General features: G+C 51.2%; 1 protein-coding gene and 1 long non-coding RNA gene across 2 annotated transcripts; one reads left to right on the forward strand and one right to left on the reverse strand.

The window, feature by feature from the left end:
- Positions 1–30130: 30130 nt before the first annotated feature.
- LOC122240351 lies at positions 30131–52570 on the forward strand. The gene is made up of 3 exons (XR_006219943.1): positions 30131–30351; positions 50839–50944; positions 52389–52570. It is a non-coding gene; the product is annotated as an uncharacterized LOC122240351 (long non-coding RNA).
- NEURL1B (neuralized E3 ubiquitin protein ligase 1B) lies at positions 51060–85931 on the reverse strand. The gene is made up of 5 exons (XM_042992272.1): positions 85795–85931; positions 67456–68001; positions 54810–55529; positions 52538–52663; positions 51060–52152 (listed from the first exon to the last, which is right to left on the reverse strand). The coding sequence occupies exons 1-5, from the start codon at positions 85823–85825 to the stop codon at positions 51908–51910; spliced, it is 1668 nt and encodes a 555-aa protein (XP_042848206.1). The 5' UTR covers positions 85826–85931; the 3' UTR covers positions 51060–51907.
- Between the last annotated feature and the right edge of the window lie 56622 nt (positions 85932–142553).

A 142553-nucleotide genomic window follows, 5' to 3' on the forward strand; every position in this document is an offset into this window, starting at 1 on the left:
CGTTTCACCTTGGCCTCCTTGTGTCCCTCCGGCCTCTGCTTTCCTCAGCTGGGGAATGGGCGAGTAAGCTCACCCTCACAGGGGTGGGGTGGGGTTCGGGGAGATCGGGGGGGGGGGTACCTACCGTTTCCCCCCTCACCCAGGCCCCCCTCCAGATCACCCCTCCCCAGGCCCGCCCAGAGCCCGAGCACCCCGAGAGGGCAGCGGCCGGGACACAGGGAGGGGGCGCGGGAGTTGCGGACGTGCGTGAGGCCGGCTGCCTGGCACGAATGGAATGCGCTGGCCCTGCCGAGAAGCTGTTCCTTCCGCAGGCCTCACGTCAGCGCCCAGCAGGAAGGGTCGGGCTGCCTCTCATTCCCAGCCATCCTCCTGGCTGGGGAAGTGGCTGAACAATAGGGCCGCCAGAGGGACCGTGCCTGTGCGTGTGTGTGTGTGTGTGTGTGTGTGTGTGTGTGTGGCCTGTGTATGTGGTGGAGTGTCTGTGTGTGGGGGGATGTCTGAGTGTGTAGGGGGGTGGGACATGTATGTGTGGTGTGTGTGTGTGTGTCAGGGAGAACAGGGAGAGGCCCCCTCGCTGGTTTTACTAGGGTGCCAGGCCTATGACCACATTTTCTCATTTAGCACCTAGAGCCACCCTGAAGAGAGCGCTAGAATCCTCACTGCACAGGAAACTGGTGCGGAGGGGGCCGCCGGAAGCCAAGCGGCTGTGTGCGCTGCTTAGGGAAGGCCCTGCTGGCTTCTGCCATCTTCCAGCAGTGCTTTTGGACTGAGGCTGGGGCAGGGGAGAGTCTGAAGAACCTTGCTGCGTGCCCTGGTTCTACAGTTCGTAGACAGTATGTGTGGACACAGCCTTTGGTAAGAGAACTAAGAATAAGGCTGTGAGTCCACCAGCACCCCCATTTTACAGGCGGCCACCAGAGGCTCATAGTAATGTGCCTACTCAAACTGCGAGTACATATTTATTGTACCAAAAAGGATTTAAGCTCCTAAAGAGAAAGGAAGAATTGTAATTAGCCTTACCCTTTCTGTATGAAAGGTACCTGAGGGTAATGAAATGGTTGACGCAGGGAAGTTTCTATTTATAGATGTATACCTGCTTAAAAGTGTAGAAGGAATGATAGAATTAGAGACACAACATTTGTGAACCCCTAGTGGATGATTTGGGCAGCCGCAGCGGGTCACATCGCAAAAAGGCGCCTCCTGATGGAAGGATGTGCGTCGCCCATGAAGTAGCCTTGCCCCAAACTCAAATCAGAATCTGATCAAGCCCCTAGATTGGAGCAAATTACAGAAACTACAGGGGACAGAGGAACATGTTAAATGGTACCGCACGGATGTGGTCAGCCAACTTAGATGCTAAAAAATATAGATGGACAGCTGGTTTCTTCTACAAATAAATTTCAAGAAGAAACAATAAAAAGGTATGTAAATACATAAACGGGGGAATCGAAAGGGGGAGATTTGGAGACACATCAAACAATTACCAGGTGTAGACCTTATTTAGGATTCTGATGGAAACAAACAGAAAAAACTCCAATAGATGAAAACCATTCATGAAATAAGAAATTTGAATGTATCCCTAAGAATAACCTGGTTAGGGGCTCGTGCTCTACTTTGAACAATGCTCCTAAGATGGGATTCTTGGGATCAGGCAGCTTTAAGACTCCCGACTTCTTCTTCGAGTGAAATGAGAACTGTCCCAGGACACTGATACTTGCCCGCCTCCTCCCCCTGAAGGATGTATTCTCTATCTCTCCTCTGCCCTCAGGATCATCTTTTCGTTTTTTGTTTTTGTTTTTTTAAGTTTATTTATTTTGAGAGAGAGAGAGCAAGTAGGGTAGGGGCAGAGAGAGAGGGGAGAGAGAATTCTAAGCAGGCTCCACAGTCAGTGCAGAGCCCGATATAGGGCTCAAGCTCCCAAACTGTGAGATCACGACCTGAGCTGAAATTAAGAGTCGGACACTTAACGGATTGAGCTACCCAAGCGCCCCAGGGTCATCTTTTTTTAGTGCATGCATCTTGTAGGTAGCCAGGATCTGCTTTTTTTGTCTGTCCAGAACCCAGGGTTTAAAATTAGACCCCTTGAGCCAGGGGCTACTATGATCCTGCTCCCTGGGAAACAGTGTCAACAACAAGGTCCAGTTGCTGGGATGTAGAGCATGTGTCCAAATCTGGCGTGGCCCTGGATAGGGCCTGGATGGGGACTGATGTCCCACCCCTCTGAGGACAGCCCAGCTGAAATCCAGCAGGGGCCCTCAGGCCAGGATCATAGTGGTGGGTGCTGGAATGTGAGCTCTATGCTCTCTTCTCTGGATGGTCTTTCCATTTTAAAGATGGGGGTAATGGAGTTGCCAGGAGCCTTGCCCAAGGTCAAACAGCAAGTTTATTATTGTTATTAATTCATACATATTGGTTTAAAAACGTTCTTATTTAAAATGGTTTGCTTTCATTATAACAGGTTAGGTCATGTCCGTGGCAAAAGATTAAGAAGTACCCAAGAATCTGATCTGTGATAAGTGACTTCTTGCCACACCTAACCTTAGTCTCTTGTTGGAGGAGCTGGTGTTATCAGTTTCTCATGGGTCCTTCCAGAGATGGTCTGGCCAGCCCTTCCCAGCTGGGTTCCATGAGAGAGCTAGGTCTTAATGCCCCTTGGGATCATTGTGTATAAAGAAATAGCCTTTCTCCTCTGTATCTTGTGTGGTACCAGTTATGAAACATCCATGAGTGAACTGAGAATTTGTCTCATGTCATTTTCCATGTTCTGGGTCAGATCCTGATCCCCAGCTGGTCAATTCAACCAAGTGTCCCATACCTTTCTTTCCCCTGTACTTTATCTTGGAGATGGATATTGTTCCCATATGGAGAGCCACACCTCTTGGTTCCAGCTGTGGGGTACCCCACCACGGAGATATATGTAATTCATTAATCTGCCTCCTCTGGTGGGCATGTGGCTTGTTGCTTTGGTTTCTCTCCATGATGCTTTGCATATACTCTCATGCACATAAGTGAGGGCATCTGTGAGATAAATTCCTGGAGGAACAGGACCTTGCTGATTTATATCAGACCTGGTCCTAGTGCCCAGGCTTCTGGGACAAGGATCAAAAGGTTTTGCAGCCCAGTCTGGGAACCTGGCCTGGTTTTGCAGTCTGGAAGTTAAAGGAGGGCAACAAGAATTCCAGATATTCAGGGAAGGGAAGGAACAGTTGTTGTGGGCCCACTACATGTTAGGCGTTTCCATGTTGGCTTTGCTAATTTTCACAGCAGTCCTGTGAGGAGGTACGTATTCCCATTTTACTGCAGAAACTTAAAGAGGTTAAGTCACTTGCCCAGGGAGCACATCGTGGGTAAGTGGCAAAGCTGGGATTCGAATCCGAGTCTGAATCCAAAGCCTGTGCCCTTCCTGCTCTACCGTCTGATGGGCTGCAAGGGTTTTTAGAATGGCCAAGGGTCAGGCTGCCCATCTCCAGAGGGTATCATCGACATTGTAGTCTGTGTGCAGATGCCCACGCTCTGCTCTCAACCACAACAGAATCACTTCAACTCAATTGCTGCGTTTAACAGCATGCAATGGCGAATCAGCTAATTCATTTAAAATTTTTTTCTCATGTGTTCATTAAGAAATCATTAGTAGGTACTGATATCAAAGTTGAGAAAGAGGTGGTGTTCTGCCTTCCAGGGCTCTTAGTCATTGTGATTTAGAGGTCCTTTTTGATGGAGGAGGAGGATTGGACTAACCCTGCTGGGCTGAGGATCAGGGAAAGCTTCTTAGAGGAGGCAGTTGGCTGGGCCTTGAAGGATGAGTAGGAGTTTGCCAGGTGAAGAGGGGTGAAGAGGGAGTGAGTGTGGAGGAAGGGCATTTCAAGCAGAGGGACTAGCCAGCAGAAGAAAGAAGGTGTGAAGGAAGCAGGCCTGCCCTGAACTGCATGTGATTCCTTAGGACTTGGGTGCAGGGACTGTGGGAGAAAGGAGCAGGGGGAGGAGGTAGGGGGGGCCTTTGGAGGGGATTAAAACACACATATGTGTGTACAGTGGGCAAGGAAGGAACCCTGGAGTCCCCGGCGTGGGTTTAAACCTTGATCTTCACTGAATGACCTTGGACAAGCCCTCCCCAACTCTGGGCCTCTTGTCTGAATGTTGAGGGACAGGAAGTATCGTGGTAACATTCAATGAGGGGGTCCTTGGCTGAGATTGTGCATGCTGAGCCCTGAGCACACAGGTCACTCGGCTGTCCTTAGCAATGCGCATGTGCCTCGTTTGCCATGACCCTCCCTCCTGGGGTCAGGTCCAGCCAGTCAACCTGGGAACTCCCAGGGCGTGGATTGGGGCATGGTGGGGCAGGGGAAGGACAGGCTGGTTCAGCCAGTCTGGGAACTGGATGGGCTGGGCATGCAGACAGCTGGGAGACTCCTTCCCATCATCAGCCACCACACAGGGCTGTGGGCATGGGGCAGGGGGCAGTGGGAGCCAGAAGGAAGCCAGGTATTGAGTACCTACTGGGAGCCAGGCCTGTGCCCAGCCCTCCATTCACACGGCCTCATTTAACTCTCCCTGAGGCAGGGACCTTATTCAAGTTTCACAGATGAGGGAAACCGTGGCCCCAGTTTGCACAGATGAAAAGCAGTCTTAATCCCGCAGCCACTACTCCAGAGTCTGGGCTCTTTCTGTTCTTTATATATTCCTCACTGATTCCTTTACCTCCACTTCGGGCAGGGGTCAGAATTCACCGTCCTCCGTGGGTTTAGATGACTTCTAAGCTTGAGGCCAAGGTCGAACCTGGGGTATCTTCTGCAAAGCAGCCTCTTGCACTGGACCCTCCAGCAGTTTCCCATTTTGGGCCTTCATACCTTTATATATGCTGTTCCCACCGCCTGGAATGTTGAGATTCCTCTGTATCTAGCTGCCAAATTCTGTTTTAACCATCAAAACCCACATGAGCCAGCACCTTCTCCTGGAAGCTGGCTATGGCTGCCTTGGACAGAACCAATCCCTCCTCCCTCTGGACTGGTGCCCCTTGTAACCTCCTTCTCATGCGCCCCCATTACAGATGCTTGTGCTTTTACATGTGGGCTTGTCTGTTCCCCGGCTAAATGATTGATAATCTAAGGGCAGAGACCGTTCTTCTTTACCTCTGGACTCTCAGCCCTTAGTCCAGGCCCCAGTACACAGTAGGTGCTTAGGGAAGCCTGCATTTAATCGAGGTCTGTTTGATTTGTGAAACTAGATAGTGTTTGGTTGAGTCTGTACTGTGCGTGGCACTGTTCTAAATACTTCTCACAACAGCTTCCTGACGATGGGTTATTATCCCCACTTCACTGAAGAGGAAACTGAGGCCTAGAGAGGTTAAGTAACCAGCTGAAGGCCACACAGCTGGTAAGTGGCATAGCCAGGTCCTAACCTAAAGTACCTAGTCCTAACTTACATGTTGGCACTTCTCAAACCAGCTTGTGATGATTTGAACTGATACTTAGGTTAGTGGTTTTTTTTTTTTTAATTTATTTTCATTTGTATTTATTTTTTATTTTTAAATGTTTATTTTTATTTTTGAGAGTGAGAGGCAGAGAGAGAGGGAGGGGCACAGAAAGAGGGGGAAAGATGATCTGCAGAGGGCTCTGCACTGACAGCAGTGAGCCCGATGTGGGGCTTGAACTCATGAACTGTGAGATCACGACCCCAGCCAAAGTCAGAAGCTCAACTGACTGAGCCACCCAGGTGCCCTCCTTCCCCTCCTTTTTTAAACGACTGAGTATGTATTTGAATGGGTATTAGAAAAAAATAACTAGTGTATCAAATTCATGTGTTACTGGTAACTTTTTTTCTTATAATTTCACTATTCACCTTTAGTCTTCAGATAATATTCACTTATTCATTTAAAAACCTTTAATAGTTGTATGTTTATGTTAATGTGTATTAGGGAGAAAGTCATATATCAGATTCATGGCCTTTGGCTGTGATATAATTTCTTTATAAAAATATGTTTTTTAAACAAAGTAGCAATTGATTAAAAACATTTTTTATGTTTATTCATTTTTGAAACAGAGAGAGAGAGCACAACCAGGGGTGGGGCGGAGAGAGAGGGGGACACAGAACCCGAAGCAGGCTCCAGGCTCTGAGCTGTCAGTACAGATCCCGACGTGGGGCTCGAACTCACGAAACGCGAGATGGTGACCTGAGCCGAAGTCGGACGCTCAACCGACTGAGCCACCCAGGTTCCCCAAAAGTAGCACTTGATTTAAATGACAATTTCAAATAAAAACAGTAAAGGTATGGACAAGTCCATTCCAGTGATCTAGAATGGGAGGGGATCTCTTGCCCATGACCTTGTGGCCTCCTGGACACAGTGGAAAAGATGGAGGACAGAGGCAGGCAGACCCTTTAGGCAGCTGTCCTGGCCTCAGCTTTCTCCATACCTACCACCTGTCCATTCCCCTTATCTTCCCCAACAGCCAGAGTGACCTTTGAAAAATGTAAGCCCCATCCTCTTCCTCTCTTGTGAACCCTCCGGTGGCTTCCAGTTGCCTTTACGGAAAGAAAACTCTTCTCCGAGGCTGAGAAGGCCCTATGTAACCCAGCCTGCTCCAACGTATTTTCTCTCCTTACTCACTGGCTGTTAGGTGGAGACCACGTTGGCTTCATTACCAGTCCCGCCTCGGGGTCTTTGCACATGCTATTTACTCGGCTCAAACCATTCTTTTTCCAGATCTTCACCCAGATGGCTCTCTCTCAGCTCCCTCCCTAGAGAAGCCACTCTCCCCACCCTCTACAACTAAGAGTAGCTCTTGGAACTGCTCACAATCAGTTCACACTGGTTCGTTAATCTCAACCGCACCCTCTGCTACCACGTAGATTTTTTTTTTCTTTCCTTTTTCAAAAGCCCGTATAATTTTCGTTCCATTAGAGCAAGAACTCTGTCTGGTCGCTGCTGTGTCCCCGGAATAGTGTCTGGCGCATAGTAGGTGCTCAGTAAATATTTGTCGGGCATACGCATGTGGACTGGTGGCTGAAAGGGCCGGGGAACGGTTTTAATTAAGTTCATGCGTCCACAAGCGGGAGGCGAGCTTCTCCAAAAACAGCTGAGAGGTTTGAGGTTCTCCAGCTGAACAGTTCAGGCAGCTGAAACCGAAAATGCAGATGGAATTAGTCACCCTCGGAGCCTGGTAACGCGGGCACCAAATGCACTCCCCATCCAAACACATCACAACACTGCGGGCCCTTGCGTCGCCAGGGCCCCCGGTGGCAGCTCTGGCATCTGGGAGCTGGCAGCAGCTGAACACAGCTGAGTATGGGCACGGGGTGGGGGGTCGGGGTGGGAGCTGAGTGTATGGAACGAGGTAGGCTGAGGGCCACAAACAGCCTTGCCCGGCCTGGGGACAGGCAGTGGCGGTGGCGGGGGTTGGGGGTGGGGAGGTGGAGGGGGGGAGTGGAGGGGGGTGGGGAGGTGGAGCGGGGGAGGGGTGGGTGGGTGCGGGGGGAGTGGAGGGGGGTGGAGGGGGGAGCGGGGGCGGGGGCGGGGGGGGTGGAGGGGGGAGTGGGGGCGGGGAGGGGATGGGGGGGTTTCTGAGCCCAAACCTTGAGAAAAGTTGCCTTGAAGAATGAGTTCAAGGCTGTTAAAAATGAAAAATTCTGCTCATAAACTGAAGCAGACCACTTGGTTGTGAAATCTGTTTCCATGACACTTTGCGTGCTCGAAAGGGGAAATTTTCTTTGTTTTTTGTTTTATAACGGCTTTATTGAAACATGATCTTCATGCCACATACCTCACCCATTTAAAATGTACGGTTCAGGTGGTCTTGGGCATGTCCACAGCTTTGTAGCGACCACCACAGTCAGCTTGGGAACATTTCCATCACCCCCAAAGTAAACCCCCTCCCCATTAGCAGTCCTTCCCCATTCCTCCCTCCCCACCCACACTAGGTCACCACAAATATGCTTTCTGCTTCTATAGATTTCTCTCTTCAGGAAATAACATAAATGGAATCGTCTTTGGTGACTGGCTTTTTTCACGTGGCATATTTTCCAGGTTCATCCGTGTCGTAATGATATAACAGTACTTCACCGATGGCCAAAGAATCTTCCAGCGTATGGATAGATCACATTATGCGCACTCTGTGTGTTCATTCATTGTTTACGGACACTTGGGCTGCTTCCGTTTTGGAGTATCCTGAATAATGCTGCTGTGAACATTCAACAGGTTTCATGTGGACGTATGTCTTCATTTCCCTTGGGTATATATCCAGGAGTGGAATCTACTTTCTTCTAAAAGGAAGGAAAAAAAAATCCCTCATGTCAAAATATGTATAGCATGGAGTAGGTTTAAAATGTCACTTGTAACTCTGACAGAACGAGTGAATCTCATGAGTGTGGGGACTGCAGCTGTACCTGGCACATACAGAAGAGCAGTGAATATTTTTGAAAGAATGCTCAACATATTACTCATGCCGATGCTCCCAGTGAAAAGGCCAGGGTGTGGAAATGTGATAAAAATCGGTCTTCATCCATTCCTTTATTCAGTAAATATCATAGCACATAGTAGTTCATTAAATGCTGCTTGAGTTTCATCAGCCATTTAGTTTCTTGGACAAAGATGGAGAAGCCCCAGTCTCTGGGTGAGGCACTCAGTCTAGAAGGGAAAACAGACAAGTAATCCCAGCACCATGGCATCGGAAGGGAAACAGGTCTCTTGTCTGTCCAAGACACTTTCCCTCCATTCCTGGCGTGAGATGCGCCTTGTCCCCAGGGCAGAAACAGCCGTGGGAAGAGAAGGCTCTGTCTTCAGGAACTTAGTTTGCCTTGAAGGCCTCGTCCCTGGGGTGCCCCTAGTCCTGTCTTTTTGTTTGATATTGAGGACCTATCTTACTCTTCTATGGAGTAAAGAACATCTTGTTCTTATTGTTGACCTGCTTCTGCTGTACTCCTGAGAACAGCCAGCTGTGCTGGGCACCTTGGGTTCGGAAATGAACAAGGACAGTTTCTGTCCACCTCGACCTCCTGTGTCCTGCCTGTCTCCTGGCAAGACACAGGGTCCACAAGCAACCCAGAGGGATAAGGACTCAGAGGGGGACCCTGGTGGTGAAAGTGCCCTTGGGGTTCCTGTCAGAGAAGACACACCCTGTGCGATTCATGAACTTCTCGGACACATTCTGACATCAGTTTCTGGTGTACTTTTTGTTCCCGGGTGTATTTTTTTTATTTTTAGAGAAGATATTCACTTGTTCATTCATAAACATTTATTGAATACCTATTATGTGCCAGGTCTTCAGAGGGACACAGATACAACTTTCCCTTGGTGCTTGAGTGTCTCTTGATCCAGAAAGAGAGAAGGACAAGTACATTACAGAGAACCCTGAGTATGTGCTGTGGTGGGAGACTGCTCAGGAGAGAGAATATTGTTATTCTACCTCACCTATAATTTTCTCATCTAGAATATATAAACACACACATATTTATCTTACATATTAGTCACATATATTGTTTTTATTGTGTTTTTTTTTAATGTTTTTATTTATTTTTGAGACAGAGAGAGACAGAGCATGAGCAGGGGAGGGGCAGAGAGAGAGGGAGACACAGAATCCCAAGCAGGCTCCAGGCCCTGAGCTGTCAGCACAGAGCCCGACGCGGGGCTCGAACTCATTGACTGTGAGATCATGACCTGAGCTGAAGTCGGACGCCTAACCGACTGAGCCATCCAGGTGCCCGTGTTTTTATTGTTTTTTTTCTTTTCAAGTTTTTATTTATTTTTGAGAGAAAGAGAACAGGGGAGGGACAGAGAGAGAATTCCTGCACTGACGGTGCAGAGCCCAATGCAAGGCTCAAACTCACAAACCCTGAGATCATGACCTGAGTCCAAACCAAGAGTCAGACGCTTTACCAACTGAGCCACTCAGGCACCCCTGGGTGGTTTTTTTTTTAAGTTTACTTATTTGGAGGGACAGAGAGAGGGCACAAGCGAGTAGGGGAGGGGCAGAGAGAGGGAGAGAGAGAGAATCCCAAGCAGGCTCTGCTCTGTCAGTACAGAGCACAACATGGGGCTTGAACCCACGAACCGTGAGATCATGACCTGCGACGAAATCAAGCGTCGGATGCGTAACCGACTGAGCCACTCAGGTGCCTCATCACTGGTTTTTTTTTCCCCTCATGATTTTAATGATAGTGCATTTTCAATGGGAAAATTTTAGAAAATATAGAAACAAGAAATGCATAAATAAAAGTTGCACACACTCCCACACCACCCAGAGACAGGAATTGTCTACCGGTTGCAGTCTTTTCTTCTAGTCTCCTCCTAGGCTGTAGATAATGTGATGCATATTCTCCTTAAGACACAGAGAGTTTCACGTGATATTTAATTCTAATGATACTGGTAAGGGCACAGGTGTCTATACTTCCCTTCCCAGAAGAAGCATCTACACCTCCCTTCCCAGAGAAAGTCCTTGATTTTCTTCCTCTCTGGGTCACCAGCTCACCCCATCGTGGTTACTGACTCCAGGAGCCCGGGGCGTAACCGGCCCATGGCTGTGAGGGTTTCTAGGTAAGCCCAGGACTAGGGTTCTGAGGCTGTGCCCAAGGTCGGGGAATCAGCCTGGCTCCAGAGCCAGAGCCCTTGTTCACCCCAAGGTGGGGGTGGTGGAGGGCAGGTGAATTACTGGGTGGGAGGGGGGAGGGGAGTCGTTCGTGCCCCCTCCCCCAGCAAAGGTTCTAAATAAGGCCCTGGAATCTGCTGTGTCAAGAGACAGCTGAGGATCCATGTGGCCCAGGATCCTCTGCACCTGGCCCCAGACTGATTTGTGGGGGGTGGGGGTGCTGGAAAGCTAAGACCCGCTCTGCCACATTTTGCCACCCTCTAGCCTTTCTGAGAAAGAGACTTCTCAGAGAAAAGAACAGCGCATGAAATACACGAAATGTTAAACCTGGCCCCGGGAAATGAAAAGTCGTGGTTCTCTGTACTGAGAGGCGGTGGCCACTTTTCCGCCAAGCTAGAAAAGAAAGAACAGTTGTCATGAGAGGTGTGGTGCCGTGGGTGGTCTCACAGAACCCTCCTGGTAGCCCTAGGAGGTGGCTGTCACTGACCCCTTCACAGCCAGCCAGAAACTGAGGCTGGCAGAGGTCGGGTGACTTTGTGGTCACACAGGGTTGGGGTGACTCTAAGACAGGCACTGTTCGCCCCTAAGCTCTCCTGCGCCAACCCCGGGGCCATCCAGGCCCTGTTTGTGGCTTCCTTCCCTCCAGGCACTGAGCATTCTGCAGGATTAAATTCCTTCTCCGACCCCCACCTCCCCTGCCCCTCCTTCTTCCATCCCTGCACAGGCAGGAAACACGGGCCCCCAGCCCTGGCCTTCGCATATAAATATTTGTCTAGCAAATTAATAAACACAGAGGGGAGGCCTGCAGTAAAACCAGGCAGGAGCCGCGTCCTCTACCACAGGTATCTCTATCGTGCACAGCTGAGCAGCACGGTGTGTGCGTGGGAGGAGGGGGTTGATGAGGGGGGTGATAAGCGTCAGATGGCGGGGTGCAGGGGTTTGACACACAGACTCTGGAGCCAGGCTGTCTGGATCTGAATCCCAGCTTCTCTGCTGTGTTGACCTCAGGCAAGTTACTGCTCCTCTCTGCGCCTGTCCCCTTCTCGGTGAAACGGTAGAGTGGAACATAGTCCGTGCAACAAGACATTAGGGAAGCTGAGTCGAGATTCCAAGATGAAGTCACTTTGTGACTTCTCTGTGCAAGGAAGAGACCGCTTACTTGCACCAGGAGGATCCTCAGAGGGGGCTAATGCCTGAACTGTTCTGGAATTCTCCTGCCTGAAGCCCACCAATGACTTCTCTGAAGTCCTCAGAACTAACCCAGAGCAGGTTTGTTTATTGTTTCCGTGGCTCGCAAGGCTCCACGCGGTCTGGAACCCAGACTGACCTCTCAGTTTCACCCCCACAGACGTGCTCTGCTCACAGCTTCCCCACCACGGCCTCACTCTCCCCTCCTGCCTCCCAGCAGCCGCTCAGCCCCAAGCCCCAGAGCGTTTTTTGACTCATTCTCTTTCTCTCATACCCCACAGCCTGTATCCTTAAACCAACCTCCTCTTCCGGGAGCCACCACCGCTCGCCCCTCAGGCCTGGCCAGTCCTCTCTGCAGCAGGTGCCTCCTACCTTGAATCCTTGCTTCTGCCTGCACTCTTGGCTCACAGGCAGCCAGGAAGATCCTTTGAAAACACAACTGCGATAATGTCACCTTGGTGCACTCAACAAGCCAGTGGCTTCCCATTGTAGTTGCAGGAAAACCCTAAATCGTTATAGCTCACCAAGCTCCAGACCTCAGGGGCCAGTTCCCCTCAACCTCCTCTCCTGCCTGGTCACTCACCTGCTTTAACCACACAGGCCTCTTTGCCTTTCCCCTCGGAGCCCGTGTACCTGCCGTTTCCTCCCCCCAAATGTCTTTTTCCAGATGTTTCTGTGGTGGATGCCTTCCCTTCCAGGTCTCTGCCCAAATACCACCTCCTTAGAGCTTCCCCGGACCCCCAGCTGCTGTGCCCTCAACTCTCTCTCACATGTACACCCTAATTCTCCTCTTCACCCCTTACCCACCTTAGTTTTTCTTCTAAGTGCTTATTTCCACCCGAAATTATTTTACTTATAAAGTGTATAAATAATTTAAAAATGTTACAATACTGTCCATCTCTCTAAAGCCTAATCTCTAGAAGAGCATGAATAGTGAAGGAAAAGAAGAAAGGGTAAAGGAATTAGGGGCAGATCTGGCTGAGTGGAGGCAGGAAGGAGGGAGAGGTGAAACCTGGGCCCTAGGATCTCTGGGGGAATGGCGGGTCGAGCTCAGGGAGCCGGCACAAGGCCCTGTGGAATGAGGCTGAGGGTGACTTTCGGAACAAAATATATGGAGCTGTGAATACCAGCAGGGGAGCCATGGAACCCAGAAGCAGAATTCAGTATTGGCCCTAAAGCCTCTTCCATCTCTCTGGAAGGCAAGTTATAACTTCTGGAAAGGACAGTGAGGGTCGGATCCTATAGATCGTATTCCAGGCTTGGCCTGAGCTGCTCTCCTGACCATCCTCTGAGCCCGGAGGGTGTGGACTCAAGATTTGGGGCCAAGGAGGAACTCGCAGCGTCACGCCCTCTGGAATGCTGTGGCTGCGATTAACGCGCTCCAGATTTGCACAGTTCCCGTCAGAACATGAAACCAGAGGAAAAAAAACCCATGAGGCCCAGATTGATCAGCGCAGAACTTAGCAACAGCACAACAAGCTGTAGCCAGCCCACTTCTGCAGCGAGGGGCTTTCCGCCAGGCCTGGGGCTTGGGAACTCCGAGCGGGCTCTGCTGTCTCTGGCTGGTTTGCAGGGCCCAGAGGCCCACCCCATTGGCCATTGCGGTGGTGGGTCTGCGACTTGTGCTGGAACCACAGGGCATCCCAGAGATGGCCTACAATCCCTATGGGGAGCCTGAGAAAGGAAGGCTGGTGGGTGTCCCCACACTTGGCCACCTTGGGAACACTGGTTCATTCTGCTGGTTGATGGGCTCACCAGGCCCACACCTTTGCCAGGAGCTGACAAGAGCGTGGGGGGACTTCTGAGTTTCAGAAACATCCAGATTACCCCAGCATTTCATGGTGAGTCACAGCCTCCGGTCTTCACCATGACATCTGGACGGCAAGGAACTTGGCCGGCTCCCGACCCAGTTCCTCAGTGCCTCCTCCCTCCCTCCACCAGGCCAGCTGCACACTCCCTGGGCCAGCATGATCGTGTTATAAAATATCTCAAGCATATGGAGGTTCATAAAATCGTCCTGGGGACAAGCACCCCTCACTCCTGTTTAACTCAATGGTTTGCCTGATCTGCCTCGTCCTTTCTCTTTCTCATAAGAAGTCAAATGTACAAAACCTGTGTGAGCATGGCCGTGGTAGGTAGCGCTGGTGGGGTATCCCCGGGCGTGTCTAGGGAGAGAGCAGACCCGTGGAGCTGCATTGCATCTATCGTGCTAATGATGGGGTGCCTGGCAGATATCTGACAATGGATCTGGCACATAGTAGGTGCTCAGGAAGTAGTGGCTTTCCTGATATCGTTGCAACCCATCCACACGCAGCCTGTGAGTCAGGCAGTCTGCAAATGGGGAAAGAGATGTCAAGAGCAGGGCTCAGGGTCACTCGGCCAGGAAGGGGACCGGGACTATAAGTCTTGGGAGTAGAGAGAGGACAGCCACTGGTCTCCCAGTGCCCTCCCTTCTTGGGGGTGCAGGGAAGAGGGCCATGTCCAGGCTTGGGTCCCTCAAAGAGGTGCTGAAGGTAAGAGCCCACCGGAAAGTGACTGGAGGAAAGTTGCCTTGATTTCCCTGATGCAGCCGTTTGGGGAATTCAAGGCAGGGCCAGGGGCTCCTCCAGGGATGGGGGTCTCCAGGCTCACCCTGACGGCCCCTTTCTCTCCCTCTGCAGCAGCCGCAACCTGCCCTGGTTGGACGGCTCCTGGCCTCGCTGCAGTGGCAGGGGGTGAGGGCAGACTCGTTGCAGCTGGGGGTCCCCAGGTGATGTGAGAGGATCCAGCATCTGGGAATGCAGCAACCCTCACACCCATTTACCTGACTCACAGACTCTAGCTTAGTGACTGTGTAGTTTATGAAGGACAGGACCCAGTCCTGTCCTCCAAGGACCCCTTCTTAGGCCCCATCTCAGAGCGGGCCAGTGGTGGGGGATCCCTCTGGAGCCCCAAGTCCCCAGGATGGACTCCCTGCTCCAGCAGTGACCAGCTGTGTGTCCCCGTGTGGGTAGTTCTCCTCCCCAGGTCTCAGTGTTTCATCATCTGTGAGCTATGAGGATGGGCTGATCGATGTGGCCTGTTCCCAGTACCACATATATGACAGCCTTTATTCCAGTAAATACTCGGGTGCTCCTGCCACCCTCCACACCACTGTGTTGTTCTAAACAGCGTTTTTTTTTTCAGAGTGGAGGTCCCCACATCACCAGCAGCAGTGTCACCTGGAAACCTGTTAGAAATGAAAATTCCCCGGCCCCACCCCAGACCTACTGAATCAGGAACTCTGGGGTGGGGCCCAGCAGTCTGTGTTTAACAAGCCCTCCGGGGGATTCTGATGCCTGCCCGTGTCTGGGAACCACTTTTTTAGGGCATCAGCCTGACTATATCGTGTTCTTGCTCTAGACCCTTCCATGGCTCCCCGTGGCCTTCTGGATAAAGTCCAAGGATCTGACCGGTGGTTGAAGCCCTCCCCTGATGGCCCTGACTGATGTGCTGTGGTCTATTTCCCCGATCAGATAGCAGGCTGCTGGAGGGCAGTGACTGTGACTCACGCCTCCGTCCTGTGTGCCTGGCCCCCAGCTGGGCTGGCAGGCTTCGCAGAGGGCGGGAGAAAATCGTGGCCTGCGCTGACTACATGTGTGGTGCCCAGTGGCAGTCTGAGGTTCAGATTCTGGCCTTCACTCTATGGCTGTGTGAACCGGGCACGTTGCTTCACCGTTTGGAGCCTCAGTGTTCCCATCTAGGGAATGGGCATAGTGATAGTGTCTGCTTCGGCGACTGTGAGGCGATTAACTACAATCACCCGTACAAAGTGCTGAGCCTGGTGCCTGGAAGGTGCCTTAGAGAATCGAGGATCCACAACCTTTTATCCCAAACCTGGGGCCAGAGGTTTCAGAATTCTTAGTGGTACACAAAGCCAGCTGAGCTCCACACACAGTCATTCGGACTTCATGGTAGTCATTGAGGAAGGTGTGGTCACTCTCCCATTTTACAGAACATTTTACAGAACACTGAGGCTCGGGGAGACGAAGTTACTTGGTTGGGGCCTCACAGCTCAGTGGAGGGCAGGGATTGGGCTTGCCACATGAACTTTGGGGCCACGTTTACAAAAATCTTTTGGTTTTCGGGAACGAACTGCCCTCATACTGACTTCAGGGAGAAGCCCGTGACGGAGTGAAAGAACACAGGCTTGAGGACTCGAACCGGTTCTGCCATTTCCTCACGGTTGCATCTCAGCCAGGTGACCTTGCCTCACTGAGCCTCAGTTTCCCCATCGGCAAATCGAGATCAGCAGTTGTTCTTTGGCAGGGCTGAGGGAGAAGGGGCTGGGATGAGGCGGGGCACTCTGCGGGCACTCAGGAGGGGCAGCGCTGGTGCTGACTCTGCTCTCCTCTGGGGTGTCAGGCTGAGCCCCAGAATTCCCCAGGCCCCACCCCCAGCCCACACTCCAACGTGCCTGGGCCTGGGCCCTGGAGCGAGGAGGAGCCCTCCTATCCTGTGTTGCCCAGATATTGTGGAGGCCTGTTGGTGTCTCTCCATGGTGACAGTGCCTTGAGCCGGATGGAGGTGACGTAGCTACCTGTGTCGGGCCCCCGCGGGTGCGGTTGTGCCCCTGGGACACTGAGGGAAGCCGGCTGGCACGGCCAATGCCCTCTGAGTGACACTGCAGGGGCAAGCTGGGCCCTCGCTTCCTGGAATCCAGCAGACGGGTGCCCAAGTCCGTGTTCCGATGCTTCGCTTTCCCGCCAGCCTGGATCGGAAGCAGTCGCATTTCCAATCCGGGCACTGTCTCTACCTCCCTCTCTCGAAAACTCTTCTTTTAAGGTTTGGCATTCGCCAGGCACCACAGCGGGTTAGGGAGCTCCAAGTTCCAAAGCCAGAGGCCTGGGTTCAAGTCTCAGCTCGGCCAATGGCCGGTGGTGTGATCTGGGGCAGGTTAGTTGACTCTGTGCCTTCATTTCCTAATCTGTGAAGGAGCAGACACCTCCATCCTCCCAGGGGCTCAGATGAAAGCCCCGGAGACATCTTGGACTCTCCTCTGTCTCGCATGCCCGCATCTGATCTGACTCTCAGGAAGTCCGGTTGGCTCTGCTCTCAGATGTATCCAGATTCCAGGGACATCTTTCCCTCTCCAGCTCTACCCCGCTGCTCAGAGCCACCGTGTCTCTCAACTCCCTGTCCTTTCTGCTCCCACGCTGGCTCACCGATAGCTGACTCTCAGGGCCCTGCAACCAACGGGAGGACCAAAGTCTTCCCAGTGGCCCACGGGTCCACACCACGTGGCCTCACCTCCCCCACCTGTTGCGCCTCCCACCTCTCCCCTGGCTCACCCTGCAGGACTCCCCTGGGCTCCCTCGAGTCCTGCCCTGATATGTTGCCCTGGCCATTCTGTCTGTCTGGAATGCTCTTCTCCAGGTACAGGCCTGGCTTGCTTTCTCACCTTCTTTGGGTCTTTGCTTGAATGTCACCTTATCTGACTCCAGTATTTAAAGGGCAGACCCCCCCCCCCCCACCGCCCCAGTCCCCCAGATCCTTTGCATACCCCTCCTTGCTTTATTTTTCCTCATAGCCCTAATCACTATTTAGTACGTCCTCTATTTTCCTTTAGTTGTCCGTAACTCATTCTACTAGAACATAAGCTGCAGAGGGCTGGGAGTTTTGCATATTTTGTTCTCAGCTCTAGCGCCTGAACCTAGAATGGCATGTGGCCCACAGTAAGTATGTAATATTGTTGAATGAATGAATGCAGGTAGGAGTAGTGTAAACCATGGTTTTTGTTGTGAGGATTGAATGCGTTTAATGCAAAGCACTTAAAACATGCAGCACTCGCCAGAAGCACTCAATACGGTTGCTGTTGTTGGGGCTGCAGGTCTCTGCTCCAGAGAGCTCAGAGTGCAGCAGAGGGAGGGGCCGATCCTGCCCCTGCCAGGAAGATGTCCCGGAAGAAGGCTCAACAACACCTGCAGAGCCCCCCCCCACCCCCGCCGGGGCTGTGAAAGGGCCCAGGGCGCCCTGGAAATGGTGAGCAACCCGGTGAGCAGGCGTGGGGTGGTGGAAGGGCCCCAAACAAGGCCAGACTGTCTACGCAGCTCCCCCTCTTGAAGCATCTGGAATGCCAGGCCAAGGAGTTGGGGCTCTCTCTGGGGGCAATGGGGAGCCTCAGGGAGGCCTGGGTGGGGATGGGGTGGGGCTGGGTGGGGAAAGTGGGTGAAGACTCTGAAAACCAAGCCTTAAAGGGGAAGGTCATGGCCTTCAACTGAAAGCTTTGTTGTAGCAGTGAGGGGGTGGGAAGGACCAAGGACCTGAGCTCTCCCTACAAGGGCAGTCTCCATTCTGGCCCCTATGGGCAGGGGGGCCTTTCTGGTGAGCAAGAGGGTCCCCCAGTGACTCCACACTGTGCTGGCCCAGCATTAGGGAGGAAGCAAGTAGCCCATCTCTGGCAGTTTTCCAGCAGAATTCCTGGTGTGCTAGGGAGAAAGGGAGAGTGGCCGGACTGCGTGTCTCCCTTACCGGCAGGAGGGGCACAGACAGGTTCTCAGTGAGGGGCAGTGAAGTGGGTTCTGCAGGCTGGAGGCCTCTGGGGAGAGCCTCTTCGCCAGTGCCTCCAACCTGACTTCGGTGAGCACCTACTATGGCCCAGGACAGTGCCAGGGACCAGATGTGCAGAGGACACAGTGTAAGCAAGGCCCCTGCCCTCGTGGGGCCAACAGGCTAGGGCAGGAGGCAGCAAACCAACTGCGGAGCAGATGAATGACATTGAATTGCAAATGTGAGGATTTGCCTTTCATGGGAGAGAGTGACGTGGGCTAGAGGCTCGGGGCTAGAGGCTCAGGGGAAGGCCTCTCAGGGAAGATGGCATTTGAGCCAATATGTGCAGGGTTAGCAGGAAGTCTTCTGCAAAGAGTGAGGGGAAGAACACTCCAGGCAGAGAGAACAGCTGGCCACTTCTCTAATGATATTCAAGGTGGGGTTGGGTTTTCCAGGGCTGGTCAGAATCTGCATTTGGGGAATCCATTTTTAGCAGCCAAACCATGATAAGTGAGGCCCAATGTCATGCTCACTGTGGCCTCCTCTGCCCTTCCAAAAAACAATGTTTATCACATGTTCCGCCCTAGCATAGGAAAAAAGGGTTTGGCCAAGCAAGGATTCAAGGGGCAGAAAGGGAGAGTCAGCGCTTTCTTCTTTGGAGGTGATAATAATCTTACCAAAACACAGAAAGAAAATTAGTTCAAGTATTTCATTCATTCAAGTACATATTGAGCACCTACTATGTGCCAAGCATTGTTCTCATGCAGGGCACATGGCTGTGATTGGGGCAAAGTCTCTACCTTCACAAAGTTTACAGTCTAGCAAGAGACACAGACAATGAACAATCAAGTGAATAAAAATAACCATTTCAGGAGTGAGATGACAATGGCTACGAAGGAAATAAGGCCAGGGCAGAATGGTCTAGGATGCGGCTGGTGATCAGGTAGGGCCTCTTCGAGAGAGTGATATTTGAGCTGAATAAAGTGAGGGAGGAAGCATGAGAGGATGTGAGGTGGAGTATTCCATACAGAGGGAGTAGGAAGTGTGAAGGCCCTGAGGCTAGGACCCAGTTTAATTGGCGCCAGGAGCCCCAAGGAGACCAGCGTGGCAGCAGTAATATGAAGAAGCAGAGTGGTGGTAGGACAAGGGGTTAGACAGAGCTGTCGGGCTCCTCAGGGTGTGGGTAGCTCTGTCTTTGGGGCCCTAGGACTGCCATAGATGTCCTAGGATTCAAGCCAAGTGTCTGCTCTCAGGCACAGACCAGATAAGATCCACTCTCTGGGGAGTCGGTGGTCCCACAGCCCACCACACCTCCTCCTCCTTTTGTCCAAGTCTCTCCTTCTAGAACATTCCATTAGTGCAGTTTGGGTGGCAACGATGGCTGCAGAGGTGGAGGGCTGTAGCCAGGGATCTTGCTGCCTTTGGAGAGAGGGCTGCAGCTGGAGGCTTAAGGCCCTTCGTCTCAGGTATGGCCCTTCTATCCCCAGTCGATATACTGGCTGCTAATCTCTCCACTGTTGGCTCAGGATACCCCTCTCTGCTTGGGTTGATCAGAAGTCCCCACATCCCACACTGGGCCCGCTGGGAGCTCCAGGCCACATGCTGGTCTCTGGCCAGCCTTGTTTGAAGCCATCTTCTTGCACCTCTGTGAGCATCCAGCCCTCCTTCCTATCCTTTGCCCTCTGAGTCTGGGCTTCCACTTTCCACCTCATTTCAGCTGGCTCTTAGCTCTGGCCCCATCAGCTGGTGACATGCCCAACTGATGGCCAACTAGTTGATCCCCTGTTGTGGAGGACAATGTTGTGAGTTTGCCCAGTGTTGACACACATCGCTGTGGCCAGGCCATCAGTGGGGTGATGGGGAAGAAAAGACGTCTGCCCTCAGGGAGCTCGCAGCTGGCAGGGGCCATAGGTATAAAGACTGGGCTGGAGGAGTAAATGGCCCTCTACCACCCACAGCCATCTTCTTCTGACGTGTGGTCTAGTGTTTGTTTTTTAATGCGGAAAAAATTGAAATCCATAGAAAAGTTGTAAGGATGGCTTAACAAACACCTCTCTGTCCTTTATCTGGAGCAGTGGTTCTCAGGCAGGGATGCTTTTGCTCCCCAGAGGACAGGTCTGGAGGCCATGTCTAGAAATATTTTTGTTGTTACAATCGGGAGGTGCTCCCCGCATCTAGTGGGTAGAGGCCAGGGATGCTGCTAAGCAGGCTAGAATATGTACCATGCTGTGACTGTCCCTCGCACCAAAGAATTTTCTAGTTCTCGTTGCAAGCAGAAAAAAAAAAAAGTGTGGTGATGGATGTTAACTAAACTGACTGTGGTGATCACTTCTCAATATACGCATATATCACATCATCACGTTGTACACCGAAAACTAATGTAATGCTATATGTCCATAATATTTCAATAAAGAAAAAGAGGTACAATGAAATGAAATCACACTGAAAATCTGTGAATGAAAGCCTGGAAAAATGGGTAATGTGCAAATAGTAGCCAAAGAAAACTAGTGTGGCCATATTAATATCGGACAAATAGATTTTAAGCAACTATATTAATAGGGATTAGGAGGGAAAATACATAGAATTAAAGAGAAAATTCTTTAAGAAGGCAAAACAATCATAAATGTACATGCACCTAAAAGCAGAGCCTCTAAATATATAAAAGGAGAAATGTAAAAATCCGTAACTAATTTGGGATACTTTTAATACACCTCTGTCAAGCAAAAGAGAAAGGTTATAGACTATCTCAGCAACAAAATGTATAATCTTCTATATATATGTGTATATAAATAAGTAAATATGCATGTCCCAGCAGAGGATGGGGGGGCTTCCTCTTACACAGTGTGGTACTAAATCTCATGATATTTGGACAGTTGTCCCCTAACAACCCTGGAGATGACATCATTAACGTCCAGCTCAACTCTTACAATGAAGTGACGAATTTGGAATTGCCATGTGCAACTCTGAAGAAAAAAAGAAAAAGAATTTTATGGTCCGAAATGTCAATAATGACAAGATTGAGAAATCCTGCTCTGAATCAACCAATAGTCAATGTTTGACTCATGGACTTTAATCTCTCTCTCTCTGTATATAGATTTATTTCTTCTTTTTCTGCTTCTCTTTCTTGTTCTTTTTCCTCTTCTTGCCTTCCTCCTTCTCCTCCTTTTTCTTCTTCTGCTTAACTCTTTCAGAATGAGTGGTAGACATCATGACTCTTTGCCCATAAGTACTCCAGTGTCCCTCTGCATAAGTATAATACACATTTGATACGGAATGATTATCTTATACACAGTTTATATTCAGATGTTGCCAACTGTCCCAGTCATATCCTTGATTGCATTTCTTTTTCTCACCTGGAATCCAGCCCAGAGTTAGGCCTGTATTCAGTTGTCCTGTCCCCTTTCCCTCTTTTAATCTGGAACAGTTAGTTCTTCAGCCCTCTGTATCTTTCATGACCTTGACATTTCTGCAGAATACAGGCCCATTGTGTCGTAGCGCGGCCTTGTCCTTCAGTGTGGGTTTGTCAGGTTGTTTCCTCCTAATCAGATCCAGGTCCTGCATTTTTGGCAGGGATCCTCAACAGCGTTGCTGAGTCCTCAGTGAATCACATCAGGAGGCATGTGATGTCTGATGGTCCTCACTGATCTCTTGGCTGAACTGGTGTCTACCGGATTTCTCCCCTGCAAAGGCTTGCTTTCTCCTTTTGGAATTAACAAGCAATATGGAGGCTGATCTTTGGAGGCTGTGTCTATATCCTGCCCACCCCCAACAAACCACCGCCTGGGCTGATTCTTACCTAAATCCATTTTCACTCTTTTGGAGCCAAATGGTTTTCTCACTCCATTCTTCCTTGATGATTCTGACCTGATGATTCGCCAGCATCCGTTGATGATAAATGAGTTCATTTCTACTATGATGGCTGTCGGTTGGTGATCTTATAAACCCATCATTCCCTCTTCACTTATTAGTTGGCATTCTTCTATAAGGAAGAGTTTTCCCTCCCTGTCCCCCGCTCCTTCCTGTCTTTTTTTTCTTTGTTTTATATTCATCCGAGTGAATTCACAGACTCTTTTTTTATTCAATACGTTATCATCCATTGCCGTCCTTGTTCAACGCTCAGTCAGTGCTCAGGTTGTCCCAGAGTTGGCTGCACTGGTGTCTTCAAGCTGGCTCCTGCCCGCTTTTGGTGTCTCTCCATCATTCTTTGGTCATCTCAGTACCTTCTGCCAAAACCTGATGTTCCAGGCTCATCTTGTATCTTTCCTGTTTCAGCCTTGGAACCATCCGTTTCCCCAAGTTGCCCTGCTTCCTTTTACTGGGGAATGATAGATATAAGCCAAGATCTGTGTGTTTTCTGGGCTCACTGTTATCGGGGGTGTTTCCGATCCTGGGCCCTCTCAGCAGAAAGAACTAGAAACCCACATTCATTTGTGTTTTGATAAATTTACATCATGAGCTCATCCTTTTACCTCACACCCAGGCCCACACCACAGCCTTCTCCCTCATCATCTCCCTTCCTTATCTGGATCTCCCCTGCTGAACACCGCGACAGCCTCAACATTAATTAATGCGTTGCTCGTCTGCTCTGTGCTCCAATAACCACAAAATAGCTTCAGACCTGGTGAGCGACAGGTAACCCTATTAAGTAAAGTTCAGGCTGTCCGTCCATTTCAATTGCCTATAGGTTGAGGGTAACACAGTCTTTCAGCGGTGTTGAGAGGTCTCTTGGATTCGTTCTTTGTCCCCTCTCCGTAGCATTGTACTATCGCGGGGATGTGATATCAATTTGTTATACAGTTAGATTCATTTGCTTTGAGCTTAATTTTAGGTTTTACCTATCCTTATTGATGTCACTTCACACCTGGCTTAATTCCGCTTCGCCTCTGCTTCCTGAGATGTTGGACGACATCGTGAGCTAACAATGCTGGGGTGCTGGTGGTGCTGGTGGGAGCCCTCTGTGCTTCGTTTCCCAAAGCGTGGGCTGCACACCGCTGGCTCTGGCAGAGAGGACTTTTATACAGACATGGCATTAAGTAACAGTAAATCCCGCGGTGAGAAAAGCATTCTTTTTCCGGTTCCCCTTCATTCTCTGATGACTTCTGGAGGAACACTTCACGCTGCTGCTCCCACCAGATGGAACCCTCAGACACAGCCCGCAGAGGGCAACAATATTTAGGCAGAAGACAACCTTGTTTTCTTTACCTCTTTGTTTCTGAGAGCCCGGCTGTCTGGTTTCCGTGGTAAACCCACTGCTTTCCAGCGGTGGCCTCGGGCAAGTTACTTAAAGCCTGCGTGCCTCAGTTTCCCCATCTCTATGCTCGAGATATAATGGCACCCCGCCATGGGACTCTTACGAGGATGGATGGGTTAATGGGCCTAGTGGAGTGCCTGGCACGTGGTAAGCACCAGCTATATTCATTTAATTTTTAAATTTTTTTATTTTTGACAGAGAGAGAGAGAGAGAGAGAGAGAGCGAGCATGAGTGGGGGAGGGGCAGAGAGAGGGAGACACAGAATCCGAAGCAGGCTCCAGGCTCTGAGCTGTCAGCACAGAGCCTGACGAGGGGCTCGAACTCACAGACCTCGAGATCGTGACCTGAGGCAAAGTCGGACGCTCAACCGGCTGAGCCACCCGGGCGCCCCCAGCTATGTTCATTTTCATGCCAACCTTCCATTGATGGGAAGTGATTCGAGCTTTCCATTCGGGATAATGATGCAACATTTCCTTTTAAGATACATTTCGTTCAGTCAGTCGAGGAAAAACAAAGATTTCGTTTGAAAACAAGTGGGCTGCAGATTTTGCAAAAAGTAGCAAAGCCCTGTGGACCTGTGTGACCTGTGGACCTGTGGTGTCCTTGCCACTGCAGCTTTTCAATAAAGTAATGTGCGTGAAAGAACACTGGAAACCGTCAAGTGCTCTCCTCCCTCTTCCCTCCCTTCCCTTCTCTCCCTCCTCCCTCCCTCCTTCCTTTCCTTCCTCCTCCCTTCCTCTTCCTTCCTCCCCCACCTCTACTCCTTCCTCCCTCTCTTTTCTTTCCCTCCTCCCTCCTTCCTTCCTCCCCTACCCCTCCTCCCCCCTCCTTCCCTCTCTCCCTCTTACCCCCCTCCCTTCTGTCTTCCTTCCTTCCCTCCTCCCTCCCATCCTCCTTCCTCCTCCCTCCCCGTCCTTTCTCCCTCCCTCCTCCCACAAATAATAACAAAGACTCCAGCTAGGTGCTGTGCCCGGTCCTGCCGCTCCAGAGGTGAATAAGTCATGAAGCGTCCTCCTGGAATTCGCAGTCTAGTTGGGGAGGCAGACTGGTAACCAGATAATTGTTGCCCTGTGGTAATTGCCCCGACGGTAGATCTCAGCGGAGCATGTCATTGGAGCAGAGGGGAGTGGGATTGCCTCACCCAGCAGAGGTGTGTGCTGGGTCAGAAACAGTTGCTGAAGTCCGAATCTGTCTTGAAGACCGCAGGGGAACTATTGGGGTAAAGATTGGGAAGGTGTTTCCCGTAGAAAGCTCCACCTGTGTAAAGTCGTGTGGCCTTAGCAAGCACCTCGGGCTGGTGGGGTGCGGGGTGCAGGGCTTGGGGGTTGAGGCGCAGGGCTGGAGAGGTCCGCAGGGGTCAGTGATAAAGCCAAGACCTGTACTATCGTGGAACAACTGAAAGAGCAAAGCACAGCGGGACTCGGTCACACTGCATTTGGGGAAGGTCATTTGGGCGCTGGGCCGCCAGCTTGGAGGGGCAGGCCTGGAGTTTGCACTTGAGGACTCTCTCAAGCCTGACCCCATGGTCCCTGTACCCCCATGCCTCTGCTCCCTCCAGGCGCATTTGGCCCCACTCCCTCCTGAGCCTTTTGTAAGCCCGGCTCCTACAAGAGAGAGGCCCCATCCGGCATGGTAAGCAAAGACTGGGTCACCCTGATCCAGTACCCTAACCCAGTTCTGCCATTCTCTGTCTGGACAGTCTTGAACGAGTTACTTCCCCTCCAGAAGTCCGCTTCTCCATCGGCACCATGGGCAGAATCCCACCTGCCTCAAGCTCAAGTGAAGCTCCGCCTTGGACCCACAGGCGAGAGTCCTTCATGGCGAGTGAGGGGCCGTGTGCGAGTGTGGTGTGGGTATTTGCACCCAGTGTCTCCCACTCCCGTCGTGCCTGGCTGACTCAGGGCCTTGACTCAGGTCTTTGTTGCTCTGCTCTCAGCTCAAAGCACTCCACCCGCTCCTGTCCTTTCCAGCAGATGCTCTGGGTCACGTCTCTGGGTTCACTCACCAATGCTCTGTGCACACAGGAGGTTGTCAGCCCGCGCTGATAGCCTATCCCCGGCACTGACCCCTGCCCCTACCCTGGAAGGCCCCTAGCGGAGGAGCCTTTGACCCAAGTCACTGCTGCCATCTATGCTCTGACCACCTTCCTGTGAGTCGGGGGGACAGCAGAGGCTCAGGTCAAACAGCCTTTCTCCCATCCACCACGGTCGCAGAGCCCCTTCTCTGTGCCAGGCGCAGAGCTAAGCTCTGGGTCGAGAGGGATGGAAGAAATGGGTCACGCCTGCTCTCGTGCCTGGTGAGTTTGTTCACTCACGGTGTGTGTTCACATGAACATGTGAGTGTGAGGCGGTGTAGGGTTCAGAACTTGGGAGGTGGAAGCATGAAGCTGGAGAGGCCTGTAAAGCTCAGGGTACAGCTCGGTGGGGAGATGACCATACCCAGGCAAACAAGATCATGTCTGTCAGAGTATCAGGGAGGCAGGAAACAGGGCCCTCCAGGGAAAGATGGGAGGCTTTGTTGGAGCCCTAGCGGTGGAGGAGAGTGAGGCTCCGGGGGGCGTGTGGACCGGACTTGCTGATGGCTGGGACCCAGCAATCCTGATGAGCTGTCGCTGGAGAACTTGGCTGGCCCTCCAGGCGGCTCTGAGACTTCCGAGCCCGGGGAGCCATCTGCGCCAGTGTGGAGACCTGGGTTCCAGTCTTGGGTCTGCCCCTCCCTGACGGCGTGGCCTCGGACGAATCACCTTGGCTCCTGGACTCTCATTTCATTATCTCCAGAAGGGGAATCGTAACCGTACTGTCCTCTTGAGTGATGATGACAAATGAACATAAAATCACACCAAAGAACTCAGCAGGGTGCTGGGACCAGGAGGTGCTAAATAAATGTTAATTTTCACTGGCCATACTCTCTTCCTTCTCACCAGTGACCCTCAAGATTTCCAGGAACCCTGAAGACCCTGCTTGGGCTGTGGCTCCTTCTACAGTTTCCCCATCAGTAAAATCGGGTAATAACAGAACTTGGTACATAGTGAGTGTGCTCGCTCAGTGTTAGTGGCAGCTGGGATTGTCAGATGTCCCTTTCGCCTGTACCTGGCAGACCCCCTTCAGAATCTGGCCACTGAATCTGCCCCTGACCCCACTGGCACCTCTTGCCTCCTCCCCATGACACCGTGGACTTTTATGCCTCAGGGCCTTTGCTCCAGCTGCTCCCTCTGCCTGGTTCACCCTTCCCTCTAGTTGACTCCCTGCTGCCCTCCTTACTCCCTGTCCTTAGGCACTCTGTCACATCACTCTTGTATTTTCTCCAGATACTTGTCAGGATCTGGAAGGATCTTTCTTCTTCTATTTATCTGTTTATTATCTGCCCTTCTTAGTTTGGAAGTTCTAGAAGGCACAGCCTATATCCTGTCTCCTGCTCTGATCCCAGCTCATAGTACAAGCCCAGCACCCACTAGGCACCCAGTGCGTATTTGCTGGGAGAAGGAAGGAAGAAAGGAAGAGAAGGAGGAAGGAAGTAAAGAGATGAAGGAGAGGAAGAGGGCAGTGGAGCCTGTGGAAGGAGGCAAGGAGGAGTGGCTGGGGGTGGGGAGCCCCACACCCTCTCCACGCAGTCCTTTTTCAGGTTTCTGTGGTGACTTTCACCTGAGCTTGCTTGCTTTCAAACTTTTATTTTGTTGTGGTAAGAACATTTAAGGTGAGATCTATCTTCTTGACAGATGCTTAAGTGTATGATACAGTGTTGTTAACTACAGGCAGATCTCTAGAACTTACTCATCTTGTGTGACTGAAACTGTATACCTGTTGAAGGATAATTGCCCTTCCCCCTCCCCCCTGCCCCTGGCACCCACCATTCTTCTCTGCTTCTACGAGTTCGAGGCTTCATGTGGTAACCGGAATCATGCAGTATCTGTCCTTCTGTGACTGACTTGTTTCCCTCAGCACAATGTCCTCAGGGTTCATACATGTTGTTGCATATGGTAGGGTTTCCTTTTTTTTAAAAAAAAAATTTTTTTAATGTTTTTATTTATTTTTGAGACAGAGAGAGACAGAGCATGAACGGGGGAGGGGCAGAGAGAGAGGGAGACACAGAATCGGAAGCAGGCTCCAGGCTCTGAGCCATCAGCCCAGAGCCCGACGCGGGGCTCGAACTCACGGACTGCGAGATCGTGACCTGAGCCGAAGTCGGACGCCCAACTGACTGAGCCACCCAGGCGCCCCAAGGGTTTCCTTTTTTTAGTTAGTGTTGTTATTGTTATTATTTATTATTGTATTTATTCATTTATTATTATATTATTTTTTTTTTTTTAGAGAAAGAGTGTGTGCACATGCGCACATATGCAAGCAGGGGAGAGGGGCAGAGGGAGAGAGAGAATCTTAAGCAGGCTCCATGCCCAGGGCAGAACCCGATGCCAGGCTCAATCCCATGACCCTGGGATCATGATCTGAGCCGACATCAAGACTCGGAAGCTCAACCTACTGAGCCACCCCGGCGCCCCAGGATTTCCTTTTTTAAAGGCTGATAATATTCGATTGTATGTCTATACCACATTTTCTTTACCCATTCATCTGTCCGTGAACACTTAGGTTGTCTCCACATCTTGGCTATTGTGACTAATGTTGCACTGAACATCAAACCAAAGCTTCTGCACAGCAAAGGAAACAGTAAACAGTGAAAAGGCGACCCATGGAATGGGAGGAACTATTCACAAGCCATATGTCAAGTAAGGGATATATATCCGGAATATTAAAAGAACTTCTGCAACTCAATAGCAAAAAACCAAATAACCCGATTAAAAAATGGACTAAGGACTTGAACAGATATCTCTGTTCAACACGTATATGAGAAGATGCTCAACGTCACTAGTCATCAGGAAGATGCAAATCAAAACCTCACTACTGTTAGGATGGCTACTGTTAAAAAAAACAAAGACAACAAGCGGTCGGTGAGGATGCTGAGAATTCAGACCCTTGCACACTGTTGGTGGGAATGCAAAATGGTGCAGCCACTACGGAAAACACAATATGGACGTTCTTTAAAACATTAAAAATCAATTCACTATATAATCCAGTGATCCCACTTCTGCATGTATGTACCCAAATGAATTGAAACCAAGCTCTCTTTTGAAGTGGTCAGTACTCTCCTTCCCCAGGTGTCTATTGGCCAGAGGTCACTGTCCTTCCCCCCAACAATTGCCTGGGTACCTTGTTGGGGTGCTCAGGAAACATCTGCTGACAGGATTAACAAGCCCAGAAATTTCTAAGTGTGGTTTATCCTTGAACAAGGGGCCTCTGCCGCCACCTACTGGGCATCTGTGAGAAAGGGCTCCTATATTCACCCAAGGAGCCCCTCTGGATATCTGGTCATTTATAAATAAATGCCAAGAACAAGAGCCAATAGCAACAGCCATGATTACTCTAGGTCAGACATTGCACTAGGTGCTTTAAAGACATGATGTCTTAATCTCCAACAACCTTGATATGTGGCTGGGGTTATCTTCATGTGACACAGAGAGATGAGGAAACACTCAGAGAGAAAGAATGGTCAAGGTCACACAGCTAGTGAATGGCCAAGTCTGGAGTCTCTCTGGCCCCAAAAGGGAGCTGAGAAGTGTCCTGGGGAAAGGCAGAGAGGGAATGAGAGGGCGGGCAGGAAAGATGGGAGAATGGAGAGGAGAGCCATAGAAGGCTCTAGAAACTACTCCCGGTGCCCTTCCCAAGAAGGTTCGCTCACAGTCACTCTATGTCACGGCACCCATGCTGTGACCCCCTCGGGACATCCTCCCAACTACCTTGAGCGCTAATGCTGGGAAGCCTCCTTTCAGCCACCTCCAGAAATGCTTAGATCCTCTGTCTGCTTCTGGGCCTCCTCTATACCTGGCTACCTCCCCAGCCAGGGAAGGTTAACTAAAGGAGCCCACTGATCCGGGGCAGGCTCATCTCGAAATGTATATCTGATGAATGAGAGATGCTGCGAAATGCACATTTTTTAAAAAATTTTTTAACATTTTATTTATTTTTGAGACAGGGAGAGACAGAGCATGAACAGGGGAGGGTCAGAGAGAGGGAGACACAGAATCCGAAACAGGCTCCAGGCTCTGAGCTGTCAGCACAGAGCCCGACGCGGGGCTCGAACTCACGGACCGCGAGATCATGACCTGAGCTGAAGTTGGCTGCTTAACCGACTGAGCCACCCAGGCGCCCCGAAATGCGCATTTTTATCCCCACCTTACAGATGAGGGAACTGAGGCTTGGAAGGGGGGAGGCGATTTGCCCAGGGCCACACGGTTATGTTGGGGTAGGACCCTGACAGTAGTTCCCTGAGTCGCCTCCCAGAGGCATCCATCAGAGAAAGCGCTGGGTGGCTGGACCCCCTCAGGGCTCGCTTATGCCCCCAGCTCCCACCTGGGATCAAAGGCAGCACTGCAGGAAGCCCTTCCCATCCCTGACTTCCCCAGAACTGGGACAGGCTTTGACGTCAACATGTCCACATTCCTGCCCTCCAGTCCCAGGGCGGGGGCACTGATTTCCTCCCTCCAGCCTTGGCATCACAAACAGGAAGCCGGGTCATGTGGGTGGGTTGGGGTGGGACAGCAGCAGGAGGGGGGAGGGTGCCCTATCCAGGCATCAGCTCCCAGCCAGCACCTACCTGGCTGGGCTCCTGGGGAGGGCCAGGAGCTGGTGTTATAATGTGTCCCCAGGGTCACACTGTTCCCAAGGCACTTACAAAGGGCCCTCCGTGACTCCATCCCTGCTGGCCTCCACTTAGCTACTGCTCTGGCATTGACTGACTGAGCTCATTGTAATGGTCATCGCAGGTTGAGTACTTCACGTGAGTTCTCTATTTAATTCTGGCAAACAATCCTCTATCTTCCTCTGACAGATGAAGAAACTGAGGACTGGCCGGTGACAGCCGATGCCCAAAGTGCCACAGCAGTGGGGAGTGGGGAGTGGGCAGGGTGGGGACCGGACCCTGGAGTGTCTGGCCCAGAGCGAGCACAAACAGCCCCACGAACCCAGCCCCTGCCACTGCAGTATTGGGAAAATGCAAATCTGCCTGTGTTCCCCTGGGCTAACCCCTCTGCCATCTGACTGTGTTCTGAGGATGGCATTCTATGCCCCTTATCTCGGCATTCTATGCCCCCTATCTCCTGTTGCCCTCACCTCCCCAGTCAGATTTCCTGCTTTAAATGTATTGAGCCACTGCTGATTCCGGAAAACGTCTCATTTTTTTTTTTTTTTTCATAATGACCATCTTTTATAGAGGAGGGATCTGATGGTCAAAGAGGGGATGGAATTTGTATCAGGTCCATAAAACCAATGGAGGGGGCCCGAGTCAGACTCACTTAGGTGTGGCTCGTCCAACGCCTTCCATGCCCACGTTTCTCAAACGTTAGGAGGCTTGTTCAGATGACAGCTTCCTGGGCCCAACCTGGGAGATGCAGGGAGGGGCCCAGGAACCTGCATTGCCAGTGATTTCCACCCCCACCCCCCACCCTGTGATTTTTTATACCTCTGCTTCCCAACACTCTGTGGCCACCAGGGCTGCCTGATGGACTCCCAGTTGTCACAGAAGCTGTAAGACTTCACCTTGGGAGGCTCTTCCAGCCCGTGGGCCCTACCCACCCAGGGATCTTATCAGTCAGAGACCACCTTTCCCAAGGGACAGCCTGACTTCTCAATCCCCTTTTCCCGCAGGGCCCCGCAGGAACCACTCCATGCTTCCCTCCTCTTTGTCTCACCTTCCCAAGGGGCAGGTGCATTTCACATACTTGAGGAAGGGCTCGATACCCTATAGGATGCCCTGGAGGGGTGGTAGACACGGAAGGCTGGCCCTGCCCTGAATCTCCGGTTTGGGGGGGCCGGTGTCTCAGGTTCTTCTGCTGCTGCTTCAGGACCACACCTGGAGAACCACTGGTGTAGAGAATGTGAGATGCAGGGGTGGCTAGCCAGCAGGCAGGGGGTGGGTGGTGGGGGGGAGGTCACCATTTTCTACCAGGTACAGTTGTGCCTCAGTTTCCTCATCGACCAACGTGGAGAACAAGAATACCTACTTCTCCGAGTGGTGCTGAGGTTTGAATGGCACATGAGAGTAAGGGGCTAACTGGTATTTGTGTTTTCTTCCCACTCAGAAGTCCTTTTCCAGGCAGGTTCCTTCCACCAATGGTTCTGGGCATCTGTTTCTCCCCATGAGGCTCTCGGGCTCTGGTTCCCACAGGAGCAGGGAGGATTTTTGCCATCACTCTGATTTCTGCGGGACTTAAAGCTTTAGCTCCGTGGGGCAGGTGCTGCTGGTTCAACAACCCTATTTGACAGAGGGGGACACAAGCGGTGGCTGAGCCTCCTCTGTGCATACAGCTGGGAAATGGCAGGGGAGGGAATCAAACTGGGTCTCAAACTCGAGTTGCCTGCGGTGCTTCTCGGGGAGATCACCACGCCCACCCTAAAGGAGGAGACCCCAGGCACCCAGCTCCATTCCCACCCCCGCCCCCTGGACCCCATGGGTCTTAGGGCAGACTTGTCTGCAGGGCCATTTCTCAGGTTATGGCGCCCTCTAGTGGTCCGCGTGCAAAGACGAGGAAGGCCTAGAAAGGAGAGGCTTGAACAGGCATTAACTAAGAGAAGGGGGTAGGGCTGGAGGTGGGCATCTGGTGGAGTTTTAGGCGGAAGGCAGGGTGTATGCAAAGGTCTTGAGTTGGGAAGCAAGCCTGGTGCGTGAGCCGGCTGGATCTGGGCTGAGTGGGGCAGATGGGAGGGGGACAGTGATGGGAGACTCTGGAAGGGGCAGGCCCAACCTCACAGGACCTCCTGGGTCTCAGTGGGAAATTTGCTCATTTCCTCCAGTGCATCAGGTGTCAGGGTTAAGGTGTGGGCTCTGGCCACAGGCCTATGTGGATTTGAATCCTGTCTCTGTGTTATGCCAGCTGTGTGGCCTCTGGCAAGTTGCTGAAGCCCTTTGTGTCTCAGTTTCCTTCCTTGGGTGATTGGGATCTTAATGAGCTGCCCCTGTAGGGCCCCCGTGAGGAGTGAGTCTGCACAGGTAACAGAACGGGAACAGTGCAGGGCCCTTGGGCGTGCCTGTGACTGCTGGCCGATACTATACTGCTGTTCTAGTTCTTGGAGAGTTCTGGGTGGAATCCCAGTGGCAGAAGGACTGTGGCCTCTGAGGAGGATGGCTTGAAGGAGAGCAAGGAGAGCAGGGAGGGGCTGTTGTAGCCCATCTGCGGAGAGATGACGGGCACAAGGACCAGGGTGCTGGTGGGGAGGAGAGGACACGTTCCGCGTAAAGTGAGGAGGTGAAATCAGCGGGGCTTGGTTGATGGATTGGATATGGTGGGGTGGGGGGTGTGAGGGAGAGAACGGGTCCCCCATGACTCCCGAGACCCAGCCCTGCACCGCTGGGTGGAACTCGAGACCCGGGGGTTGTTATTTGATCAACTGGGATTGAGTAAGTGACTGGTGGGGGGAGAGCTGGAGTATGCAGGAGGTCCGGGGTTCGTTTGCAATCCGGGGTTGGGTGATGGCCCTGAGGAGCTTTCTGGAAAAGGATGGCTGTAAGCACAGCACTCCAGGTGAGAAAGGGATTCTGGATCACCTGCCCCAAGGCCGTCATTGAAGCCAAAGTCGGGGAGGCCATGATGAGGGAGAGGACGCAGATGTGAAGGAGGCCAGGCCTGGTTCTGAGCACCAAGGAGAGCCCACCGGCAATGGCTGGTTAGGGAAGGGTGAGCTGGAGAAGACTCCTGGACCTACCGGCAACTGGCCCAGGAAGGCACATCTCTGTCTGCCAGGCCTGAGCTCCATCCGCCATGTGCATCCTCCCTGATTCTTTCAAATGCCCCTCCCCTGCTCCCTGTCCTGCACCACGAGGTCATTCCAGGAATGCTTTCTACTCCCTTGCCTCCCCCTCTCTTTCCATACCCGTCCTCTGTGCGGCCCCAACAGCCCACATAGTGAGGGTCTCACCAAATGCCCTCACGCTCAGCTCCTCTCATTGCTTCCCATTATCATTTCAGTCATTTTTCTTTTTCTTGAAAAAACATTTTTTTAATGTCTATTTATTTTTGAGAGAGAGAGAGAGAGAGAGAGAGTGTGTGTGTGTGTGTGTCAAGCGAGGGAGGGGCGGAGAGAGGGAGACACAGAAACTAAGGCAGGCTCCAGACTCTGAGCTGTCAGCACGGAGTCTGATGCGGGGCTCGAACTCACAAACCGTAAGATTATGACCCCAGCCGAAGTTGGACGCCTAACCGACTGAGCCACCCAGGCGCCCCTTCGGGTTATTTTTCTACAGTGTGCTCGGTGAGTTTTTATTTGGATTTGGTTAGCTTGGAGGTTGTTAGCATTTCTTAAAACTGTGTCTGGAGGTCTTTCATAACCTTTGTAACACTTTTAGCCACCATCCCTTTGAACATTGCTTCCACTTTTCTCAGTATTCTCTCCTTTTCGAGAACAGATCTCATGTATGTGCTGAACTGTGCCCCTCTCTCACAGATTCATAGGGGGAGTCCTAACCCCGAGTACCTCAGAATGGGACTGTGTTTGGAGAGAGAGCCTTTAGAGAAGAAACTAAGGTAACTTGAGGTCCATAAATGGAGATTCTGCCTTCCTGGGGCCCCCCAGGCAGGTTCCCAGATAACTCCCAAGCAGAGGCAAGAATGGGGATGGTATACAGTAAGTGCTCAGTAAATGGTTACTGGGCAAGTGGTGACAGGCAGCAGAGGGAGCATTGGGGAGGGGGGCGTGTAACAATCACCTTGAAAGGTAAAGTGAGATGTGTACTTCAAGAGTTTTTTTTTTTTTTTGTAACGTTTATTTATTATTGAGAGATAGAGAGACACAGAGCGTGAGCAGGGGAGGAGCAGAGAGAGGGGGAGACACAGAATCTGAAGCAGGCTCCAGGCTCCGAGCTGTCAGCACAGAGCCAGGTGCCGGGCTCAAACTCACAAACCGCGAGATCATGACCTGAGCCCAAGTCAGACGCTTAACCGACTGAGCCACCCAGGCACCCCGAGACGTGTACTTCAAGAGTTTAAGCGAAATAAATTCTAGATGACTCTATTACCCAAATGTTTGTTACAACCACATAAATGTCCTAGAAAATAACAGGTGGACACTTATATAATCTTTGGATTGAAAAGTTATTTTAAAGATTCACACCAAAGGCAAAAAAACAAAGGAAAGGATTGATAGCTTTGGCTAACAAATTATAATTTTTCTCTTTACCTATGAAACATCCAAATAAAATTGAAAGTCAAATCATAAAGTAGGAGAAATACTTTCAACATATCTGGCCAACAAAAGATTGTCGTTTTTACTAGCATTCTTACGATGTGGCAATAACTCCTGTCAAAAAATCAGCAAAGGACAAGGAAAAGCAATTCACAATAAGATAGGCAATACTCAAACAATAAAATGTAGTGGTTGCCAATAATAAGAAACGGTAATTGCGACATCAGTGAGATGCCTTATATTTTAAGTATCCCACGGATTGAAGATGAAAAGTAAATCATACCCAGGGTTAGGTTATAGGGAAGTAGATATTCCCACGTTGCTGGGGAAGTTGTAAATTGTTTCAGTGTTTTTGGAGAGCCGTTTGGCAGCAGAAGTCTAAAGCCTTAGATCTTTGCATATTTTTTGACTTAACTTTCCTCTTTAAGGAATTTCTTCTATAGAAATTGTGAGATGAGCAAAAAGAGCTTCAAGGATTGCATGATAGTGCTGTTAATAACTGGGAAATTTTGCATACAATTAACATGTTTATTAATAAGGGAACGATGGAGGCGCCTGGGTGGCTCAGTCAGTTAAGCTTCCAACTCCTTGATATCCGCTCAGGTCATGATCCTGGGGTCATGGGATCGAACCCCGCGGTGGGCTCTGTGCTGAGTGTGGAGCCTGCTTGGGATTCTCTCTCTCCCTTCCTCTGCCACTCTTCTTCATTTGTGCTCTCTCTAAAATAAAAAAAAAAGGGGGGGGGAGGTGAATAAATTGTGGATCATCCAATCAACGGAATACTGTTCCATTCTTAGAATTGCTGATAAAAATACATGGTAGCAATTCAGAAAATGGCAAAACGTGGTATGAACCCTGGGTAGCAATTGGCCTAGAGGCCACCACTCAGCTGAGGGAGCCTCAGGGCCACAGGAGCTGAGCAGGGTGACCGCCCATCTCCCTGGCAGACCTTCGGTGATCCCGCCATGCCTCCCAGCCCTCCATCCCAGCCTTCCGGGCCTTCCTTCTGCTTCCAGACTTTCACTGGGGCCTGTAGCACCAGTAAAACCCCTCAGCTGGCCCGATCCTGCCCACCCCCCTCTTCTCTCTCCTTCCCTCCCTGCCCCTTCTCTGTCGCTCGCACAACACACACTCCCACCTCCACTCACCCACCCACACACCAACCCTCTCTTGCACACCTCACACTCACCCACCCACATTCACATACTCAACACTCCCAGAACCTCACGCCCACAAACACATTCACGCTCACACGCAGGGACACTCAGCTACCCATATATTCAAACGCACTCGCACACTAACATGCACACACACTTTCGTGCCCGCACTCAGCACATCCTTACACCACCCATACACACGCACATCACTCCCACCCACATAGTTGCACACTCACACTCACCCCCCCACATATTCGCACATGCTCACACTAATGCCCCTTCACATACGCTCCTGCACTCACGCTGGACACAGGCACTCACGTGCACACTCACGCACCTCCCAGCCCCGTTCTGTTCTATCTGAGATCAGGGGCTGCTGCTCTGAGCAGTTGCTTCCTCTTCTCCCTGCACTGGAGCCGGGATGCCCCTGAGGACACGCTCCTGCTTTTCCACACTTCCACCGGGTTCCCGGGGGGCCAGGGATGGGATGGATCTGTAGATTCCCAGCAGGTCCCCCCTTCTCCTTGAGATTCTGTCATCTGGCTACACTGCCGTCTCTCCCACCTCACGGCTGCCATCTGCCACCCCCCTGGATGCCCCCTGATTCACAGAAGACGGGACCTCACGTGGGGGGAATTGGAGGCTCACGGGAGTAGCTCACCCAGGCCCTGAGTGTCACTACCCCCCACCTCCCTTCTCTTCCTCTGCCCCTCAGCCGCCTGACCCCACTGCACTGTAGGGACCCTGTTGTCCTCAGACACTGCTGCCTTGCAATCCTCCCGTGGTTCTCTAGGTTTTCTGTCCAGTTCTGAGAACACAGTTTCCTCCTAGCTGTCTTTTCTCAAGCCCGACTTCTTTCCTCGCAGCTGATGATCTCAGCTCATTCTTCATGGAGTAAAAGAGGTCTCTAGGGGCAAAGCACACATTCCCACCACCAAACCTACCACCTTCCCTCATCGTAGACACCTTCTTGCTCCTGCCACACAGTAGATGTCCTTCTCCCCACCACGGCCACCTTGCCTTTTGGGCTCTGGATCCCCTCTGGCTTTCTCAGGAGCCTTGCTTATTTGATTTTTCCTCCATTCAACATCATTGACGTCTTCCTTTTTGGCCGATCCACCCACAGTATGGTGGGGCAGGGGTCCACCAACTGTGACCCATGGGCCAAATCTGGCCTGGCAACCTCCGGAGTGCAGATCACCGCCATTTTTGTCCTGGACCCCTGAGGTGGCCGGGCACATCTGCCTGGCCTCTCCCCAGCCCCAGGTCATTGCCCACAGCTTCTCCAAAGATCGATTGAGCTCTTACTGTGTGCCAGGTGCTGGGGATAAAAAGTGAGGAAGATAGACCCGTCTCTGCTTCCGCCCAGCATCCAATGGGGTGAGAGAGAAAGCAAAACGACAAAAGGTGATAAATGCTCTGAACAACATGTGCTGAAACAGACATCTGCAGAGTGTGGTCTTGAAGGGTATTTCTAAGTAAGTGACATTTACGCTGAAACTTCGATGTGGCAAGGCCTTGCGGGCCCTGGTGAGGAACTTTGGGCTGGATGGCAGACTCTTTGGAGGGTTTTAAGCAGAGGGATTCTATAATTTGGTTAATGTTTCGAGAAAGTCCCTGCAGCTGCTGTGTGGATGATGGAGGAGGTGGGGGGAGGTCAGGAGGAGGTGGGAAGCGCTGATTGGCCAGGCCGGGTGCACAGCTCGCAGCCAAGGGAATGAGACCAGCTGGCAGGATCCACAGGGGTGGAACTGGGTAGGATTTTTTCCCCCCGAGGAAAATTGAGGTGCTGTTTCCAAAAGAAGGGGAATGAAGCCTAGACCAGAAAAAATAATAACTGTCCGAAGTCAGCAACCAGAGTGGGATGGATCAAAGGGAATATCATGGACGTGAAAAGCATAAGGAAGTAAAGGGCCGTTTACACCTGAGACATGTGGAGGCTCAGTAAAAGTTTATTGAATGAAGAGTTAACATAGGTAGAAAACAGGGAGGGCTGTGCACTCTGGAAGGAGAGATCTCTTTTCCCTGCTGCTGATTCAGGTGGAGATGGCAGAAGGCTTAGCAACATTCTATGCGGTTTCTTGAGGGTGATCAACCTTATAAAGGTCCACCAGGTCCAGTCTGAGGGAAGCCAATCTCGGCAGCTATCAGAAATAACTCCCTCTTGGACCCCTTCGCCCTGTCTGTCTTCCTCACCCACCGGGTAGTCATGTCTTTAAGTGGAGAGACATCTGGGGGTGCCTACGAAGAGGTGGGCACCGCTCTGGGCACCAGGGATACGAGAGTGGATTCGATCCCATCCCTGCCCTTGAGGAGCTAATGGTTCACCAAAGGAGGCAGAGACATCAGCAAATTAGTACAGATTAACCCAGCCTGGCAGTGCAGGGGGGAGGGGTGGGGTCTGCCAGGGAAGGCTTTCTGGGGCAGGTCACGTGGAAACTGTGAGGTTTGAATGGAGAGCAGGCGAATAGGCATGACCCAGGTGCAATGTGTGTGAGTAGATGCGCGTGGAGTGGGGGCGGGGGGACCATTCCAGTGGGGGAGGGAAACATGTATACAGTGGGCATGAATCCCAATCCGTAAACCCAGGCGAGCATGAAATGAGCTTATTTTCCTCACAACTTCATTTCTGTTTTGAGACCCCATTCCACTGGGGTGCTATCCCTTTCCCCCAAAGTCATGGCCAAGTGGCAGGGGCTGGTATCATGCCAAGATGTGGATGCGGGGTGGGCGTAGGACTCAGGAGCCGTCCACACAGTGACCCAGACTGGCCCTAGAGCATCTGTTACATGCTGACTGCTTGCACCCTATCTGCTTTTCGCCCTGTGACATCTTTCCAGTGAGTACGGAGGGGAGGGGAGGAGAGGTCCCAGGTAAGGGAGGGAAGTGCCAGGGGTCAGGGAGACTCAGTTAATATTTAAAACCTAAGTAAGAGCCTTCCACTTTTGTAAAGGTGGCTTACTCTGGCTGGGGCACAGAGTGCCCCAAAGTGCAGAGTGGGAGTGATGAGGGTGGGAACTGTAGGGGGACAACAGAGGGGCAGAATTGGGGTGGACCCACATATCCTCTCTCTTTTCTCTATGAAGGAGGGGGTGGCCTGAGCCTGATAGGGTTACTGTTCTCTCTAGCAGACGTGGGTGGGTTCTCAAAGGCCACCGGTGGTGGGGGGGGGGGTGGGGTTCATAGTTTCACTCTTCCCAGATCCTGCAGTGAGAGGTCTAGGTGGTTTGGGGCTATTGCATGACTATTATGTTACTATAGAAACCAAGGGTAACAAGTGCCAATCACTTTGTTGGGGTCATGGAGTTAACAGAGGCCACATCTCAGCCCCCACCCAGAACACAACTCCCTTTTCCCTTGCAAACCAGTAGAGAATGATAAACAGCCCTTGCAGACTCACTGTCCTGATTTAATCTGATTTAACTGCTTAGCAGTAGTTGGGCAGTTTTGCAATTTATCAGTTTTGCAACTGCCACTCTGGGGAGGTGCTTAACAGGTGAATCAGGGCTTCGGTGTTTTCTATTTTATGTAAAGGAAGAAGGGAAAATAGCAAGGATTATTTAAAAAGAAATATTCAAAAGCTATCCTCAAGGTGGAGAATATATCCTTTCCAAACCAGCTCCTTGATATATTTTTTTGTTGTTGTTATTATTAGCCTAATGAGTCACCGAGGCCAGAATTAAGCTGCCTCAGGGCCTTTGCACCCACTTTTCCAGCTACCTAGAAAACCTTTCTTTTTCTGCTCCACCCAGAGACCATCTACTCCCCCTTCAAGATGCTCCTCAGGAGTTGCCTCCTCCCAGAAACTTCCCTTGATTCTCTCAGTCTAGATCAGGGTGCCCACATTGTCCTGGGTTTACCCTGGCCCCTCTCTTGTAACATCAACATCCATTTCTGCCCCATTCCCTGGTGGCAAGTTTGGTGAAGCAGAGAGCGTGCGGTGTTAGATAAACTTGCTCCCTGGACTGGGCTCTCCTTGGCCAACTCTCTAGACGGCCACCTTGCCTTGTCAGATCTCTTTTCCCACTCTCCAGCCCCTTCCTGCATTAAACAATAATAACGATATTTCCAGGATTCGTATGTTGAAATCCTGATCCCTTAGTGTGACTGCATTTGGAAATGGGGCCTTCGGGGAGATAATTAAGGTTAAATGAGGTCACAAGGGGGAGCTCATCCAGTAGGACTGCCGTCCTCACAAGAAGAAGAGACACCTGAGATCACTCGCTCTGCGTGTGCACGGTGGTAAGGCCACGCCAGGACACGTTGCCAAGGCAGGAAGAGAGTCACCACCCACCCGCCCTGCCAGCACCCTAACTTTGGACTTGCAGCCTCCAGAACTGTGAGAGGATACGTTTCTGTTGTTTAAGCCCCCCAGTCTGTCATATTGTATGGTGGCCCCAGCAGACTGGGACACAAGTGTATGGGAGTCACCCCCCGATGGCCACAGAGGAAGTTTTAGCAGTACTCCCATTCCTCTTCTATATTTGGGGATTTTTTTCCAATTAAAAAAAAATTATGGTAAAACACGCATTAACCATTTTTGAGTTGTACAGGTTTGTGGCATGAAGTACATCTTCATTGTGCAGCCATCACGACCATCCATCTCCTGAACATTTTTCATCTTCCCAGACAGAAACTCTGTGCCCGTTAAACTCTAACTGCCCCCTCCCTCGGCCCCCCGTAGCTTCCATTTGGCTTTCTCTCTCTATGAATTTGTTTTTTTTTTTTTTTAATTTTTTTTAACGTTTATTTATTTTTGAGACAGAGAGACAGAGCATGAACGGGGGAGGGTCAGAGAGAGGGAGACACAGAATCCGAAACAGGCTCCAGGCTCCGAGATGTCAGCACAGAGCCCGACGCAGGGCTCGAACTCACGGACCGCAAGATCATGACCTGAGCCGAAGTCGGCCGCTTAACCGACTGAGCCACCCAGGCGCTCCTTTCTCTCTATGAATTTGACTGCTCTAGAGACTGCATGTAAGTGGAATCGTATGGTAGTTGTCTTTTGTGACTGGCTTATTTCACTTAGCATAATGTCTTGAGGGTTCCTTTTTATTGCATTTCCCCCTACTTGTTTAATTTCAGTGTGCCTGACACACGGTTTTGTGTAGGGCTTAGACTGGGCCAGTCAGCTCAGTGGCCTGAGATGTGGACCAGAGTTAGGGGCCAGCTAGCACCCTCCTAGGACTGCAGGGTCTGGGGGAGAAACTTGTCAGGGTCCCAGCCCCAGTCCATCCCCACCAAAGCTTCAGCCCAACCACAGGCTCTGATGTAACCTCAGCCGGGCCGCAGTGTCACCCTAGCTTGTCCTCCTCAAGCTTACCTGGATCCACAAGGCCATTCACAGGAGTCTGGATTCTCAGGTCATCTGGTGACATCTCAAGGATCTGCTAAAGGTGGGGTGAGGGCAGCAGGCTTAACCAGCGCTTGAACCTTGACGGCCTGTCCGGCAGTTTCTTTCTCTTCAAGTCTTTGCACCCTCTCCCAAGACCACTAGAGGACGACAGTGCTCCATCTTCTGCAAAGAAACTGCCAGACCCTCCCAAGGAGGAGCCCAGAGAGCCCTCTTCTCTGGACCTGGGGACTTGGGCCTTAAGGTGAGAATAGGGAAAAGTTAGTTCCAACGGAATGGGGCCCTCACAAGATCATCCTGCTTCCTGACCCTCTGCCCAGGCAACTCCACTGCCCTGTGCCCTATCTGGGGCTCCGGAGTAAGCCTGCCTAGGGGTCACTACCCAGCAGAGTCCTGGGAACCTCTTGGGGGAAAAGAGGTTGGTTGTAGCAGAAGGAAAATGTCTCCTGGGGACCTCTGCCCGGGGCCCTGGTCTGCTTTTCCAGCACAACTGCCCTGAATCCTCTGTGTTGGGGCAGCTCCCTTCTGCAGAGTGTGCTTGGGCCGGTCTCTGCTGGCCGACTGCTATCCACCCCCCAAGGCCCAGTTCTCGTGTGACCTCCTCAGGGAAGCCTTGTTCAGTAGCCTGGCCTCTGTTAAGAACAACTCCAACTGAACCCCTCCCAGGGTGGAAAGAAAGACTTGGCCAGGAGGGATGGCCCTGGAGTCAAATCTAGATGGCCCTGGGACTACCTGGGACCATCTCTCAGAGAGGGCAGAAACTGAAGGAAGATTAGAATTGCTCAGAATAATGGAGAGGGTTCTTTTTTTTTTTTTTTTTGAAGGTTGGGGGTGGGGGGAGGTGGCACCAGAAAAGGGAGAAGAGCGTTAGCTAGTAAGGGAGACCGGGGTGGATGGGGAAGGCCAGAGACATCGCACCGGGAAATTTCTTACATTTCTGTCCTGGGGTGGCAGGGGCATCTTCTATGCCCCACCCCCTTCCTCCAATCCTCCCTCGTGGGGCAGATCCCCCTGGGGGGTATGGACGTGGGCATGGTCAGTGCTGAGACTATGAGCGTGGCCAGGCTGCAGGCAGCTCCCCACTCAGCTTAGCTAGGGCAAGGCCTGGCCCTTCCCACGCCCCTCCTGGAATGTAGGGCTGCTCCTGGGAGTTGAGCAAAAGTGTGACTTTCCCTCTGGAGTCCGAGGTCAGTCAGCCTCCCAGGCCTGGGCCAGCATTCTTGATGGGGAGCCAAAACAAGCAAGGGGCGAGGGGCCGGGGCAAGCTCAGGGTCCTGGCAAGCCCCCGCCATCTGATTGCCCCTTGCTTTCATTCCTTGTGGGAAGGAGGTGTGCTAACGCCAGAAATTGCACCCTGGGGGCGGGGGATATAAATACCGCGGTTCTACTATTTGGTAGACCCCGTGCTGGTCACCTGTAGATGCTGCTGACAGTGTCGCGGGGCCACCTCCTGAGGCAGTACAGGACCTGAAGGAACACCCAGCCGGGGTGGGGGCGGGTAATGGGATGAGGAAGTGAAATGGCCTCTAACACTGGTAACAACAATAACCACCATTACTGAGCACCCCCTAAGTGCCAGTCACTTTCTGACTCAGTTGGTTCATCTTGACAAGCCACGAGGGGGCTGAGATCCTCTCAACTCAGAGATCCAGAAACTGAGGCATAGACAGGGTCAGTGACTTGCTCATGATCCCACGGAAGAGGCAGGCCTGGACCCCAGGCTCGTCTGTCTTCTGTGCTGTACCTCATCCCCTCACCTCCACCCCACCTCCCTGTTAGGCACCAACACACTGGAAACAGCTGCTCCAAGCTGGGATGCCAGGATGCTGCCTCCCTGGGCGAAGGTCCCCAGGGGACATTTTCTTTCTGCCACAATCAGCCGCTCTTCCTCCCTCTGCGGGCTTGAGGGGATAGTCCTGCAGGCCCCACCTAGAGGCAGGGAAGTGAGACCTACAGGAGGTAGCTCCTCATTGCACAACTCCAGGGGCCACATCCACACAAGCTTTGGGATGAACAGCACCTCTGGAGGCCCCTTGGGGAGGCCAAGTGGCCTTGCTTGTTGGGACAGAGTGTGGACATGAACTCAGGCCTGTCCTGCGGGCTCCGAAGCAGGCCCTTTGGATTCCTCAGAGGATGGCTAAAGCCTTTCCCCTGGCAGCTGGGAAGAGGCAGGAGAGGGCAGTCTGAGGCTCTCTACCCAGGAAGAAAGGTTTACACCTGGGCAGGCCCCAGCCAGGAGGGGAGAGGGCTGAGGACAGAAGACTAGGCTGCCCCAGGCACTTTGTATTGATGTAGCAGCCCCTGGGCTTCTGGAAGCTTCCCCTGGGTGCATTTAACAGCCAAGGTCGGAGCTCTGTTCCTATTGTGGATGCCTGGAATAGTCATGTTTTCCACGTCCTTGTGTGGGAGCCAAAACCAGCTTCCAAGAGCCAGGAGAATTGAGCCTGAAGGGAGAGGGGAAGATTCCCTGGCCCTAGAATTAGACTAATGGTCATTATGTAAGTCAAGGACCCTGATGGGCGGCTTTCTCTCTTTGTCCTTCTAGACGCACAGCCTGATTCCCTCCCCCCTCTCCCAACCTTTCATCTCTTTTCTCCTCCCCCTCCTCTTACTCCTTCCCCCCACAGCCTCCTTCTGACAATTTACCCACAAACAGTGATGCTGTGGAAAGCGTCAGACCTGGTCAAATTCTGACTCCACAGCTCACACCTGTGTGATTTGGGGCAGGTCACTGCCCTCTCTGAGCCTCTTTCCCCTTGTCTGTAAAATGGGACTATAATATCTACCTCACGGGCGGTCTGTGGGATCAACGAAATCACAGTGCCTATGTTCCGGGACCCTTTGTCCCTGGAAACCACTGGGTCTCGATCCTGGGAACTAAGAACAAAAAGAGACGAAATCCTTTTGTGTTTGAGAGGCCATATGGAATGGCATGAAGTTGCCTAATCTGAAGTCTTGGTTTCCCCTCCTACAAGATGGAAGTAATGATACTTCGAAGAGCTGTCGTGAGGATTCAGAGATGTAATGGAAGTCCTCACCACATAGTATGTGCTCATCAGATGATATTATCTCTGTGGAGGATTGCTTGTCCGCAGGAACCCAGGGAAAGGGGGAAAGAAAAGTCTCCGTACAGAACTCCTCTGAGGCTGGCTGTGCTTCAGGCAGCAGGATGGCAACGGTCAGGTGGTGGTGAGGGTCAGGGCACAGGCTTCGTACATTGAAACCTTAGAGAAATATGATGTGCCAGGAAGCATGACCCAGGCATCAGTGAAAGCCTGAACAGCCAGGAGAAAGAAGGATGCTTAAATTATGTCCCTGAATGATCTACAGCCTTTATGTCTTGAATTTGATCTGTTCTGGCAGCCTCAGAACCACACGGGTCTGAGCACTCTGTTTATGAGTGTTCCCCTCTGGATTGGTTGGTCTTTGAGGGCAAGGGTCATGTCATACTTGGTTTTGTGTCAAGCGTGCGTATGTGACAGAAAGTGATTTAGGGGTTGGGCTTTTGATTCAAGGGGTCAAAAGAAAGACACCCTGGGACTTTTCCTGAAAGGTTTTTAAAGGGTCACTAAGCTGGTATGATATGAGTGAGGAGCCACTGGAGACCATCTTGGTTCACAAAGGAAGAGCCTGCCTGAGAGTGATGTCAACTCAGAGGAAAGCAGAACTGAGACAGAGGCAGATGCCTGATGATATCATGTGGACACCTAGATCCAGCCATTCCTGAAGCCAGAAGTTGACCTGTTTAGTTGTGTGAATTGTTTCTTAAGATGCCTTTTTTAAAAAATTTTAAAAAAATGTTTATTTATTTTTGAGAGAGACAGAGACAGGATACAAGTGGGTTAGGGGCAGAGAGAGAGAGGGAGACACAGAATCTGAAGCAGGCTCCAGGTTCTGAGCTGTCAGCACAGAGCCTGACGTGGGGCTTGAACTCACGAGCTGTGAGATCGTGACCTGAGCCGAAGCCGGACGCTCAACCGACTCAGCCACCCAGGCGCCCCAAGATGTCCTTCTTGAGTTGAGTTTCAGTCTCTTACAACCCAAAGTCTAGATTAGTATGGCCTTTCCCCCGCTTTATTAAAAAGAAATCTTGATGGCACCTATGAAAATGTCCCCTGGCCTAGTAGAAATGGGTGAGATCTTTCAGAGGCACATTTTGCCTTAGCTCTGGAATGGGCCCACCTAGGGTCCAATCCTTCTTTCACCTTGGAGGGACCCTGGTTCCCTCACCTATAAAATGAGAGGAGACTGTTGTGAAGATTCATTGAGAGAAGTACGAACATCCTGGTTTCTTCTGCTTCATAAATGCAACTTAATTTCTCTTACCCCATTGCTCCCAAAACTCAGTGTCACCAACCCAGGCTGTTTTGGCAAGCCGGGAAAAGCAGGTCTGGGCAGCTCCACCTTCTCCCTCCTCCTCCCCCCCCCCCCCCCCACATGCCCCAATCCTGATATCACTGCAAGGCTCCACCTCCAGAAATCTGGGCCCTGCAGCCCCGCCTGGAGGAAGCCCAACCAAACTGGTCAGCCTGGCCTGGCCTCCACTGGAAGCTTGCAGGCCTTTATCTCCACTGTGACTAAATTTGGATCTCAAACTCCAGACAATCAGCCTGGGAATTCCTGAAGAATTCCAGCAAGGGCTAGCTGTTTTCATCGGTTTTTGCAGAGAAGGGAGATAATTTTTCCGGGTAACAAGTTTAAATTAAAAGTCATAATTCGTCGTCAGAGAGAATTTAGAAAACCCGGTGGGGGAAAGTCAAATAATACCATTATCCAGACACAGCCCCCCTGGAGATTTTGCTTCTTTCCTGTTGGTCATTCCAATGCACAGTCAGGTTTGGGGGCTGTTGGTTGTTGTTTTTAATTCCATGAGATCAGAGTGTATGCACAACTTTATATCTTGATTTTCCCACCATATTTTGACATAACACGTTCCCGTGTTATAAACTCCTTGCCGAGTGCCAGATGCTGTGCCTAGCATATCACCAGCGTGATCTCAACAGCTCACACCCATCCTCAAATCAGGAGCTCTTCTTATTCTTGCTTTGCAGATAAGGAAACTGAGGCACAGAGACCTTAAGTGTCTTGCCCAATGTCATGGTGAGGACGAGGCTGTCTAGCTGCACATGTATACTAGTAACTGGATCCACGTGTGTATCATGGTTCATTCAACGTTTCTCAGAGAAAAGCTGGGTTGTTCCTGCCTGCCCCACACTCAGTCCTCACTGTGCAAATTTCCCACGGAGACTGCGATTCCCAATTCATTTCTAGGGTAGCAGCTAGGGAGTTGAGCGCATGTCCTAGGTGGCCAATCAGACCGCTGTATTTCCCTGGCCTCTGTGATTGGCTCAGGAAGGGACACGTGATCCAGGTGGGCCCACGCAGGGGAGGATAGGGACTGCGTCTGCGCTGTGGCTAGCTGCGTAGAGAGCCTGCCTGAGAGTGGCTCTGGAGGGCAGAGCGAGAAGGGGGAGAGACCTGCTCCGGCGTTTTAGATTCTGGATCCAGTTGTACCTGAAGTGGGTTCTTGGGTTCATGATACTGGACTTTTGAGTTAGCTGAGCTTTTTAATCCCTTTAAACCAGTTCGAGTTTGGGTTCTGTCACTTGCAACCAAGAGTTCTGGCGAGTTCACTCTGGCCGTTGGAAGTTAGGGTGGCTTATGTAATTTTTTATCATTATAAATACTGCTGCAATGAGTATCTTTACATACAGAGCTTATCCTTGATTAGAATTCTTTCCTTGTGATATTTTCACAAAATTAGGTGGCAAAAGGATCAAACATTTTCAGGACTCTATGGGCATTGTGCAAGATGTTTCCTCAAGGTTGGCAATGCTTTGTATCCCTCACCTTCACTCCCCAACGGTATGTGCAGTTGTGATTTTTAAAATTGAGTACTGAAGAAACTTTCTTTTTTAACAAGCCAAAGTTGTATTTGTTTTTTAAACAGAAAAATTATGTTAATATAAAACAGATAAAAATAGACAAAAACCAAAACACACAACAGGCAAAGCACAACACACAGGACCAGTGCAAACCCTTTCCCAACCACACCCCCAAGTTTTAAAACCTTTATTACAGATTCCCAAAGATTAGATTGTATTGGAGAAGTCACAGTATTGAATCAGAAAAATAAGAGACATTTTTAAAAAGGCCTGTACACAGGTAGTGGGGGGATGGGATGAGAGACGTATACTTTATCACTCCTACATCAAAAACATAATGCAGAAGGGTTTAAGTGATTAGCACATATTTCTAGAACACTACCATGTATGCTAGTCCCTTGCCCACTTTTTAACGTTGCTTTTAAAAAGGATAAAAAGTGCACAGACACTTTCATAAGGCACAGACAGATTGTTGTACAAGTCATTTCATTAGGGCTTGGAAAAGACACACAGTTAAATACTGAGAAATGCCAGGAGGCCACGTGTTCCTGAGCGGGCGTCCCTCTGCCAAAACTGGGGCAGAGATGGGATCGAGCAGGGGGAGGTTATTGCCTCTCATTCTCCACGATTTTGTGCAAGCCCATTCTCAACTGGAACTGACGGGGTTGTCTGGGGACTCGGGGATTGATTCCAGCATCCCGTCCCGCCTGAAAGGAGCAGGTAGGCCTCTCCCCACATGTCTCCCTGGTGGGACTTGAAGGTAATCATCAAGCAGTGGAACCTTTGAGGGTTCTGCCCAAGGCCATTTTGGCGGCAGCTCACTGACTGCAAGGTGCCTGGCATTTCTAATGCGGAGGAGGCTTCTGGAAGCATGCAGGAGGCTCTGGGTCAGGAGAGCAGTCGTGGGCACTCACCAGGATAAATCCCCAAAGGCAACAGAATGGCCAAGAAACCCCAAAGGATTGTGTCCCGTGTCTTATTATCCTGTTAATGCCTCTCCTTCTGAAGGTAGAGCTAGGGCTATCCTCTCAGCTCTTCATTCCCAGCACCCCACACCTCGTAGGCGCTCAGCAGATGTTTGTTGAATGACTGTGTGTGTGTGTGTGTGTGTGTGTGTGTGTGAGTGTGATGTTTTACCAACCCCCTGAGCACTCATAACTTGATTTCTGATTCCTTCAGTAACCTTTAATGAGTACCTACTACGTGCTAGTATAGGCCCCAACACCAGAGGGATCAAATAAAAGTTTACACATCTGTCCATCTCCTGCTCTAGACAACCTGCTTCCTGCAGGCTTTGTCTTTAGTCCCAATTCCCAACACTGTGTCCAGAAGAGGCCATGCTGATGAGTGGGTGTTGAGCAAAGTGTTGCTGCACTTAGGGGAGCAGCTGCCCTGTGAGGCTAAATCCCAGAAGACTCCCAGTTCTGGGAATGGACTAGAAAAAGGAGGTTGTTTTTACTTGGAAATGGCCCAGCTTCTCTGATGGCTCAAAATAGGCACAAGACCACAACAAAGGAGTGTCTTCTGGTCTCCCCCTTCTTACCCCTGGAATCCCTGCTTGAGGGGGTGGTGGTGCTGAGGCCCAGGAAGGTGGCGGAACAAGGCGCTCGTTTGCTCCCCCAAGCTGCCTCATGTGTGCGCTCCTGTGTAACAAAAGGAGGCCTTCAGGTTGGACTCGGGACCTCACGGAGCTCAGCTCTGCCAGCAAAAGGTGGGCAGTGGGAAGATGAGCCTGAAAGGAAGGACATGTGTCCTTCCAGAGTATGGGTGGCAGAGGGACCACAGCCTAGAGCTGGAACTCTCCATACAGGTGCGGGTGCCCGGGCTCTCCCCAGGAACTGCCCAGAGAAGTTTCAAAAAAGAAAACTCAAGGCAGTCTCAAGCTTTCGGGGGCTGGGGCCAGGCAGTGGAGAGTGTGGGAGTCAGCACCAGATACTCCTATGTTTGAGTCCCAGCCCCGCCACCTAGTGAGTTTGATCCTAAGTCACTTCATTCATAGGGCCTTGGCTCCCTTACCCATCAGGTGGGCATAACCCCGCGTTTCATCAGTCCTAAGTTGCACGGTTTTTCCACATTTCAAGTCTCTGATTAGAATGAATTGTATAGCTGTGATATCTTGCAGTTAGAATTGGCAGCCTTTTTTTTTTCCCTTAGCAGTACATAAAATGGTGTATTTTATAAACAGTGGTGTTTTTGATATGCCTCAATGGGGTAACAAGACCTGCCTCACAGAATTAGCGCATGAAGATGCCTCGCTAGCCCAATGCCAAGGCACATAATGATGTGAAAGAAAAAAGTGGGGTTCCCTTTCCTCTCTCTTCTGCCATGTGAGGGCCATGTGAGCAGCTAGTTCCTTTATAGCACTGAATAAAACAGTTTAGAGCATCAGGAAATGTCTGGTTTTTAGAAGATAAACACCCCCTTAATTCCTCTTGGAAACAGGGAGTCTATTTATAGCAGCTGCAGAGCAAGTTAAACAGGCCACTAGCTCTCCTTTTGTTCCAGGTAACAGGTCACCAGGAGCATGGCCTGCTCCACCTCAGGTCCAGGCCCTCGGTCACTGGTTTCCTGACGGTGGCTGTACATGACCCTGGCTGGAACCCAGGGGAGATAGTCAGGAAAGGCAAGTGGCAGGAAAGACAAGCTGCCTCCTGCTAGCTTCTGAGACCACCAGAGCTTGTGAATGGCTCAATCCAGTCAGGGGCACTGCTGCCTGGAGAACCAGTCCCGTAGGGGAGGTCATGAGTCCTCTCCCACATGGCCTGTGCCCACATCACCCATGGGGGAAATGGAAGGCTCCTGCAGGCCAAATTCAGCTGGGCATTGAGTGCTGCCTAGTCTTCCCAGCTCTTACACTGGCAAACTCTGGGGTTCCAGTAGCTCCCCCAAAACTTTCATCACAAAAGTAAAATGTGGGCATGTTTCCCAGACTCACTAGGGGAAGATAACCAATTAGGGGTTCTTGCAGGAGTAAGAGTGGGCGTTCTGAAGTTGAGATCAGGTCAGAACACTATGACCACTTCTGGGCAGAGAAGCAGGGGGCCCAAGACCTAGAGCATCACGGAGACCACCTGGGCTTATAGGATTTGATTTGACAAGGGCCCAACTGGGGTGGGCTCTGGGTCCCCAGAGGCCCAGCAAACATGTGTCACATGAATGCAAAAACTCTCTGGATGTTCTTTCCCAGCCATCATCTGTTCAGCAGATGAACAGATTAGGAATTGTCATAAAAATGATACCCATTCTTTGCAGGGTGTCTTGGACTTTTTACATGTTATACTGGGCCTCCCAGGGGTTCTGCAGTGGGCAGGTACTGGGCTTCATCTTGGACGGATCGGTAACTGAGAATCGGAGACGCCCAGGGGCTTCCTAAAAGATACAGCACGAGACCGGGCAGAGGTTGGGCCCAGAACTGGGGACAAAAAGGGAAGAGAGGGCTCGGGCCGGCCCATCAGCCCAGAGATGGTCTGGGAGTCTGCAGAGATGGGCCTAGGCAGGGTGAGGAGGGTGGGGGACAGGGGAAATGCCTGCAAAGAGTCCTGGGAAGGGGGAAGAGTCTCGATGTCAGCATTTCAATATCTAAGCTATTAGTTAACATCTTAATGGTCAACTAACATCTTAGTAATCAGCAGCAAAAGAGAAGCTGAGAGTCAGAACCGGTTGCAAGTCTTTTCCTCCTCCCACTTCACCAGCAGGTTGCCCTGGTGATGCCAACAGCTGCTGGTGAATGCCAGGCCCGGGGAATCACAGCAGGAAATGTGGAGAGCTGTCTGGGAGATGGAGTGGCCTCTCCAATTCCAGGTGAGTCCTCTGCCTCCAGGATTCTTTCCCTCCCCCAGGCAAAGAGAACCTGCTGCTTGTCTTCTCCTTGGTGACAGCAAGGGGTGGACCAGGTGAAAAGCATCTAGGGACCAAGTCAAGGTGCACTGTGCTTATTATTAGGCTGTCCGGGGTGAAGGGGGTGAAGAGGGTGAAAAGGCTTCTGGGGATGACACCACCCGGAGCTCTCAGTGGGCCGTAGCACCCATCAAAACTCCCCTCCAGGACTGAGGAAGAAACTAAAAAAGCAAATTGTTCTTTTATGTTCTTCACCCACCTTCCCCCCTAGGTGTTGCTGCTTTGGAGCTGTAAACAATGAGCTATTTTTGCCTTCCTTTAGAAAATCTGAGTGTCCCTTTTCTATACCATCCAAGGGAGTTCTGTTTAGGTGCAGGCTTCATACATTCAAAACCAGCTGACGTGACAGCCCCAGAAAGTGAACAATTTCTAGTCACGCTACTGTCTGGGCTCTGGATTGCACATTCCTTAGTGTTAAATAACCTCCTAAAGCCAGGATCCCTGGATAAATACCTACGCGTTCTCTCTCACTCATTCTCTCACACATCCCTCTCTTCTCTGTCCACTCCCTCCCCTCACCCTCTCTCACACACACTCAGCCCAACCCCAGCAAAAAGCATTGCACAGAGAATGCTGCTTCCCAGCTGAGAGGTCACCGAGGGACAGGGTGGTCTGCTAGGCAGTTCCTGAGCTTGCTCTTGGGACGGCCTTTTTGGGGGCAAAGCACTTTTGAGCCAGAAGCAGCCCTTGCCTGGGCTCAGACCCCCAGGGCCTCATCTCCATGACTGTCACGCCTTGCCCACTATTGGAGAGTGGCAGACGGGATGGCCACTGCCCTTGGATTCCTTGGCGGCCATGGTGGTTGCCTGGCCCAGGGGCCTTCAGAAAGGTGACCTTGCTCTGGCCAAGGCCCACTGGCAGGCCAGGCTACGGCCTGTAGATCTTAATGACATCCTTGATGGGCCTCCGGCAGATGGGACAGCAGGCCCGGGCCTGCCTCTTGAGCCGCAGGCCGCAGCTGTGGCATAGGCACATATGTCCACACGTGTAGATGACCGTGTCCACTTCACCGTCAAAGCACACTGTGCATTCGCCATTCTTGCTGCCTGCCGGCTCTGGTGGGGAGAACACGGGAGACACTGGGGGGCTCAGCGGGGAGCTGGGTGCCGTCACTGTAGAAAGGGAGAACAAGACAGACCTCAATAATGTGGTTTTCAGGTGGGCTCTGCTGGGGTAACCCCAGGAAGGCAGCGCTTATATGGCCGAACTTGTGGGGAAACAATTTTGTGAGACACCAATTTGGGGTTTTTCTTCTGGGCTTTGTTCCCATTCCTTCCTTCCTTCCACCAGGAAGCAAGCCCCATCATTAGCCTTTGGGATACCAGAGCTCGATTTCTCCTCCCTCCAGGTGAATGTACAGCTGAGACAGGAGAGGATGCAGGGAAGAGGAGGGGGAAAGGTGGCCATCCTTGCTTAGCCTCAAGAAGGCTCTGGCCCAGCTGAAGGAGCCGGGCCGGCTGCCAGCCCCTACCCCCTCTAGGGCTTATACCTCCTTACCCAGGGATGACTCAGATGCTGAGGAGGACTGGTTGACACTGAAGGCCATATCAGAATCACTATCATCCTGGGAGCCGCTGAGGGACCCTGATGGAGACGTGGTCGCAGGGCTGGACTGCAGGGTGCCTGAGACCAAAGAGACTCCATCAGGGGCAGTGTGTGTGTGGGGAGGGGTGAGCCCTGTTCTGCTAGTCCCCGGCTCCTCACTCTTGCACCTTACCTTCCCCATCTGTCTAATGGGGGGATAAGAGTTACCTCCCAGGGTTCTGCTAAGGACTAATGGAATCATACATGTGTGGTGGACATCTGTTCTTTGCCTGCCCAGCCTCCATTCCTGTCTATTTCAGAAACAGTACCAGGATTTTATTTTGAAGCACTTACTTCACCCTCACTCACATGATTCAGGCCAGGCCAATAAGATCTTCCACCCCTGCGTCTCAATGATGGTTCAGTTAAGGCTATCTAATCCAACTAAGGTCAAAGAGGCCTTCACTAAAACACTACAGGTGTTGGGAAGGAAGGCACCCACCCATTGGGAGGTAAGCCTGGCACTGTAGAGAGCCTGCCTGAGAGTGAAGCCAAGAGAGGAAAGTGAGCTTTGGGATGGGATCCCGATTACATGCTTTCAACACCTACATCCGGCTGTTCCTGAATCCATCCAATACATTCCCAGACTTTTGAGGTATGTGTAACCATACATTTCCCTTCTGGTACAGGGCACATTGGGGTTTTGTCACTTGCAACTACAAGATTTCTGCCTAGTAGTGTTCGACACAAATGAGTTTTCTTCCTTGCATTCACAGCTATTGAATGCAATAGCTATTATTCAGATAATAATGGGTTATTTTTTAGGTGAGACAGATGTTCCTTCCCTTACCCTGAGGATGAATGGACAGATAATGCAGTGCTGGGGCTGCTGTCAGGTAGAAATCAGGAGGGCAAATCCCTGGCCTCCAAAAGCAGTTGCCTCCATTCTACCTTCTCTTCCTGACCACTCAGGGGCTCATCCTGGTTCCTCTGGAGGTGCTGGGGAGGAGGGCAAGAAAGACTGACTCTAGGCTTAGTTCTTGCCAAAGCCCCAGTGGGAACTTAGGCAAACTCATCTCAGGGTAAATGATGACTATGGTCATCCCTTAAACCAACAAATGATGACCACTGTTTCCTCATTCTTCCTCTTCCTGCAAACAGCAGTCATTGTTAATACAACTTATTAAACATGCTGTAGGTGGCAGGCACCTGCTGAAAGCATTATATACAACTCATCATTTCATCGTCATGACAATGCCAGGATGCAGGTAACTACTCCCTCCCTACACAGAAGGAAATCGAGGCTCAGAGAGGGTCTGTGATTTGCCCAACATCTTCATGGCTGACCAACTATGTGCCTGGGAGAGTCAGTTAATCTCTTTGTGCTTCAATTTTCTTATCTGGAGATGGGATAATGATATTGGTTTCATAGAAGCATCAGGAGTGTAAAACTGTACGAGATGACACGAAATGTTCACCGTTTCTGTACCCTTTGGACCTACTTCTTGAATCATGAAAACGGAGCTGTGCTCTCTGGGAACCTTCCCTTGGCCACCACCCGTTTCACCAAGTGGGAGAAAAGCCACTCAGCGGTGGCACACATCACACAGTGCAGCTCTCCATTCAGCTGTGTCTCTAAGCTCCTCCTATGCATGGCCTGCGTCCTGTCCTCTGCCATGCCCCATCTTGGAGCCCAGGGCCTGGCCCACAGCTGGTGGGTGCTCGGTGTCCATTTGTGGCATGAATGAAGGCAAGAATCATTTTAAAATAAGATGGCTCAAGCCTCCATTCCATTTTCTGTGGGCAGTGTTATTCTTATATCCCCTTTTAAGTATAGTTGTATTCACTTTTTCTCCTACACTTAATATGCATTACATATTAATTTTATGTAATTGTAAAAGACAAATAAGTGATATAATAGAACAACAGAAATAAAAATTGTACCGGTCATTTACCGACTGCACAAAGCCTTCCAGGCCCTGACCCCAGCGGGAACTTAGGTCGGTGGGGGCAGAGTGGGGACTGGGGCCGGGGCGGGGGGGGGGGAGGGCAGCCACATGGACATCCCTGGCGCACTGTCAGAACCGCATTTCGGGGCCGCCCTACTGAATCAAGAGACTAGGTGGAGGCAAGAGGGCGCTAATGCGCGCTCCAGTCTGGGCTCCTGCGGTGGCTAGAGCTGCCCAGCGATACCCTCGGGCTCCCGGGGAAACCCCGCGCACGCGCGGTCGGTCGGGAAACTCACCGAGGAGGCGCAGCTGGCCCGCGGCGCCGCCGCGCACGGCGAAGAAGGCCCAGAGCGCCTGCGTGGTGTCGACGCACAGCAGGCGGCCGCGCGGGCGCCCGTTGACGCCCAGGAGCACGTCGCCGCCGGGCCGCAGCGTGAAGCTGAGTGCGTCGCCGCCGTTCGGTACGGGCCCGGCGCGCGCCACGACCCAGTACTCCTTTCGGTCGAGCAGCGCGTCGGGGTCGGCCGGCAGCTCGGCGGGCCGGAGCCCGCCCGGGTCGCACGACGTGATGCCGAAGGCTACCGCGCCGGGCGCCGCCAGCCCCGGGCGGCCCACCTCCACGAAGAGGCTCTCGCCGGGTCGCAGCGGGCGCTCGGAGAAGACGAGCGTGCGGCCGCCGTCGGGCCGCGGGGCGCAGGCCACTTTGCGGTCTGCAGACAGGCTCACGTCGGGTCCGCGCGTCGCGTGGAAGCGCAGGTCAGCCTCGAGCAGCGCCGGCGACGACGCGGGCCGCGGGCGCTCGCGGGGCCCGCACGGGATGGCGGCGGCCGAGGCGTCGGCGGGCGGCGGGCCCGGGGCGCGGCCCAGCGCCAGGTGGCCCAGCTTGGCCACCACTTGGTTGTTCTCGAGCTCGTTGTTGTCGAAGTTGGCGGCGTCGTGGCTGCTGGGCGGCAGGCAGGCGCTGAAGCGGGCCTGGCTGAGGCGCGCGGGCGTCAGCGTGTCGGCGAACGCGCTCTCTGCGCCGGGGCGGAAGGGGGGCGGTGAGGGTGCGGGCAGTCAGCGGGGGAGTCTCCCCCCCCACGCCGCCCACAGGCCTCGGTCCCCTTCCCCCCCCCTCCCGCACAGCCCCTCACTTTTCTAGTTCACGTGTGTACTGACTTAACAACCGCAGGTGCACGGAATCTGATTAAGCATAACCCTTTTGACTTTGGGATGGGCAGATACAGCCCTTCCTCCGTTTTTCCCTTCTTTCCGCCTCCCTTTTTTCTCCCTCCCTTCTTCGCTCTTTTTTATTCCTCCCTCCTTCCTTGCCGCATTCCAGAGGTTTTCACGTTTTGGAAAATCTGAAAACCCTGTATTGTCGGCCTCCCCAACTAGAACATAAGCTCCAAGAAAAAGTGAATGCTTTTGCTCTTTATTTGTGGCCTTTTGTGACAGGTGCTACTTTAAGCTCCTTTCATGTGTTATCTCAGTCCTCATACAGCCTGTGAGGTATGTTCCGTTATTACCAGCCATCTAGCAAAGAAGGGAGGTGAGGCACAGAGGGGTTAAGGAATGTGACCAAGGGTCACACAGCAACTGTGGCAAAGCCACAACAAAGAACCCTGGCTCTTCAGCACATGCTGACTCTGAAAGAAGGCAGCGCGGAGCCCAATGCCTAGGTGGTGCACAAACATGGAATGTGTAAGAGATGGCCTCATTTTATAGGACAGAAAACTTAAGAGTTTTAAGTCCAAGTCCTGAAAATATTTTTGAATAATTTTTAGTGATAGGGAAAAATGTTCACGATACTACATATTATATAGTTAAGTAAAAGGAACAAAAGTAGTGTTTCATTTAGGTAATACAGGTCTTTATACTTTGGTAAATTACTTGTTGATTGTCTCCCCAACTAGAATGGGAGCCCTTGCCTGTCCACCAACACGTTGTCAGGACTTAGCAGATTGCTGGGCAAAGAACCTTCACTGTTTATTGGATGAATGAATGAATGAGGTCTCTGAAAGACACTGATGACCACTCTGAATAACAAATCAGGAGAAGAAAGAGTCATTAAAGTATTGTGAAGTTCTTGTTTTAGAACTTCATATTTAGAAAAATATTCTCGTTAACCATAATAGGTAAAGCAAGAAAAAGTGTTTTTCAAACTTCTCTAGCCCCCTAGAGAAGCCCCCTCTGGCTAAGATTTGTTAAATGTTACCATTTTGTAGTTTATATCATGGAAAAAAGGATTTCTTTCTCTTTAGTTTTCCAAATATAAAATTAAGTCATAATAATGAAGATGATTTTTCAAAAAGCATGCCATAGCCCCTAGTGAGAATCTGTTATGTTACTCCCTACCCCACCTGTAAAAATCTACAGGTTTTATAAACTAGCCATCCAAGTTCAGACCATGGTTCATAGACCTGTCTGTGTAGCCTACTGGTGTGTTAACTGATACTTCTACGATAAATATGTATACCACAAAGTCTTAGCACCAGAAAACCTATATTTTAAAAAATCGTTTTCAATTATTAATGTGGCAAAACACCCATTATATAACATTAAGTGAACAAAAGAAGATCTAAAAGTGAATATATTATTTGATTCTAACTGTGTGGGAAATGTATGTATAGGGTGCATAGAAAAAGTACAGAAAGCATATACATAACAATCTGATGCTGGTTATCTCTGGATGGAAATTTGCTTTTTATAAAGTTTTTAGATTTTTCATTTTTCTCTAATGAACATGTATTGGTTTTGTAATCAGTAAAACAAAGGCATGTGTGAAAATCTAAAGTATTTTTTTGAAAAGGTATTTTAGATAGTGGATGTTTCTGGTGTAGACGTCAACTTCTGGCAAGAGCCTCTGGGTGTGGGATGTGATACGCTTTCCCAGGACTCTGCCCCACCCATCCTGCTAGGCTAAGCCTAAAGGCATTGGCTGTGGCAGGCCCTGGGCCTGTGTCCTTGCCAGTGTTTGCTTCGTCCTCCACTCCAGTGCTCCTCCTCCTTGCCCCTGACAGCTCCACATAGGAGCCCATCCTTCAGTGCAGTATGATTAAGAGCATGGCCTGTGGAGATGGTTCAAGTCCTGGCTTCAGCCTTTCCTGGCTATGTGACTTGAGGTAAGTCACAACCTCTCAGAGCCTCAGCTTCTTCATTTTAAAATGGATTAATCCTGGTCTCTGTTGTTACAGAGATTAAAGCAGATGCTTTTATAAGGAGTGTAGCACAGGGGCGCCTGGGTGGCTCAGTCGGTTAAGCAGCCGACTTTGGCTCAGGTCATGATCTCACAGTTTGTGGGTTCGAGCCCTGGGTTGGGCTCTGTGCTGCCAGCTCAGAGCCTGGAGCCTGCTTCGGACTCTGTGTTTCATTCTCTCTCTGCCTCTCTCCTGCTTGTACCCTCAGTCTGTGTCTCAAAAAAATGAATAAACATTAAAAAAATTTTTTTTAAATAAAGGGTGTAGCACAGAATATGGCACAAAGTAAGTGCTCAAAACATGTTAATTATTATCATTATTTCTTCAACATTTTTTGATCAAAACGTATAGAGTACTTGCCATGTGCCAGATGCTGTGCTGGGCACTGAGTGAAGAGCAGTGAAGAAGCAGACATGGCTCCTGTGCCGGTGGAGCTGCTAGTCCAGTGGGAAGGACAGACTTTAGGCACGAAACCGTGTAAGTACAAACTGTGATGAATGCTACTAAGAGCCACTGTCCTCCATGGCTCTGTAAAATGGGCATGTTTCAGTGGGGGAAAGTCACACTCTGAGATGCAGAGTGAGCTACCCCACGTCATGCAACCAGGGAGTATCAGAACTGGGGTTCTTTGAGACTGTGTAAAAGGTGGACTTGATCAGAAGTGAGGCCTGAGAAAGGGTCAGAACAGGCCTCCCTGACGGTGACGATGGAGTGAAGGTCTGAAGGCCAAGGAAGTGGTGCCTAGGAAGTGGGGTGTAGCCATTGCAGACAGAAGGAATAGATTGTGTGAAGGAACAGCATCTCTGAGGTGAAAGCTTAGTCTGTGAGGCTGGGGTGACAACATACGTGACAGCATTCAGCCTGGTACCTGGCACACAGCAGCCCTTCAGAAAAGGTTGGGTCTCCTCACTGTATGCAAGGAGCTTTGTCCCCACGAGGCGTCTCTGAGTGAGACAGTCCCAAGATAGCACAGTGCTGGCCTAGGCCTGACACTTGACAATCCATCTCTCAAGAGATTCTCTGTGGAGAACCAGCTGGTGACAGGCAGAAATGCCACGATATCTAAAGGCCACCAAGGGAGCTTATCAAGATTTCTAACCTGTGACCCGCTCTCTGGGCCTGATGAAAATATACACAGCCATTTTTTTGAGACACAATCTACCAGATGCAACTCCATGCATTATCCTCATCAATCCTCCCCATTATCCCACACAGCTCTATAAGATGGGCACTTTTCACAGTGGGAGGCTCTGAGAGGTGGAGTGAATTAGTCAAGGTCACACAGCCAGGGGTGATCCCAATAATGAGATTCCCTCTCAGGCTACGTGACTCCAAAACCGACCCCACGACCACTAGCAGTACTGCTTCCAAAGTTCAGCTGTCCTTGTTTAGCTCTTTGAGCTGCCAGCATGTGGACTCAGCCTCAGGACAAGTGGCTCTTGGAGTTGCAGTCCCCAGGGGGCCTAATGTGACCCCCGAGGGGAAGAGTCCAACCGTTCTGCCCCTTCCCCAAACATCTACGGAGCAGCAGTCCCAGGCCAGGCACAGGGAGACTGGGGTGACTCGGATTGGCTCCCCAACCTCCCACTCTCCCTGGACCTGGGAGAAAGCTGGGTTCTTGCCTTTCTTTTCTTTCCCTAGCTCTCTCAGGTCAAATATGTCTGGGGCTGGACGTAAAGCAGAATTTATGTCCCAAGAGAAACCCCATCTTTGTGTGAAGATGAAAATGAAGGAAGGCTAGAAGAGTTAAGAGACAGAAGGAACCATCCATCAGTCACTTCATTGTCTCCAAAGGACTGATTCAGGACATGCACTAGAGGCAGAAGAGCCAGGACATGCTGACAGAATGGATGCAGGGCAAGGAAAAGAGGAATCAAGGATGACTCATGAGGTTTTGGACCAATCAACCGAGTGGGTGGTGCCCTTCACTGACAGTGGGGATGGCTGCCTGAATGTGTTCAGTGTGGGATGCCTTTTGGATGCCAGGAGGAGATGTGAGTAGGTAGAAGGAAGTCCGGACTTCAGGGGAGGCGTCAGGACTGGGAATATGGACCTGGGCACCAGCAGCCTAAAGACGGGATTCAAGGCCCCAGTGATGGGCTCGGATCATTGGAGAAAGAGGGTAGGTGGAGAAATGGTCTTGCTTTAGGATGGTTTGTTAAACTCCACAGACGTTTTGTACACTTTTCTACATGCGTGTTGTATTACATGATGGAGAAGAAAGCTGATGATAGAACCCTGGGGCTCTCAGCATATGGAGACAAGCAAGGAAGGAGCCAGAAAGGAAGCCAAGGAGGAGCAGCCAGGGAGGCAGGAGTAAAACTGGGGGCTTGTGAAGCCAGGAGGCACAAGCAGGTTAGAGAGGCTGGGAGAGATCACCTGTGCTGAAAGTGAAAGGCCGGGAAAGAGGACGGGGCTGAGCTGTGGATCTGGCAGCGTGGAGCCGTCAGAGAGCTTGCAGGCTGAAGTGTGGTGAAATGGTGAGGACAGCTTGGTAGCAGCCAGATTTCAGTGCATGAGGGAGGAATTGGATAAAATCGTTGTGAGGTGGTACCTGAGCACCAGCCACCCCACTTGCCACTGTTACAGTTGGGAACAACCTTCTTCAAAGTGTCTGGTGGTGAACTTAACCCAGAAGATGACATTGAAGGACTAAAATGCTGACAGAGATACTGGTCATCAAGATGGAGTCCTGCCAGATTGGGTGATTGCTGACTGCATTGGTAACTGGTAGAGACCAAATTTTGAACCTCCTCAGCATCGACTTTTTTCCTGTACCTATTAGAGCCTGCAGAACCTAAGTTGGTTTTGGTTCAACTTCAAGAGAAAGCCTTGTTTGCAGTGCCTAAAAATTACAAGCTGGTAGCTGTACCATCGTCTGAATTGTATGACAGTGCATCAGGCTATCGACCCATCATTTCTTGTCTCCTTCAGCTTCTGATTGGTTCAGTTTTATACACAACTGAATTCTGTGCAGTGGAGAAGTGAGCACACAGCCATACACAGCGTAGAATAAACATGGTATAAAAGTCTTTCTGAGGTTTATCCCTTTCATACTTCCTAAATTGCTACCCACTTTCTATTGTTTGAATAGTAAAGTTAATGTGGAAAACTCTATTATATCTGACCATATGTATATATGTAAATGGTGTAAACAAATGTATAATTTACTACTGGTTCTCCTCATACTTTGTACATTAAAGAAAGTGGACCTCTATTTGCATTTTAAATTTCACCCTAAACCTTTAAAATTAAATACAGATCACTGGGATGAGCTGAAGAGGGAAGTGGAGAGGGTGGCATATAGATATTTTTAAGAAAATTTTGCTCTGAAGAGCAATGAGAAAGTAGCTGGTGGAAGAGAGTGTCAAGGGCGTTTTTTTGTTTTGTTTTTAATGGAAACTACTGGACCTCTTTTGTGTGCTCATGGGAATAATCCTGTGGCGAGAGAGAAAGTGAGGCTGGAGAAAGGGAGAAATGATAGGAGCAATGTCCCCAAACAGGCAGGAGGATACAGGAGCAGAGCTCTTTCAGTCTTGGCCACAGGAGGGCAGGCAGCAAGGCAGGGGTGTTGGGGTTTAACAAAAAAGGGTGTGAATGCCAGGTGTGTGGGCCATTGAACTCATGCTTTTCCAAGCAAAGAAGACTGAACCAGGAGAGACAGACCTGTTGGACCCTGGCCAGTCCTGGATGTGACCTCAGTTTCCATCTGCAATGTAAGGACCCTCACCCCTGTCTCATAGACCTGTGGGGAAAGTTAATGGTAGATCTGTGGTATAACAGTGTGCTTGGCACTGTGCCTGGCACAGAGTAGACTTTCAGGAGTCCCTAATAGGATATGCCAGTGGCCACAGACTGAAGATCTCACCCCAGACTCGGAAAGGAGACAATCCTTCAGGCCACCTTGCCAGGCAAATGCCTTACTATTGGGGCAGGGAGGTGGGTGCTGGCCTGGACTGTTTGGAAAGAAAATATTAACTGTAAAAGCCAATTACTTTGTGCTGTTCCCCAGTGAGGCTCTGGATGTAGCCACCTGTAGCCATTCCCCCTCTGCATGATGTGGGGTGCTCACAGGTCCCGTGCTGAGGCAACTCCCAGGGTCTTGAGCCCAACCCCCTTCCCTATCATGACCACTTATCAGCCGGGTGACCTCAGGCAAGTCCCTGCCTCTCTCTAGGCCTCAGTTTCCTCACTTGAAGCATGGGGTGGTACAGTTGATCTCTAGGCCCTGCATCTGGATCCATAAATGCAAGTCCTTGTCAAACACTTTGTTCATAACACTAATACACAATAAACACCAACTCTAGTACCACCAACTGTTAGGTGACATTAGCCAAATTATCCATCCATGCTGATCTGCAAATGGGGGGTGATGCTATTTCCTGCCTCATACTGTTCTTATGAGGACTGGAAGATAACACCCAGGTAAAGCTGGCAGACGGGGCTCAAGGCTTTCAAGGGTAAATTACGCCCCTGCAAGGCCTATACAGAGCTGTTGTTTCTGGTTGCATGGCATCTGACCCCTTTTCTGGTTCCAGCACCCAGCTTTTCTTCTGAGGGAACTGCCTCACACCCACCTCCCACTTCCACAGATTACCTTGAGAAGGAGGCCTTGGCCACTCTATCCCATCCTTCTGGCAATGGAGAGCAAGGAGTCTAAACCTTGAACTTTAGCTAGACCTTGTGGGAGAGCAGCTCTCCTGCTGGATTTATTATGGTGGGACATGGTACTGAAGCTGCTGGTGTCCTGCCCATCCCCCCCCCCCTCCGGTCCCCAAAGGAGAGCTCAGCTGAGAATGATGCTAACAAAGATGATAGGAGGGTAAGAAATAAAGGCAGGTCAGTATTTCAGGTGCTGTTCATTGGGTTCCTGCATCAAGCCAGACTTACAGGCAGGTGTTCCCCTGCATTTTCAGTCATGAGACATCTTGTTTTCCTTAAGCAAGATTGAACCGGTTTTTGCCACTTACAACTAAGGTTTCTGACAACACAGCCTTCAATGCCATGGCTTTAGACTGGTGTTGCTTATTTGGTCTGCCACAGCCTTCCACCACTGGGCAGAGGAAGGACAAAGGGGCTGTGACAGTGACCACTACTGAGGTGTCTAAAAGAGGGACAGAGCTGCCTCAGGACAGCATGGGGCCTAATTCCAGAGCTCCAGGAAAGAGCTTCTCAGAGGAGCCAGGGAAGGGAGGGGGAAACCTGGCCAAACCTTCCTCTCATGGGTCTAAGAACTACTAAATTCAACAGAAAGTCACTTGCCTGGGCTCAGCCCCTTCTCTTTGGCTCGGAGGAGTAGAGAAATCACAGGTTCTCAGGATGGGACTGCTCCAGGTCCAGCAAGGCCATCCTGGTCTGTCCCCCGGGGAATTTTGGTAAACGCTAGGGCCACAATGCAGCCCTGTGGGAGAAGGCACTGCAGTGTAGTTTGCTTGGGGGTGGGGAGGGATGCGGGTACCTGGTGGCACCTAGTCCGTTAGTGTGGAAGCTGCTAGGGAACAAGGGACCAGACAGATACACAGCAGCACAGATAAATCTGAAAATGGGGCAAGTGGAAAAAAAAAGTAAGATTCTTAGTACAGTCCCATCCATATATACATATGAAACTATACATATTTTTTAAAGATACATCCAAGGACTTATACTGAACACCAGAGTGGTGCCTATCTGGGCAGGGGATGGGGTGAACGGGAGTATAGAATGGCAGCTGGGCATGAAGCAGAAAAGAAACGAGAAGGGGCTTTCGTGGTCCAGTGATGACACCATGCCTTGAACTGGCATGTCTGAAGAACTCAGCTTGGCACCCAGCCGGGAAGAGGAATAGGCACCAGTGCAAAGGGGACTCTCGTGATCACAACCAGAGCCTTAAGAAATCTAGATGCCTGGGGGCCACTCCCACAGGTTCTGATTGAACTGGTCTGGTGCACGCTGATAGGTGGGGTTTTCAGAGTGCCCCTGGTGACCACCATGTGCAGCCACAGCTGAGAACCCCTGAACCACAGAGATGGATGCACCTGGGTTCTAATCCTGGCTCTGCTACTCACAAGCTTGGTTGTTTTAGGCAAGTCACTTCCCTTCTCTGAGTCCTGAATTCTTTATCTAAAAGGACTAAATCACCCTGCTTTGAGGAAAGAGAATGTCAAGAGAGTAGGCACACCAGGGTCTGGTCACATAGATGTAGCTTTTCTCTGCTGCAGTTGGACCCTCCCCGCTCCCCACCCCCCATCCTTGCAGGAAGAAGCTGGGCTAGGAACATAATTCCATCAAGTAAGAGAACTATGTGAAGCCTATGAAGGTTTTTATTTCTCAGACTTCACTTTAGGTCAAGTTCCAGGGCAAATAAAGGGTCCTCCTACCTCACAAGACCGGGAGGATGCTTCTCAGATGAGGGCTGCCAGATAAAATACAGGATGCCCAGGGACATTCAAATTTCAGAAAAACATTCTTTTTAAAGTATATCCCAAATATTGCACGGGACATACTTGCACTAAAAAATTATTGTTCTGAAATTCAAATGTAATGAGGTGTCCTGTATTTTTGTTTGCTCAATTTGACAACCTTACTCAGTGACACTTTCATTTGTTGGTTTTCAATCTTGTGAGGGAGGGGTGAGGGGATCTCTATTCTGGAGTTTTACAGCTGACAGTCTCTAAAGGAACTATGTCACCTCCTTATTCCTTGTGAGGAAAAGGAAATCAGAGAGTTCTGGATTACACAAACACTGGCTCCCTTGTGTTTATCTACTTGTTACCTTAGACACCACCATTAGAAAGCTCAGTTCACCCAAGAATTGGGAGAGGGAGATCCCATTTATGGTGGAATTTCTGTGGTTCTCATGCTGCCTTTCCTCATGCTGGCAACAGTAGGGTACCTGTTGCCTGAGCTCAAGCCATAAAAAATCATGAAAGCTTAGCTTATTTTCATTATAACTTTTTTTTTCTGATCATGAATCATTGGTAACTTTGGTGGTGGTGGGGGGAGGGAATCACCCATAATCCCTTTACCAAGATGTACCCAATGTCAATTTGCTCTTCCCCTGGGAAGGAAACATTCAGCCTTGATCACATGCTAGAAACTTCCCCATTATCTCCTATAACCTTCCGAAAGAAAAAGAACTTTATTTCCCTTTCTGATTGTAAAAGCACCATAAGCTCTTCACACACGTATATATATATATTTTTAAAGGTAACTCATAGAGGTATAAAGACATGAAATCCACCTGGACTCCTATCACTCAGAGATGGAATTCCTTTGAATCTCACTTGTGAACCTGGTCCTGGGGCACCTGTACTACAGGTGCTTCCTATCAACCAGCACATCTCAGGCCCTACCTGAAGATAAGGAAACTGACTCAACGTCTGCCACATTATACCAGTGTTCCAGGGGGGGCTCTCTCCTTTTCCTCCATGGGGCTTGAGGCATTGGAGGGGCTCAATAAAAGTTTGCTAGGCGAATGGGGGAAGAGTCCATGACTCCTCACAGGTTTATTCAGATTCACTAAGTCACCAAAGGCTGCTTCCAGTTTGTATTTTCAAAAAACCCCAAGCCATTTGCATTGGTTATTGGGTGACTGTGATTTCTTGGCTGTTACCTCAACACATGGGCTATGTGAGGGAGCAGGTGAATGAGGAGTGATTGTTTCTCTGCTCTGTAGGAATAAAGAACTCCAAAAAAGAGTGACAGGAGATCTAGGAGGCTTTAGAAATCTACGTCTCCTGGAGGTGAAATGCAGAACCTTCCATGGAAAAGAGTGTGGGGGAATATGGTTAAAATGCCCAAGTAAGGTCCCAGCTTACAGGGTGGTTAGCTATTCATAGTCTGGTCTGCCTAAGCATGGAATTCAGACATGTGCTTCCTCCTACATGCAAATGGGCAGAGATTCTGATTTCTTAGATGTTATTTCTTAAGTATCTTCTATGTGCCAGGCACTGAGCTGTATCCCTTTCATATATCGTGTCACCCTGCCAACAATGCCATGAGGTGGTGCTACCATGAACCCATTTTATGGATGAAACTGAGGTACATAGAGGTTCAGTCACTTGGCCAAGCCCACACAGCTGGCAAGTTGAGAGCCAGGTATAAAACAGAGGTCTGTGTGACTCCCAACCCTCTCTTTTTTTTTTTTTCCTTTAAGGTTATTTATTTATTTTGAGAGAGAGAAAGAGCGCTCATGCACACACAAGCAGGTGAAGAGCAGAGAGAGAGAGAATCCCAAGCAGACTCCTTGCTATCAGCAGAGCCCGATGTGGGGCTTCATCTCACGAACCATGAGATCATGACCTGAGCTGAAATCAATGGTCGGACACAACCAACTGAGCCACCCAGGTACCCCTCAACCCTATCCTCAGAAGTTCTGCTGCCTTCCTTCTTCTTTGGGAGGAGGGCACAGCCGGGATGCATGCATTTTCCCTCCTTGCCCAGTGGTGGTATGGGTGGCAGTGGTGGCCAAGGAGCCCGGGCTGGAGTGTTCGTTCCTTCAAGGTGCAAGGCAGAAAACCCAGAAACAGCCCAGACATTCAGATATACCAACCAGGGTACATCTATACCCCAGAATACTACTCAGCACTTAAAAAGGAACAAACTACTGATTTACATGGCAACAACATAGATGATTCTCAAAAATACTGTGCTTTGATGACGAAGCCAGGCAGAAATGCATATATACTGTATGATTCCATTTATATGAAGTTCCAGAATAAGTGCAACTAATCTGTGGTAAAAAATCAGAACACAGGCTGCTTCCAAAAGAGGGGAACTTTCTTGGGTTATGGGCAGGTGTATAAGTCTCTCAAAACTCAAACTTGAGATCTGTGTATTCCCTGCAAGTAAATGACACATAGGGCTACGTCCAGATTCTCTGAGCAAACTGATCTCCCTTTACTGCCCCAGAAATCCAGGCTGGGCTGGCTCACATGTAACCTGTGAGTTCAAGAGCTGAGGTCACAAATAGCAGGTCAGTGGTCTCCAGGGGCTGGAGGTAGGGGAGAATGAGGATATGGGTCTCCTTTGGGGTGATGAAAATGTTTTGGAACTAGAGGTGATGGTTACCAACTGAATGCCACTGAATTGTACACTTTAAAATGGTTACTTTGACATTATGTGACTTTTAAATCATTTTAAAAGAAAAAAAAAAAGTTTCAAGGTAAGGGTTTCTACGCCCGGGAATTCTCACCACCAGATTTCAGCATTAGTGGCTGTCTCCTCTGTTAGAGTCAGGCCTAGCCTGTCTTGTCTGCCTGCCTCCCGGGTGGACCTTGAGCCCCTGGCAGTGGACACTGTAGATGTGCGAGGACTGGGCCATAAATTTGATTGCTGAGTAAGTGGATGTGTTAATGACTGAATGCATGAGTGAGCGAGCAAACACATGCATAAGTGAGTGAATGACTGAGTGAGCAAATGAACAGGGAGAGAAGGAATCAGCAAAGGAATGGGTAAAAAAAAAAAAAAATGAGTAAATGCGCAAGTACCTAATGAAGGGGTCTGAATGAACCTGGGCCAGGACATGGACTCTGGACCCAACCCGTGTGGGTTCCAGTCCTGGCTTTGCAACTCAAGTTATTTAACCTTTCCGTGCCTCAGTTTTCCCATATGTAAAATGAGGATGGCGGGTTGTGGTAAAAAAAATAAAAGTAAAAAAAATGAGTGAAAATGCGTCAACCGGTTAGAACAAGGCTTGGCAAAGTAAGCCCTTCCTGTTTGTGAGTATGAAAGAAATACACATCCATGCACACAGAATTATTGCTTGGTCCAGACCGTGACCTACCGAGGAGCTGCACCTCATCCGTGATGCCATAGACGTCGATGAGCGCCCAGAGTGGGCCGCCCACGGCCACGCCACAGTGAAAGAGCACCGGCTCACCGTCGTTGACGCTGTAGAACACGCGGCCGTGACGGTCTGCCCAGTAGGCCAGCACGGTGTCACGCAGCGCCAGGTTCTCGGGCAGTGCCTTGGCCCAGTAGCCAGGTCGCGTGACAAGGTCGGGGCAGGCGTACTTGGGGATGTCCTGGGCGCTCATGAGCGACGGGTCGTGCGCCGTGAAGCCAAAGCGCAGTGCACCGCTCCAACCCGGGCGCACTGCCACCAGGCGCAGCCGCACCTGCTCATACAGTCGGATGGGCCGCTGCGTGAACGTGACGCCGTTGCAGAAGCTGTTGCGCCGGGTGGCCCGCCGCGAGTGGCCATCTAGTCGCACGTTCTTGCCCTTGGCCTGCGCGTGGAAGCGCGGCGCTTCGCCTAGGACCGGGCGCCGTTCCGGCCCTGGGCCACAGCATGGGCGGGTGGCCAGGAGGCGTGCCGGCGGGCTCGGGTCTGCGGGAAGAGACAGGCAGCAGAGTTAGGGCCTCTCAGAACTTTCACGGCCCCAATTCTACTTTTAATAATCATTGCCATTTTAAAGTCTATCTTCATTAGACTGGTAATTGATAAACTTTGGGAAGGTTCCAGCTACCGCCAGCCTACCTATGACTATCATACAATGTCACAATACCCACTCCACAGATGAGCAAACTGAGGCTTAGTGTGTGTGTGTGTGTGTGTGTGTGTGTGTGTGTGTGTAGTGAAAACCTTTTCAGAGCTGTTTCATTCCCAGTAGGGCCAACACCAATGAATTTGTCACAACAACCAGACTGGGGTCAAGTGACTTCTCTGTCCCTATCAAATCTCCAAATCTAGAAGCTTCCTCCAAGGGCCACTTTTGGGCTGTAGAGTCCTTCCAAAGGCAACTGGGGCCTTGGGTTCTTAGGGGAGTAGTGGGGGTCTGGCTGATTTTCTCTGTGCAAATTTTGTTCAAAAGCAAGGCAGAAAAGGCAATAGAAAGAAGGCAGTCTTGGGATCATTCCCCTGACAATAGAATAAAAGGCAATATAGAGTGCAGCCTGGAATCCCAGCTCTCTAAGCACTTCTTGGCTGTGTGACATGCACTAGATCTTGTCACTTCTTTAGCCTGTTTCCTTGCCTGTAAAATGGGAACATTGTTTAACCCACACAGCTGCTAAAAGGTCATGAGGATGAAGTTCCTAGAATACTGCCTGGCACAGTGTGATAATATGATCAGAATACTGAGGTTCCAAAGGAAACCCAAGCCAGGATGCTGTGACTTCCCCTCCCATTCACCCACAGAAAATGAAGGCATTCTTTATAAACAAGGTTAGCTTTTCTAGAACATGCACCTTTCAAGATTCATCTCTAAGGGAATTTTGCCCAGGGGACCTGGAGAATCTTGGGAAGGTCTCTTTTCAAAGGAGCTGGTTGCTGGCCACAGACCCAGGTGGCTTAGTATTGAGGTGGGAGCTTCATCCCTCCCACCTGTCCTCCATCCCAGGGGCAGTTCCTGCGAGGCTCTGGAAGCCTGGGAGATGGTGGGGTGGGTAATTACTGCACGAGTCTCTGCTTCTCATTCACAACAGCAGCTGAGTACAATTTTCATGGCAAGTGCTTATAAATTGCAGGCAACCCCTAGCACACAATGGTCTGTAGACGTGGGAGAAGAACAGCCATTCCGGGGAACGAGAATCCACTGCAGGGACTAGTCGTCCCACACCCACCCACGGGGTTCACTGTGCTCTGGGCACGTTGCTGGGCTTTCATTAATGTTGAGCCTAGTGGGAGTGAGGACTGGGGAAAATGAAGAGGGAGAGGCGATGATGAGGCAGGCAAGCCGTGGCTCCCCTCCCCAAGCCTGTGGGGAGGGACGCCCCAGTCACGGAGGTAGACAGCCATGCTGGGAAGCTGGAGGCCCCCCTCCAAACAGAAGCCACAGATCCACAGAAGAAAGTATAAGAAATGAAGCCAAGGTCCTGCATAAGAAAAAAAAAAAAAAAAACTTAAGGGACTTAAATCATTCGTTCACTCAACAAATGTTCAGTGAGCACCTCGTATATGCTAGGCACTGGAAATACAACCAGTTACCATGGGGGATGAGGCTCCCACTCTGATGGAATGGGCATTCCGGGGGCGGGGGGGGAAGCAAAGTTAGGCAACAAGGAAAACCTACTCTACCTGGTGGGATGCATTACAGAGAAAAACGTAGTCAAAGAAGCAGGGAAGAACGAAGCATTAGCACTTCCACGGAGGGCCTCTTTGATGAGTGACTTCTGAGTCGAGGCGAAGGGAGTGAGCCACGAGGGTATCTCGTTCCAGGCAGGAAGAGCGTTCCAGGCAGGGGTAACGACAAGTGCAAAGACCCCGAGGTGGGAATGTGCTGGCGTGGCTGAGAAACAGCAAGGAAGCCAGCTGGGATGGTGTGAGCAAGTAGGGGAGGTGGAAGCAAATGAGAGCAGAGCTGGAGCCGCGAGGGGGTGGCAGGTGGGGAGGAGATCCCATGGTTGCTGCTTGTTTCTTCCTTAACTAATTTACTCCAAGGGAGAGGGACATTACTGGAGGTTTAGAGCAGAGAGGTGAGACTGCTAGGCTGTTGTGTGAAGAGGGGACTGCTCGAGGGGCAGGCAAGGAAGCTGGGGAGGACAAAGGCTACTGGATTATTCCAGGCAGAGATGATGATGGCTGACATCGGGAGGTGGGGAGGACCTGTAAAGGTGGTGAGAAGGGGTCAGATTCTGGTCCTAGAGATTTGGAGTTTTGAGGTTTTAATGAGACACATTCAATATACTTGCCTTGGGTGTATAAAATATATGCAATAAATAAGACAAATAATGGATACTTAAAGGGGAGGCGGAGAGGTGGTAAGGAAGGAGAGGAAGACACCAGGGCTGGATCCTGGAGGGCGGGGGCTTTTCCATTTCATCTTTGATTTCCCCCCCATGCTCAACAGAGGCCTGACACTTACCAGGCACCTGATAAATGCCAACTGTTGCCTCTATTATGTTAGAGCTAGAGCAGACCTCAGAAATCCTCTCTGAGAAGCCCATTTTACGGGTGGGGAAATGGGCCCAAAGAGGGAGAGGGGCCTGCCAAGTTGAAGTTCAGTAGGGGTTTGGGGAGGCCACCTCTGATAAAGGAGACAATGTCATGGTTACTTCCACCCGAGGAGGATAAGGAGAGCCCTCTTTTGTTTATAAGCCGGGTTGGCTTGGTTTCTCATATTTGCAGCCCAAACTTCCTTGATTGATAGGAGTTCCTCCGTAACCTTGAATGAGACATGAAGGAAAGGGAGACCTGAAGGAAAGGGAGCCACGAAGGGCTTTCGGCAGAGCAGGCCAGCACAGCCTGCCAGGGAGGGGCCCCCAAGGCAGTGAGGAGGGTGAACCCAGAGCCAGACTGTGGGTCATCTCCAGAACCACAAGGATAAGAGCAAGGGCCCACTGGAGAGCTTTTTGGAAGACAAAAATGAGATAAGTAAGGGAAGTACCAGGTGTAAACCGTCAGGAGAGGCAGCTCAGGGACCACAGAGCCTGCATCCTCCATGCAGGCCGTAGCCTTGTGCGAGCCGCTCAGCTTCTCTGGGTTGCAGCTTCCTCCAGTGCCCACAGGCCGAATTCTCCCCAAGGTCCCCATAGCTGGCAAACACTCCAGGAAACATTAAATAGGACCACAGATCAAAAGCCCTTCTGAGCACCAAAGACCACAAGCCACTGTTATGTGATTATTTTTCTCTCCCCTGCCATCGCTGTTGTTTTCCCAGCCTTGTCTCTCAATCCGAGAGTTTCTTTGCAAAACAGCTTGGGAATCCTTACGTAGATAATCAGTCCGAGTGGCCTGGCGGTTGAAATGAACGCTGGCTGGGGAGACACACAAGGGGAAGTTTCCTGTAAAACCAACTATATGTTAGGACAAAATCTACCCAAGTGACCAGCGGAGTTTACAGACTCGTTTAGCCTCGATTAAATGATCCAGCTTCCTTCGGGGAGTGAGGGATAAACACTGTTTCTACCCCCTCAGAGGCCAGCGCCCTGACGTGAGGCAGAAAGACCAGACTGAAAAAGTGTCTAAAGAGGATGTGTTATTTATGCAAATAGAAAATGCTTAAGGTGAAAGAACAGTAATAAGCAATCTCCAAATTGTACACCAACGTCCGCTTTTAGCTTGGCTCGGAGAAAGTGGCTTCTCCAAGAAAGAGAAAAAATGTCAGTGTGGATGGGCCCCAGGGGCCCTGCAGAACATCCTAGTTCAGAGAGGTCGACGGAAAAACTGAAGTTTATCACTTAAATTACTGCAGTAAACACCACAGCCACATTATGGAAAGTTTGGCAAGGATGAGAAAAATCCCTCCCTTCTCCCTGCCTTCACACCCTAACTCCCACGGCATTTTTCATCGGCCCTGCCCGGCCCTTATCCACGTAAGGACCATTGGCTGTGCCCTCGCTGTGTGCTGTGGCCTGGGCCAGATGTTCTCCATTTGGGGTTGTGGCTAATTCTCCAAATGAATCTTCACCTGCAGAATTGTTGAGGTGAAAAACAAAGCTCCAGGCAGTGGAGACACTTCCCTTGGCTGCAAGAAACAGTGTTGAGACGTAAACCCAGCAATGTCTGACTCCAAACCAGCGTTCCTTCCTCCTGTCCCAGCTTTCTTCCATAAGCGGTGCGGAAGTACTGAGCACCTTTTCCAAGTTTGTTGCAATCAGAGCCCCCATCCAGTTTTGCTTCCTGCCTTCTCTTTTCTAACTCAGCATTACATAAAAAGCATTCCTCCCCCCCCCCCCATGGCTCTTGAGCATTCACAGTGCTTGTGTTTCATGGCTGCAGAATATTCCATCGAGGGCCAAAATGTCCCCCACCGTTCCCCTCCTGGGGATCACTTCAGCTGTTCCCCCAAATGGCTAAGTCTGTGGGCACAGAGGTTCCTAGCTGCCAGGACCAGATTCAAATGGGCACGCTGTAACTGGTGAAAAAACCTTCTGCCAGGACGAGGCCCCATGCCCCCTTCCTTCCATGGAAGGATGAGTACCCGCCGGCTTGTGAGGGGGGCCACCTATGGCCAGTGAGCCCCCTCTTCTTCTGGCCAGGAACCGGACCTGGGGACTCTAAGGACAAGGCAGGGCAGAGGGAGTCTTGTGAAGTAGGAGACCTCTGTAGCAGCCCATCCCGGGTGTAGGAGGGAGCAGGAAACAGTCCTGGCCCAGCCTCACAGTTGACCAAAGGCTGCTCCAGCCCCGCCAAGGTCAGAGGGGAGGGTCTTTCCAGCATTTCATCAAGGAAGCAATGCCTGGACTTTAAACGCATGGGCCAGAGATTTGGGTGTGGGGTGAGCACTGAGTGGCTGTGGATGGTTAGGGAGGACGGGACTCTATTCTGATTAAATGTTGCAACCCCCCAGCCTTGCATGAGTCCTTTGGTGAGACAGGTGGACAGAAGAGCAGTTCTGGTGGTGGCTCTGTGGTCCTCCCACATCAGTGCCTTAGCACACCCCTCCTGGGCTCTGAGTTCGAGCCTGTGCTTTGCTGCTCGTTTGCCTTGGGTCCCTGGGCAGTCAGGTCACTTCCCAGGGCTGCAAGTTTTCATCTGGAATGGTGTGTGATCTTAGACCCCTGTCTTGGGCTGCTGAGGGGCCATGAGAGCATAGAGAGAGCCTGGCACAAATCCTGGCACACAGTAGATGATCACTAAACATTTCCTTCCCAGTGGGAGGCAGCAGACCCAACTCCTAGGTGAGCCCTCACCTCCAGCTCTCCCAGAGTTTTTTTCTAAATCTCAGTTTGAGAGGCAGTGAAAAAGAACACAGGCTTGCAGGCAGACAGATGTGGGTTTAAATTCTGTTTTGTCATTTCATAGCTGCGTGATGATTGTAAGGTCCATGCTTAATTTCTCTGGGTCTCCCCAACCAGGCCTAGAAAACTGGTGAGAGTCCTTACTGCCCTGCAGGACTGCTGTGAGGAGTTTTGAATTGGTGAGGTAAATTCATCAGACAGTGCCTGGCACTCAGTAGGTGTTCACTAAACACCTGATCCCTCCAGCCACCTTCGTTCCTTTGACAAGGAAGGGTTTCCGATGTCCTCTGACACCAGAGACATCTACTTGTGGGTCTGGGGGAAAACATCCGGACATGTTTGTCCATGGCGGGCTAGTGGTGATCCTGGCCAGGAAAGGCCTCTTGAAAACCCTGGGGTCACCTTCCCTTGGTGACCAAGGGCAGAGGCCCATTTTTAAGCCATCCCAGCAGCGTCCCCAATATGCACTGTGCCACCCCCTGAATGTTCCCCGCTCATCACCCCAGCCCAGTCCCTCCATTGATCTAAAAAGAGCCGGAGAAAATGGCATTTACCGCCAAGAGGACAGCAGGAAGCAACACTCCAGCTTCTCTGGCCGCCGAGATGACAGCTTCCAGCATTGGCAGCTTCCAGCAGATGGCATTCTGGCTGAAATTGTCAGCAGATTCCGCTCCACAGGGAAAGGGAGAGCGGTCTATTCTGTGCCCCTCCTTTCACAAGCAGCCTTTTACTGAGCCCCTGTTACGTGCCAGCACGTGCCTCTGTTTATTTGATTTAGTCTGTGGGACAACCATGGTTTTACCACCTTCATTTTCCAGTGGAGGAAATCGAAGCCGCCAAGCTGGGCAGTGGCATCCGAGGGCCAGGCTTGGGCCCTTCTTCCCACAGCCCACCCCTTCTCCAAGGCAGTCCCTTGTGACCGTCGGGAGCAGGGGTCATGGTCCTTGTTAAGGGTGATGAAAGCTATATGCGCCTCTGTCCCCCCCAAAATACCCACCCTCCATGCACATAATTTGGCATTCAATTTCAGAGGCTTCCTGGGTGCACATAACCTCTAACCTTAGACTGTGTGCCTCCAGCAAGAAGTTTCTGGTTCCAGTGACATTTGCCCAAGTCCACAATGTAAACCAACGCTGTTGGCTGTCGGAAGCAACGTGGTGCGTGTGTGTGTGTTAGCGTGTGCTTTAGAGAGGAAAAGGCAAGGCTGGTATTTGGCAAGGCTTTCCTCCACCCAAGGCAGGATGAGAATATCAGGCAACTTTGGCAACAGGAAGTACCTTTGCCATTGGTGGGTTTGAAAGTGGGGTAGAGAAAAAAACAACCAACCTCCCCTCACTTCTGCCAAATGGGGCAGTGACATGCTCCCAGGAGACAGACGCCAGCGTAATGGGACTTTGTTCTCTGTTTCAGCGGCCTGGGAGGCCAGCGCCCAGGATGGAAGGGGGCCAGCCCACATGGGAAACCGCCACCCTGCTCCTCCCCTCCCCTCTTCTTTGCAAACAAAACTTCCTCCCCTCTTCTTTGCAAACAAAACTCGGTCACCCCAGTGCAGCCGGGAAGGTCCCACACTCCTGTCAGCAGCTGCAAGGAGCCTGGGGAGGGGAGGGAGGCCAGAGGTCAGGCGACACCGCTTGTTGGGAGAAAAGCCTGCTCCTTCCAGGCCTAAGTGGCAGCCCTCTTTGCTCAAGTGGGCTCAGATGCGGCAAGTTCCCAGGGGGTGAGGTCATCCCAACTCCCCCTCGCGTGCTCACTGGAGTCAAGATTTCCTGGTCCATTCTGACCCTCTGCTGGGCCCCTGCGCTGGGGTCTCTTCTTGATAAACTGCCCCAGGAAACTCTGACCTTAGAGGTGCCAGCTCCCACAGTTAGGGCCTGGAGTGGGGGATGTGCCCTCATTCTTTCTCAAGTACATCACTTCCTCCTTCATCTGACATTTATGGAGCATGCGCCCCATGCCAGGGCCTGCATTGGCTGCAGGGACACGTGCACTGACAAGCAACCACAGTCCCTGCCCTGCCCTGCCCTGCCCTGTAACTGAGAGACCAGCAGGGGGACGGACGCAGACACCAGGACAGCAGAGGAGCCACTCTGCAGACTGAGGCAGAAATGGCTGGAAGGAGGGTAGGGATGAGAAAGTGTGTTTGATGCAGGGGGAATAGCACAGGCAAAGGCCTGGAGGTGAGAATGAATGGAATGCACTTAAGGAACTATAAGGAATATAGGGCAGAAGGGAGCAGGGAGGCTGGAGGAGGGAGTCAGGGGCTGCATCACAAAAGGTCTTAAAGGCCGCGCTGAGGGGGTTAAATTCCTCAGGGGACCACTGAAGTGTTTGGAGCTGGTAGGAACCCTGAAGGATCCACCTCTCCCAAGATCCACCTCTTCAAGCCCAGTTTCTTCCCATGGAAACTGTCCCTGTCTCTCTTCCTGCCTATCAGAATGACCTAGCATGGCGGGAGTAAGAAAACAGTCCAGGTTTCAAATGTTGCTGCCAACTGCTGGTACAGTCTTGCCCCTCAGCACCTGCTTCTCCTCCAGGCAGCCCCTGGCACCTGCCTGCTGATAAGCTGGCTGAGTCTGCCAACTTTCTCCTCTGCCTTGAGGGCAGCCACTCTTCTGGCCTGGGTGGAGCCCAGAAGCCTGACTGCTCACTAACCTGTAGGGCCCCATCCTGACTTTGTGGAACAGTAGATCCACTGGTCCTGCTTCTCAGGGTCAAAGCGATGCTGGAGAAGGAGGAGACTCTCCTTGAACCATGCTGTCCTGGCTCCTAGAGCTGAGGAAATGTTCCTCGTGAGCCCCACCGCTGGGCAATGTTTGCTGGCCCTGAGGGGCGGGGAGCCCAGCTCTGGCACAGTGAACGTGCTTGCCATGTGGTCCATTCACCCCTCACCACCTCCTGCCGGGTGGCTTCCAGAGGAGGAAACCGAGGCCCAGAGAGGTGGACATCCTCATGAGGGCCACCAGCCTGTGAGGGCAGGGTCTGTTTTCAGATCTGGTCCTGACTCCAAAGGCTGCATCTTTCCTGTTTTATGCCTCATTCCACGCCAAGGTCTCTTGCTTCCCTCTGGATATGCCAGAAAAAAACTAGATTATGTACAAGCAGCTTAAGCCACCTTCTGGGAAAGAAGTGTAGTGATGCCCTGACTTGGTTTCAGGGAGGGATGGGGGGGTGGTGGTATCATCAATCAGCTTGTTTTGAGCGGCTCAAAGGCCACAGTTTGGCGGAACTTGAGATGAACAATAAGCAGCATCTAAAAAAGGAAAGCGGGTGACTGATTACAGCAGGGCAGGGAGGGAGCCCCAGTGCCTAATGTCCCCAAGGCCTCAAAAAGGAACTGGGGGTGGGACCTGATGAGCGAGACAGACCTCCCAGGGGGCAATGCAGAGACTAAAACTTGGCCTACATTCACCAGACCTCCTGTGATCCTTCTGGGTGAGGTAACTGCTACCAGACCCATTGCCAGTGAGGCAGGGAGGCTCAGGGAGGTTGGGAGAGCTGCCCAAGGCCACACAGCCAGGAAGTGGTGGAGTTAGCATTTGAACCCCTACTAGCCTGGCTCCACAAAGCTAGGAAGAAGAGGCTATGGCTGCTTCAGGCAAAGCGTAGAAGTCGTCCCTGCGGGGAAGGAACAGAGCACGGTGCCCCGCACACAGTGTGGGTCCTCAGCTAAAGTTTCCTTCCCTGCCATGTTGGACTCTGAGGCTCGCCAAGAAGTGACTCTGGAGGGTGCCTCTGCCACTCTGCTTCCTTCTCTGAAGATCCAGCTTTCTCCTTTCCCTCCACCTCCTCCATCATGCTGACCGTCCTCCGAATCCCCGAGGGCTCATGGGAATAGGTGAGTGAGGACTGAGGATGCCGCAGGAAGCCTATGTGGCTCCGGAAAGACCTGGCTCAGGATTCCACTCAGATGGGAAGCCAAAATCCATGCATGCCCTTGACCATTATGCAGAACTGCTTCTCTAGCCAACCAGTGGGTACTTCAGTGATCTATCACGGGGACCTGAGAGGAACAGGACTAATGGTCCTACCGTTCCTCCCCACCCCAGCCCCCTCAACCCCGTCAATTTCAGGAGCGCAGACCCCTTTGCCTTCAGGGAGACTTCTGGAGCCCTTGTCTTGTGTTGGGCTCAGACTTCTCACGCAGTTCCCTATCTGTACCTCATTGCCTGACCACAAAGGAGGTAGCATCATTATCCCCATCTTAGAGACAAGAAAGTGGAGGCTCAGAGAGGGAAATGACTTGCCCAGAGTGACACGGGTTAGATACAGTAGAACTATTTGAACTCAAGACTGCCTCCAAAACCGTGCTCTTTCCATCACCTCTCTTGGGATTCCAGTCAAAGACCTCATCTGTAACTGCTGTGTGACCCTGCACTCTGGTCCCGGTGTCCCTATCTGCCAAATAGGAAGTAGGTTCCAAGCTCCCTCCGGTCCTAGGAACAGAGTCCCTGGGGGACTTCTCTGCAGGGATGAAGGTCTGGGCCATCCTCAGAGTCAGGGAAATTCCGCTGTCCCATCTCCTGACCTTGAATTGCCCCCAAACCTTGAGGGGAAGGGAAGCTCTTGGGTGGAGTGGAAAGTTACCAGGCAGACCCAGCTTTGAAGATACAGGGTATGCATGTGCCCACCCAGCTCTTAAATCCATCATCCTTGGGGGGAAAAGGAAAGAAAACACGTGCCCAAGGGATATAACTGTAATATAAACAACGTGTAATGTTGAAGGCATAAACAGAATACACTTGTTAATAGCTGTGGGCATCCTGCCAAGTGCCAATCCTGCCCCAGATACCCCCACTCACCCATTTCCCCAAATGGCTTACTCATAAAAGAACTTTCTCCCCACCGCCCAGAGGTGAGGCAAGAGGCCAGCTGAGTCCCAGTAGTAAGAATGCAGAGAGAAAAAGAAACAAGGGTGAGCTGAGACTGATGTCCAAGGACGACTGTCCCAAACCCCCTCAGAAATATTTGTCACCGAGTCTGCAAAAATGCTGAGGCTGGGAGACTAGGGGTGCGGAACAGACCCAGGCGAGGGCAGGTGGCTTCATCTGTCTGTGCCTTACTTCCTGAGCTATAAAATGGGCCCAAGACCTTCCAAGCCACAGAACTGTCAGGAGGATTATATAAATGAAAGATTGTGAAGGGGCCTGCAGGCGTTCAGCAGATGAACAGTGGATAGCACACCCCATAAGACCCCAAGGTCAAAGGGCACCTTCATGAACAATTCATCCTGGATCCATGTGATGCTCAGTTGCTTCTACAACGTCCATCTCAAGTCCCAGCTGGGCTAAACACCAGTGCCACTCCAGCAAAGGGCACTTGTTCCTCACTGCTCTCATTCCACCTGCAGACTGCTTCCACAGTTAGAAAGTTCTTCCTTTGACTCAGCTGATACCTGCCTCCACATGATGTCCACACACTGGTCATGTCTACATTTGATCCACAGTACCGTTTCCCATCAGGTCTGCTCTCTGACCTCAGGCTATGTTGCCAGGGATTCTTTGCTCTCCCCAGATGACCTGGCCCTTGCTTTGTTGTCTAGAAAGCCCTCAGGACATCACCTGTCCCCTGACCTGCTTTGAAAGGGGGTTGGAGATCTACACAACAGACGTCAGGGAATATCAGCTGGGATCGTCTCAGTAAACCCACAGGCCACCTGGAGACTGTCCCCACCCTGCCACGCCTAGAGGCAGGACGTGAGACAGACAACTACAGAAGTAGGTGAACGCACTAACAACCGACCTGCAGGATTTCTAAATGCTTACAGATTTCTGCTCAATACTATGAAGGCTTCTAGTGCGAATATGAACCGCCTCCCACCTGACCCCCCACCCTGACTCAGCAGTCACCCTTCCCACACAAACATCCTCTCCTTCTAGCAGGAATCCTGTCAGACTACCCTTGCTGTGTGCCCTTGGGCAAGTTAATTTCCCTCTCTGTCCTCTGTTCCCTCAACAGTTGTAAGGGACTAACAGTAATAGCTCTCTCATGGGGCTTGTTCGGAGGGTCAAGTGCAGGCACCTACTTAGAACTGTGTCTGGCACAGACGGGCTGTGTGATACAAGTTAGCGGTCATTGTTCTTCTGAGTCTGTCTCCCTCAGGAGCACAGGGCTCAGCATAGAGGAGGGGCTTGTGTCCCCAGGAAGCCCATAATCCTAACAGGCACCCCATGTGAGCACTTCCTATCTGCCAGACGCTTTGCATGCCTGGGGCTACGATTAAGACGAGGACATGGGACCAGGACCACAGCCTGTGCTGTTACCAACTCTGCTGTGGGTGGATGACAGCACAGCAGGGAGACAGGATGCTTGCTCCTCACCTGCAGGAAAGCCTGGGTGCTGGACGAGGAAGGGTTCTCGCCCTAGCCCTGTGCCCTTGCTGACTGATTGGTGGGGCTGCCTCTGGGCGGGAAGGGCCTGTGAATAGCCGGACTCAGGGGAGAGGGTGTGGGTGCACCGTGACCCCTGCCGATGGCAGGTGGGAGTGGCCGACTGCAGGCCAGTTTTTACCAGGCAGAAATATCAGGAGCCTAAGCCTGGGGGAAAGGGTGCGGAGCTCAGATTCCCCCTCCTCCAGGGCAGGATTCCCAGAGGTCAGCTTTTGAGTCTCCAGGCCTAGAGGGAGGGAGGGAGGGAGGGAGAGGTGAGGGGGATGGACCTTTTCCACGGGCAGCTTCATTCTGTCCACGGAAAGGACAGCTTGAGAGGGGTGGGGCTCAGGATGAGGACAAAGGGCAGCAGCCCCAAGATGCCTCGAGGGGCAGTGCCCCTTGGTGATGGAGGAGAAGGAGCTTTGGAACTGGGCAGGCCTGCGGTCAAATTCCACTCTGCCAACTTCCTGGCTGCCTGTCCCAAGGCAGGTCTCGTTTCTCCTCTGAGCTCAGTTTCCTCATCTGTGAAATGGGAAACTACTTCTGGAAGGCTGGTCCTGACGGCTGAAATAGGAATGAAATAGATAAAGGGCCCGGTATGGGGCAAGCATGCTGAAGATCTGAGCGCTCTACTATAGCCCAGGTGAGCGCTTACTACCTACAGGGCTGCACCCAGGCCTCCTTCCTTTCCCCTCTCTGCTTGAAGCACAGCCCTGGCTTCTGGGCTTCTATTTTAAGCCCTCATAGAGCACCACTAAATACAGAAAACGCTTTGGTCCAAAAGAGGGCAGAGCTGACCCTTCTTGTCTGCAGGGAAGATTAAACAGTCCTTCCAGCCAAGCCCAGTGAAAATGCTATGCCCCTGCTGGCAAACTCAGCACATCATCCCGGCAGGGAGCGTGGCAGCTAAGAAATCTAAGCCTCCTGACTGCGGGCTGGGCTGCAAGAAACCATCCCCTCCTCTCACATCGCCTCTGCCTGCCCCTGACTCCACATACCACCCCGGCTTGCACTGGGACCCCCAGAATGCCACAGTTCCCCCCCATATGCCCTGCTCTCCCTCCATTCGGGCCTCTGTCTTAAACAGCTTTCCTTCCCTTGACTAACTTCTCTGCTTTCTGGTCTCACTGGACAGTACCTCCTCCAGGAAGCCTTCCTGCCTCCTGTTCTGGGCTATCACGGCCCCCAGGGTCCCCCTCCCCCACTTACTATAACTGCTCCGTCCTTGTTGGTCTTTCCCACTAGACCTCGAGTCCCTAAATCCAGACTGTGACCCCAGGCTCAGCACAGAGCCCAGCCTGGAGGTCTGGTGAACAAACGAAAATGGCAAAATACAAACTGCCAAGAAGATTCTTCTCGTCAGAAATCTGGTGTCCTGGACAGAGCTGAAGAACGCTTAGGAATTGCTGCTGTCAGTACGCATGAAAGGGACGCCTCCTAATCGGGCCCCTGGATTCAAGGCTGGTGGTCACCTGGGACAGAGCTTTCAAGGCAGGAAGTGAAGGGCAGCAATAACCATGATAGCAAAAGCCCCAGGCATTGTGCCAAGACTACCTGCCATATTCCATTTAATTATCGCCGCCGCCAATTACGAGGGAGCTACTACCCCCGTCGTCCCCGTCTCGCAGTGAGGAAACTGAGGCACAGAGAGAGATCTTGCCTGAAGTCACTCCCCTAAGAAATGGCTGAGCTTAGATTTGAAACCAGGCATCCTGACTCCAAGATCTGTGTTCTAGACCCAGCACCAGACCTCCCACTGCTGTAGACCAGTGAATGGTATCATCACAACTCTTAATCACTGCAGCCCACGGAGCCCAACACACACACATACACACACACACACACACACACACACACACATGCACACACAACTGAAACAAAGTTCATGAAGCAAAAACACTCCTTACTACCTCAATGCACTTGATATGTTATTTTTTATTCTGTTCTATTTTTAAAGCTGGTCAGACATGACCCCCAGTAGACAGAGCACTTGGTCTGGTGGCCAGGCCTCATTTGGGGGCACTGGGCACCACCCCTCCCCCTCTGAGGCACAGGGTAGCAACAGCTTGTGCTCTCCATCGAGACAACCAGCTACTTGTCCTATTCTGTTAGTGCATCCTGTATCCTCTTCCACTAGAGGCCAGCTCGATGGGGACCTCCAGGGGCTGTCCATCCCATTCAAGCTGAAACCCCAGGGCCTGGGACGTGACAGGTGGCTAAAAGATGTCAGCTGAATCAGTGAAGGTGCACACTCCGGAAAATGCAGAGCAGGACAGACCCCAGAGTCCCTCCAGCTTGGGCACATGGAGAGATGTTGCCTCTCTGTAAAATGGGGTAACTATAGCCCCTCTAAAGGGTTGTTACAAGGGTTTAAGATAGATAACGTGGGTAAAGGTCCTGACTCAGAGTTTGGCACAGAACAAGGTCAACACACGTCCTTCACTCCAAGCTCTAGGATGCCTAACAATTGAACTAACACTAAAAAGATCCATTGACTTGGTCAAGCACAGACCAACTTAATGATTAAACCCAACTGGCAGTTTGAATTCAGTCTCTTCTCCAACCAGAACTATGAGTGAGCTCCAGAGGCGAGCTGAGGGAGGGGTTGCAATGAACTGGCAGAAGAAGGGGGAAGAGCCCCCCGCCCCGGAATTCTAGTCTCCTCTAACCCCACTTGTTTATACTCTTATTATTTTTCTTTACAAAACCCAGATTAAGGGAAACGGAATCCAGAGAAAAGGGCCAGGTGGTATTAGGAATAAGACAGACCTGGGTCTTCTAACCCCAGCTTTGCCACTGCCTAACTGTGTGAGTTGCATCGAGTGTTGGTAACCTCTCTGTGCCTCAGTCTCCCCATCTATAAAATGGAGACGAATGGCATCTTACTTTGCAGTACTGAACTGCAACTAGTAAGAGAACGGGTAACGCACACAGTAGGAACTTAGCAAATGTGAATTCCCTTGCTGACTCCTGGACCGTTCTATTTATAGGGCATTCCTCTGAATGTGCCCTTTGTGAAGATTACCAAGGGGCTTCCCTACAGCAATCATAAACGACCTTCCCTTTCTTTGGCTTGTCATCACTGCACACAATAACATACCATAATTACTCGGGGGGCCCCAACCGATGTCTGAACCATGGGTTGGGGGGATACTGCATGTCAGAGGAAGAATGCAGCCCTTTGGAGCTAAATAAACCTGGATTCCAGTCCTGGTTCTACCAACTGGATGAGCCATGTGAACTGGGGTGAGTCATTTTATCTCCCTGAGCCTTAGTTTCCTTATCTGTAGATGGAGATGATGATCTCTACCTTGCAGGGCTGTTGCAAGAATTAAATTCATCGATTCATTCAACAGATATTTACCGAACAGCTATGCACTAGCCACTGCTCCAGGTGCTGAATATACAGTGGTACATAAAACACACAAAATCCTCCCTGGGGAGACAGATGATGAAACAGCTAACTACACATACAGTGTAGCACATGGTGGTCATGCTATGTAGAAACACAGAGTGGGGGAAAGTAAGTGGGGCGTGCTGGGGGCAGGGGCAATGCCAGGACCCACATGGGAGCAGGGACCTAAAAGAAGCAAGGGGGAAACCATGTGGAGGTCTGGGGGAAGAATGTTCCAGGCAGAAGGATCAGCAAGTGCAGGAGCCTTAAGGAGGAGCATGCTTGGCATGTAAATGAAGCCACATATGCAGGAAGCCTGGCATGGAATCCAGGTGCTTAGCAAATGCCAGCTCTCTATTTCAAGTCCCATAGAAGGAACCCCACGCATGTGTCCTTTTCCTGAGAACGAAAGCACCAGGATTTCTACAGGGCAGGACTGAGCCAAGCATTCTTTCAGCCTAGGATGCAGGCAACATGTGAGCTCTACCACCGGTTTTTGAGCCCCTGCCAGCCACTAGGCTCTGGGTTGGGCAACCAGGGATCCAAGATAATCAAGACATGGTTTCTGTCCTCAGGCAGCCTCAAGGCAAGTTGTGGAGAGGGGCGACGGCAATGCAACGTGGTCAGATGGACAAGCAGAGACTTAAGAAGGTATCTAGGTAGCCTAGCGAAGGGTGGGATTGGGTGTGGGTGTTCAAGGAAGGCTTCCTGGACACGGTGACAAGTAAGCTGAATTGTAAGAGATGGACTAGACAAGAAAGGCTATTCCAAGTGTGCGGAGCGGCATGTACTGATCACAGAGTTGTAAAGAATGGCCCGGTGTATGTGAGAAACTAATTACAGAACAGGTTGGAAAACAATTAATGGCCCTTCATATTCTCAGCGCCAGCAACCAGGAATTCCAGTTCGCTCCCCTTCCTCCAACTCGGTGCAAGCTTCAGCCCCGTGGGGAGTTTTAATTTTTCACACTTAGCTACTGCAGCAGGTAATAACCTCAACCCCCCCAGCTCCTTGCCCAGGATGGCCCAGTCCACACAGCAAGAGCCCAGTGGGATGGAGAATATATAAATCTCAAGCTATTTTTAGCCTGCCTGGCTGTGTCTGTCCCTTCACCCACCCTAAAGCTGACCCACAGGTGGCACAATGTTTTTTTTGTTTTTATGTGACTAGAACAGCATCAGTATTTTTTATTAAGAAATCCTACAAAGGGGCCCATGATGCAGCCAGGTGTCTTTGTGGCCAGGAGAATATCTGCTGCCACCTTTGTCGGCATCCCTGCGTACCTCCGGACTAGGTGGGTGGACTCTCCCATCCGCATCCAGCCAACATCCCTGCTCATAGGAGATCGAGGCCACCCTCCAGTAAGTGGACCTGGGTTCAAACCCCACCTCTGCCTCTGGCTAGCTGACGACCCCCTGCTGGTGACTTCACCTGGCTGAAAATCTTGGGGGTTTTGAGCACAATGGCCCTCACGCTGCCCAGAAGCTTAGAAAGTAGGAGTTGGCTCTTCTTCCATAAAGCAACCTTGGGAATCCTGAGCACAGCACCACCCATTTCAATCCCCTCCAGGGGAGGAAACAATTATGTTTTGATATAAAGCCTAGAAAGGGGGGCTATATGAGAGTGTTAGAGCACAAACCAGTGACATGTCTCTGCTCCTAAAACCTCACACTAAATTTGCCCCACAGCCAGATGATTTGCTACCCCACTGAGCTGGGCCTTTGTACTTTAAAAATACACATATCTCTCACTTTGTGCCTAAAGGATGCTACCAATGCCCAGCCTTAAGCCAAAATAAGGGCTTTTTCTAAAGACTTGGGGTGGGGGGATGGCAGGGCAAGCAGAATGGGTTCAATCCAGATTACCCCCTCTTAGCGGTATGACCTTGGGTGAGTCATTTCTCCTCCTCTGAGCCTCAATTTCTTTATTTGTAAATTTGGGATAAATATCTTTATAATGAAAAGCTACTTTGTATGCCGAGCTGGGGTATGCAAAGCGCTGGACACAGAGCCCCCTGGCACAGTGATCTGCTTCCCAAATTACCAGGTATTCTCTAGTAAGGCCCCCTCTGCTCCCCATCTCCCACCCTCCCACCCCCCTCCCCATCCCCTTACTCTGGCCCGGAGATTCTATGGTGATGTTAACTAGGGGGCGATGCGCTTTGCAGCGGTGACTCTGAGGGACTAGAGAGCCCCCAGCTGAGCGGACACCAGAGGGGGGCGCAGCCGGGGTGCGCGTGGGAACGTGGCCAAACCAAGGCAGCATGTGCCGCGGGGGCGCTGGCGGCTGGAAATTGGGGTACCCCTGCAAGCGCCCCCCACTTTCAGCAGCTGCAGTCTCGGCACAAGGGCTGGCTTCTGGCCGTCGGAAGCCCTGGGGATCCCTACTCCAGTCACCCCCCAAGGCGCCCCGGGCTCCCTCCTCAGCGCCCTCGGGCTGAAACAAAGGCGAGGGGGCGCGCGGCATCGCCCCAGCGGCCCCTTCGCGCCTCTGGCCAAGCAGAGCGATCGAGGACTGGGGTCCCCAAGGTAACCAGGACGCGGTACCCGTCCTCCCGGAGCGCAGAACCCCGCCGAGGGGCGCGCGCTAGCCGGGGTGCAGGAGGCACCGGAGACTCCAGCCCGCTGCGCGCCGAGGGCTCCGAGGGGTGGGGTGGCTCTCCGGAAGCCACCCAGCGGGTACCCTAGGGAGAAGAGAACCCCAGCGCCCGCCTCCCGGGCAGGGCTCCCCGGCGTACCTGGCAGGGTCCGGTGCACCGTGTTGCCCATCGCTGCGTCGGGGCGCTGCGTCGGCGGCGGCGCGCTCGGGGCGCACGGAGGCTAATAACGCGGTGGGCCGGGCACCCGGGCCGGGGTCGGGCTCCGGGGCATCGCGGCTGCACCGGCGAGCCGGCGGGCTGCAGCTGGGGCGGGCGCCTGAAGGGAGGCGGCGGCAGCGGGAGGAGGCGGAGCCAACCGGCCCGAGCCCGCCGGCTCCGCCTCCGCCTCCCGCCGCCTCCAACCAAGCAGGGAGGGGCGGGGCCGCCGCCGCCGCATCTTTTGAAAGTTTGGACCGGGCGGCGGGAGCAGAACCGCCGAGCCTCCCGCTCGCGCGGCTCCCGCGCCCTGGGCGGGAAGACGCGCTGGCAGCCGGGTGCCTTCGGGGTGCCAGGCCCGTCATCGTGCTGGCCTGTCACTCGTTTATTCCAACACTTCGAAAAGGCCTAGTGTATGCCAGGCCTCTTCCATGCTCTGGGCCATAGGGAGCCAAGCTCTCACCCTGGCGGTGCACTAATGCGGGGTTCGGGGGTGGAGAAGTACAGGCAGGCAGAGGAGGTCGCTTAAGGCAGTGTAAAGATAACCCAGTCGGGGTGGCCGCGGTGGGGGTAGGATCACGGACCTACGAATAAGAGACACCTAGGCAGTATCCAAAGGTTGGGAGGAGGGAACATAGTAGAACACGTATTAAGTACATGCCAGGCGCTGTGCTGGGCACTGTAGATACAGACAAGGCATGCAAATGGTGAAAACAGAAATAACAAGCAATTTAGATCACACAATATTATGATCAGAGTCAGCAGGGAAATAAGATAACTGTGACATTGTAACTTTGTTTGAGGGGCTTAGGGAGATCCTAGTGGCATGCCTGTTCCATCTGATGAAACAGCAAGGAATCAGCCATGGGAAGAGCTGGGGAGAGTGTTCTTGGCAGAGGGAGTAACAGGCATTCCTCATTCATTCATTCATTCATTCACCCCCACAGGTATTTTCTGAGCAGCTCTCCTATGCAAGAACCCAGACCAAACTCAATGGGAAGTGAAGCCTGCTAGTTCCTGCCCTCACTGGGCTCCATTTTGCAGATTGGAACACTGAGGCTCAGGAGATGCAATGACTTACCCAAGAAAACCCAATACTAAACCAGGTTGTCTCCCCCACCCCCCCAGCTCTACTTCCCATGCTCTAGTATCCTTTATGAAATATGTATTATTACCCCACTTCACAGATAGGGAAATTGAGGCTCAGGGAACAGAAAAGAGGTGCCCAAAGTCTCCCAGCTGGCAAGGGGCAAAGGTGGCCTGGAGCTATGTGAATGAAATGGGGGTATCCAGGGGAGAGCCCCCTGGCTCTGTTTCTCCAGTGCCTTCTGCCTAGGGTTCCTGACCCATCCCAGAGGGTTCTCATTCTTCAAGTTAGCTCAAAGCCTCCGCCTCTGGGAAGCTTCTCCGTACCCCACCCACCCTGACTCCTATATATCTGGACATAAGGTTGCCTTGTATTCAAGTTGCTACTTTCTCATATTATAGGTGCTCTCTCAGTTACTTAATTTGTAAACACAAGTCCTGTTTGGGAAAGGTACATTAGTTCAAAACACCCTCAATCCATGTGGGTTTGGGATGCATATAGAGGTCAGCCTTATTATAAAAGGAGTCAAGGAAACGTTACTCACGTAAAGCAATGCAGTGTGAATGGGACTTTGGGACTACGAAGGGAAGGTCACAAAGGGTGACTGCCAGGGAGATTAGTGTCAACAGACCTTTTAAAGGTACTTTCAGAGCATCCAACTAGGAGGCTGTGTTGTGTAGACCACAAATGCTTACCTGCAGCAAATGAAGCCTCAGCTGCCCTAATGTTTTGCAGATGGTACCCGCGGAGGGGACACAGTGTCCAGGGGCCACTGACCTGTGTATCTAAAAGGGCTGTGTTTTAGCATCTTGATCCCTGTGAATGAGATGTGCTGTGGAAAACTAAAAAAGAACCCACACCACCCCCCCCCCCGCCCACCACACACACACACACCAGATGATGGGGACACTGACATCAAAGCCACACACAAAGAATTTGAACCAAATAGTTTCTTGAAATTTGAGAGTGGACAAAGGCAGTCTTTCCAAATTAATATTTCATGTAACAATTATTCAAAATACGTAGGTCACACTAAAAAACTAAACATTGCAAGTAGATATCTATTTCAACTCCACCCTTTAAAGGTTAGACTATTCAGCTCTATGGTGCATCTTCTCATTGGGGGAATAGAGGTTGCCGTTGACCTTTATTTGGGTTGCCTTATATTTGTGCACGTACGGTAGCTGCTCACCCCTCCGAGGTACCTCTGCACTTTGTTCTGTCCCTCAATTATACCCTTAGGGCAGGTGCCGTAGCTGTTAGCCTTACATCCACTCCACTGGCAGATGGGAAGCCACCTGTGGGCAGGACCCTGGTAGTATTCATTTATACATCTTATACATCTTCAGTGCTCAGAACAGGACTGGCTATAAGCAGATGCTCAATACACCTTTGAATAAACTGGCCGCAGAGATGCATTGCCCTGAACTGGGAGGAGAAAGGGAAGAAGGAGGGAAGGAAGGGAGGAAGGGGTAGGAAAGAGTTGTGAAGGAATGAGAATTAGTTGATAGTAGCCCTGGACTCTGGTGTGATCAATAGTGATATGTGTGGGGAGAAACAAACAAAATAGGGATGCATTAACAGAAGTGTAGCCTTAGGACAAAGGAGGGGCTTGCTGCTCCAGTGCATGCTGATTAGACCATTCGAGGAGAAGGTGCTTTGACTCTGAGCACCGTACTTGAAAAGCAGGCAAAAGTGATCCACAAAGGTGGGGACGGTGGCTCTGGGAGCGAGAAAGATCCCTGTCACAGGAGACGTGCGAACAGAAGCAGGGGCTAGGGGAGCATCCTTGGGCCAGGGTAGCAGCCTCTGGCCATAACCTCCCCTGGGGTTTGAATTTCACACCTCACCCCCCCAACCCGTTCCCTTAACCACGCCCAGAATCCCACAGACTAAGCCACCCTCCCTTAGCACCAAGACCTGTCTTGGGCTGCAGGGGCCCCTGGGTGGGGCTGGCTCTCTTGATGTGCAGTGTTGGCACAGTCTCCTAGGGCAGTGGGGAGAGGGAAGGCCCTGGCCAGGCTCGTGGGCACTGCTCCCTCAGGGCAGGCCCTGGCAGGCCCTGCGCCATGCAATCACAGGCAGTCAGGTGCACCTCGTAAAAAGGGCACACACTGAGCTGGGGGTGGGGGGGCGGTATGTGTGTGAAAAGACCTCTTCTTCCAGGGAGCTGAAGGGTGTTTGCCTACACTCCTCCCCGCAACTCACTCAGGAACAGAAAATCCAGGTTGCAGTCAAACCACAAAGCTGGGTTTTTAAATTGCTACAGGAGGGCTCTACTTTCCAGTGAACTCCGCCTATCAAACCCTCAATTTCCAGACCTAGCGGGTCTTCACCCACAAAAGCGACATTTTTCAGTTCCCGGTGACAAAGCGCCTCCCGGGTAGTGGGCACCAGGCTGTGCCCTGTGAGCGACCCTCCTCACAATCAAACAGCGTGGTTAGTAACACAATTCCCATCTTGCAGGAGAGGAAACTGCGGCAGGGAGAGAGGAGGGAACTGCCCCGTTCACAGGACCAGGAGGAGGCAGAACCCCGAAGGTTCTCTGTTCTCCCTTTTTACAGAGGAGGAAGCAGGCTCAGAGCACTGAAGCCACTTGGTGAGCAAATCATGTTTGTGTGGATCCGAATCTGCTGCACATTCCTTGGCAGCTAAGGCAAAAAGGGCAAGGGACTCATCCCGTGGCCTTCCTTGTCCTGGTTTTTCCAGGATGCACTTTTGGTGCTGGAGCAAGGGCCAAAGGGGAGCTCATCCTTGGTGCATGGGAAGTCTGAGTGGGTGGAATCTTCCTCCGAGTTTGCCCCAAGACACATCAACAACGTTCTGATGGATGGATCCCATGCTGGCCATCAGAAAAGATCAAGGGCTGACAGTTTTCCTGGAATCCAGCGGAGGCAGCTGTGTTAGAGGCTGGGGTCATAGGGGCCCAGAGCTCAGCTTTCTCGCAACACAGGGACAGAGCTGAGACACTCTGGAACACGTGGTCATTATGGTTATGTCACAGAAGCCCGCGGCAGGGGCTGAGCTGAGATTAATTTGTGCTCCCAATAACTTGCATTTACTGTGCAGTTACAATGAAAGTTATGACACAGTAACAGCTAACATTTATTGAGTGTCAGATGCCGTTCTAAGTCCTTTGGATGTATTAAGCTCACAGCAGCCCTAGGTGGTAGTGCTATTAAGAGGCCCATTTTATAGATGGGGAAACCAAAGCCCATAGAGTGCAGGGGCCACCACCACACAGGCAGAGAGCAGCCTGAGTGAACATATGAGGTCCATTTACTTAATCCTCATAACAACCCCATGAGCTAGGAAGGGAGTTAAGGGTTAAGGTGTTGCCTCCCAGCCCTTGTATTGGTTTCTTTTTAAGACCTTCATCTCCATTCTGTGGGGCATGTCAGTGAGGCTCAGAGACGTGACGTGGTTTGCCCAGGCCTCACAGCCAAGAGGGTAGGATCAGGTTGGAGACCCGCCCCGCTCTGACCTCACCATCTGCGCACCCCTCCTCTTGGCCCCTGAGGTGGCCGAGAGCTTGGCGAGCCCAGCCCATCCTACCTACAGCGACCTGCTCCAGTTCTGATCCATTTTCAGAGTCCAGTGCCCAGCCATGGCCTGGCCCTCGGAGAGCCTACCGTTCCCTGCTGACTTCCTGGAGCTGTGGAGACCCCACCCAGGGGAACAGGGACTTTGAAAGAAAAACTGGAATTATGGACTGTGAAGCACTTAAGAGCCCAGCTTCAAATCCTAGCTCGGTTCTTACTACCTAGGCCACCTTGGGCAGTTTCCATGTCCTCTCTGTGCCTCAGTTTCTGCATCTGTAAAATGGAGCTAATAGGAGTCCATATTTCATAGGGTATTTGGAAGAGTAGATGGTGTCAGTCAAAGTGGCCTGGCATATCATAAATGGTCAGGCTAGGTGAGCTGGGGAAGGGCCCATCTTTCTCCCTGCTCTCCCACTCCTAAACTCACCCATCAGGCCCACAAGCTGGTTGAAGCTCTTCTTGGCCTCAAACCATTTCTACTGCAGAGAGGGTCCAGATAGGGCCAGAGCGGGCTGAGTTCAAGTCCTGGTTCTGCCTCTACCTGGCTGGGTGGCTCCAGGCAGGTCATTTCACACCCGTGGAGCTTCACCTCCTCCTCTGTAAGGTGGAGAGATCATCTGTAAGCGGGCCAGACCTGGCTGGACACACCAGGTGCACTGCCTCCTGGCCTAGCCTGCCTGCTCACGTTAAGCATGCTCCAGTGCTACTGAGCCTCTCATCTTGCGGGCTGTGTGTCTTTGCAGTCACCTGCAGAACCTCTCTGAACATCAGTTGCCTGATCTTGAAGTGGGGAGGGTAATAATGCTGACCTAATACTAGGTGATATAAACTTGCAGTGGGATGGTCTTCGGAATGTGCTTGGCACAGAACAGATGCCCAATAAATGTTTAATGATGGGGCAGATGGGCGGCTCAGTTGGTTAAGCATCCGATTCGTGACTCGGGCTCGGGTCGTGATCTCAACGGTTTGTGAGTTCGAGCCCTGCGTCGGGCTCTGGGCTGACGGTGCAGAGCCTGCTTGGGATGTTGTCTCCCTGTCTCTCTGTCCCTCCCCTGCTTGCTCTCCGTCTCTCTCAAAATAAATAAAAAGAAACTTTTAAAATAAAAAAAAATAAATGTACGTATGTATGTATGTTTAATGAATGAATGGATTGATGAATGGATGGACGGATGAGTCCCAGGGGCAGGAACTGGGTCTCACTCACAGATCATGAGGTATTGGCTAGGGGCTCAGGCCCTGGAGCCAGGGGCCTGGGTTCATTGTCTGGCTTCCCTCTCATCTAGTTGTGTGACCTTGAGCATCTTACTCAACTTCTTTGTGCCTCACTTTCTTCATGCATAAAATGGACCAATAGTACTAGCCTCGTAAGATTTCTTTGAAGATTAAATCCTTACCTGTCAAATGCTTAGAACAGCACCTGGCCTGTGGTAAATACTCAGTGAAAGGAAGCCATGATTATTAGTTATTGATTATTGTTCTTCCTGGGGTCAGGTACTCAGCAAAGAGGCACGTTTTGCTAGAGGAGGGGAACAGAGTGCAGAACTCTGGCTGGGCGCGGTGGGAGAAGCCTCCTCTCTTGGCTCTGAAGACTGCAGTATGTCTTTATGTCTTGGGGCAGCTCCTCTGGGCCAGGCCAGGAGCAGTCACATCTGGGGAGCCTGCGCAGGGGACCAGAGGCGTCACGCCAGCCTGGGGCTGATGCGAGGAGCGGGTCACGCCTGGCACGCTGGGACCCTTGGATGCCTGTTGTCCTGTGGTCTTTCTAGCAGTCTCAGTTGCCCCCAGCCAGCCCTGAACTGGCCCAGAGCATCAAGGGAGTCACAGAGGCACCAGGGCAGTGTGAGCTCAGCAGGAGCCTGAGTTGGGGGATCCCAGGTTGGCCAGGATTTGAAGCAGCCTGGGGTCCCAGGCAGGTGGGGACATGCGTGTCCTCCTAGACCACACCTTAATGTGCTGGGTCATATTTGTTCAGAGGGCAGGGCCACTTGTACCACGGACACGTTGGGTTCAGGTGGGCTCCAGAGTGGGGGGCAGGCACAGGGCTTCCCCCAGCTCTGGCAGGTGATGCTACAGAGGGGAGAGTCCAGCTCTGGGCCCCTGGCTTAGGTGCATATCCAGCCTGCTACTGACCAGCCTGGGGAGCGGGGGGGGGGGGGGTCCCTGAGCATGTCACGTGCCCACTCTGAGCCTCACCTTCCCCATCTATAGAATGGGGACAACGATACCTGGTGTGGGAATGCGATGAGAAGCAGCCTGGAAAGGGGTCAGTGCAGAGTGGAGGCTCAGGCCCACTGCCTGAGGTTAGAATAGCCTCACATTTAGAATAACATCCAGTATAAAGCACACCGTTCCTCCAAAACACACGTGTAGTGTAAAGCAAGATCCGGCTGCATTTCTCAAGGCCTTGCCAGGAGCCAGGGTGAGGCTGTTAAAAGGCCAGAGAACGGAGGCATACCTCAGTGGGACAAGCTGACTCAGGGGAAGGATGTGAGCCAGTGGGCCACAGCAGGTGCAGCCGTGTTTGGTTTGGGCCCTGGGGCTAGCTGGCTTGGGTTCAAAACCCCCACTCTGCCCTTCCCCGGCCATGTGGCCTCTGGCAAGAGACTTCCTTCTCTGAGTCTCTGTTTCTCCCCCTGAAAAATGAGAAGAGTGGCAGGGTCTGTCTCCCTGGGTATTAGGAAAAGTAAATGAGGCCAGGTGGCCCTTATGTTGCCTCAGGGCCTGGCATGGAGCCTGGCACAGAGTAAGCCTTTCAGCTTCAGGAACCACCATTACTGTCCCAGGAGGAGAAAGGCTGGGGCCTCCGTCTGCCTTCTGTGCTGAGGGACCGCACTTCTCTTTAGGGACCTGAGAACCCCCCCCTTGCCCGTGCTGGAGCCCTCTCACCGCTGCCTGGCTCACGCTCAGAGGTTTCTGTCCTTCATCCCTGCCTGTGTGGCTCAAGGAGAGATGTCTGTGCTGTGTGGCTAGGAGAGCTCAGGCACTGACTGGGACATGGGAAGCCCAGGATCAGCTCGGGGCTGCAGCACTTACCCATGAGGGGCCTCAGGCAGGCCTCAGTGTCCTCGTCTGTAAAATGGGCAAGAAAAAAAATCAGAGTTGTAGGGTTGTTATGGGGATCAGCTGGGATTCGACGGGGACCATGACATACAAGCTATGGGTGTCTTAACCCCACAGTTGGATGTACAGGGCCAAGTAGGCAGTCCAGGTTTTGGTCACAAAGACCTGGGTTCAAATCCTGACTTTCCTTCTTAACTGCCCCGTGACTTCTGTCTTATGTGCGTTCGTGTCTCAGAGCGACGAGGACTCAGTGACAAGCCAAACTTTTGCAAAACTGGGACCTTCTATAAATGAGGGCCATGAATGCTCACAGAGATCTAGAAAGAGAACTGCCCTCTTCTCTCCCACCTCTCCCTGACGATTTCCGGTCCCTGCTTGCTCTGCCGCCACTGGGTGAAGTCTTGGGAGGGCTCTTTAAAACTCTATCCCGTGAGCATCCTGGGGTACCTGTTCTGTGCCAGGCCTACTGTCAGACCCTGGGGACCACAGGATGAGCGGCCACTCCTGCTGAGCCACCAGCAAGGATTGCCCATTGCACCCCAGCTGGTTCCAGAGAATCAGTCGGTCAGTCAAGGTGGGGTGGAAAGAGCTGAGGTCCTGGGCTAGTGGGGGTGGGTGCCTGGGAAGGAGCCGCCTTCCTCCTCCAGCCCCCAGAGCTCATGCGGACAAACCCTCTGTGGAAACCCAACCCTGCGAGTGCTTTCTGGTTCACAGAATCATTTCCCTTTCATGGTCTCTCCGCCCATTTCACGATGAAGAAAATGAAGCTCGGAGGAGTGAAGGATTCACCTGAGGTCACGTAGCTGGATGTGGTGGACTCAGGCCCATCCCTGGGACCCTACAGCTGGGTGCCTCCCTCTCTCTGACCCCTCACTTCGAGAAGGAAGAGCCTCTTTTGGTCAAAAGAAAGGAGCCCATGAGAAGTGGCAAGAGCACCTCCAAGAGCCAACAGTATCCCCCAGCTTGGGCGCTCGCAGGCTGTGCCGTAGAGCTAGTGACGTGACCTCTCTGTGCCTCAGGTTCTGTATCTGTAAAATGAAGTAAATACCAGAATCTCCCTAACAGGGTTATGAGGATAAAGGAGTTAACAGGCCTGAAGCATTTACACTGGTATCTAGCAATAATTAGCCCTCAAGAAATACGCGCCCGAGCAGCCACAGTTGCGGATTCTAACTCTTGCCTTAAACTACTCAAAAGCTTCTATCTACACTCTCCCAGTCTGGAATCCACTTCTAAGACTCTATCCCGAGGATGTAATCCTAGACGGATAGAGACTAAGCTACTAAATGCCCAGAGATGTTCGCTGCCCGCTCCGTGCACCTGCACAAAGTTACAAAATGATTTCTCCTACCGGAGCGTAGGAGTAAATAGGCCTCGCTCAACAGAAACTTACAGAGCTTCTGGCCGTGATGTTTCCAAAGAGTTTATGGAGTCACAGGGAAGAAGGATTGTATGTTAACGTTAAGTAAGAAAGGCTGAACACACAGAACTGTAAACTCAGAATGATGCCAAGCTTGTAAAAACAAAATAAGCAAATACACAATGTGTATAGAAACGGGATGAAAGGAAATGCATCAAAATATGAGCAGTGATTATCTGGTAATAGGTAATACGGGTGGTGTTTTGTCCTTGTTCTACCTGCTGGCGATTTCTAAATGTTCTCTAATAAGCATGTATAACACTTTAACAGGGGCGAATTCAATAAACTGCTTTTCAAGAACAGGGTTTTATCTGGGAGCCGAAACACTGCCTGATCTGTTCTTGGCATGTTGGCATGGATTGGATGATCAGCTTTCTAGCAGCGAGTTGAACGCTGTGGGATGGGAGTATGACAGGTAGTGTTCACTGCGTCCATATTCCTTAGGCCCCAGCTCTGGGCCTGCTTTGGAGTGTGCACAGGAAGTGGGTGTGGGCAGAGGGCCAGACATGGGCACAGCTTGAAGTATTTTTGATACTAAGTTGGCTGGGGGTACAAAGAAAACATTCTGGGAACATTGCTGTCTTCATGATTTTGCCATATCCAAATGTTGCCTGCACTATTACTCACTTTATAGTTTAAAAAAAATTGGTTGACCTAAAAATACTCAGAAAGCTATAAAATATTATTGAGAGGAATCTCAAAAGGCTATACTAAATGGAGGGGCATACCATATGCATGGATGGCAAGACTCAATATGGTAAAAAATTTAGTTCTCTGCAAACTGATTTATAGATTCAGCGTATACAACCCAAATCACAATCTTAACAGGCGTGTGCATGCGTGTTTGTCTGTGTGTTGTGTGCGTGTGTGAGAGAGTATAACTTAGAAAATGGATTATAAAATCTATGTGGAAACGCAATGGGTGAAGGATAGTTTTTTGAAAAAGAAGAACAAAGTGGGAGCATTTGCTTTACTGGAGACCAATACCTACTATAAAGCTTGGTAAGCAAGACAGCATGGCATTTTTGCAAGGATAGACAAATAGACCAATGGACTAGAAGAGAAATGCCAGACATATATACGGACACATATTTTATGACAAATGTGACATCACAGAGCAGTGGGGGAAGGACGATCTTTTCAATGACTAATGTTGAGTCAATTGGAAATCTATATAGAACAGACGTAAAACTTGATTCCTACCTCACATCATTCGCAGCATCAATTTTAGGCGGATTATAGATCTAAATGTTAAAGGCAAAATATTAAACTTCTAGAAAGTAACCTAGGAGAATATCTTCATGAACTCAGAGTGGGAGAAAGTTTCTTTAACAAGATACACAAAGTGCTGGCCATAAAAAGGATTGATAAAATCACTAGATTAAATTTTTTTCAAAAGACACTACTAGGACAATAAAAAAGGAAGTTACCTAGTGGGCAAAGAGATATCATACACACATCCCACCAAAGGACTTAACTTGCTTCCAGGATAAACACAACTACAAATTGGTATGAAAAAGACTAACAACTCAATATAAAAATGAGCGAAAAACAGGTGCTTCACAATAAGCATGTTCCAATGACCAAATAATATCCAAAAGGGCACTGAATCTCATCAATAATCAAAGAAATGAAAAAGTAAAGTCACAACGAGACAACACGGCACCCCAGCCAGACTGGCTAAAATGAAACATTTTGACAATGCAAAGATGTGGAGCAGGTGATGCTGATGGGAACATAGTGTGCAACAATCACTTTGGAGAAGTATTTGGCAGGATCTTTTATGGTTAAACCTATATCTATCCCCATGATCCAGCAAAACCACTTCTAGATATATGCCCAAAGAAACACGTGTTCATATGAACTTAGATACTGTTTGTGATTGTTCAGAGCAGTTTTGTTCAACATAGCCCCAAACTGAGAACACTCCAAATGTCCACCAACAGTGGGATGGATCAGTAACTCGGGCTATACTCCTACAATGGAACACCCTACAGTAATGAGAATGAACAGAGCAGACCTGCCTGCTCGGTGACTGGCACCTGGATGCCTCGCCAACTCGATGGTCTAGGAAAGAAGCCAGGCACCGAAGAGTACCTACTATGTGACTCCATCCATGTGACGTTCAAACACAGACACGTACAGGTGTTAAAACTGTGCAGAAAGCAAGGAATGGCCGTCCTAAGACTCAGGAGAGAGGTCCCCTTTGAAGAGGAAGGAGGGGTACGAATCAGGATGGACCCAGGGCTTCTGAGGAGCTGCAAATGTTCTATTTCTTGACCTAGGTGTTTGGTTTTTGATAAGTTATCGAACTGCACATTTTAGTTTTGATGTGAGCTTTAGCCACACACAATGAGTTCTCTCTCTGTGTTATGGTTCTCAATAAAAAGGTTGAAAGGAAAAAAAAAAAAAAAAACCTTCCAGGGCACCAAAGGGAAGGGAATGTGGAAGAGTCTAGCTCCTGAGGGAGCACCCCTGAGGCAGGGAAGCAAGATGGTGTTAGTCAGAAACAAGAAGCCACCAAAGCCTCATTTCATCCAGGAGTCACATGTCTTATCCATTTTCCAGTAGAAATAGAATTTAAAAGAGAGGGTTCACACGTATATCAGCGTGTTTACAAACTGAAAAATAAACTCCTAGAGTGTATTGACTAAAAGTCAGGCTGACCTGGCTTCGTGGTTTGGCAGAGAAGGTTGACTTTGCTATTCAGTCTGCATGATGGAGTCTTCTGGAAAATGAATGAGCAGAAGCTTTGGATGAGATTTTATTTAAAGCTCTTGTTCAGTGTACAGCATGCTGGCAATTATATCCTTTGCAACTGTTTACATTTACGGTAAACACATTTAGATGCCAATGAACAAATGCGCGATGTGTGTAGCTTTGAAAATTCTTGTGAGGGGCTATGGGAGGCCCAAATTTGAAGACCCCTGTCTTCATAGATGTTCTGAGTGGACTGTCAGAGAGAGAGGGGCAGGAAGGGCCCTTTGGAGGCCCTGGGCATAGGAAAAGGCCTGGAAGCCAGACTAAGACGGGAAGGATACAGGGGAGGAAGGAGAGAGGGTCTCTGGCCTGCCAGGGAGCCCTGAAGGGTCCCCCTGGAGGCCTGTAAAGGGAAGGGGAAGAGGCCCAGGACCTGGGGAAGTGTAGCCCACGGGGGCTGGCCAAAAAAAAAAAAAAAAAAAAAGCGAGGGGCTGGGAGCCTTCTGAGGAACAGGTGGTAGAGCAGGTGTAAAAGAAGAAAGCAAAGAAAGGAGGGCATCCATGGCCCCCCATTGTGTGTGGCCACAGCTCCTGAAAAGACCCAACAAAGCAGGCCCCCTATTCTGGCAGCTGCCTTGAAAAGGCCTTGTGCCCACCCATCTGCCACCAGCTCCCATCCCCCACCATTGCCAGGGTCTCCCAGCAACATTGGCCCCATCCTCCCCAGATGAGGGGTGGGGAGGGAGGTGGAATGCCACCCTGCCACCTGGCCCTCTGCCTGGGGACAGAGACTGCTGGGGGCCACCCTGTCCTTTACATCTCTCTTCAGAACATTGTCAATACCAAAGATAGTAGCTATAATAAAGATAAAAGGTGCAAATAGTGCCCAAGTGGCAGAAAGATCTAAGTGAAATTGCTCTGTCTAGAAGTCTCCACTGTAGGCAGTTTGCTGTGTATTCTGGTCCTCTTGGTATCTCTTGTCAAATACTCCCCAAGAGAAAATAGCCAGGGCTTCAGAGTCCGCCAGCTGGCTGCATCCTAGATCTGTCACTGCTGTGTGACCTCAGACAAGTTCTTTACTTCTCTGAGCCTTACTGCTTTATCTGCTAAATAGGGTAGGACTGCCACCAATCCTAGAGTATGGATGCAAGGGCTCAGGGTCCACCACAGAGGGAATTGCCTTCACCTATCCCTCCTCCAGCAAATTTAAAGGTGGTAGGGAGGTCCCCACCTTGGGGAGGACAGCAGGACACTTTTAGTACTGTCCTCCTGCGTCACCACCCCCCACTATGCACACACACACACACACACACACACACACACACACTCAGAGGCAGCTGAGGTCCCTGCCCTAAGGAAGGTCCAGCCTGGTGGGCGAGACAGACAGGAAACCAGATGTCGAGTATAATGTTGGGGTGATGCGTGGAATGAGGGAAAATAAATCAGCAGTGTGTAGGGGGGAGGCCTTTCTGAGGAGGGATCTGTGAGGAGGGAGGCAGGAAGGAAGCCAGGTGGACGGCTGGGGAAGGTGCACCGGGCAAAGGGACTGCGTGGCGGGGTGAGCTGGGAGGCAGCTCCGTGTACTGCAGATGACAAAGGTCTTCCCTGAGGGAAGGGTGGCCCAGAGGAAGAAAAGCGAAGACGCTGGTTCAAGGCTACCGAGTTGGTAAGTCGCTGAGCTGAGAGGTTTCAACCCCCGTCTTTCTGACCCCAAAGTTCTTGACCCTGAGGGTTGCACAGCTGAACACCTGCCTGATGCTCTTCATGGTACCAAAAGGTAACATGCTCCCCCCCTCCCTGGGAGACTGGGGGTGGGGTGAGGGAGGCTTCCGAAAGAGGACTTCTGCTCAGCCTGCCTTGGCAGGGCCCAGGGGCCCTCCCTTCCTCCAGATTCCTGTCTGTCTCTAGCTGCCCCAGAGCTGCACCCCAGGGGACGGGCTCCAGGACCAGGCGTCCCTCTGACCTACCCCAGCCGCCCCGGGCTACTCTGTCAGAGAGCGGGGTCCCTGCCCAGCCCAGCCCAGCTGGGGGCCCTCAGACAGCTGAAGGGGTGAATGGCCCCGGCCTGGGCCTCCTGCCAGCACCGGCCTCTCTCTGGCCTCGGACACCACAGCTGAGGACTTGAACCAGGGCCTGAGACGGTCCAAGAGCCGTTGCCGAGTACTAACGAGTGAATGAATGAATGAAAGAGGGGGCGGCTGTCTGAATGAAAGGGATGGCCAAGAAGACAGGTGACGTGGGGGAGCGTGGGCTGCCAGGCCCCGGGAGGAGGTCAGAGGAGGGTGCCGCGAAGGGCCAGACTCAGGTGGGCCTCCTTCACCCCTGCCTCTCAGGCTGACGCGTCCTCTGTGAAATGGACCCACGGCGGACTCTGCGGGCAGTAAATGCCTCTCCCACCCTCCAGTTCGGTTCTGGCCTCTGGCCAAAGGCAGTCAGGCTCGGAGAGCTGCTGACCCCACCTGAACCCCTCTGCACACGAGAGCAGAGCCCCCGCGATGAGTCTGCAGTGCAGATCCTGGCCCCGTGGGCTCTGCCAGTATTTCGGGACCCATCACATGAGAACAGGCTGAGGATCCCCCTATTTTTAGCAACCAAGCTTCACATACCTGTTCCTCCCCGCCCCCCACCCCCCACTGGGAACCAAATCTCGGATAAACATCCGCTCACACCCACCAAATAATTCCTTAAATAAAATAGCTGCATTTTGGCATCCCCTGTGCTCAAAATATATGCTCCTTGGATTTTTAATATCACACGTGGTCCGCATAATTTTAACCCAAGTGCATCAGCTGTTGACTGCCTTATTACTCGAGTTGCTGTTTGGGGGCGTCAGGATAACAAGGGCACATTGGCAGGCTCGGTGGGTGTGGGGGGTCCTGGTGCGCAATCCTGGTGGTCTGTGTGAGGGATCTGGCTCTCCCGATCCTGCAGGGAAGGGCCAGTAATCATAGTCAGGTCTACCAGCTACTGAGCTGGGCTTCCTATATCCATTCTGCTCATAGCAGCAAGTCTCACTCTGTGACATGACTGTGGCTGAACCCTTCCAGTGGTGTCCCCTCCAGTGGATAAAAGCCCACTTCCTGATGCCCACAAGGCCTACCCGGATGTGGCTCCTATGGACCTTTCCCACCCCCTTCCCACCAGTCAGGCCTGTGCTGATCCTGGTCCCCGCCACACTAGCCGCCTTCTGCTTTTTAAGCGCACCGAACTTCATTGAGCCTCAGGGCCTTTGCACATGCTGTTTACCCTGCCTGGAATGTTTTTTCCTTTAGGTGTCCTAAGTGGCTTCACCTCATCACTCAGGTCTCAGCTCAAGTGTCATCTCAGAGAGACTCTCTAGGTCCTCCCCACCCTGACTAGTTGGACTTAACTTTCCTACTCCTCCTCCCTCAGGCACGGGTTATCTTAGCACTCCATTTTCTTTTTTTCAAAGACCTTCTGAAACCATCATGATAGGCCTACTCATTTATTGTCTTCCTTCCCGCTGGATGGTCTGCAGCATGAGAGCAAGAATCTCGTCTGCCTTGTTCACTGCTGTATCTTCAGAGTTCATGCTCACATAGTAGATGCTTAACAAACATCTGGTAAGTGAATGACTAAATGATTTCTCACAACAGCCCCCAGCAATTCTATTGCTATTTCTCCAATTGTAAAGGTGAGAAAACTGAGACCCAGAGAGGCTATTGCGGGGCCTAAGGCAAGACCCAGAGAGATTTGCCCAAGGCCACCCAATCTGTATGTGGGGATCCTCCCAGTGGGCCTGGGGTTTGGAATCCAGCACCGAGCCCAAACTTTCCTTCACTCCTCAGTGAATAAAACTTGAGGGGCATGAGTTGTAAGGCTGAGCAAAGCTTGCCTAAATCCACCAGAGCCAGGCCGCCGTGCAGAGAGGACGGGCCTTTGACCACAGCCCACAGGTGACAGGACAGGACCTGCACCCACAAGACGATCGTGTCATTCAGGTCAGCTTGTTGTCATAAAATCAGGTTATTGAAGGACATTACTGTCACCGTAAAGGGCCCTGGGATGAAGGTGAGAGGGAGGAGCCTTTTCAGAAACTTTCATGCCAACCCCCCAAATCTTTCACCAGTTCAGAGAGAAAGGAACTCACACTTACTGGACTCCTACTGTGTGTCAAATGCCACACTAGGTGCTCTCCTTACATTCTCCCATCCAGTCTCCCCCGGGACTGTGGGAGGCAGGAGCTGTTGTGTTATGTCAAACCTAGGACGCCATCCACCGTAAAATGCCTTCTGATTTCAGACGTACCCAAAATGTGAATGAATACGCCTTGTGGAATCAACGAAACCTGGAGTTATCTTCCTCTTACAAGGATGCTCGGGCTCAGAGAGGAGCCGCGATGATCCCTGACGGTGGCCCTCGTTCCAGTTCTCTGAACTGGTTCCAATTCTCTGTCCCAGAACTGCCTCATTCCAGTTCTCACCCTCGCCATGGGGCTTCCCGTCACCAAGCCATCCTTGCTTTCTTGCTGTTTCTTCTGCCTGGAATGCCCTTCCCTGTCACTGCCCCGCTTCAACCTGGTGAGCTCCTGTCCACCTTGCCCCTACCCAGCCCAGATGTGACCCTCTCTTTGGCCCTCCCTGGCTTCTGCGGTCTGTGGACCAGTCTCTGGTTGGCAGCTTGTGAAAAGGGGGTTGTCACTTCTTCATGGGTCGTGACTGAGTCTTGTTCCCTCCCGTCTGTCAGCAGCAACAGAGATGGAATCACCTGAAGGTGATTCTTTCCTCTGTGTCTGGGACCCTCAGACCACAGTGGGTACAAGAATCGTGAGGAGCAGTGTGTTTGAAATACAGAGTCCTGGCCTCGCCCTGGAGTTCCTGATTTGACCGGTCTGGGTGAGACCCCGGAATCCGCACTTTGACAACCCCACCCTGTGACTCTGTCGGGGGAGACTTTGCAAACCCCTGCTCTAAGCTTTAGTCTGAGGTCATCTTGACCAGCAGGATGGTCCCAAGGGAGCCGCTGCCCCGTGAAATGCGTAATCAGTGCCCTCCTGTTTATAAGGTGGGAAAGCGATACAGTAATGAACAGCCAATGTTTTATGAGTATCGTTCATCTTATTTTATTATATGGTCTTATTATTATTATTGCCCCGAAAGTTCATTACTATGTTGCGCGGTCCCATCCAGGCTGACCTACCTGTTTATTCCCACGTGAGTCAAAACCTAACCCTCCTGTTCCTTGATCCCTTAGGGTTCTGTGTGTTGCTGGCTGACAGCCGGCTCCCAGCCATCGCCGGGTGCCAGTTCAGAGGTGTGCTGTGTAGTTGTGGCTGTCTGTCTGCTGCCCGTTCATGAAAGTTCTCAGGACATAACAGTCTCATGCAAAAGAGTGACGCTGGTGGCAGAGTTCTGGGCATGGCTACAAGCCGCCGATGGTAGGTGCAGGGACTTACGTGTAAGTTCCTGCCACTTGCTAGGTGGTCTACCAGTAGTTTCTAGAAAAACTGAAGGGCCTAGACTTTACTCCTGAGACCTCCTGTTTACAGCCTTACTCGACGCTCTTACAGCTTTTCCAACATCACTTTCCCCAGACACGAGGCTGGAGGGGTGAGTGGGAGCCTGGCCGATGACAGCCCCAGGCCCGAAGGGTTGGCCACTCATCTGAGGATAGTGGGAGCCACGGAGGGATTCTGAGCAAGCGGCAAAGGGGTTGGAGGACAGAGAGTTTGGGGACGTGTACCCCAGTCAGGAGGCTGTTGCAATATTTCATCCATCCAGCATTTGCGGAAGGCCTCCTGGTGAATAAGGGAGGTCGCTGCCGTCACGAGCCCACAGCCCAGCCACTCACGGGCACGTACACATGCAGTTCCTTCAGGCTTTTGCAGGAAACACTAGTTCATTTTACAAGTGATGACGAGGCTGGAAGAATCTGCCCACAGAACTCCCCCTACTCTTGTTCTCCCTCTTAGAGGCCGATGACCTGGGACAATTTGATTCTCTGCTTCAAACCTCAATTCCTACCTCTACAAAATGGGCACCAAAATAAAACCTACCTCATAGTCTTAGTCTGAGGAGGAAACAGATACGTGGCCATGCCTGGAATATGAAGTAAGTGTCCTATTATGGATTGGGGGGGGGGAGGGGACAAGGCCAGAGGGCAACACTGGTAGAATGAGAGGAGCAGACGTTTCTACCAAGTCTGTCAATAAGTAGGAGGTGCAGACAGAGCAGAGGGACATTTGAGAAGGAGGCTGATTTTCCTCAAGACTGTACTGTGTGGTTGTTGTCCCTATCCTTCTGCCTTCCCATCCAGCCTGATCAAAGCTGTACCTTCAAACTTAGAGATAACCTTGTGCACACTAAAACTCTCGCCTGCAGTAACCTTTTCTTTCCAATACACCGAGAGTCTCTCCTACACAAACCGGATCATGTCACACTCCCACTTAAGTGGTTTCCTATCCTTTTGGGACCAGATACAGCTCCCCTCTGTGGTCCACTGAGCTTTGCACGGCCTAACCCCTGCCATCTTCTGACTTTATCTCCCTCTTCTTGGTTCCACCCATGAGACCTGCTCCCTCCAGGCACCTGCTCTTCGTCCATTCTGTTTCCTTTGCCTTTGGAATGATGTCCATCACCACCCCCTTCCCTAAGTACCTCCCTCAAACCTCAGGGGAGCCTTGTCTTTACCCCTCCTCTCTCTCACTTTGCTGTGAGTTCATGGATCCCCCCCACTTTTCCTTTGTGGCACCTCTCATGGGTACCAGTGTGCATTTATTCACAGCATTTAGTTACTGCCTTTCCTTGTAGTCTGTGAGCTCATGCAGGCAGCAGCCATAATAGTAATCCATTCACGACTGTGTTCCTGCCTCCTGGCACAGGGCCAGCACGTAGTAGGTGCTCAATAAATGCTGGCTGGATGGACAAAGGAGAGAAGTCATTGGGAAAGAAGGACCTACCATGTGTACAGAGCTCAGACGAGCAGGGGGGGGGGGTGTGGATGGGTGTGGCAAGAATGGGGAGAGACCGACATTGGCTTCCTATTACCCCCAAAGCAGGGGACGCTTCCCCATGTCTGAGTCAGAGAGGTCTGGACCCACTTGCTTGGCCCACTCATAACTTGGCTGTGTGACCTGGCAAGTCCCTTGGCCTCTCTGGGCCTCAGATCCCTCATCTTGGAAATCATCATAGCTGTCCTCTGCATTGTTGGAGGTTGAAGTGAGTGATTAGAGACAGAATGTCAGGCCCCGTGCCTGGCACACAGTAAGTGCTCGATAAACGTTCATTCCCTTCACATTGCAAATAAACATGTAATGTAGTCAGTCCATCAGGAGAACATGTTTAGATCTCTCTGCATCGGCGAGCAGGCCTTAAAAAACCACATCAACACCATATTTGATAAGCTGTGTGCTTGAGAAAAGGAAAGGAAGGGAAGACGTTTCTTTGTGAATTCAATTTCATGGGAGACAATGTTTGAGTCAGAAGATTCCTGTCTGGGGCCCGGTAGTATTAACTGTGGGGAAGGCATGATGGGAGTGGCCAGTGGGTGAGGGCCAGCTCGCGAAGCTCAGGGCACCGGGACGCAGCCAGTGTGCCCGATGCGCCTACAGTTCCACTGTTAGCATCGGCCCTTTGCATTAACTGTGCTCAGTCTCTGAAAAACTAGCTCTCTGGTCACAATGGGTCCCTGTGGGGGCGGGGCAGGGGGTGGGAGCCGCGTCTGGGGGGGGGACGTTACATGTATGAAGTGTAAACCTCCTCTACCTGAAAGAAGCTGATAGAGAAGCAGGGGAGGGACCCACACACAGAGAAAACAATGAGGGTTTGTTTTTCCACAGCTTGAGTGAGACCGTGAGTCAGCGGGCGGATCAGGAGGGGGAAGGTTCCAGCTGGAGACACTCAAAGCAGCCCTCGGTTCTCTGAGGGAGACTCACGGGGGCTGTGCGTCCCTCTGCGCTCCTCCCACGCCCCAGCCTGACCAAAGCTGTACCTTCAAACTTAGCACTGCAGGAAGCACTGACCCCCTCCCCCTACACCATTCGTGTCATACAAAGGGAGCACCTATTGCATGCCATCCAATGCGACATGCTAAACACTTGCCCGGGCGATGTCTCATTTAATCCTCACAAAAGCCCTGAGAGGTACGGAATATTGTACCTCTTTCACAGGGGAGGACACCGAGGCTCAGAGAGGTGGAGTCACTTGCCCCAGGCAGCACAGGAAGTCAGTGGGAAGCCCTCCGGAGGAGTCTACAACCTTCCCTCAGACAATTTGATAATGATCTGCGGCCAAAGGCCTCAAAATGCACCTGCTTTTGACCTAGTCGCTCAACTTTAGAACGTGAGCATTATAATAAGACAAGAGTCTCAGCAGTTCAGCCCTATGCAAATCCAAGCAGCATCCGCCACCGTGGTGAGAAGCTGGAAGCCACAGTTCAACCGCAGGGAGTTTGTTAAATACACTCTGGCAACGGAATACGATGCAACCATTAAAAAGAATGTTTGGAAGCTTTTCGCCGGTGTTGAAAACGCTCACAAACGGCAGGGCCAAGATTTGACCCGTCTCTGAAATCCCTGAATTGCACTTTGGGCTCAGTCCCTCATCAGCGGTGTGACCTTGGACGATCGGCTATCTCTCTGTGTCTCTGTTCCTTCATTTTAACCCGGGGATAAGGAATTATAAGAGGTAGATGATTTAATATGTATAAGCACTGGGAACAGCACCTAGCATGCAGCAAACAACCTGGAAGCGTGAGCTATTATTAGATCTGTGGGTTGGGAAATTTGGAGCCATTATTTCTTCAAACATTTTTCTGTCCTGCAGAATCACACATATATTAAGCTGCTTGAAAGCTGTTCCACAGCTTGCTGATGCTCTTCTTTTTTTAATTCTCTTCTCTTTGTGTTTCATTCTGGGTAGTTTCTATTGTTACAGCTGTACATTTACTAATCTTCCGCCGTTAATCCCACCCCGTGTGGCTTCTCATACGTTGTAGTCTCCATGTCTAGAAGTTTGTTTTCTATCTTCCAAGTCTCTTGTTGACTTTTTAAACGTAGGGAATGCAGTGAAAATAACTGTCTTAATGTCCTTGTCTCCTAATTCTAACACCTGTGTCAGTTCTGGGTCAGCTTTCACTGACTGCTTTTCTCCTAATTATGGGTCCTATTTTCTTGCCTCTTTGGATGCCTGGAAATTTTTGATTGGATGCCAGAGATTGTGACTTTTGCCTTGTTGGGGACTGGATATTTTTGTGTTCCTGTGTTCTAGGGTGAAATCGAGTTACTTAGAAACAGTTAAATCCAGGGGCATCTGGGTGGCTCAGTTGGTTAAGCATCCGACTTCGGTTCAGGTCATGATCTCACAGTTTGTGGGTTCGAGCCCCGTGCCAGGCTCTGGGCTAACAGCTCAGAGCCTGGAGCCTACTTCAGATTCTGTGTCTCCCTCTCTCTGCCCCTCCCCCACTCACTCTCTGTCTCTCTCTCTCTCTCTCTCTCTCTCTCTCTCAAAAATAACATGAAAAAAAGTTTTAAGAAACAGTTAAATCCTTGCAAGTCCTGCTTTTAAGGTTTGTTAGGCTGGACTAAAGCAATGCATAGGAATTAATTCATTAGGGCTAATTATTTTCCACTATGGAAAGTTAAGAGCCTTCTGTGTATCCTACCTGATGCTCTGTGAATCGTGAGCTTTCCACTGTGGCTGGTGAGAGGAGGCACTCACGCATCCGGCACTGTGGTGTCTAATCCTTCCAGGTGGTTCTTTCCCTCGCTCAGATAGTTTGCACACATGTGCACACTGGTGACTATGGGGCTGAATACTCAAGGGGGCCCTCTGAGTTTCCTGGGAGCTCTCTCTCTCCGTGCAGCTCTCTCCAGTCCAATACTCTGTTCAGGAATCGCCAGCCACGTTGGCCTCCCTGGATTCTCAATCCAGCTCTTCAACTCAGAGAAGCCATTGGGGTCTGCCTGGTCCCTTCCCCTCCGTGCACCCTGCACTGTGGCCCGGGAACTCCCTCGAGGCAGTAATCTTGGCCACATTTGTTTTCTGACTCTTGGAGATCACTCTTCTTCCATTGCTTCATGTCCAGTATCTTAAAAACTATTATGGGGGCGCCTGGGTGGCTCAGTCGGTTAAGCGGCCGACTTCAGTTCAGGTCATGATCTCGCAGTCTGTGGGTTTGAGCCCTGCGTCGGGCTCTGTGCTGACAGCTCAGAGCCTGGAGCCTGTTTCGGATTCTGTGTCTCCCTCTCTCTGACCCTCCCCTGTTCATGCTCTGTCTCTCTCTGTCTCAAAAAAAATAAATAAACGTTAAAAAAAAATTAAAAAAAAAACTATTATGTTGTATGTTGTGTCCATTTTTTGTTTGTTTCAGGCAAGAGGGTTGATCCAGATCCCGTCACTCCATTGCGGTCTGAAGCAGAAGTCCCTACACTAGCTGTGACTCATGGCCATCATGAAGCTTCATGCTCTAGTCCTTTCTCAGGGCCCGTGATCTTTGGAAAGGCAAGACAGAGCAAAAAAGTGACTTGCCCGAGGTTGCACAGCTAGTAAGTGGTAGAGCCAGGATTAGCACCGGGCTTGGCTGATCCAAAGTCCCTTCTCTCTATTCAAACTGTTGCCTCTGGGCAGAGAGCTGGCCTGATCCGGGGCTGGCTGAAAAGAAGGAGGCAGGAGGGCAGGGTGCTTCACGTCCTGAGACTCCTGTTCACCAGTGCAGAGTGGGCTGGGACCGAAGGCCAAGCTGAGGCACGACGAGGACTTTGCAGGTCCTGGAGTCCGGGTTAGTTGTTCTGCCCCCTTACTCCATTCCCTGGACCCTGGTGGTGTGGAGGGTCAGCATTTGGTGTGGGGCTGCCCCATGCAGGTAATAGGCAGAGGCAGCGGCAGTGGGAGGGCTGGGTGACAGCTGCCCTCGCCCGCACCTCTGGGGTAGGATCCCTCTGGGCCCAGCGAGGCTGGGGGGCGGGACGAGGGAGACGGGCCCTGGGTCTCCTCATTCACCTGACCCATTGAGTCAACAGTGAACCTGTCTAAGAGACCCTTTCAGGTGCCTCCTGTGCTTTGGTCTCGGTGAGGCCGAAGCTACCCTTCTTCCCGTGGGATGCTACCATGTTTGCCACCGAAAAGAGAACAGAGAAGGGCAAGAAGGGTGAAATTCCAAAGCCGGTGATTATCGCTCAGCCCCGACACCCTGCGGGAGTCTCTCAAGCCTAGAAGGAAGTCACGTTAGGGAATCTGCCTCTGTAGATACACCTGGGCAAATGATTTCTTCTCCCTGGACATCAGTTTCCTCAAATGTTAAGTAGGAGTAATTCCCAGGGCGATTGCGAGGATTAGATAGAACAGTTTACATCGAGTTTTTAACCTGGGTCTGCCCGGAAGGAGGTGCCCAGGAACTACCTGTTGAAGGAATAAAGCAAGGAAGGAATGTATTTGATCACAGAGCTGTGTCCTTCCTGTTCACCCCCCAGGCTTGCCAATCCCAATTCTTCCCCAAGGGAGGCTACGCTTCCCTGAGACTGCTTCTCCCACCCAGTATCTGCCCTTCTGCCCTCCCCCCGCCACTCTCCATCCACAGGAGGCTGGTCGCTAAGTTCCCTGACTTCAAATCTATCCTGAAAACCCCAACAGAGCCAGGAGGCACCAGCCTCTATTTCAACTCGGCAGTTTTTAACCAGCTCCCCCTTGGGACTCTGGGAGCCGGAAGGCCACTTTTTACATCACCACCATAAAATATTGTTTTGTTCCAATGGACACCACTGATCATCTAGAACTGTGACCCTAATTCTTGCAACAGCCTCTGGTCCCTATCAAAAAAGGACGTAGCACGTGAATCAGGTTGCTATTTTCTGAAATATAATATCATAGTCATATGCAGAAAACTCAGAAAAGCATGAAGAAAAGGAAACTAAAAGATAGTTAGATAGATATATAAATAAAACATTAAAAAGTCCTCCTTAGGGGCGCCTGGGTGGCTCAGTCTGTTAAGCGACCGACTTCGGCTCAGGGCATGATCTCGCGGTCCAGGAGTCTGAGCCCCGCTTCGGCTCTGTGCTGTGCTGATAGCTCAGAGCCTGGAGCCTGCTTCAGATGCTGCGTCTCTGTCTCTTTCTCTGACCCGCCCCCACTCATTCTCTCTCTCTCTCCCTCTCAAAAAATAAGTAAACATGAAAAAAAAATCCTTCTTAGTTTCAGAGACACTCCCTGCTAACATTTTAGTGTATATACATCCAGTCTTTTTTTTTTCTTCTTTTTTCCTGTGCTGGAGTTAGAAAGGGGCAGAGTTACATTTTAAAGAAGGTGTTTTTTAAAGGTTTAAGGAAAGCAGGCTCCTAATCAAATCTCTACAGTGAAGAGCTGATAGTGCAGAATGAGTTTATCTCCCACCCCTGCCCCGGTCTCCCTGTTTGCACTCCCTAGAGGTAACAGATGCCATATCCTCTTGTGGAGACATCCCGACAGTCTGTGCTTATTACGAGCGCGCGTGTGTGCACACGTGTGTGATTGATATCACAATGTACCTACCGTTCTGTACCAGCCATCTTAGCACCCTCAGGGGTGGGTTCCCATGTCAATCAATGCACTCTCCTCCCACATTGTTCTGGTGGATGGATCGCCTTCACTGATTGAACCAATTTCCAGTTGTTGGACATTTCAGCTTACCAATTACAAATGACCTTGACCGTCTAATGTTGTGAAGTGGACAAACGTTAGGTTCTTTGAGGGGGAAATGGCCCTGATTGGGGGTGTTTGCCATTCCTGTGGTGTAAACACTCCCACCATGGTTGATTTTAAGCTCCTGGAACATAAAGTCACTGAGTGAGCTCTTTCCCTGAAGGCCCGTGCGAGCGTGTCCAGCGCAGTGAAACCCCACTGATGGCCTTTGGGGCCGTGGTACACATCCCTAACTCTTTGCAAAGTGAACTGGCTGCCAGAGCATATGCGTGTTCCCAAGGCTTTTGATGAGAACCCTAGATTGCCCTCCAGAGAGATGTTATCAGTTAATACTCCCTCAGTTTAGGTGCTGCCTGTTTATCTCACCCCACCCCTCCAACAATGGCTTTTTATCGGGCCTTTTAATCTCACCCATCTGCTAGATAGGGTACTGGCAGTTCATTGCTATTTTCATCTGCGTTGCTTTTAGTGGGGGAACGTAAAGAGAATTTTAGAGTGCAGCGAAATTTTACTTGGGCCGCCGTGAAGGAGCACACGGGAGGGGTCCAGGAATCATGGCTTTGGCGCGTTGCTTCGCTCATTTGTGCGCTCAAACAGGAGATCCACTCCCTCACCAAACAGCATCAAAGCTTTCCCCGGAAGTCACCCTGTTGTGTCGCTCACCCCCCATCTCGTTCCCATCCCCTACCCCCCTTGCCACCATCACCCTCCGACCTTTGTTTCAGGCAGACGCATCTGGAAATGCCAGAGCGTTCCCTTAGCCTGCTGCGGGAACTGCCGCTGACTAAGAACCGTGCTTAGAAAAAGTCGAGTTGGGCGGTAGGGAAGACCCGAGGTGCTCTACAGATAAAGGGTACAGGAGGTGTCCTGGCGGTGGCTATGTGGCTGTAGACAAGTGACTTCATCTTTCTGAGCCTCGGTGTCCTCATTTGCAAAGTGGGGGTGGGAGGTGAGGTCGTAATAGTACACAATCCGTGCGAGATTGTGTAGGAATTAAATGAACAAAAGCATCTTGAGTGTTTGGCACAGGGCCTGGCGCATAGTAGGTGTGTAACGAATGACAATCCTCCTCCTCCTCCGCATCACATTCCAAAGTGCTGTGTAAACCACAGGGGTCTGTATGAACGTGAAGTAGCCACATCATGAGCCTCCATGTTTCCTCTAGCCCCTCTGCTCTGGACCAAGAAGGTCACTGGAGACCTCACTTGTTCAGCTCAAAAGCCAGTCTTACCTGAAGTGGGATGGACCCCGTTTGGGTTCCTTGAATTCAGCACCTCATTTGACCAAACACCACTTTTCTTAGAGTGGGGTGAAAGACTTCTTCTAGGAGTTTCCTTCAACAGGTTCTTCCTGGCTTTGCCTGGGTGGGGACAGAAGTGCCCTAATGGGACTCCTGCCTCCTGTCTCCTATATCTACCCTGACCCCCAGCCAATTGTTCTGCCTGAGAGAGCCTCAACAGTGTTTTAGGACACAACCTCTCACCAATCCATCCATCCATCCATCCATCCATCCATCCATCCACCCATCCATGTCATTCATTCAATAAATTGGTTGCTTAGGTCCATTCTCAGCTATAACAAATAATCACAGAAGTCATGCGCTTGCTAGGGAGTCTAGTTCCAAGCAAGCTTGAAAATAAAATCCTTACCCTGACCTTCGCCATCTGACTCTTGCCCCTTCTCTCTGATCTCATGTTACCATTCTCCCCTCACCTACTGTGCTGGCAATGCAGTCAATTGCACTTCCTTGTACCCCTAAGCTATTTCCCCACTCAGGGCCTTCTCCCATGCTGTTCCCTCAGCATGGAGGGCTCTTGTCTCTCCTCCTTGTCTAGCCTATTCCTTTTTATCATTAAGTTTCCAGATTAAATGGCATTTCCTCCGAGAGGACTTGCCTTGCTCCACCTCAACTGAAATTATGCCGTCTTCATTATGCTTCTTTCACAAGCTCATCATAGCATGTAAAGATGTGTTTCCTTTGTGTTCTTACTCGTTTAATGTTTGTCTTTTCTGCAAGATTGTAAGTTTCATGAGGGTGGGGACCCTGCCTCCTGGGTTCATGGTGGTGGGGCCAGAGCTTAGAACTATGCTGGGCAGCAGATATCCTCAAGATAAATTTGTGGAATGAGTGAGGCAGTATTTAGCCAAAGCTCAGTGAGAGAACCAGCATGAAGCTGGGATTCCTTAGAAGACAGATTATCCATCTTCCTTTCCAGATATTCTCGAATCTATCCTGGAGGCAGCCACATGGCAGCTGGTTGGGCAGGGAGGCTCACTGTTGGGACTTGGGTTGTAGACCTGAGACGTATATTGGCAGCAAAAAATAAATGTGTGGAAGGGTGGGATAAAACGTGAAGCCCCTGCTGTGTCTACCGCAAGAATGCTGGTTATGACACAGTGTCCACACTTGTGAGAACTCTTGGGGGAGATTCTTGTCTTAGGACAGTTACCAGATGAATTGGAACCAAGGCTCTGAATTTGGATGTTCTGTATTCCAGTCCTTGTGCCACCAGCTGTATGACCGTGGGCAAGGTGTGAACTTTTCTTTCCCCTTTCATGAAGATAATAACAGTGCCTCCCTTGTATAGGTGCATGAGGAGTAGGAAACACCCAGCAGATGCAAACTATTATCGTAATTCTCCTGGGTGGCTGGTTTGTTCGGCAGCACGATCATTGTGGTTTATGTCACGGACCAAGTTTCCCTTTTCTCGCTGGCTGCTAGGAAGGTCAACATCAATCTTGTGAACCAGCCACAGCAAATTTCAAGTCTGCTTTTTTGTGACTAGGCTGTATTCGTGGATCCATTTGTGATCATTTGTTTCTCGCTCTACTATCTACGTGTGTGGCACACAATCTACCTTGTCCTTGAAACTGCCTTTTATCCTTCCAGTGAGACACCTGGTGCCTTGTACGAGTAGCTTCTGCTCGTCTGTGGCTTTCAGCTCTTTTTTTTTTTTTTAATTTTTTTTAAATGTTTATTTATTTTTGAGACAGAGAGAGACAGAGCATGAATGGGGGGCGGGGCAGAGAGAGAGGGAGACACAGAATGGGAAGCAGGCTCCAGACTCTGAGCCGTCAGCCCAGAGCCCGACGCGGGGCTCGAACTCACAGACCGCGTGATCGTGACCTGAGCTGAAGTGGGACGCTTAACCGACTGAGCCACCCAGGCGCCCCTCAGCTCTTAATGAAAATGGTAGGTCCCTCAAAAGCAGGGACTATCTTCGAGGTACTTTTTGACCCTCCCCTCCCCTCCCAGTAAGTAGTGCATTCTAAGCTGAATGGATGAGTTGATGAAACGTTAGAAGGCACGGAACTCGAAGAAGCTCCCTGCCTTAGCCATGAGAGAGGAAATAGCTGACCCAAGAGATCTCTGCTCTCTCAAGTGTACATAAAACTAAAAACAACTCCGTGTGGGAAAGGTCAATGACCAATGCGCACATTTCCTGTCCTTCTCGATGTCTGGAAGAGGGATGTCTGGAAGAGTGGACAAGCAAGGGGGAGGCTCTGGTCCGGGAGACGCCTCACTGGTTGGCCAACAGGAGGAATCAAGCTCCGTTTTCTGGAGTCACAGAGATCGCACTGGCTTCCCCACCAACATCTGTATCATCCTCTTCTTTTTGGATGCACAAAACACAGATCACGTATTTCATATGTTCTCAGGAAAAATTGCACGTGTGGGTAACTCGGGGCCCACTGTCCCACATGGGAACCATCGGTGCACTCTTCTGATGGGCATAAAGTCTTGAGTGCTGTGCCGATCCCAATGCCTGGACTACCTCACCTACCTCTGCCTGCCTCTTTGGACATCTGAGGCTGAACCCTGATTGATGGTGATGCTGATGATTCTGGGACCCAGGCAGCCTTTCTTGCCTCCTTGGAGACCCTCTGCCATCTTGTGCAAACATGGCGGGCCCTCGTGCTCTTAGGGACCCTGTTTTCTGATTTGTAACCTGCAGTCCCTTCTGTGGCAACTCCACTCCCCTCACACACCCATCCCTTCCTCACCCCATTCACCCGAATCTTTCCCATTCTTTAGACTTGAGCCATCTCATCACCTCTGGAAGGGCGGCCAGGTTCCCCAGGCCGCCCTGCTCACATGCCCTCATGTTGCTCTGTAATTATCTACCCATGGTCCTGCCACATACCCACAGACCACACACTAGGGGCTCAGAACACGCTTGCTGAATGAATGAGTGAGACAGGGAATGAACCAATACATAAGCAAGTGGATTCGAGTTGCCTGAGTTGACACGGGCCCAAGAAGCAGAACCCAGGTTTGAATGCAGAACGGAGAAGCCTGTGCTCGCCTAGCCTATCACTCCGGCCAGGGCCTGGGCCACCTACTGTCCTGTCTCTCCAGTGCTAGGCTGTGGCCACAAAGCCACTGTGAGCCCGGCCACCCTCCATGGGAGGAAGATGTCATGGCACTAGACAGTCACACAGGGCCACTGAATCATCAGATGCTTTGACCGAGAGAAGCAGCCTCGACAAGGAGGCTTTCTTTTCTCCTCTCCCGCAGCCCCTCCTGCGGCCGTCCCCTCCCTGCTGCGCGCCCCCCTCACCCAAGCCTCTCTCTTTAATTGCTGTTCCAGGGAGCAGGGAGAATGTCACGTTTGTTGCATCTGTTTCTCTGGAAGACTGTGAAGCCGCATTAAAATGTGTGCTCTGTGGGCGTTTGGTAGGCTGGGGCCTCTCTAGCAGCTTAATAATTGGGGGAAAGAGCCAAGAAAGGAAGAAATGGGAGGGACGGACTGACAGACAAGGAGACACTCAGAGGGAAATGGAGAGACAGAACACGGAGAGTGACAGAGATTCAGAGAGATCGAGAAAGAGAGAAACAGAGGTAGAGGAAGAAGCTGGAGAGAGAGGAAGAGGGAAAGAGAGGGAAACTGAGTCTGCAGCCATCGCCACCTTCCTCCGATTTCCAGCATTTCTCTAATTGGCCCGGCACAGAGATTTACGAGGGTTTATCCTACACATTTGCAGCGCCAGGCTGACAAGATACACACTGGGGTTATTTTCGGGAGCAGTGGCAAAGTGCTTGTGGAAACCTTGCTGGCCAAGGGCCCTGAGGGCCTGCTGCCCCCTCCTGCCGTTTCCCCGATTTCTCCAAGGAGCCACCAGGGCTCACTCATCCCCGAGTGGCCTTGGCTGGGGCCAAGGTTGGCGGGCTGGTTGGCGGGGGCAGCCTGTCCTGCTGAGCAGGGCGCTGGGCATAAGCCAGGGGTGGCAGGGGTGGGGACACGTGTGAGGTCGAGAAGCCTAGAGGTGGAGGCAGGAGGTTGGGAAAGTCGAGGTGCAGCCCAGGGGCTCTGGGATGGAATGTTCAGTGAATGAACTCTGTTATCACCACTGCCCCATGAGGTGAGAGTTCTCAATCCCCCCATTTCACAGGGAAGGGGTTTGCCTGAGGGCACCACAGCCAGGGAGCTTTGGAAGAAGCAGAATGGATATTTGACAACTGGCCCCTCAGCAGCCATCTTCCAGCTCCCTCTCCTTGCAACCCCTGTTTCCGTTTAGGAATCTGTGTGGTTTGGGATGCCGACTCCATGCAGGGTGCGGGATGATCCAGTCTAAGCATGGGGACTCATTCTTCCCTTCTGGTGACAGTGGCTAGTGCAGTGGACAGGAGACCGAGCCCCAAGGATCATGATGCCTGGCCAAGGGACTCGGACTGGGTCCTATGGGGGCAAAGGTGTCTCAGAAGATTCTAAGCAGGGACTAGAGAGGGGCAGGGGGCCAGGCCAGTGTTGAGGAAACAAAAGGGAGCCTCTCCCAGAGCATCTACAGCAGACAGTGTGTTGGCGACATCTATGCTGTGATACTTAATATCCAGACAAGCATACACATATACGCCCTTTTCTTATACATAGAGAATTGTACTTCTACAACTTTTTTTTTTTTAAGTAGGCTCCACGCCCAGCACGGAGCCCAACACAGCACGCAAACTTGACCCTTAGACCAAGACCCGAGCTGACATCAAGAGTCAGAATACCTAACCGACGGGTCCACCCAGGCGCCCTACAACTTTTTTTTTAAAAACAGTTTTATTGGGGCGCCTGGGTGGCTCAGTCGGTGAAGCGTCCGACTTCGGCTCAGGTCATGATCTCGTGGTCCGTGAGTTCGAGCCCCACATCGGGCTCTGTGCTGACAGCTCGGAGCCTGGAGCCTGTTTCAGATTCTGTGTCTCCCTCTCTCTCTGACCCTCCCCCGTTCATGCTCTGTCTCTCTCTGTCTCAAAAATAAATAAACGTTAAAAATAAATAAATAAATAAATAAATAAATAAATAAATAAATAAAAAAAAAACAGTTTTATTGAAATAGAATTCCCATACCATAAGATCCACCCGTTTTCAAGTGTATAATTCAATGGTTTTTAGCATAGAGTTGTGTAACCATCGCCTCAATCAATATTTCCAGTGCTCTAATATTTCCAGTGCTCTAAATATTTCCAGTGCTCTAAAAACCCCTGCACCCCTGAGCCATCAGCCCCTCTGTAGCCCAGTCCTGCACAAGTGCTGATCTGCTTCCCATGTCTATAGATTTGCCTATTCTGGGCCTTTCGTGTAGATGGAATCATATGATTCCATATGGTCCTTCGTGACTGGTTTCTTTCACTTAGCCTTGCGTGTTCAAGGTTCATCCATGCAGTAATATGGAGAAATACTTCTTTCCTTTGTAGAATTGATTAATAGTTCATTGCATGGCTATACCACGTTTTTTAATCCATTCTTCATTTGGTGGGCATTTGGGTTCTTTCTACCTTTGGTTCTTATGAATAAAGCTGCTAGGAACATTCAGGTGCAAGTTTTGGTGTGGCCACAGGCTCTCATTCCCCACGGGGAATATACTTAGGAGTGGAATTGCTGGGTCCTACGGTAACTCTCCATTTAACTGTGTCGTTGCCAAATTGTTTTCCACGGCAGCTGCACCATTTTACGTCCCCATCAGCCACATATGAGGGCTCCATACGTTCCTCATCCACGCTTATTATTATCTTTTTGGTTATAGCCATCCTAGGTGTGGTGGTATCTCATTGTGGTTCTGATTAGCAACGGACTTTTTTGGGGCGGGGGATGAACACCTCTAGGGCAGGGGAGGACTCCTGATCAGGTTCTGCTGTGGCCGCTAGGGAAGTATTTGGAAGAGACCTCCCAGCCCCTGGCTAGTATCCCCTCAGTGGCATGGAGGGGGCTCCCTCCCAAGTTCTAGCCCCAGTTCTGCCCCTGATAGGCTGTGTGACCTTAGGGCAAGGCACAGAACTTCTCTGGGCCTCCTTCTCCACACCTGGAAAACCCGAGGCTTGGACTAAGTTCCCTGCACACTGCTTTCCTATCCCATCCCGTCCTTACTCGATAATCACCCTTCTCCCCTTAGCAGCTGCACTAAAACCCTTTTTCCTTGCCATCCCCATTACAGACCCTTTGCTCTATTTCATGACCTCATTTACTTCTCCCAGAAATCTTGGGATGTAGGCCCAGCTGGGTTTATGGTCTGATTGGAAGGTCAGAAAGGGTAAGGCACCAGCCCACGGGTGCCCAGAAGGTATGCTATGTGGTCAGCCAGAGCCAGGCTTCAACTCTGGTTCTGCACCCTCCTGGGCAAGTGACCTTGGGCAGGGGACATCATTTCACGCAACCTCAGGTTCCCCTCCATAAAGACAAGATGATAAGTGTTGTGGGAAATCCGCCTGCCCCTCCAGGCCCACTGCCCACCCCGCTCTGAGCCCCAGCATCTGACCTCCATCGAGGTATGGCCCAGGCCCCGGTACACTCTGACTCCTGCTTGGGTTGGCCAATAAGAGGCTTCGGTGGTGCTCAGAGGATGGGAGGAGAGAATATTTATTCCCCTGGCTTCCTCCTTGCTCGGTCGGCAGGGGGTGGCGGTGGCCACTCTCCTTTAAGGAAGGCTACAGCTCCTTTTACCTCCCGCCTTGCCTTGCCAGGCCTGCGGAGGGAACAGTTCTCCACAGCTGGCAGGCCCAGCGGTCCCTCTTCCATCTCCCCTCTGTTGGGTCCCTGACAGATTCGGGGACCCCCTTCCCACAGAGCTAAGAAGTAGCGTGAATGAGAAAATGATCCCCCTTGGTTGGTCCCATTCCCTGTATCCAGAGCGCCCTCCCCACCTGACACCTGCCTCTCCTGGTGGCCTTGAGGAAGGTGCTCCTATTGTGGAGCTGGCTACCAGAAAGTTCCAGAACCCGAGGATCCTGCCAGCCTTGAATTTTGGCACCAGACTGATCTCAGCAATTGGAAAGAAACTGGATTGAAGGGCTTGGTTCCAGGGGATGAAACTGCTCCTGGGACTGGGCAGACTGCCCACACAGTGTGTCCCCCGCAACAGCCTGCTCATAAATGACACACACCCTCACACCCACAAACAGCACACATGCCACACCCCATAACCATCAAACATCACACACACCGAACCCGGCATACGCACCTCTCACGTTCTCAATAACATCGCACAAAACACACCTCTGTCTGTGACACACACACCCGGGGAATCATCCACCCTCGCCCCCACACAGGTAGACACCCAACCCTGGCCTCCTGCCAAGGACACCGCAATGGAATAGGCAGGGGAAAGTCCAGTCTAGATGTCTGGAAAATCAGGCTCAGGGAGATCAGCCTAGGCCACAGGGCTGGTGTGTATTTGTGTGTGTGTGTGTGTGTGTGTGTGTCTGGGCATGTGTGGGTCTGAGATGTGTGTGTACCTTATACCCTACCTGGCAGGGGAGAGGAAGGCCACGGTGAACCCTGAGGCCCAGAATAACTGAGGCAACCTGCCTTCAACCCACCCAGGACAGACCCTCCAGTGCTGTGAGGGAATAAAAGCCTTACCCCCAAGAGGCCGCGGTTTCCTCACCTGAGTGCTCCTGTCCCTAGAAGAGAAGCAGAGGGGGCAGTGGACCTGTGTCTGAAACGCTTCGGGCCATCTATTGTGAAGGCTCCCCTCCTCCTGGCTGACAGGTAGCCCGAAGCACACAGCTCGGTCAAAGAGTGTGAGTTGGGTGCCAGTCCCATGGGGCCTTGTGCCCAGGCGACACCGTGGCCCTGACAGCCCCTGCTGGCTGAGTGAGCCTAAGCAAGCCCCTTCATCCTGAGCCACAGTTTCTCCATCTATAAAATGGGGAGATTCACAGAGATGAAGTGAAAAGATGTAAGGCCTGTGGAAGCCCAGGCCCACAGCAGGTACTCAGGAATTTAGGGTTTCTCCGGAACCCCTCGGAGCTATCCAGAGCACAAAAGTGGAAGGAGGTGGCTGTGAAAGGAGTAAATCTTGCAGTCAGAGTGAAGGTGTCAAGGATGTGGCCTACAAGCTGGGGACTATGGGCCTAAGCAGCGGAAGCTTCACCCAGGGGCTCCGGCCTCCCTGTTTGGCATTCCCGTCAGCACCCTGGAAAGGGGGCAGAAAGAGCCAACCGTGTGCCAGACGTCTACTGGCACTTGGGCACCATCAGTCACTTCACAAGTGACCTTTCCCTGGGGAAAAGGTATTATCACTCCCGTCTTACAACTGAGGAGGTTGAGCCAAAGAGAAGGCAAGTCACGTCTGGCCACACAGCTTGCAACTTACCAAGCGGGGATCCGGAGCTGGTTGTGTTAACCAGGTGTTTCTGATGCTTTGATATCTGGGGCCTTTGCCATCTTGACCCTGGAGAGATCGCCCCTAGCCAATTCCTAGGATGTAGGAAACCCCTCACCTCTACTATGCCCTCCATATATATCTAAGCCCGCCAAGCCAGCACCCACCCCTCCCCCACCTCTCACACTCAGGGCCTCTAACCACCCCCCCACAGGTCCCAGGCACCTAACGCAGCCCCTACACCCAAGGCTTAATCAAAGCAATCCTTATTCTAGCCAGTCCTAAGCCTGCTTACTCGCTTTGCCCATTCCTTCCTGCCAAAACCCCCAGAGAGGCTCTTGCCCACCTTTTCTCGCTCCTCTCTGCCCCACGACAGGCCCTGTGCTCACCCTGCGTGGCACGGCGTGCCCTCTCCTCTTGGGGGCTGTGAGTGACCACCTATCTTTTCAGTGGCGGTCATCTCCTGATGTTGCTATACCCAAAGAGTAAGAAAACCTATATTTTAAAACACTGATAATAGCTGATTCCCATGTGATCGTCTTACCACACCGCCTGAGTTCCTCTCCCAGGGGCAGTGCCCCTTGACTTTGCCTCTGTGTGAGGTGTGAATGGCTTCCTGCGTCTCTGTCTTGTGTCCTAATTCACCGTGGTTTGGACGGCTGTGTCCCCTGACACTGTCCCCAGAGCCCCGCTCTGGGCATATCTGCCTAATGTCTACCCCCTCCACAGATCATAAACCCCATGCGGGCGGGGGACATAGTAGGTGCTTAAGAAGCATCTGTGCTATTGCCCAAGTCCATTTCCTCATCCCACCCTCCTAGCCACTCTCTTGAGGCAGCTGGGAATGGATTTTTTGTACCCATTTTACAGAGTTGGAAACAGAAGCCTAGAGAAGTGACAAGGCGTTCCCATGGCCACGCGGCAGGCCAGAGGCAGAACAGGGATTCGGATCTAGGCCTGAGCCTCTGAAGTCTGTGGATGTTTTCTTGGCAAGTGTGCCTTCACGATCTTTTTTCCAGCCTGCTCACTGCAGGGGACAGGCTTGTACTCAGCCATTCTAAGAACGATAAAAGGGAGAGGCCAGTCAGGCCACAGGGAGGGGACAGGATCAGGAGCCAGGGCTGGAGCACTGGGGAAAGATGGCCTTTGAAATAAAGTTGAAAAGAAGACCTGATTTATACATTTATAAATAGAAAAATAATCCCGAGTAAAACAACAGCTGTCCTGCTTTTTTTTTTTTTGGTAGTGTTTGGTGATTCCCAAAAGCAAGCTCTTGGGGGATGCTGTTAGCTTTGGAGTTTCCCTACTCTACCCCCCCCACTTCCCTGGCCAGGGGCCTGGTCCCCTCTTCTCCTTAGACTCACCCTCAGAGAATGTATGCCCCTGGTAGGTCCCAGGGTGAGTTCTGCAGTGGCCTCCTTAGCTGCCCCTCCCTGGACATTGCTGCATATATCAGTGGAAGGATGGATGGACGCAAGGACAAACGGACAGGTTTTTCCCAAGTCTCCTTTCCAGTGAGATCCTCCCTGGCCTCCCCATGTAGGAAGACCACCCCTCCTCTAGCCTGGCAGCCCCCTCCCCACTGCCCCCGCCTCTGCCCTCTTCTCTCTCTAGTACCTTCCACATTCCGATAGACTCAGACATTTTCTGTCCACGATTGCTGGTCTCCCACATTTGCACCGAGCCTCGCTGAGGGCAGTGCTCTTGGTCTATTTCACCCACTGGCTAAGCCACAACGTGAATGACAGAATCTGCTTTTGAGTCTGTCCTCCAGGGCATCAGATGGTCATTCCCGCCGAATGTCCTCAGCCACCCCATTCGCCAGGCTGTCTGCCTCTCTCCGAAGCTGCTTTCGCATGCCCCGCCTGGAGAAGGAAGCTGGCTGCCACCTGTCTTGCCTTCCTCTCTCTCTCATCCCACCTCCAAGCCACCATTTGGCCTCCAGGACCTTCCTCTGACAACTTCCTCTCTCCATCCCCACTCACCTCCTCACTAGCCTCCCTCCCTCCAGCCCACCCTCAGCATCCTCTCTGCAGCCAGAGTGCCATTTGGAAGATGCAGATCTGACCTTATCAGTCCTCTGACTAAAACCTTTCTCCCTGCCCAGAAGGAAGCCCAGGTTCCTTAACATCTTTGCAAAGACCTCTGTGGCTGTCCCCCATCCCAAGTTCCAGCCACCGTTCACTCCTGGCTTTGTCTCACTGCTGAGCCTTTGCCCGTGTCGTTCCCCTTCCGAGGGTCTCTGACTCCTTCTTATTCTTGAGTCCAGACGGCTCCTGCTCCAGGAAGTCTCTTCCCCCACCACGGCTCCTCCGTGGTAAGGACATACCTCCTTAGCCCCAGAAATTTACAACCTGTTCATTTTCCTTGGTCCAGCTGTGGGTGCCGTGGGGGCAGGGACCCCACCTCTTCTGCTTCTTCTAAAGCCACTGACCTATCTTGGGCCTGGTGCATCAAAGGGACTCTGGTCTTAGTTACTGATCTACACCAAGGTGAAATAAACCGAACTGAACTGAATGAATCCAATCTAAGTGATGGATTCAACCAGGAATTCAAGATACAGCAGCGGAAGACAGTTTTTAATCATTTTGGAACATCGTGGCAACCAAGACCCTCATTTATAGATGGAGAAACTGAGGCCCAGAGATAGGAAATGTCAGAGTTCAGACTACACTTTCAAACTCATTTCTCCCGATACAGGACTTTTTCTTTCTTACTTTGAGACTATGGCTGTAAGGATCTGCTGTTCCTCCAAGTCTTCTGGCCGTAGGAAGACTTCAAGGCAGCATAAGGGAGCAGAGAAAAGCTCAGAGAAGCAAAGTAACTCAACTAACGTCACACAGCTAGGAGGCAGTGCAGCTGGGATTGAAACCGAGATCCATTTGACCAGAGTCCCTCCATGGGTTGTAAAACAACGGTCATATCAAGGGGCAGGAGATTGACCTAAAATAGTATTATTCTGAAATTCTGCCTTCAGTCTGTGTATCCTTTCCAGCTCAAGTCATGTCCAGGTACAGCTAATGGAGTGACAGACTACTCACCTGCTTGCCCATCTGTCAGTTCCTGCTCCTTAACTGTGGGGCTCAGACAACTTCAGAAGCCTCCTGGGTATGCCCGAGGCAGCCAATATTTGTCTGATGTCCCAGTCAGGCTAATTTAGGCCAGAGATGCTTTTTTCTTTTAGCTTTAAATAGATAAAGAGCTCTTACAGACAACCCAAAAGAAAACAGAGCAAAGAACATGAACAGGCAAGTCACAGAATAAGACACCCCAAATGGCTAATAAAAGCATGAAGACAGCATCCATTACACTAATAATTTTGTAGACGTAAATTAAAATTTCAACCAGATGTCATTGTAAAGCCATCAAATCAGCAGAGATTAAGATCAGAGCTTGCAAACTCGGAATCTACAAAAGCAGGCAGGTCTCACAAATGGAGCAAGAGCCAGGAAAGATCACAAGGAACCAGCTTCTAGAAGGAGCAGGCCTCTGGCAGCTGTGATCATCTCCGGGAAGACCCTGGGCAGCCAGATTGCTTTAGTTGTCAACCACAGTCAGAAATCAAATTTTTATGAGGATGTGATTTTTTTTTATTGTTGGCCATTGCTTCAAAGTTAGACACAGTAAATTCTACTTTTAGAAATAATCGGATAAATGCATAAAATTGCATCTGTAAGACAATTTATAGTAGCACTAACTATAACAGTGAAAGACCAGAATCAACTAACGTCGAGAGAGAGAGAGGGAGAGAATCCCAAGCAGCCTTGGGACTGTCAGTCAGTGCAGAACGAATGTGGGGCTCGAATTCACAAACCGTGAGATCGTGACCTGAGCTGAAGTCAGGTGCTTGACTGACTGAGTCACCCAGGTGCCCGAAAGAAACTATTTCTAAGTGGCCTCGATACCAGTGTTTAGAATTAACACGTGCATAGATGAGTTTTGTCAGGCCATCTACTAGTAATAAGACAAGGTGGGGGGGCACCTGGGTGGCTCAGATGGTTAAGCCTCTGACTTTGGCTCACGTCATGATTTCACGGTTCGTGAGTTCAAACCCCACATGGGGCTCTCTGCTGTCAGCACGGCACCTGCTTGGGATCCTCTATTCCCCCTCTCCCTGCCCTTCCCCCACTCTCTCTCAAAAATAAACATTAAAATTTTTTTCAAAAGATAATGTGAACAAATATCCCTTTGAGAAAAAGATTAAAATCGTCTTTAAAAAAGTCTAAATGAATCAGGTTCGTTGGGGGCAATGACGGGGACACTTCTTAATGCAACGGATGGAGTAGATAAGAAATCCTATCTCGCATTTCCTTTGCCCAGTAAATGATGGGCACCTAGGCTGTTTCTATATCTTGACCATTGTGAGTGATGCTGCAGTGAACATGGGTGTGGGGTATCTCTTTGAGATCGTGATTGCATTTCCTTTGGATGTATACCCAGAAGTGGGATTCCTGGCTCATATAGTGGTTCTATTTTTAATTTTTTTGAAGAAACTCCACACTGCTTTCCATGGTGGCTACACCACCAGCTTACATTCCCACCAACAGCGTGCAAGCGTCCCCTATTCTCCACATCCTCACCAACACTTGTTATTCTTGTCTTTTAGGTCATGGCCACTGTAACAGGTGTGAGGTGATAGCTCATTGTGGTTTTGATTTGTATTTCCCAGTAGTAAGCACCTTTCCCTATACCTGTTGACCATTTGTATGTCTTCTTTGGAAAAGTTGTCTATTCGGGTCCTTTGGCCAATTTTAAAATTGTTTTTGGCCTCCCCCCCCCCTTATTGAGTTGTGTGATTTCCTTACATATTTTGGATATTAACCCCTTATCAGATACATGGTTTGCAAGCATCTTCCCTTATTCCATAGGTTGTCTTTTCAGTCTGTTGACTGTTTTCTTTCTGTGCATAAACGTCTAGCTTTAGCTGCCTATGCATTTCATTTCATATCCAACAAATCATTGCCCAGACCAATGTCAGCAAGCTTTTCCCTATGTTTTCTTCTACTATGTTTTCTTCTAGTGTTTTTATGGTTTCAGTTCTTTAAGTTGTCGGATTTTTTCCCTTTTTTTTTTTTTTAGTGTTTATTTTTGAGAGAGAGACACACACAGAGTGTGAGCAGGGGAAGGGGAGAGAGAGAGGGAGACACAGAATCTGAAACAGGTTCCAGGCTCTCAGCTGTCAGCACAGAGCCCAACGCAGGGCCCAAACTCACTAGCCGTGAGATCACGACCTGAGCTGAAGTCGGATGCTTAACCAACTCAGCCACCCAGGCTCCCCGTTTTTTAAAAATGTTTATTTTGAGGGGGGTGAGGAGCATAAAGAGAGGGAGCAAGAGAATCTCAAGCAGGCTCCCCACTGCCAGCATGGAGCCTGATGCAGGGCTTGATTCCATGAACCGTGACATCATGACCTGAGCTGAAATCAAAAGTCAGATGCTCAACTGACTGAGCCACCCAGGTGCCCCTGGTTCTTTAAGTTTTTAAGCCATTCTGAATTGATTTGTGTAGGTGGTATAAGGGCCAAATTTCATTCTTCTGAATATGGATATCCAGTTTTCCCCCAGTACCATTTATTGGGTTGTCTTTCCCCATTGTATGTTCATGGCACTCTTGCCAAAGATCAGTTGAATGTAGATGTGTGGATCTATTTCTGGGCTTTTATTCCATTACTTGTTATTCTATGTAGTTGATTTTAATGCCAGTGCCGTACTGTTTATCAGAGCTTTGTAATATAGTTTGAAATCAAGAAGTATGGTATGTCCAGCTTTGTTCTTCTTGCTCAAGTTGCTTTGACGATCTGAGGTCTTTTGCGGTTCATATGAATTTTATAATTCTTTTTATATTTCTGTCAAAATGCCATTGGGATTTTGATAGGGATTGCATTCACTCTGTACATCACCGTGGGCAGTAGGGACACTTCACCAACATTAGATCTTTCCAATCTGTGAACATGGGATGTCTTTTACTTACCTGTGTCTTTTTTTTCATTTCCTTCATCATCGTTTTGGAGTTTTTCCATGTATAGGTATTTCGTCTTTTTGGTTAACTTTATTCCTAAGCATTTTATTCTTTTTGCTGCTTTTCATTTCAGATAGTTTGTTGTTTTTATATAGAAACATAACTGATTTTTGTATGTTAGTTTTGTGTCCTGCAACTTTACCAGCTTATCAGCTCTAGCAGGTTTTTCTGATTGAGTCTTTAGAGTTTTCTACATACATGGTCATGTCATCAGCAACATGAGATAATTTAACTTATTCTGTTCCTATTTGAATACATTTTATTTCTTTTTCTTGTCTGATTGCCCTGGCTAGGACTTCCAGTACTATGTTGAATAGAGGTGGTGAGAGTGAGCATCCTTGCCTTATACTTGACCTTAGAGGGAAAGGTTTCAACCTTCTCCCACTGGTTACGATGTTAGCTGTGGGCTTTTAATACATGGCCTTTATTGTGTTGAGGTAAGTTCCTTCTATACTTACTCTGTTGAGGGTTTTTATCATGAATGGGTGTTGAATTTTTTCATCTGCTGAGACAATTATGTAGTTTTTATTTTCTTTCATCCTGTTAGAATGGCTATTATCAAAAAAGACAAAAGATAACAGTATTGGTAAGAATGTGGAGAAAAGGAAACCCCTGTGTCCTGTTGGTTGGAATATAAATGGGTAAAGCCATTATGGAAAACAGTATGGAGCTTCCTAAAAGAATTAAACATAGAAGGACCTTATGATGCAGCAATCCTACTTCTGGGTATATATCTGAAGGAAATAAAATCAATATCTCATAGAGATCTAGGCACCCATCATGGTAGCATTACTCACAACAGCCAAGATGTGGAAACAACCTAAATGTCCATCAGGATGAATGGATAAAGTACGATATATATTTATAGCATGGAATATTAGCCTTTACAAAGAGGGAAATCTTGCCATTTGCAACAACATGGATGAACTTGGAGGATGTAATGCTAAGTGAAATAAGCCAGCCTGAAAGCCAGATACTACACGATCTCGCTCATATGTGAAATCTAAAATTGTCCAACTCATGGAAGCAGAGAGTAGAATGCGGTTGCCAGGGGATGGAGGGAGTAGAAATGAGAAGGTGTTGGTCAAGGGGTATAAAGTTTCAAGTATGCAGGGTAGGTAAGTGCAGGAGAGAGAACGTGCAGCATGGTGACTATAGTTAACGATAGCATATAGTTGAAATTTGCTATGAGCAGGTCTTAAGCAGAGATCACACCAGAAGATACCTATGTGAGAAAATGAATATGTTAACTAGATTGTAGCGATTATTGCACAATGTATGTCTATCAAAATCATCAAGCTGTAAATTAACTATCCAATATTTATTTGTAATTATACCTCAGTCAAGATGAAGGAAAAAAAAACAAAAAACCTCCAAAGGGCCACACCCTTTGAACAAGCCATCACACCTCCAGGATATGCAAACAAAACAGTCATGAGTTGATTCTCATTATTCACAGTAGTTGATGTTCTATGAAGTCTCCATGAACTTAGTGAATGCTGAACCAGTCCTCTTAGGGGAAACGCAGGGGTAAGGGTCCTGGGAGCCTCTGGTCACAATGTTTTTTAAGACCCATTAATACATAACCTTACTTTATGGATGTTTCCGTTTAAAGACACCTTATTTAATGTATGTTGCTAATTCGTTAACTTCGAGCACAGGGCTGACTGCACTTTAATTCATTCCCGAACGAAGCTTATCCAACACGTGTATTTTCTCCATAAGGCACATCCCAGCCTCCTTGCACTTTGGAGCCGTAGACGGCACTCCAGCACCGTGCTGAGGGGCCATTTCAGACAGCAAAAGCACAAACAAAAAGCATAAAAAGGTGGAAAACTTGGCACGAAATAAACCGCAAACACGACACCTGTTCATAGGCTAAGAGCCGAAACAGGACAGCAGTGTCACTTTGCCCTCAGCTGGGAACATGTGTGTCCAGCGGCTAACATTTTTGTGGCTCCGGGCGTGTCCTCAGACCATGCAAGTGCCACGGGCCTTGATTTTGAGGTTAGAAGTAAATGTCAGTGAGCAGGTGAATTCGAAAACACGGGATCTGTGAATAATAAGGATCAGTTGTACATCAAAAGGATGTTGATGGCAACATTGTAATAAAACCGCTGGATGTGACCTAAATACTACTTGGTAGAGATTGGTTAGGCCAAAGGTTCTCAACCTCACCACTACTGGCCTTCAGGAACAGAAAATTCTCCGTTACGATGGGGGAGGGGGTGCTGTTCCCGTGCATTGTGAGATATTTGGCGACGTCCCTGACATTTACTCAGTAGTTGCCAGTGGGAGTACCCCACTCCCTCCACGTTGTGACAACTTGGCCCTGTCCCCAGACGCTGCCAAATGACCACCTCCAGGTTACATACAATAAGAGGCAGCCACACAATGATATGCTGTGTGGCCTTTAACAAAGATGGTGTATTAAACGCCTTGGGAAAACTTCCATGACATTTCTGAGTGGAGAAAAAAAAAAAAAGACAGGTGCCAACTGGACGTATACTAAAATTGCATTTTTACATCTGTGTGTGTTCGGATGCACACACACGTAGAGGAAAGAGAGAATGAGGGAGGAAGAGTGAACAATGTTCTGTTTTTCTGCTGGACAAGCATGTTTGAAGCCTTTGCATCCATAGAGCCTGAATTTCAGCGTCGACTGGAGACACAGATCTGAGGGCCATGGGGACGTGCTGCCCTAGACTGAGGCTCCTGTCAAGGGTGGTTTGGGATCTGGAGTCAAGGCCTCACCTCCTCCTGGCAGCTGTCAATTAGCCCTTAGCCTGGCACCTAGGTCCCCTCCGTCCTGGCCCGCTCCCTACCCTCTCCCTCAAACCTTCAACCTGCCCCCCCACTGCACGCCCTCAGTCAGGGGGTTCCTGATTCCTGCTTAGCTGCAACCCTGGCCTTCTGCTCAGCTGGGGCCAGTGCCCTCCCCTGGGGGACAGGATCCTGGCCCATACTGCCAGCCCCTAATTGGGGTTACCCTCAATAGGTCAGAAGCCCCGACATCATGCCATGCTCCCTCGCCTCCCAAGCCGAGCCCTGCCCCCGAGGCCGGATGCCCTTGTTTATCTAGACAGTTGCCCAGCATAGCACAGCTCCTCATGACCATCTCTGGGGCTTGTGTCTGAATCAGTCCAGCCGCACCCCCAGAGAACAGAGCTGGCAGCTGACTAGCTGTCCCACCTGTCCCCTCATGTGTCAACACCTTTCCATCTGCTCCCCCTTTGTGGTGAGCTCCGGAGCTCCACAAACCTGTCTCGGGCGCCTATCACCCGTGTGGCTTTGGGCAACTTACTGGGCCTCATTTTCCTCATCTGTAAAATGGGTTCCTCTCAAAGCCACGAGGAGGATTAGCTGAGCTAATAAGTGTGAAGCCCATAGTAGGCCCTCAATCAGTAGCGGCTTATGGGGTTTCCATCTGGCATTACGAAAAGCTCCGGGACTGGATGGTGGTGATGGTCGCACAACACTGCACGTGGACTTATGGCCGCTGAATTGCACGCTTTAAAATGGTTAAACGGCAATTTTCTTGTTGTTTTGCATATTTTACCACAACCAATCCGTCAACGTCCCTAGTTCTTTGCGCGCTGGCCTGTCCAGGTTTAATATTTGCCTTCGTCTCCTCTTCCACCTTAGAACACTACCCTGACCTTGGAGCTGACTAAGACATCTTGTTTTTTCCTCTTCCTGGAAGGCCCAGCCCCCCAGAGGCCTTCCACAGGGCAGTCCGGCAAGGGGATGCAGCGGAGGAGGCCTGCTGGCCGTCCAACCGTACTTCAAACCCCGTGGCTACAATTGGCAGCCTGAGAGGGAAGGACCCCACCCAGCCCAGGAGTTTGGAGCGAATCCTTTGTTTCTCTGGGGTGGTGCTTGTCAGCAGCCGGGGGTCCCTCTCGGGGCCTGTAGCTAAGCCTGGTCTGGTGAACTCCACTCGATCCCGCCCTGGAGCCTCCCCCATCCACAAACAAGCCCCTCAGGACAACCTGCCTAAACCAAGCTCGTCATTCGTCACTTCCCCCGCCCTGACGGCCTCTTCCTTTGTCCCAGATTCCTACACCCAGGAGCGGCACTGTCCTTTCAGCTGGCCAAGCCAGAAACCCGGAGCTCACAGCCGTCCTTATGAGCCCACCCGGATACCTGGCACCCCAGACCTCTCTGCCACCCTTCCAGGGCCTACACGGACGGCCCGCGTCCATCCTCCCGAGGGTGGACGGTCCCATTGGCAGGTGTGTGCACTTCCAAGCCTAAGAGGTAGGCAAGGGCAGATGTTTGTGGCGGGGTGGGACGTCGGAAGAACTACGTAGGGGGACAGATCGAGGGGTGCCAGGAGAAGTGGGACAGACCCTGGGCAGCAGCCTGCTTAAGGGATAGGGGTGAGCCTGCTTGCAGCACCCTGAGGAGTGGGTGTTTCCTCCATTCCCGGCTTCCTGAGCGGAAGGCAGAGCCTGATCCCGGTCTCCCAGCTTCCAAAGGGCAGCTTTATGTCAGGTCCTAAGTGTTTAATCCTGTGTTTTCAGTACACCCCCCCACACCACTTAGCTCTCTGCTTTCCTGTGGCCAAGGGCCGGGCTTATCACCAGTGGGGCCTGAGGCTTAGCCTGATGCCCCCTGGGAGGTCTCCTGCCAAGAAAAAGAAAGGATGGCAGGAGATCCCCACTGGGCGGCTGTGGGCTGGGTCTCCCTGGCTCCCCCACCCCCTCCCCCCACCGAAGGCCCAGCTCACACCTCAGCTTCCTCCAAAGACTCAAGGAGCTGCTGTTGATCCTCTAGGCCTGACTCTGCCTTCTCCACCCCTGCTTCCCCTCTTCCCCCTGCCCCCTTTCTCCCTGGCCGAGGTCCCAGCCCGCCTTTCCCATCCCTCCTCCACCCTGCAGCCGGAATGAACTCTCAAAAGCACAGGCTGCCTCCCCGCTGACACATTTTCAGGGGCTCCCTGTTGCTCTCTGGACAAGGCCCAGCTGACCTCTCCCTGCCACGCCCTGCCCTTCAGGCCACACCACAGCAAACAGCACATCTTTTCCCTCCTGCGACGAGTGGGTCAGGCTTTTACGTCCTGGCATCTACCATATCCTCCACTGCTTCTTTGCCTGGCCAATTCTCCCTCGGGCACGTCCCTCAAGACGTGCAAGCACCCCTGACATCATAACGCCTAAAAGCTCCGTTGAAAGAGGCAACTTCAAGTATCAGCGTGTCAGATAGGCCTGGGTGCAAAACCCAGGTGGACTGGTCACTGGCTGCGTGGACCTGAGGCAAGGTAGTCAACCGCACGGAATTAATTTCTTCATCTCCAAGGCGGGCCAATAATACTGACCTCACAGAGTGGTCATGAGGTTCACGTTAACATGAGAGGCGTGTGGACCTGCCCGGCTGTTGCGGTGACCCCACAAACTCTACAGCTGCAGCTGTGACCGTGTCATTATTATTTTCTGCATCCGGAAGGAAACGTAGGCAGTAGATTCCCAGCTGTAACAGGGCAGGTCTAATCCAGGACACGACAAACAGTGATTAGAACAGGCACCGTCAGATGAAATGAGCACATCCCCATGGTGCCTGCAGGACAACTACGTTTTTGCAAAACCGGTAACGTGTTTTTGATAGAGGGAAGAACATCTCGAAGGAGACGGCCCAAGATGTCAGATGCGATGCAAATTTTTAATGATGTTATCTATTTATTTATCACTTACCTATATTTCCTTTTTTTTTTTTTCTCTTCCTGTAATGAGTGCTGTGGGTTGGCTTGATATGTTGACATCCTAACCCCTTGGTACCTGGTATTGCGATCTTATTTGGAAACAATGATCTTTTCAGAAGGAATCGAGTTAAGATGAGGTCGTGTTCGCTTAGGGTGAGGCCTAATCCAATGTGACTGGTGTCCTTATAAGAAGAAAGAAGACGCAGAAACGCATGCAGGAAGAATGCCATGTGACTGGAGGCAGACGTTAGAGCAATACATTGACAAGCCGCGGAGCTCCAAGGATTGCCAGCAGCAACAGAGGCTAAGAGAAAGGCAAGGAAGAAGGCTCTCCTAGAGCCTTCAGAGAGGGCACGGCCCTGTGGACACGTTGACCTCAGATTTCTGGCCTCTGGGATTGTGACAGAATGAACTTTCATTGTTGTCAGGCACCTGGTTTTTGGCAATTTGTTAAGGCAGCTTTTGGACTTGTCTTACTTGAGTATTAGAAAGGGCCGAATGTCTTCTCTTTTTTTTTTTAAGTAATCTCGACCTGCAACATGGGGCTCGAACTCATGACCCTGAGATTAAGAATCATATGCTCCACTGACTAAGCCAGCCAGATGCCCCCAGGTTTTTAAAGGAGGAGAAAGAGAAGGAGCGGGAGGAGAAGGAGGAAAGGCTGAAGCTTGAAGTGAATCCGCTAAGAGCTCAGCCCAGATGTGCAGGGAGTATTTGTTGAAGGAATAAATATGTCTCCGTCATACAAAGTCGTTCTTCTCTGTGTCCTATCTGGCTTCTTGCTCCTTGTGACCCAACCACCCCTTGTCATTGGTCATCCTTCACTCTGCTTCCAGCATAATCTCCCGAAAACACGAGTCACACTGTGCCACATCCACCTTCAAGACTGTCAGTGGTTCCCAACTCCGTGGCCCAGCATCCAAGGCCACTGTCTATTCCAAGCCATTTTCTGAGTCCCCTCCCCTGCCCACCCTGCACAACGACATCCGGGGGGATCTTGCTGCCCTGGCCTCACCACTCCGGCACTGTCACACCCCTGTGCCACCCAGCTAGCCGTCTCCACCTCTCCAAGCACCAACACTGCTCAGGCCTCTCAGGGCCGGAAATGCTGGTCAGAGGGCCAGTCGAGGGCACAACCTCATCAGCTCTCCCTCCAGGAAAAGGGAACAGAGGGGGGCTTTTCTGGAATGTTTCCAGGCTTCTCTTTAGCTGGATAGGGACTTAGTCTCCAGCAGGGGAAGAAACAGCAGATGTCTTCTGCTCCCACGAGTGACCCTGTCAGCCTTGAAGAATCACAGGAAGCAGTTCTGGGGACCTGCTAATTAGCCACCAATTCCCTCAGGTCTGGCAGGGGACTGGGAGGGAAGGGCCTTTGGATCCCCCTTGATTACACACTCTGGCCTCTTCTACCTTCCAAATGTCTTCTTCCTTTTCCTTCTCGAAGAGCGGGGATGACAGGGTTCCAAGCAGAGAGGGGAGGCCAGGCAAAGAGAGCCCCACGTGTTCCCCAGTTTGGGTTGGCTGTAAACAAACTCTCCTCTTCCCTGACTGGCCACGTCCTTGAGCAGGATTTTCAAGACACTTTAGCTGGGTCAGGGGTTGCTTGCTTCTCAGGAACCAAATACCAGTCAGGATGATGGGAATTAGTCGGAAGCTGGGGGACAACAGGGGACACAGGACCAGGGGCCACCAAGCTGCAGAGGAAAGTTGTCAGATACGAAGGTGGCCACTGTCTTTGTTCTCTCATCTCAGCTCACGTCTCTCAGCCCATCTGCAGCAGTTCTCTGATTCGCCTTGGGGATTAGCTCCCTCTGTTCTCTCCTCAGGGTCCCAAGTGGCAACTTTTGTTCCTAAACCGTACAGGGCGCCCAGGCCCAGCCAATGAATCCATTCTCTTCATACTTGGAAGCAGGAATTTGCACCCAACAGCAAACGTGGGTGTCCCAGTTGTGTGCACTGACTGGTCTAAGGCCTTTAAGTGGGCTTTCTCATTTAATTTTTAAAATAACGCTACAAGGTGAGTTGTATTATTATCTTCATCATGGAAGGGAATAGAAGTTCAGAGTGGTTAAGTAACTTGCCTAGGGTCTCTCAGCATTTGAATGAGGGAAGTCAGTATTTGAACCCAGGCAATCTCATTCCGAGGTCTGTGTCCTGAAAATGATTGGCCCCACTCAGCTTCTGGATTCATTCTCCTGCATCAGGTGTCCCTTCCTGGCCCAATCGGCAATGGCCACAAGGACAGGGTGGGTCACATAGCACTCGGCTGTAGAAGGAGGAGGGAACAGGGCTCTCCCCAAGAATGGAAGTTCCTCCAGGACAGAAACTTTTGTCTGTTTTGTGCCCTGATGTACCCAGTGCCTAGAACAGTGCTTGGCACACAGTAGGTGCTCATAAATTGTTTGCTGAGTGAATGAGCACGAAGCAGCTTGGACTTGTTTCTGGCTAATGTGGAGGCAGAGTTAGATGTAGCCTTACTTGGACTACATGTGACTACCTCACCCTTAACTACAAGAAAGAAATCCTTCCTCTTTTGCCTCCTTGTCACCGTTTCAATCCAGGAACACCAACCCAAGAGTTCTGCCCAAGGCTGTGCAGTGGGATGTGAGTAGCCACAGAAAAAGCAGCAGGCTCTGTGCTCTGTGCAGAACAGTCCAGGTTAAATAAAGTGGGTCCTGCGTCTCCCAGAGTCGTCATTAGCTTGAGCCCCATGACTTGCATGCATTTCTTCCCAACGTTCTTTGACCACAAAGCCTTTTCTGAAGGCATCTCGGGGGGCTAGTAGGATGAACGATACATTATAAGAACTGAAATTTCAATCAATTTTGTCGGGCTGATTTCATTTGATTCAGTCTCTGGCTCTGCCTGGCTCCCCCGGGATGTGAAGGGCCTCAGAGGGAGCCCCTCCGCGGCGGTCACTCTCAGCCCACTCTCATTTAGCCTCACTTGTTGGGAATCTCGTCTGGGAAACCCACGTGCCTCCAGACCTTCTTCTTAGGCTCTGGTTGGTCTGGGAGAGGGAGCTTCTCTTCCCACACTTGAGCTGTCTGGCCTCAACCCCTTCTTTCATGTTGTGGTTTCAAACGCAGTTATATTTCCCTCCGCAGGTTCTAGGCAGAATATGAAGCTGGTAAACAATTGCGGTAGATTGCACTAATTATTTCCATTTCATTTGATGAGCCTGAAGGTTGGGACCTTAGATTAGGATATGAAAATGAAAATTAGGCAACATCTTGTCAGTTAATGGGTTTCTTCAGCGCCGCGTAGGCGGCTCCGTGCTCTGAAGACGTGCGTCCTCGAAGCCCTTTCTGGGCTTGCCAGACAGACATGCATCAATCACCCGCCGTGCCCCTCATATGCACAAGGCACTGGGGATCTGAGGCTGCCTGGGGATGCAGCTCTGCCTCTTGGCCCAAGGGCGTTCGCCTCCTGAGCCTTTCATTTCCTCATCTGCAAAGTGGACATAATACTTCACTAAACAAGGAAAGCACCTGGTACATGGTAGGTCCTCAGTGAATGTTCTCTTTTCTTTGACCCCCTTAACAAGTTCTTTCTTGTGCAATACAGGTATTGTATTGGGGTGATGGAAAGAGCATGGGCCGGGGCGCCTGGGTGGCTCAGTCGGTTAGACGACCGACTCTTGATTTCGGCTCAGGTCATGATCTCACAGTTCGGGAGATTGAGCCCTGTGTCAGGCTCCACGCTGATGGTGCAGAGCCTGCCTGGAATTCTGTCTCTCCTTCTCTCTCTCTCTGCCCCTTCCACATGCACACGCACTCTCTCAAGATAAATAAATAAACTTAAAAAAAAATTTTTTTTTTAAAGAAAGAGCATAGGCTTATGGACTCTTAGCTAGCTGGACGATCTTGGACAGGTCACTTAATCTCCCTGAATCTGACTCCCCCTCTGTGGAGTGGGGATTACAATACCATGTGGATAAAATGAGATATTACTCGCAGAGCCCCCAAAAGAGTATTGTTTAAACTTCCCCTTAACAACTCTACTTCTCAGAACCAAAGCCGACTCTCTGTAGCTTCCTCTCAGGGCCAGGCTTGGGTAGAGCAGGGCAGCACGGAGGGAGGCCGCCCCTCCTGGAATCGGGTCTTCCTCTCTGTTCTTTCTCTCTCGTAGTTCAAAGTTCTCTCCCACACATGCCAGCCCCCGGGTCTCCACCCCAAGCTCTCAGCCGCAGCCGGTCACAGAGAAGGCAGAGAACCCCCAACGGCCCAGCCAAAAGCTGCACCTCAGCCCCCAAACCTCCTTGGCTGCTTCACCATTACGCCTCCTTCTCTGTCCAGCGCCTTCCTGAACCCCTCTTCGGATGTCACTTTCAGATGACAGTCTTCCTTTATCTGTCCTGCCCTCCTGGGAGGAGGTCTTCCCGTGTCCTGACTTTAGAACCATCGAGGCCCCGTAAAGTCACCAGGACTGTGAACCCATGAGCGCAGGCCTCCCGGACCCGGTGGCTCCAAGAGCTTCTGCTCCCCTTTGCCCTGCGATGTCATTGGAAGTGAGCTCTCCGAGCTTGTGGGCCTCTCAGATCCCCTTCTAACAACCTTTGTTCAGTTTATTCTGCATGTCACGGACGACAAGGCAGAAGGGTCACCTCACGTCCTCGAGCCCAGGCACTGTTTCCAGCACTTGGGTTCTGGTCAGGAAATGTTCGTGAAAAGGTCAGAGGGAGGTCTTGGACCGGTGGCCCTTGCACAACAGCCAGCCTCTTCTTGTCGCCGGCTGATGTTTCTTTGCGAGGGGCTCCCTGGGGCGGCACTATCTGGACAGTTCCAGAAATGCATGTGGGGAGTCAGCCTGTGCTCCGGCTGGGAGAAGCGTCGTTTGTGAGGCCAGTGTGGAATCCCCGCCCCAGGCACGTGTGCACAGCACTCCAGTGTCCCAGGGCATTGCCGGGTAACAGGCTGGGACCATAGCCCCAGTGGGCAGAGGCCAGTGCCACGGGCTGGCCCGGCGGATGCATCGTAGCAGCTGCTGCCTCGGCAACATGCCAGGCCCAGGACCCACGGCCCAAAGCACAGAGAGGTGAGGAGACTGCTCCAGGTCACACAGCACTAAGTGCTGAGGATCTGAGCTCGCCTTTGCCTGACTCTCATGTCTGCCCTCCTGACCACACGCTTTGCAGCAAATAGGGCCGACAGAGAAGGGACATAGGACTTCCCACGATGCACGGAGCACAGTTAGGGGTTGGCACACCGTGTTGTTGGCACAGCCAAATCAGAAGAGGGAAAGCCACTGGGAGAGCAAGGCTGAACAAGGCCACAGTGACCCAAGGCCCACCCGATGTGTGTAGGCCCAGCCACAGAGGGGAGGGGAGCAGGAAGGGGAGGAGAGTCTTGGGGCTTGGGCTCAGGACGGGCTCAAGCCGGTGCTCTGGGTCCCAGGTGCACCTCTTGCTGGCTGTGTGACGTAGGCATGTTCCCTCGCCTCTCTGAGCCTCTGTCCCAACATCTGCACAGCAGCGAGGTGATGGAAAGGGAGGAGCCCTCTGTTCAAAAGCGCCTGGCATGGCTCAGCGCAGCACCCAGCACCCAGCACCCAAAAGCTGATGGGCAAAGAGAGGGAGAGTCACCCAGCACACCTTTGCTCCCCTCTCTGCACGCTCCATTCCCTCCCCGTGTCCTTCCCTCCTTCCTTCCCTCCTTCCTTGCCTCCCTTCCCCTCTCCTTCCTCTACCTTCCCTCTTTCCTTCCCTCCCTTCCTCCCTCCCTTCTTCTCCTTTCCCTCCTTTCTTCCTTCCCTCCTTCCTTCCCTATACCTCTCTCTCTTCCTGCTTTGATTTTCTCCCTCTCCACACCCCTTGTTGGAAACTTCTCTTCAGAGGCTCTGAACAGCCCCAGTCCCCCTTCCAGGGCGGATCCCAAAGGCACCAACACACAGAGGCCTTGACTTCCAGGCCACCATTAGCCGGGACTGGGGTGGGAGCGATGCCCCGGGGCCCCTCCTGGGTGCTCTGCCGCCCGCAAAGGCCACCTTCCAGCAGGGCCAGAAAAAGCAGGGCTCCCAATCCCCCACAGACTAAACCTAGCAACAGTCAGGGTTCCTATGGCAACCCAAGATTTATTTTTAGTCCTACTTTAACATTAACATGATGTGAGGGGATCTGAGACTTACATTACTCTCTTTTAAACAGTACCCAAAAAAAGGAAAGAAAGAAAAGAAAGAACTCCTCTTTGTAAGGCAGTATGAACCACTGGGATGAAACAAGACGAAGGTGTTTGCAGGCACTCATCTTGGGGAAAGTCAGCGGCCCCTGCCTCCTGTGTTGGAGGAGGGGGGTGGTTCCGGGATGGGGTGTGGAGGACGAGGGGTTGTCAGCCTAACCGGTGGAGATAGCTGTGGCCCTTTGTGCCCTGAGCAGCCCAGTCACTTTGTGAAGGGTCTCAGCGCCTCCAATGTAGCAAGTGAGGGAAAAAAGGAAAAGCAGAATCAGGCAAACTAAATGGCCGTGCGACCTGGGATGCCAGCTCCTGGGGGTTGCAGCCAGATCTTGGGGGTCTCAGAAGGAAGCAAAAGGCTGGGGTCTTCCCCCCAGAAGAGAGGGGATCCACATCCCCAGGGGAAGTCAGACCCAGCTGGGCAGAGAGCAGGGGTGAGTTCAGATGGAGGCCGTGGAGAAGACGCCGGATGCTGGTGTGAGATGTGGGTTCAAAACCTTGCTGGGCATCAGGCCACAGAGGTGGGGAGCCCAGTCCTGCCTGGAGGAGCTCACAGGTGCAGCAGACCAAGCGTGGAAGGTGCTGTACGAGGTGCTCCTCCAAGAGGAGGAGTACCTGGGCTGGTTCTAGAAGGAGAATTGGGGATGCATAGCTACAGAGAACAGGGAAGGCCTTCCTCAGCCTTTAGCTGTATGGCTTGGGCTCCTCTCTCATAAAATTATCCTATATTGGTTGCTTTTTTTCTGTCCAGTGAGGGCTCCTTATCCCTCTGGTCATGGACAGTGGCCCCTGCTTCAACCCACTGTAGGCATGGCCACTTGAAATACTCCATCCCTGGCCCATGTGATTAGTCCAAGACATGGGCACATGACCCCAGCACCGCCAATCAGAGTCCTTCCCTGGGACTGAGCTACGGTCACCAGAAGAAAGCCTCTCTCTATTGGGGTGCTGAGCTGAAACTTCTGAGAGCCTCAGCCTTGGCCTCCTGGAGACAGCACAGCTGCAGAGGAGAGAATAAAGCTGATGGGCAAAGAGAGGAAGAGACAGAATGTTCGTTGGCCAGCGCCCATATTGCTTCCTTTGGTGCTGAGCCCTTTGGAGTAGCCTCTTCAATTCCCCCTTAAGCCAATTCCAACTGGCTTCTGTCTCTGACAGTTGGGCCAGCCTGACTAGTTCGAATGGTCCCCGTAATTTTGTTAACCCAAGGGGATACAAGCACCTTGTGAACAGAGAGAGAAAGGAATGACGTTTCTTGTGCTTTCTATGTGCCAGGCACCACGTCGGAGGATATTTTCAGAGTCTCATAGCCATCTTGGAAATTAAATATGGGTTATTACTAGCAAGGTGCCTGAGCCCCAGAGAGGCAAAGAAACTTGCCCAAGGGCACACAGCCAGCAAATGCCAGACCTGGATTGGCACTGAGGTCTTTCTGACTCCTTGTTGAGCTACCCGATCTTTCTTTCCCAGTCCTAGGGCAATGGCCCCAGGGCTCATTGTGTAGATATAGCCTGTGGTTCCCAAAGTGTAAATGACGAACAACCTGCACGGGAAACACACGGGTGGTGATTGCAAACAGATTCCTGAGCTCTCAATCCCAGACTTCCTGGATCAGAAGCCAGTCTCTCCAGACTCCTTTCTGACCCCAGCACCCCCACATCTCCCAACCCCTACCCACGTCCCAGCAGCCTGTGCTCTGGCCACATATCCTGTGCCCCACCCCCCACCCCCCACCCCCCACCCCCGAAGCACACCGTGGACTCTGTGGTTGCTGTGCCTTTGTTCATGCGGCTCTCCTGTCTGCAGTGCCCTCCCCTCTCTGGCCGCCAACTCAGCTGACATGTTGCCTTTCTCGCCATAGCTTTCCATGGCTCCCAACACACCTCTAACCCAACACACACATGCCTGGCTCTGACCCAGGCAGAATTTGTGGCTCCCCGCCCTGGCTTCCTGCAGCTGCCCTTCACACCCCATCCTGTGCCTCTCTGCCCCCAGCACTTACCTCCCAGGCTGCTATTGTCTCCCTCTGGCTCCCCCACCCCACTGGGAGCTCCTGAAGGGCAGGTGTTAGTACAGCGCCTGGCTGATAGCAACATCTATATGTGACTGGCCTGCCTGGGACTCTGCCTTTGGAAAGGGCTGGAATTCTCTACTCTTGATGCTGTGCCTTTTAAGAGATTAACTTCCTTTGCAGTTTCTTATGATGAATCCCACTGGGGGCCAAAAGAAAGCTTTGCACGGGGTTAAAGACATAGGAAAACCAGGCTTCTGCCTCGTATGAGCTATGTGACCTTTAGGCAAACGGCTCTCCCTCTCTGTGCCTCAGTTGTCTCATCTGTGCAATGGAGAGAACAACAGCACCTCATAGGGTTGTGGTGGGGCTGAAGTAGAGATGGTCCCTGTAGGATGTCTGCGTTCATCACCATCACCTGATGCGAGCTGAGACAGAGACAACCGTCAGTCCCCTGCGGCCACACTGGGACACCCCTTTAGACACTACCTCATTTGATCCTCTTGACAGACTTAAAAGGCAGAAATATTACTATAATTACTTAACAGATGAAGAAACGAAGGCTCAGAGGGGCCAAGTGACTTGCCCAAGGCCACACAGCATATAAGGGGACAAAACTGTGATTTGAATACAGGCTTATTGTTGAGCACAAACTGATATTACACAGATGTGACTTCAGAACCCAGCTCTGTTCTTCGCTGGCTTTGTGACTGCAGGCAACTCATTTTACTTAATTGAGATTAATTGAGATCTGCAAAAGGCGGATTATTATCTCTAACTTGAGTGAGATTCGCGGCTCAACGATGATTGCTTTTCCCTCTAACAAGCTACCCTCCCAGCTGGCAGACATGCAGGAATAGATTGTTCCCCATCTCCTGCGCCCCCTGACGGGTCCCAGTTCCCAGGCTTCCTTCTCAAGAGTTGGGCTGGGAAGAGAGAGAGAGGGCTTCCTCTTTCTGAGCCTTGGCCTCCTCATCTGTAGAATGCAGATGGTGATGGCTTCCTCTTGGCAGCCATGTTGTTCCATGAGATGACTTAGCCCAGCGTCACTCAACCCAGTGAGATACCTGAGGGCACTGTGTCCAAAAGCCAGGCCACCGAGTAGGAACACAGACTGCACCCAGAAACACAGCCCGGGATGCATTTTGCTCTGAAAAGAGAGAAAGGGAAATGACAGCGAAGGAATAGAGAGAAAGACATAGAGGGAGGGGAGCCAGAAAGAAGGATGCATGGGGAGCAGGGTTGAAGGGCTGCACTGCCCAGCAATGAGCTGGCTGCAGATCACCGTCGGGCGGACCCCAATGTTTATTGTGTCTGCATTTCTACAAATAAATCCCTCCTCATATCTGCTCCACAAATTCTTAGGAAGTGTCCCTCACTCACAAATGTTCAGACATGACCCCCCCCACACACACTCTGCTTTGACCACATGGCTCTTCCTCCTTCTGCTTCCTGTCAGGTTGGGTCACTCTCTTCTCAATCCTCCTCCTTCCCTATTGGACCCCTGCCCTCTGCCTTTCCTATGAGCCAAGGCACACTGGTGAGGGATGCTTCTGATTTCCTCCCCAAAACCTTCATTTGCATTTGAAAGACCAGGAGAATCAGAGGGACTTTTGGCCATACAAGCGGAGAAGTGGCAAAGCTAGGACCCTGACCCGGGTCGGCCCCTATCCTTAAGTGCTCTGTTCTGCCGCCTCCCTGACAGGATGGGTCAAGGAGTCCACACTAAAGGGCCATATAGGGCTAAGGCAGGATTTACGTCTCCCGTCCCCCTCCCCCTTAGACCCAGAACCTCAGCGTCCCCATGCTGCCCAGGCACTTGGCCACAGTGAAAGATGATCTGACACACTCATTCACTTCTTTGCCTTTAAAGGAAATGCCCAGTAGACAGCCTTTCTGCTCGGAATCGAGCACAAATGGTAGGATTTTAGGCACTCAAGAGAGAGATGTCTTCAGGTCAGGGTGCCTCTGAGAAGTCTCCCCATCGCATATGATGAGCGCCTACCCTTGAATGGACACAGCTAGCTCACCCCCACCCCAGAAGTGGGGAGAGGGCCTGGCCTCTCGACTGGCTCCAGCTGCTCTGACAGGACAGGTGGGTGGCGCTGGGTGGGGGCCAGAGAGAAAGCAGATCTCTGAACCCGGGGGAGTGTTTTCAGCAGGGCTTGGGCTGTAGTATGCCTGCCTCCAGCAGTTCCCTGAGCAAGGAGCTTTCTAGCCAAAAACCAGGGGACTTTTCCATCTGGACAATGTCAGACTCTTGTCTAATTCAAGCTCAACGTAAACGAGAGGGAGCGGGAATGGGGGAGCTCTGGGTGATAAATTGGCAGCTGGGGGAGGGCTAGGCTCCATCCAACCCACCATGAGCAGCACTCCCCAGGCTGAGTCTCAGGGCCCCACCTTGAAGGGGAGCCAGTGGACCAGACCTCGGGAATGTCCCTCTCAGCTCTGCACATTAGGACACCCCTGGTTTAAAGGGCAAGTTTACTGTGGCAGTGGTGGGGGCGGGGGGCGGCACAGGAAGGATGGAGAACGTCTAGCAAATTTCTGATCCTTGGAACCAGGAAATCTGAGGTCTCAATGAAGACTGGAATATGGAGGTATGATAGATGACCCAAAGAAGGCTATCAATCAACAAACAAGGAATTTAGAGGCCAGGGTGTCCTCTCTTCAAATCCCATCAGCCAGTTGCCATGTGACCTTGGGCCACCCAGTTCTGATCCTCAGTTTCTATCTCCTCCCCCACAGCTTGCCCTGCCATTCCAGTCGTCAGGGT

Source organism: Panthera tigris, chromosome A1, assembly GCF_018350195.1.
Source record: "Panthera tigris isolate Pti1 chromosome A1, P.tigris_Pti1_mat1.1, whole genome shotgun sequence".
NCBI classification, from domain to species: domain Eukaryota; kingdom Metazoa; phylum Chordata; class Mammalia; order Carnivora; family Felidae; genus Panthera; species Panthera tigris.

Excerpts from the sequence above, each read along its gene's own strand:
- NEURL1B (XM_042992272.1), bottom strand. The coding sequence starts at position 85,825 with ATGGGCAACACGGTGCACCGGACCCTGCCAG. Across the intron at positions 55,530-67,455 it reads GGATGAGGTGCAGCTCCTCG|AGAGCGCGTTCGCCGACACG; the intron begins GTAGGTCACGGT and ends GCCCCGGCGCAG. Across the intron at positions 52,153-52,537 it reads AGCATCTGAGTCATCCCTGG|TGACGGCACCCAGCTCCCCG; the intron begins GTAAGGAGGTAT and ends CCCTTTCTACAG.